Source organism: Macaca nemestrina, chromosome 7, assembly GCF_043159975.1.
Source record: "Macaca nemestrina isolate mMacNem1 chromosome 7, mMacNem.hap1, whole genome shotgun sequence".
Classification (NCBI taxonomy): Eukaryota; Metazoa; Chordata; class Mammalia; order Primates; family Cercopithecidae; genus Macaca; species Macaca nemestrina.
Genome location: NC_092131.1, coordinates 98,293,845 through 98,415,740, shown reverse-complemented (window position 1 = coordinate 98,415,740; position 121,896 = coordinate 98,293,845). Strand labels below are relative to the sequence as shown.

General features: G+C 48.6%; 2 protein-coding genes and 1 pseudogene across 9 annotated transcripts; 1 reads left to right on the top strand and 2 right to left on the bottom strand.

The window, feature by feature from the left end:
* Positions 1-394: 394 nt before the first annotated feature.
* On the bottom strand, positions 395-46,582 carry LOC105479356 (repulsive guidance molecule BMP co-receptor a). 2 transcript variants are annotated; one of them, XM_011737314.3, is made up of 4 exons: positions 46,450-46,582; positions 30,262-30,377; positions 9,173-9,687; positions 395-2,697 (listed from the first exon to the last, which is right to left on the bottom strand). In XM_011737314.3, the coding sequence occupies exons 1-4, from the start codon at positions 46,461-46,463 to the stop codon at positions 1,990-1,992; spliced, it is 1,353 nt and encodes a 450-aa protein (XP_011735616.1). In that variant the 5' UTR covers positions 46,464-46,582; the 3' UTR covers positions 395-1,989. The 2 variants fall into 2 exon arrangements, with proteins under 2 accessions (XP_011735616.1, XP_011735614.2); XM_011737312.3 differs by lacking the exon at positions 46,450-46,582 and adding an exon at positions 31,076-31,533.
* On the bottom strand, positions 9,851-30,254 carry LOC139364370 (Y-box-binding protein 2 pseudogene; annotated as a pseudogene).
* On the top strand, positions 46,114-109,211 carry LOC112426257 (uncharacterized). 7 transcript variants are annotated; one of them, XM_071100625.1, is made up of 5 exons: positions 46,114-46,808; positions 63,117-63,261; positions 68,759-68,850; positions 96,995-97,086; positions 106,300-106,346. In XM_071100625.1, the coding sequence occupies exons 1-3, from the start codon at positions 46,318-46,320 to the stop codon at positions 68,768-68,770; spliced, it is 648 nt and encodes a 215-aa protein (XP_070956726.1). In that variant the 5' UTR covers positions 46,114-46,317; the 3' UTR covers positions 68,771-68,850; positions 96,995-97,086; positions 106,300-106,346. The 7 variants fall into 7 exon arrangements, with proteins under 7 accessions (XP_070956726.1, XP_070956724.1, XP_070956725.1 ...); XM_071100623.1 differs by lacking the exons at positions 68,759-68,850; positions 106,300-106,346 and adding exons at positions 98,898-99,010; positions 99,180-99,344; XM_071100624.1 differs by lacking the exon at positions 106,300-106,346 and adding an exon at positions 98,237-98,889.
* The last annotated feature ends 12,685 nt before the right edge of the window (positions 109,212-121,896 follow it).

The window sequence follows — 121,896 nt, the reverse complement described above, 5'->3', positions numbered from 1 at the left end:
AGTCATCCCGGATCTCAGGCCAGCCCACTCATCTCATCCCAGAGGGCACCGTATGTCTCTCCACCATGTGGTCACCTGTCTCCGTGACTGGGTTCCACTGTCACTAGAACAAGAGGACCCGGGCCTGCCAAGCTCCGAAGACAGCTCATCGTGAGGAGGAAAAGTAATTTTACAGAAGCAACGTGTGGTGGCTGTTACACTGCTGCACCTTCTACATGCCTTCACGACACTTGCACGCACACATGCGCACACACATGCGTACACACACGCGTACACACATGTGCGTGCACATACACACACACACACTTGCCGCAGGGGACCCCACCACCAAAGTCCATCCTCCACCCCCCTCAAGGGAGCCAAAGTCTGTTCAGAAAACAAACTCCAACATGTCTAAAAGAAAATAACCAAAAAAAAAAAACCTTTACTTGCATTTAGCCATTAATAAATAATTTACAGTATGTACACACGGTGACACTCCACACAGGTCGCAGACACGTGGACGCAGTGAGGGGTCCCCACTTCCAAGCAGAACGTGAGCAAACACAACCAAAATAAAGTGCTTCACTTTTTACTTCCAACATAGGGACCATCTAAAACCAGCAGGGAGAGGGAGGGGCCGGGCGCCGAGCGCCTTCCCACCGCCCACACGGTTCTGGCAGAGGGAGCAGGACCTCTTGGAGGGAGGGGGAGACACATGTTCTGCAGCCTCCTGGCCAGTGTATGAGAGGTCCCTGGGGAACAGCAGAGGGGCTGCCGTGGATGCTGATGGGTGGGGAGGGTGTGGGGCTGTAGAGTTGCTGGCGGGATCACCCTCTGGGGCCTGGCTGCACTTCTGGGAGCAAAGCCGGCTTTGTGCTGTGGGCATAGCAGCACAGGTGGGACTGTTCTGGGCTCCTGGATGAGCACCCTGGGCTGAAATGAGGCGGGAGCCAGTGGCAAGTCTCTCCTGGCTGTGTGGCCACAGGGCTTAAGGGAAGAGATTAGAAGTTGGAGACCCTGCCAGGGATGCTCAGGGCTGAGAAGCCTAAGACCCTGCTCCTCTCCCCAGACTCCACACGTGGGTGGACTGGGTGGGGGCTCTTGGGGTTGTGAGGAGGAAGCAGAGGATCAGGGCAGGCCAGCTGGCCCCATCCACTGGGTCTCCTGCCACACCCTGGGGCCCAGGCTCCCCTGCCCAGGAGCTCTTGCATCTGCAGAAGGGAGAGAGGAACAGAAGTCAAGGATCTCTTCTCTGTTTAGACATTTAGAACCATGCACTCCAACTTTCTAAGCACAGGGTGGAAGGGGCGGGGGCCCAGGTCAAAGACGGGCAGCTGAGCAGGTGCCTGAAAACCAGGACCTGCACTGGTACCCACAGCAGCCAGGTGAGCATGGGCAGGGAGGCCACAGGCAAGAAGGCACCAGGCGGGCACCACCTACTGGCCAAAAGCTTCCATCAGTCCGCTAAGGTGCCAAGCAGCGCCCCAGGGGTGCCCTGCCTGGGGCTGAGCCCCAAGGATGCCTGTGTGGCTGGGGTGACCCCGCTGGCCTAGGGGTTTCGAGTGTGCTCTTGTGTAAGAGTGTGTGCGTGCATGTGGCGGGCACAGGGGGCCCCACGGATCGGCGAGCAGCAGTCGGCTGGGCCTTTCAGTGCATTGCGAGAAGGAGCTGACTCTTGACGGTTCCCAGTGTCTCTCTGGTGGGGGTGGGGAGCTTCAGTCTGAGGGGCTGTTTTGCACATTCATACTGCGGGGGCGGGGCGAGGGGAGCTGCTCTCCCTCTCACACAGCTCTACTGTCACAAACATCACGGCACCAGTCACCACAACCTTGTCACGTGCACTAGAGGGGGGGGGGTCCATGCCTGAGCCCTTGGCAGCAGGCGGTCCCTGGCGTTCTGTGGGGCCATGGGGGACATGCCAGGAGATCTGCACCCCGTTGGCGGTCCCAGCCCACAGATGGAGAAGCCGAGGGGACAGAGCCTGTGCCTCCCTCCACATCTACGCATCTAGCAGAACACAGGGAGCAGGGCCAGGAGCAGGATGAGGGCACCCAGGAGGGGCTGAGGGGCCAGGGGCAGCCCCGCAGCAGCCCTGCCCGGCAGGTCCCGAGTCCTCTCATACAGGTGCAGTTTGTCTTTGTTGGAGTGGAGCATCTTGACATCCTCCAAGGCGTAGTAGGCGGCCAGTGTGAAGTTCACGTCGCCCGTGGTGAGGAGGTCGAAGACGCAGGCCTGGTAGTACAGGTCCTCCACTGGCAGCTTTTCCTTGCACTTGGCCACGGCTGTCTCATATGGGAAGGTCTCAGGGGCTGTGGGTGCGGGGCTGGCAGCTGCCAGCCTGCGGGCGCCGGTGCCCTCAGTATTGGTGTGGAAGGCCTGGAAGTCGATCTGCTGGTTGAGGGGGCAGCCCCGCAGGCAGAGGTAGAGGCCCTGGCTGTCCCAGTCCTCCACAGCATTGACCACTTCCTCAGGCATGCGGACAGCAAAGGTCAGGTAGCGGCCCACCTGGCGCACCACGATGGTGGTGCCGATGTACTTGGCCTGGATCTCCACGTGCTGGCCTGACACCTTCTCAGTGATCTTCAGGCTGTTGGCCCCGTGCTTGTCCCCACCGTTCTTAGAGCCATCTACGAAGGCAGCCGGGAGCTCGTCCATCTCAGCCTGGTACACCTTCTGGTCCACACACTCCTGGAAATTCTTGAAGATGATGGTGAGCTGCCGGGGAAAGGGGCAGAGGAGAGTAGGTGAGGCACAGTGGGAGGAGGCCCAGTCCCACACTTAAGATGCTCTAGACTGAGAGGAGGGCACAAAGGATTCCCTAGGGATGCCCTGGACACTCCCTTCCCCAGGTTGGACAGATCAGTTCCACCTGTGCAGCTGTGCACTTCATGTTCCTTAAAACAACTTGCCCTTTTTACTTTAAAAAGTGACTTAGAAAAATGTTAGGCCACTACCTGAAGTAGAAAACTAGCTCTTTTACTATTATGTAGGGAAGCAAACCACAAAAATAAAAGCATAGATAATTAAAAATAAAAGGTTAAAAACCCAGTGTGGTAGGCTGAATAATGGCTCCCAAGGAGAACATGCCCTAATCCCCATAACCTGGGAATGTTCCCTTAGATGGCAAAAGAGACTCTGCAGATGTGATTAGGTTAAGAACACTGAGATGAAGAGATTATTCTGGATTACCTGGGTGGGCCCTAGATGGAATCACAAGTATCTTTATAAGGAGGCAGAAGGAGATTTGACTAACTAGGACAGACAAGATGATGTGATCAACAAGGCAGAGATTGGAATGATGTGGCCACAAACCAAGGGATGCTGGCAACCACCAAAAGCTGGCAATGGCAATGAATGGATTCTCCCCTGGAGTCTCCTGAAGGACCAGCCCTGCTGATTCCTTGATTTTATCCCCATGAGACATATTCTCAACTTCTGGCCTCCACAATTATAAAACGTTTCTGTTGGTTTGAACCACTCAGTTTACGCTAATCTGCTACAGTGGCAATAGGAAACGAGTACGGTTTGCAAACATCATCTTGCATAATGACGGTGGTACTGGAGCACAATTCCTGACAAAGAACCCAAGCAAATGTCTGAACATTACAGCAGGTGGAATGGAGGGAAATTATGCTGAAAGAAAGAATGAATAAGGCAAAATCCATGCAAGCAGGCAGAGGCAAGTAGAAGCCACTGTCCCAAGGCTGCTGAAAGGGGTCCCCAAGCTGGGCCATGGACGAGGGGAACAGGAAAGAAGGTGCTGGTGGGTAAAAGGGAGATGGATGTTCCAGGCTGAACGCGCAACCTTGGCCAGGGTTGGAGGAGGGAACTCCTTTCTGCTGGAGCCTGTGGCCAGGGGTGAAGGGCTGAACTGAGCTGCTGGAGGAGCAGCCGGCTGGGTGGCACTGTTCTCCTCCTGAGAGCCAAACACAGGTGCACTGGATGCATTCAGCAGGCACTGCATTTATTACTTCTAGTCTCGTGTGACACTGCAAGGATCAGTGACATTACTCCCAATTTTCCAGATGAGAAAATGTTGGCTCAGAGAGAGGCAGTGACTTGCCTAAAGTCACACAGTCAGCAAGAGGCAGAGTTGGGATTAAACTCTGGGTTTCCAGAGTCTGGGCTCTTTTGGCCACAAGCCCACTGGGTGGCAGGCCTGAGAGGAGGAGGGCAGGTGGCCAGGGTAGCAGGTAAGTTTCCTCTACTGTCCTGTCCTGGGTGGTATCTGGCTGTTCTTTCCTCCCTAACCCTAACTAAGTAGGCTCTCTGGGTTGGAAACAGAGAAATTGGGAGAAACAACTACCCCCTCTTCCACTCCTTTCCCAGGTGCCAGCTATTTTGCCACAGGAGCTCTGGGTGCCTTGGTCCCCTTGGACCAAGGGCAGCTGGAACCTGGAATCCCAGCCTGAAGCCAGGAAGGGAGGTGGGGTGAAGGGGGCAAGGTGGCACCCAGGCCTTTTGGGACCTCCTTCTAAAACCCCACCTTTATCTGCTGCACTACCCTCTCCCAGGCCCAGCAATTACCCCCACCACTAAGCCCCAACCCCTCACCCCTCTGTAGGTCAGAGCTCACCCCTCCCCACCCAGGAAAGGGTCTGGCCAGCTAGCTGGCTGGCTGACAGAGCTCCCAAGGGATCCCACCCCAACCCGGCCTCAGAGGGTCTGCAGGCTGAAGGGGTCCGAGCAAGGGGGAGCTACTGATGACGTGCACAGTCATTCTCTGCCTGGGCACTTTGGGGAGGCATGAGGACTGCCTGGCCGGCTCTCCGGGTAGAGGGCAATGCCACTAAGCGCCAAGGGAGTTTCTGGCCTAACAGCAGATGTGTGGTGAGGGCACAGTGTGAGGTGCTAGAAAGCAACATAAAATAAAAAGCTGCTCTGATGGGGAAGGGAAGGCAGGGAAACTACAGAAGGACCTCAGCTCAGGCAGGAGAGTCGCAGACAGGTGGAAGGTGGGGTCTGGCTAGGGATGCAGCAAGAGGCCATCCTGTCCTCTGGGACCCGGAGGCCAGGGGTGCAGCATAGTGGCCTCAGTTTGGGGCAGGCTCGCCCAGGGTCATAGCCTCAGGGCCAGGTGCTAAGAGGCCTGAGGGCCGAAAAGGGGGCCACAGAACCTTCTAGGTAATACAAGCCAGTGGGGTATTGAGAGCCACTAGAGGTGTCCCTGGCTGTGTTGCTGTGGCTTTGTGGGTTCCCCATATTGGCATAAGGCTTTGGGGTGACGAGGTGGGAAGAACTGGTAGCCTGAGGGGTGTGGAACCCCCACAAGAACAGAGGGAGACACTAGGCCCAGGCTTCTGAGGAAGGAAAATCCTGTCCTCTCACCATGTTAGTCAGAAAGGCAAGGCTGGGAGGAGCTGAATGAGGGGCAGGCCACCGGAGGACTGTAAAAGAAATGGCAGTCTTTTCATGAGCCCGTTCATCTCGGGCACCCGGCGCTGTGCTTTCTGTGCCCGATGGAGACTGCCTGGGGCCGCGGCTCTGTGGGAGTCCATGGAGCGCAGCACCAGGAGGACCCCAAGGGCACAGCTCCTTGAGCACTAGACTCGATTTCCTCACCTCCCTTCCTACAGGGGTCCCAGCCTGGCCCCAGGACATGGCACACTTCCGGTTTGCTGTGGGATGTCAAAGATGGCTGCAGCCTCTCCATCCAGCATGGAGCCCTAAGCCTGGAACCTGATGAAATTGCTGCTACTCTGCCATTCCTGACCTATGGAAATGGCAACTTCATACGGTTCAACCTCCTACTTCTTCCTTCTTTCCACCCACTGGCCAGCCCACCTCGGTGTGGAGGCCGCCTGGGGGGGCTGGAGGTGGGCCAGCCAGGGTGGTCTGGGCTGTGGGTGGTCCTGCCATGGGGGGAGGAAGGGGGAGACTCTGGTGTCCCTGCCTGGTGTGCAGGGCCACACAGACACTGGGGGTTGGGGGGGGCGTCTTGCTTTCCAAGTGCCATCAGTCTCCCTGGAACAGGAAAGGCTGGTTTCGCTCTAACCACCATCTCTCAGAGACAGCCTCCTGGAAGGCTGACAGGCTGCTTGACTCTTCTTGGCACCGGTACCAGGGACTCAACCACAAGTAACAGCATGAAGGGGGCCTGTCGAAAGCTGGCGGCTCACTGCCAACACAGCCACGGGCGGGCTGCTGTTCCTGCCTCTGCTGCTCCCCCTTCTGAAGGGGCCCTGGCCCTTTCCACTGCACCGGGCACGAGGTAGAGCCCGGGCTGCATCTGCTACTATTTACAGTGCACCAACTCCATGCCACGCCCGGTGCTGGGGGCTGGGGTACACAAGGGAGAAGATCCCTATGCTCCAGAGTGTCACAGATTAAACAAATGAATCATGCAGAGGGACAGGCTGGCAAGTGCTACGGGGAAAACTAACCAGCTGGGAAAGGAAGGGGAAGGCGCAGGACTTGAGTTCCTGTCCTCTCCTGAGTCTCAGTTTCTTTATCTGTAAAATGGGTACTAGCAGCACAGCTGGAAAAAGGGTGATGGAGGAGAGGTCTGGGCACAGAAGGCTGTCCCACAGCAACAAACTGGCTAAAATGTCCACGTGAAAAACACCAGATCTTGATCGTCCACAACAACAGAGGAATTGGCTGATTGGCTGATACTGCCAGTGTCATGGGCCCCTAGTGATGTCCAGGTGTTTGGGACCAGCTTCATGCACACGGAACTTGCACAGGAAGCTTCTGCACAAGGCAAATCTCATGGCTGCAAGGTCAGGGTCAGGCCAGGCAGGGGCTGGACACACTCTGGGAACACTGAAGAGAGGCCTTCAAGGGCAGGTGTGCAGGGACAGGTGGAGTCTGGCTGGCTGAGAGAGGAAAGGGGAGTGGGTTCCAGTGGAGGGCAGAGTCTGGCAGGCCCAGAGGGCTCTGTTGGTGGTGGTCGAGGTGGTCACAGAAGCCCAGAGGCCTCATCATCGTGGAGATGAAAGTCCCTTGCCTTTCCCTGCTCCCTGCGGACACCAGGCTGCTCTCCCACTCTGCCTGCTTTGGATGCTGACTCCTCTTTTCCTCCATCTGGAAACTCATGCTGTGCTTCAGGGGTGAGCTTGGTGGATGGGCTCCCCAGTTCTCTGGACAGAGCCAAGGCTCCCAATGGCCTTCAACATCCTGCTGCCCCAGCCCCCATCACCAGCTCCCCTTTGCCGGTCTTTGCTCTTCACTCGTCTGGGAGCTTCTGGGAGGGAGGGCAACAACTAGCTCGGAGGGTGGCACAGATGCAGCGTCTGGTAAGTGTTCGCTCCATCAATGAGCGAACAAACACACCTGAGTAACGGAGGCCTGAAAGACAGGCGGGGGCAGGCCAAAGGTGCCTGAAGCCAGCCACCGATGTTCTCACCGGGGGACCACAATACCCCCAGTCTGGCCTGAGTTCTGAGACTGACTTGGCCACAGACGCTGTCACTGTCTGGCCTCCAGCAGAGCCTGGTTGACAGGGCTGAGCTCTCAGCCTGCTGAGATCAAAGGTGCTCTTCGGTTGCAGCAGAAACGGGCTGGGTTGGTGAAGCTCTGCTTCATACTCTTCTGGAAGCCTCCGTGCTGGGATAAGAAGGGAAGTTCTCCCTTCACTGCTCGGGCAGTTCTGCTGTCCACAGTGCCCAGAATCGAGCCTGGATCAGAGCAGGCATTTGAAAAACGTGGGTCAAGTGAATGAATGAAATATAAGAAGGAATGAATGACCAGTCCTTTCACATGTGGTTTGTGGATAGCATTGCTGCACTCAAGGTCCCAGTGTGCCTCAGCTAAGAGCTGAGGGTGGTGTCGTGAGCCCAGGCACATTGCCCCAGCCTGCAGGCTCTGCTCCACCCCGTCACATTGCCCCCACCCATAATGGGGGCAGCAGCCCAGCCTCCCTGAGCACAAACCACAAATCCTCCCGGTGTGCGGCTTGGCTCTGTTGTCATATTTGGTGCTTCTACTCTCACATCCCTCTCACATCCTCAGACCTCCCTGTGTGCCCTGCCAGCCCTTGGGAGCCTGCAGGATGGGACAGGGAGGCCAGGTCCCCTCCAAAGCGTGCTGGTGCCTGGATTTAGAAGCTGCAGCCTCAGGCTCCTGGCGTCCGTTTGTCTTGGCTCTCAGGAGGGTACGTGCTGGGGAGGTGCAGGGGCCATGGGGGAGGTGGCTGGGTCCTTGATGCAGGCCCTGAGTCTACAGAGGGCTGCGGGGGCACAGGGTGGAGTGTACCGGCCGCAAATCTTCTCCATTAGGCGTCATGGTCTGGTGCCAAGGGCCTGCTTGGGAATCCACAGGGTGAAGACCTGCTTGTTTCCCGCCCAGCCAGGGCCCACAAAGCGACCCCCTGGAGGCAGGCAACGGCCACCGGAGCAGAGGGAAGTGGCAGGGATGGAGCATTTCCCCGGCTGCCAGGTCACCTCGCTGTCCTCCTCTGGGTGTGGAGGGGTGGGAAGGAACAGAAACACCCTTGTGGTAAGTCTGGCACTGCCCAACACATGGCCTTCCAACTGGCTCTTCCCAGGAAAACAGACCCACTGCTGCTTCGCCAAGCTGGAAACCCCAGGGGGCACTGGTAGGCCGGGCACTGGGGAGGGTGGACGTGTCCCCATCACCTGAACTGGGAGCCACCAGCTTCCTTCCTGGCCTCGAGGCCTTGCCCTCTGGCTAAGTCTGAATATGAGGTCACAGGACATCCTCCCCAAAAGCGGGTAGGGGAGGGAGAGCCTGGGGTAGACAGCAGTGTCCACTTGCATGGGCCCATGGCCGTGTGTGTGGCTGCCTCTGGCTGTGGCCCCATGAGCAGGACCTGAGTCCTGCTGCCCACATGCTAAGGCCTCCTTGGGTTGGAAAACCAGCAGCCTTCAGTGGCCTCGTGGGGCCGCTGAGAACATGCCAGGTTCTGGAATCACCTGGGCCTGGGGCAAATTCTAGCTCAGCATCCCAGCTGACTATGCACTTGGGGTGGGAAGGTCACTTGGCCTCCTAGAGCGTCAGGCTCCCCATTTGTGAAATGGAGCTATGCCAGCCAGGCTGGGCTGGCTCAGGGAAGGAGGGAGGAAGCTGAGATCCACCCCTTGGGATGCTCAGGGAGAGTGCTCCCGTGTCCCCACTCTGCTCCATCTTCCCCCATTTCCAGGCACCCGAGGCCCTCTCAGCCTCTCAGTGTCCACACAGGGCAGAGAAAGGGCAGGGCTGTGCCCTACAGCCGCCCCCTCCCCCTTACCTTGCTGGTGGCAGTGGCCGCTGAGCCGGGCAGCACAGGTGTGTTGGTGACCTGCACGTTCAGGTAATTATTGTCGATGAGCGGCCAGGCGCCCTGCACCTTGCAGGTCTGGAAGCGGTCTGTGAAAGTCCTGAGGTGCGGGTCCCCGAAGAGGCCACAGTGCGTGTAGTTGGGGGTGGCTGAATGCTTGTGAAAGCTCTTCTCATAATGGCAGATCTCGGGGCTGTCCGAGCGCTCCTGGCTGTCTCCGGCTGGTGGGAGCGTGTGCAGGCGTGGCTGCGAGGTGGGGCCATCCTTGGAGCAGTTGTGCTGGCTCATGAGGTCCTCTATGCCATGGACGGCCGAGTGGTAGGCCAGGTCACCCCGGCAGGTGCGGGCCGTCCGCCGTGTGCACAGGGCGTAGCTGCGCAAGGCTGCGCAGAACTCGGGGGTGTCGTCCGAGGCTGGGGCGTGGCTGCCCGACGTGGCGCTCCAGAACTCAGAGTTGCACTTGAGGATCTTGCACGGGGAGGTGGCTGAGGAGAAAGGAATGAACAGCCTGTCTGGGTACAGTCTGGCAACTCCAGCCTCTGCTACCATCTGTGGGGTAGGGGAGCAGCCACACGTCGCAGGAGGACATCTCATCTAGGGCAGAGCCACCCACGCCACACACAGATGGTGAAAAACTTCCTGCAAGTGGTAAGAAAAGGGGTCCTTTTACCCAGCCTATAGCGACCCCAAGCGGACAGGCAGGCTGAAAGGGAAGTGGTCACTGTTTGAGGGTAGCAGGACTTTGGAAGCTGACAGGCCACCCCGGGGCCTTTGACATTTATATACACTTTCATGGCCATCCCCAAGAATTTTGGCTAAAGCAACAGGAATCTGGCAGGGAATTTAGCCCCACTATTAAATATGTGTCCCTAGTCCTGGTACTGTATGACCTTATATAAATGACCTCCTGTCTTTGTGCCTTGTTATACTTATCTGGAAGATGGGATAATGTGTGTGAAGTGATTTATCATCTATAAAGGACTTAGTCTGGCCCCAGCATTCATAGCCAAAACTCAATGAATGTTGCCTGGTATGAGTGCTCCATTAGCCCCCTGGCCATAGAGGAGCTGGCTTCCCTCAGGCTCACCGTAGCCCCCATCCTTCTCTGTCCTGCTCGGAGAAGCAAGCTGAGAAGCAACCGAGAGTAGTAACCTTGGATCCCTCACAAGCTTTGAGACTTTAGTGACAAATTAGCCAAAATGACCATGCCCCAGAACTATGGCTTTAACACACCTAATCTTCTCAACACATAGAACCTGCCTTTTTCTGGCCTCCTCTGCACAGCCCATAGTGACCACAAGTGGCTAGGCACACACACCTGCAGCAGAAGTTTCTACATGGATTCCAGGAGAAAGGGGCCAGCAGACCAGCTGGGAGATCCAGCCTCTGGCGTCACAGCCCAGTGCTGGCCGGGGTGGTCTCCAGGGGGGAAAGGGAGCCTCAGCACTCCTGTTTAGGCCACTAACTTGGCCTGTGACCTTAGAAAAGTCAGTTTGTTTCTCCGGTGCTGGTTTTACCTATAAAATTGAGTTGCACATAAAACCAAAAACAGACATATTTGAGGGCAGGCTAACGCAAGCACAAGTACCCACCTATCCCAGCACCTTGTGTGAACCCAGTCTGCGCTGTGCAGCCCTGGACCTGGGTGATCTCTCCCGCCTCTGCAGGTGGGTGGGCACCATTCTACTGGAGCATAAGTCACCTTCCCAGGTCACAGACCTGAGCATGGGGGAAGTCAGTGCTCATCCGAAATTTGGGCTCTCCCCCTCATGTGACCTGTGTTTGCCATACTGCCAGTAACAAGGTAATTTCGGGAGATACCTAAGTGAACACTTTGTCTTTTAATTTGAGAAGTCATACCTTTATTTAAATGTGCATTAAGAAAAAAAATTGCTGGGTATGGTGGCTCATGCCTGTAATCCCAGCACTCTTTGGGAGGCCAAGGCAGGCAGATCATGTGAAGTCAGGAGTTCGAGACCAGCCTGGCCAACACGGCGAAACCCCATCTCTACCAAAAATACAAAAATTAGCTGAGCCTGGTGACATGCGTCTGTAATCCCAGCTACTCAGGAGGCTGAGGCACGAGAACTGCTTGAACCCGGGAGGCAGAGGTTGCAGTGAGCTGAGATGGTGCCACTGTACCCCAGCCTGGGAGACAGAGCAAGACTCCATCTCAAAAAAAAAAAAATTGATGTAAGAGCTACAGATTTTCCATTTTATTAGCTTTATTTAAATTAAAGTATGCTGACTTAAAGGGTCAGGTTAGGTAAATGACAGTCAGGTGGTACCTGCTTGATATGGTTTGGCTGTGTCCCCACCCAAATCTCACCTTGAATTGTAGTAATCTCCACATGTCAAGGGTGGGGCCAGGTAGAGATAACTAAATCAGGAGGCCATTTCCCCCATACTGTTCTGGTGGTAGTGAATAAGTCTCACGAGATCTGATGGTTTTACAAATGGGAGTTCCCCTGCACGTGCTCTCTTGCCTGCCGCCATGTAAGATGTGCCTTTGCTTCTCCTTTGCCTTCTGCCATGATTGTGAGGCCTCCCCAGCCATGTGGAACTGTGAGTCCATTAAACCTCTTTCCTTTATAAATTACCCAGTCTTGGGTATGTCTTTATCAGCAGTGTGAGAACAGACTAATACACCACTATAAAGGGGTGCTATGGCAGATACGTGGGGAGCACTGGTGAGATCCCCCCATGTAGTCTTCCTCCCACACAGGTGTGCTGCTGAGGACAGGTCTCCCTCCCAAGGCAATGAGAAGATTCTCTTGCTCTGTTGTCTTCACATCTCCTTTACCTGTACAAGATGTGGAAGGGCCCAACCTACCTGCAGGCTTTGAAATGTTGGTGTGGTCTGTGTGGGACAAGGTAGCTTCCTTGCTGCCCCCTGATAAAGCCAGTACAGGAGGTGAGTGGGGTGGGGTGTATGGGGAGGGAGTACTATGCAGAACAAGCGTTTGGAGGGACCCAGCGCACAGGAACTGACTGGTGCAGCGGCCTGCACACAATGCCTGTCCCGGCAGCCTCATTAATTCCAGGAGCCGGGTGTGCTGACCTGACATTCTGCCTCCTCAGAATCATGCAGATGTGGGCATCAGAGAAAATCAAGCGGAAGGAACACTGGTCTCCTGTTAACCGATGGCCACGCTCAGGCTCCGGTTTACCTCTGGCCCTTACTGTGACCAAAGCAGAAAAAGGACACTGCCTGTCCCTTTAGAGCAGGCCCCACTGCAACACAAGCAGGAGCTGTGCTGTGCTCTGACTCTCCACCAGGACGGAATCTGGTAGAACCTTGGAGAGCAGGGACTGTGAAGTCCCAGCTGGCTGGCTCTGTCCCAGTTCCAGCGCTGTAGGCAGTACAGGCCTCCCCCATTGCATCTTCCCGGTGCGACTGCCATCCCCAGCTCAGGGGAAAGCTGGGCTCTGCTGGGCTGACTTCTTGCCCAAGTCTCACTTCGAGGAAGTGAGCCAGGGCAGGACATGAATCCAGCCACTGGACCTGTGAGCTCATGCCCCTGCAGCCACACATCATCACATAGCCTCATTAGCACACTCCCGATTCCCTCCACCACGGGTGGGCTCCAGCCTCTCCTGCAAGACCCATCTTATGACACTGGGCTCCCACCAGCCTCCTGGCAGGGTCAGGCCGGCGCCCAGGTGTGGCTCTACACTCCAAATGGACAACTCTGCAGGCTCCTGAATTTTAAGTGGACTGGATTTGTGATCGGGATCTGCTATCTCCACAGCCTTCAAAACCGTTCTCAGAGCAGCACCCCTGTTACAGAACTCTGGGGTGTGTGGGGAATTCATGACAGAAATCCTACCCAGGTACTCCGGAAAGGGGTCCCTCACATGCTCCAGGGCTGTGGAGTGGGATCTGGTAGCCCCAGATGAGGCTGTGCTGGGTGGCCTGGCGGGCCAGGGCTTCTGCAATTCTACCAAGTTCCCAGGAGAGGCCCATGCTGCTGGTCCGCGGCCCACTTTGAGTAGTGAGGCTTCAGAGTTGGTTCACCTTCTTTTCAGCAATCACAAGGGGCCAAGCTAGAGCCTGATGGAGTCGGGCCAGCCTGGAGTGTGTGAAGGCGCATTTCCCCAGGATGGGGTGGCGGCCGGTGGCGAAGGTTCAGAGAAGGGGGCTGCAGGCAGAGGGGTGGTGAGAGGCAGACAGCCCCCCAGGAGCAAACAGCAGGGATGTGGCTGCCTTAGCCCTGATGCAGAGCGGCTAAGAAGCGCCTGAGACAAGGCCCTTTCACTTCTCCATTCCACATGGGCACCTTCTCCCGTTCCTCTCCTCCTCCCAGAGCCCACCCACTCTAAGAACAAGACCACCCCTCACCCAGCAGGGGTAGCTGTCTGCCTGCCACTCAAAGATGGTGGCAGAGGTCACTCTCTGGAACCCTTGCACCCAGGAACCAGGGTCCCCGTCTCCCCCACTCCTCTGTAGGCTTCAGGATCCTGGTGGTGGGGTGAGCTCCTTGCCTCACTATTCCCTCCGAGTTCTGCCAGCCCCAGCTCTGGGTGGGCTGGGGGCCAGCACAGGCCCTGAAGGGAGGTGTCTGGTTCAAAGTCCCACTCTGTCCCTTTCCAGTAGTTTCGGGAACTTGACTCAGCCTCAGTTTCCTTAACTGTCAAGTAGAGACTGTGTCCACCTTAAAGTGTCGCTGAGGATATGAAGAGATGTACATGGCGTGCCTTGAGCCCCAGGGGCATCCAACAAACAGGGTCCCTCACAAAGGCCACAGTGAGGGATAATGCTTGCAGCCCTGGGAGGTCAGACGTTAGAAGTCATGGGCTTCTGGGACGGGAAGGGCACTGGAGGGAGCCTCCCCTCCCTGAAGCTCCAGCAGACGTGGCATCTCTCCTCTTCCCTCCTTCCCCAGGGTAGGCCCTGCTGGGACTCACTCTCAGGGCACAGTGGATTCCACCTGGATCCAGGTCCCCCAACTCCTGGCAGCTCCTTCAATCCACTGACTGCCCAGGATCAGTCAACCGTCATGACTGTTGAGGGGGCCTCGCTTCCCATGGGCACCAGGTGGCTTTACCCCACTGCCTCACTCACCCCCAGGGAGAGCGCTATAGACTGAACTTTGTCCCCCTAAATGTGTAGGTTGAAGTCCTAACCCCTTATGGGATGACATTTGGGAGGTAATTAGGTTTAGATGAGGTCATGAGAGTGGAGCCCCCATGACAGGGTTGGTACCCTTAAAATAAAGACACTTGGAAGAACGCTAAGCATTCTCTCTCCCTGCCCCCCTCCCACCTCCTGCCATGTGAGGATATAATGAGAAATCCACAGTCTGAGAGCCAGGAGGAGGGCCCTCTCTCCAGAACCGGACTATGCTGGTACCGGATCTAGGACTCCCCACCTCTAGAACGCTGAGAAAATAAATGTCCGTTGTTTAAGCCTCCTAGGCTGGGGTATTTTCCTATGGTGGCCAAGCTGAAGAGACAGTCATAGAGGGAAACTTGGCCGCCTCCCTCCTCTCCTTCCTGCACCCTCCCAAGTCACCTCTGCGGAAGCTGCCAGTATCAGTGGAGACATTTGTTTGGCCAGAGACCAAAGGACCAGATTGACTTAACTTCACCTACCCCATTTTCCCATTTCCCGACAAGGACGTGTTTTCGCCCAGGGATTGCTCAGGCCTGGGATGATTCCCTTGGCTCTTCAGAGGGAGGGATTAGGGGGTGGCACATCGAGCTCTCATACCTCTGCTGGGAGACTTCTGTGCCCCACAGCCTGTGTGGTCCAGTCTCCACATCCTTGCTCCTGACAGAGAGCACTTGGTTTCCTGTCACAACCCCTTCCTTCCTCAAGTTTTCACGGCATCCTAAAATGCCTCTTCTGCTGAGACATTTTCTGGGAAAAGATGCAGTCAGAAACTGGGTTCTGAAGCACAATTTCAACAGGTTTGCCTTTGTCCTTGTTAATGAGTAAATGAAGAGACCTTGGATTCTATATGAGAAAGAAAAATAAGGATACCTGCAATTTCCCCACCCAGAGAGAACTGGGGAGAATTCAGTGTTTCCAGGCAACAGGTGAGATGTTCTCATGGGGCAGTGCCCAGTGGGAGGGTCTCACCGCAGTGGTGGACCTTACTGTGGTGGGGCAGAGCATCGAGATAAACTCCAGCTCCACCACTCCAGAGCTGTGTGACTGTGGGCAAATTCCCTGACCTTTCTGAGCTACAGAGATGCATGGGCACCTCACCACAGGGGTGTTAAAGGGACTGCAGGCACTAATGTGAGCAAAGCCAGGAGACTTGGGAGGGAAGCTCTGTGACAGCCAGTTTTGTGTTAACTTTGTTTAATCACAATTTATGGGAGAGGCTGAGTTTAACAGCTATTGTGTATCGAGCATTTACTGTGTGCTAGACATTACATATGTCTCCTTAAACCCTTAATACAGACCCAGGACTAACTGATTATCCTCATTCAACAGACAAGGAAACTGAGGCCTAGAGGCATTAAATAGCTCCCCCGCAACCCCCCCCCAGGTACCCTGAAGGGGGCAAGGTGCAAACCACAGCCGTCAGCCCCCAAGCTGCGTTCTCCTCCTCCTTCACACCTCTCGGATTTCCACACACTCCATACCAGGCAACACATAGCTGCTGCAGGGCCACAAAAGATGAACAAAGTCAAGAGTTCTGCCCTTGGGGGCCTCACTGGGGAAGAGGCTGTGCACCTAGGACTGCATAGGGAGGTGGGGTAGGTACATGGGCTGAGCCTCACCTCAGAAAACAAAACTGATAATAAAATCATGATAATAAAATACCCTGCGCTCCCAGGGCCTGTGCAGGTGACACATTGCTTTCCTGTTGGATCCTCGCTACTGCCCTGATTAGAGGGTAGGAATTTTTATCTTCATTTTGCAGATGCAAACATGGAGGCTTCGGGCGGGAGCAGGCCTGGGTCACACAAGTGGAAGGGCTGGGGCTGAGATGGGCAGGCTTGGAGCTGTTTCTATGCTTTTCAAAACGCCTATGTCACAAGTTCCTCCTCAGGACACCAGCTGAGACTGACCCAGCTCCCCCAAGGCCCAAAAGCATGATGTGGGTCTCCTATGCAGCCACAGACTCATCTGGTCTCAGGATGGTAACCAGACGCCTCATCAATTCTGGGCCCTCCCTGCACAAAGGCCTGTGCAGAGCCTACCAGGAGCAGAGGCTGCTGCCAACTGACCCATCCCGATTTCCTGGGCTTCCCAGGTGCCCCAAACTCTCAGGGAACTTGGATCCAGCTCTGCAGATCTTCCTAAGAGTTTAAGAGGCTTCCTTTCTTCCAAAGCTCAAGGGAATGACTTGGAAAAGGTCACTGACAGTGACCAGGTGGGACAGAATAAAGGGTGCCTGTTCTCCTGTGCCATCTCTCCATGTGGAAAGGCAGCTCTCTGGGAACCATGGGTCCCAGAAATGTGTGTGTGGGGCCTCATTTCCCATGTGAGGGGCTGGGCAGTCCCCACGGGCAGTGACTGGAGTGAGGGGCCCTGACCTCCATGGTCATCCAATCACCTTGTCTCCAATGCACTAAATCACCAACTACAGCCCCCCACCAGAGGTCAGGGACCTGAATGAAACCTGGTCCGGCATCAAAAGCAATAGCTTGGTATCACCTGCCAAAGAGATCTCAGAGGGGCTGATTTTTATGTGCTGTATCTTTATAAAAAGTAAAAGACCCCAATTCCAGGCAATAAACCTTAGACTTTTCTGATGCAAATGTCCATGGAAAGAAGGAAGGAAAGTTTGAGAGCTGAAAAATAGATCTTACAGCAACTCCTGCAAGCGGAAGAGGAAACCTGCTTTTCAGAGCAAGCCACGCTGAACACAGAGCCAGCTGCTCCGCAGAGGGTGAGCTGAGCACACCTGCCCAGTACTACAGTCCAGAAAGTGGCCGCTTCTAGCGCTGGAGCCGCCTCTTGATGGATCCAGGACAGCCAATACACACAGAACCAGCGGACTGAAAAACCTAAGAAGTTTCCTGAGCTTCCATTTCTACCCCAGCCCTGAGTGTGTCCTTGGGCAGGGGTCGCCCTCCGGCCCCTTGTTAAGCTTTGCAACCTGGGGTTCGACCTCAGAGACACAGACACAGAGCTTTATGCTCCTTACAAGCATATTATGTGGTATTATGTGCACTACATGTTTTGTTTTGACCCAGGACTCTTGAGGTCTTGAACTTTCAGGATTAGCTACGGTGGGGCAAACAGGAGAATCCAGAAGCCTACAAAGACAGTGGTCTGGCCCTCTCCAGATCCAACAACAGAAAGCCCCTAAATTTGTCTTGGAGCCCCATGGGGTGAGGGACTCGGCTCAAGGGGTGATGCCCAGGCAATGCCTAGAAGACAGAGTGGCTCTCAGACCCGATGGGGGTGGGGTGGGCCCTTGGTGCTCAGGTCGGGACCCCTGGCAACCATCTGACCCATTTGCTCCTGACTTGAGCAATCCAGGCCAGAGCTCACGGCTTCTCTGTGCAATCAAATTTATCAAAAAGCCCTAACAATCACTTTGTGACCAAAAACAATGGTTACTTTTCAAGGCACCCCATGGAATTTTAGAACCTGGGAGCCTGTGGATGCCAGAGGTCACTGGTTTACGCAGCAGGAAATCTCCCTGCAGCACTCCTGCCAGGGCAGGGCTGGCCCCTCCTGCTCTGGACAGCTCCGGCTGTGGATGCATACCGCGGCATCTCAGGAACTTCCCCTGGCCCTTGTCTAGAGTCACATAGGAAAGGGTGAAGTAGGGTGGCTTTGTGATTGTCGAGGATGGCCCCTCGGCTTCCCTGCGCCACCTTCTTGGTCCCTCCAGCTGCTCCTCTCTTTGGCTGTCACTGGACTGTCAGTGTCACCCATCTGCCCTTGCACAGCTCAGGTTCCTCTAGGAGGTGGCTGCTGAGCGGCCTCTTCCCCACTTGCATGTCAATCTCCTGAGGGCTGGGGACCCCCATCTTTGTCCTGGTGTCCATACTCCACACCCAAAGTCTATCAGGAGATTTACTTATTTTTTGACATAGAGTTGCTCTGTCACCCAGGCTGGTGTGCAGTGGTGCAATCTTGGCTCACTGCAACCTCCACCTCCCAGGTTGAAGCAATTCTCCTGCCTCAGCCTCTCGAGTAGCTGGGATTACAGGCGTCCACCACCACGCCTAGCTAATTTTTATACTTTAGTAGAGATGGGGTTTCCATGTTGCCCAGACTCGGTCTTGAACTTCTGAGCTCAGGTGATCCACTTGCCTTGGCCTCCCAGAGTGCTGGGATTACCGGCGTGAGCCACCATTCCTGGCCCCCTATCAGAGATTTGATGCCTTTTTAAACCTCCCACCCAGGACCCTGTGCCTGGGAGATGCACTTGCCCCACAACCCACATAAACGTATGTAGGTGACATTTCACTCTTTTGGGGAGGTGGGCTCCAGACTGCCTTCCTCATGGACTGAGATAAGGTAGAGAGAAAGAAAAATCACAGCCACACAGCACGTCTGACTTAGTTCTTTTCCTTTCAATAACAACCTAGCACCTCTGAGAATCAGAAAGATAGGGCAGGGGGCTTGGAGCACCAGCTGCACCAACGCAGGCAGGATGAAAATATTTATGCACCAATGAGGCTCTAGCTGCTTTCAGAGACCTCCTTTGAACTGTTAATCAAGCCCAATCTTTCAGAATAATAGCCTGATTATTACTGCCCTGTTTGCATGACAAAGAAGCCCAATAAGACTTATTTTGCAGTGCACAAGGGGGTGTGAAGGATCGACCCTGAGAAAGGAGTCCTAGGAATGCAGTGAGCCGCTGCAGAGCCTGAACCCAGGAATAAAGACAATGCAATTTGCCACCAAGAAAAGCTCAATAGACCAATAAATTACCCGTGTGCAAAGGGATTAGATCAGGTTTCAGTTACTGTGTAGGAGGGGTGGGGTGAGCCGGAGAGGGAAAAGACCTGCCCTCTCTTAAAGGGGTAAGGCTCATTTTGAGTGCAAGCCCCAGGGTCAAGCTGTTTTGTTTTTGTTTTTGTTTTTGTTTTTTGTTTTTTTTTTTTTTGAGACGGAGTCTTGCTCTGTCGCCCAGGCTGGGGTGTAGTGGCCGGATCTCAGCTCACTGCAAGCTCCACCTCCCGGGTTTACGCCATTCTCCTGCCTCAGCCTCCCGAGTAGCTGGGACTACAGGCGCCCGCCACCTCGCCCGGCTAGTTTTTTGTATTTTTTAGTAGAGACGGGGTTTCACCGTGTTAGCCAGGATGGTCTCGATCTCCTGACCTCGTGATCCACCCGTCTCGGCCTCCCAAAGTGCTGGGATTACAGGCTTGAGCCACCGCGCCCGGCCCAGGTCAAGCTGTTTTTGTCTAACTCTGTGGCCTGCGTGGTAACAGCCTGAGTTCAATTACTTGCTCCAAGTTCTGGACCCTTGTATGTGCCGGGCACTGTGATTAATGCTGTTTCTGGAACAAACCCCAGTTAATCTCTGTGCTCAGGTAGGGTCAATCACATAAACTTCTAGAACACAAAGCAAACATGTTTCATCTGAACACTTAACAGCAACAAAGGTTTAAGAATGGAAGTATGGGAGGGTATCAGGGAAGTAGCGTTTCAACAAGGTTCTGAATTTGACGGGTGATGCAGGGCAAAGATCCGACAACAGGGGCCTCCAGAACAATTGAGCTTGGCAGGAGGTGACATGCTGGCTGGTCAGAGTGTAGTCAGGAGTTTGGGGTCAGACACAGAAACCTAGAGTGCCACCTGTGCCCATTAGGAAGCAAATGTCACTCAGCCTCAAACCACTTTGCTCTGTGGTGCAGGGATTCTGCAAACCCCATCTCTTTCGTCGCTGGGTTCCCTGTTAAATTTCCCCATGAGGAGACACTAGATAGAGAAGGGAAGATGGGAGGCAGGAGACAGGTTTACCTGCCATCCCCAAGGCTGTTTCTCCCACCACTGCCCAGCAACGGCCCTTCTTCCCCATCAGGGTCCCGGGCCCTCCTCCAAGCTTGCCTTCCTTCTGTCCCTCTGGCTGCAGGGGTTGAAACTGCTTCCGCCACTCTCTGTCTTAGTGGCTTCTCTTTGCCCTTTCAGTCTTCCCATGCCCATAACAATGTCCTACATGAAGTTCCCTCTGCGGAAACATCCTGGGTGGGTTTTGCTTTTCTCATTGGACCCTGGCACGCCAGCCTAAGGATTTCTACCTTTTTCCAATAGATGGCAGGGAGCCCCTGAAGCATTTTCAGTGAGCACCCAGGGCATGATCAGAACACTATTTTAGGAAGCAGTGTAACTGAAGAGGCGATGGCTTCCATTAGGATGGAGGCAGGTGGAGGGAAGGGAGGGAGAGCAGTTTAAAAGAGAAATCACTGCCAGTGCCTGTGGAGACACTAGCCTTGAAGCCTCAGACCTCCCATGTCCCCTTCCTCACTGTCCACCTCACCTGAGCAGCAGATGCTGAGATGCCCTTCTTAGCAACATGCCACGTCCCCCGTTCAAAGGAGGTGGAGGAGGGAGCACTGAGCCAGGGGGCCGGCCAGTTCACACCCACTGAGACTCAAGCTGCCACCCCTCTCCACCCTCTCCTGTCCTTTGTGCCTCAGTGCTGGATCTCACAGGGGACAGTAACAGACGGACCTACCACCCATATGTGGCAAACTCTGGCCAGAGCAGTATTCAGGAGTCTTCTTGAGTTGAGATGTCTGAGGCTGCCTGTTTGTGTCACTCCTGCAGGAATTTCACTCTGTCATCCTGGTGTAAACATCCAGGTGTTTGGCATCAGATACCGAAAGGAACACACCCAGGTGAGCGCTGGATTTTTCACCAGGTGCAGTAGACCCTACCTTTAACCTACAAGCAGCCAGAATGTGTCACCTTTTCTAAAAGGCATTCCTCCCTGAGTCTAGCTCAAGAATGTCCCAGGGAACCTGTGACTCCAATGTGGCTCCACCCTTTGAATCCACTGGAAATTTTCTAGGAGGTTTGCTCTAGAAACCAGCCACAGGAGAAAGAGGGAGCTTCTCAGAAAACCTTAGTTAACTGTGGAGGTGGCGGGGGCGGTGGTCAGTTCGGGTGCTGGGGTCGTGGAGGGGTAACTCACAGCCACATAAGCAAGGGCAAAAGTGGCCGAATGCCACTCACGGAGCTCAGGCAGGAGGTACTGCCTGTGTCACATCCAGCCAGGGCTGCTCTGCCCCAGCCTCACTCATACCAAGTGGCTGCACGAAACCACACTGTGTGCCAAGGGAAAGGGTACACCTCAGCTTTCCAAACTGCCCTCCCATCCCTCAGTTCCTCCTGGGGCCATGTGGAGGCAGACCATGGGCAAGTAGGATGGTGTGAGAGTGTGGTGTTCACCCTCTGGCCCAAGGTCACAAACAGCTTGAGTGGGGGGCTGATAGCTTCTCTAGGCAAGAGGGGCCCTAGGCCGGCAAGAGCTGGACACAGGATTCCATGCCAGCACCATCCTGTCTCAGGGCAGAGTTAGATAAGCTACTCCGAGTTCCACAAGGTAGGTGATTATAGGCGGACATAACTTTCCAGATGTAAATAATGCTTGCAGGTGAGCACTTTGGTCCTCCAGCTTTGAGGTATAACTCCTTTTCCTGAATCTAGGGCTGGCGCTGCCTCTAGTGACCCTGGGCTCCTCCGCTTAGCCTGCGGGTCTAAATGCCTTTGAAGTGGTTTTTCTCCTTCAATGCTGCCGGCAGGCAGGCCTTCCTCCTTCACCTTCTGTGTACAGGGGAAATGCAAATGCATGCCAGCTGGGCTCCTGCCCAGCCTGTGCACACACATGTGTGGGGCTGTGTTCATGTGGTATTTCTTAGCACAGGGAGCAACAATGGGCTTCCTTCTGCGGGGACCTCGGTGCAGACGCATCACTAATCGGTGTCTGGGTATTCTGCCGGCTGCAGTGAAATGGTGCACAAAATGAATAAATAGGCAAAACCCAACAGACATAAATCTGACTTGGGAAAATGTGCACAATGACAACTCTGCCAACTTGTCTTCCTGTGACTGGGTGGTATCGTCCTCTTTAGAATGCTATGCCATGGTGAGCAAGAGGCAGAGGGCCTTTGGGAGGAGGCAAAAATCCTAGATCCTTGGAAAATGCATATCCTCATCATACCCCCGAAGTCTATTTCTTCTCCCCCATCCCAAGTCTTCTTTACCACACAGTACAGAGTCCAATATACTACACGGTACGTTGCTTTTTTTTTTTTTTTTTTTTTTAAGATGGAGTCTTGCTCTGTTGCCCAGGCTGGAGTGCAGTGGTGTGATCTCGACTCACTGCAAGCTCCGCCTCCCGGGTTCAAACAATTCTTCTGCCTCAGCCTCCTGAGTAGCAGGGATTACAGGCACACGCCACAATGCCCAGCTAATTTTTTGTATTTTTTTTTTCCAAGACCACAGGAAAGCCTGCTTTTGTTTTTACTGGAGGCTCAGGTGGCACATGACAGATCAGAAAATGGCTTCAGAGGTTGGGGGCCGAGAGAAAACAAAAATAAACTTGGGGAGGGAGGGAAGAAAAACAGGAGGGGTTAAGAGCTGGCTGGTTCCTTCTCAGCCTGAGTTAGGGGAGGGGGTTGGTATCTCTGAACAGTAAGGATGGCTCCCTTCCTTCAACCCTTGATAAGGGAAGGAAAAAAAAGCAAAAGGCTGTTGCTTTGACTTTCCTGAGTCTCAAGGAAAAGGTGAAAAGATGGTGTTTTGATACCATGAATTGTGGGAAAGGGGGAGCAGGGTACTGGGTAGGGTACAAGTCAGTTGGAAAAACTGGTAGATACCAGATGGCAGCTCTGGGTGTCCTTTGAGTTGGAACCACTCCAGGATGGTGGTGGTGGGGGCTTCACTGTTGATAGGGGCTGAGGTCTCAGGGGCTGCCCGGGGCGAGGGCCCGCTGCCGTCTCCGCTGGAAGTAGAGTTCAGGGCGGGAACCATCAGCAGGCCCTTGGCTGGGCTTCGTCTCACCTTCCCCACCTTCCGTGGTAGGCTGCCGGGGCGGCCTGGGGCGGAAAGGCCTTCAGTACCTGGGCCGGAATTGGGGTCGGGGGACCCGCTCATCTCCCTGCTGTTGGTGCCCCTCCAATGGGGTTCTTTGGGTTCTACCCCGTCAGTGCCCTCTGTAGGCTGCTGCTGGTTGGGGGGCCGAGGGCCTCGCGCAAACTGCCGTCGGTAGAAGGGCGGGGGGCCCCGTCGTCTGGGCCGCTGCCCAGAGTCTTCAGCCCGCTCCCCTTCGCTGCTAGGTTCTGTCCCCCATGAAGGGATCTCTGCCACCATGCGTGGTGGGGCAACTGAGGGAGGCCGGGGGACGAATCGGCGGAACCTACGTCGGCTGGGGGCATAATGACTGCCCTTCACGGGCACCTCCCCAGGCCCGGTTACATTAGCGGCTTCTGTGCCCTTCTCTCCTTCCACGACATCAAATTCCACAGTCTGCCCATCACCAACGCTGCGCAGAAACTTCCCGGGGTTCTTTTAATAGCTGTCTGGTGAACAAAAACATCTTCTTTGGTGTCATTCCTGTTGATGAATCCGTAACCATTCCGGACGTCGAACCACATGACAGTGCCCAGGACTCGGGTTGCCAGCACCTGCTTGTCCGCCTGACTCCGGGCGCGGGGGTCTGGGGGGCAGGGTGGGTGGGGGGCGCGAGGGCCAGGCGCCAAGGGGGTCCCCGCAGCGGGCCTAGGCGGCTCCGACCCCACCGCCGCTGCCCACCCCACCGCCTGCTTTCTGTGACTCCCCTGCGGGCGCTGGTACCACCACCGCTACCACCCCGGGCACCGTCGCCACGGGGACGGCTGTCGCCACCGCTGCCGCCTCCACCTCGCTCATCCTGCCGGGTCCAGTACCGGCCCCCACCACCACAGCCGCCACCGCCCAGTTTTTTGTATTTTTGGTAGAGACAGGTTGGCCAGGCTGGTCTTAAACTCCTGACCTCAAGTGATCCACCGAGCCTGGCACTACATGGCAAATTTAATGACCCATTTATCCAAAATCTGTGCATGGGAAAAGGGCAGGAGTCTGGGTTCTACTTCTGGCTCTGCCATGCAACTAGCTGTGTGTGCAATGTGGGCAAAACCTCTCCGACCCTGTGTTTTCTCATCAGTGAAATGGGAATGATGATCCTCATGGGAAGGTCCTTAAGGCATTTAGCAGAAGGCTTGCTACACTGTGGCCACTCAATCAAAAGAGCTTTAAAAATTATTACTCTCCTTCAAATGATCCTACTTTGTAGAGAAGAATATAAAGGTATTATATCTTGAAAGATGTTTGTGAAATGTTCATTAGTGACAGCTGTCTGTGGGAGGTTGGATTTTGGGTTATTTTTATTTTATTACTTATCCCTTTCAGCCTTCAGAGTTAAAAATGAGTACTGTTTTTATAACCAGAAAAAATTATTTTGGAAAAAAACTTGAGTATCTGGAAAAAGGAAAAAAAAAAAAATCCTGTGGTCTTTGCCCATTGAGCAAAACCCAAAACAAACAGAAACGCACACAAAAACCCAAGGGCCCTGTAGTTCCCAGGACTATGTGGGTGTGCTTGGGGTGGGTGGAGAAAAGAAGGGCATATAGAAACAGAAATGAGGTTCCTGCTTTTATAAACAGAACTGGTGCTTTACAAGAGGACAAAAACGTAAGGCCCATGAGGCACCAAGCCCAGGAGGTAGCTCAGGTGTCAGCAACCAAGGTGACAGGTGCCCCTGGCATCGGGGGTCTGCACTGGACCCCTGAAAATGGCACTGAGCTTGGAGTGGTGAAACTGGGCAGTGCCCAGAGCAATGCCTTAGAGCAGCCAGGTGTGGTGGGGTGGTATATGGGGAGTCAAGGTGGGAGGAAAGAGGTGACCTAGGGCTTGAGGATGTACTTGAAGCCTTGGAAATGAGCTTGGGAAAAGTGGGGGACCAGGAGTCAGAGGCCCTCCCTTCTGATGCTCCAAAGCAGGCCATGAGAGGCCATGAGCTCCTGGGCAGGAGTTTCAGAGTGATTCATTTGGCACCATGGCGAGGATCAGGGGAGGCAGGCAGGTCCTAAGCCTGTCCACTGTTGCAATGGCAGCAAGGTCCTAAGCCTGTCTACTGTTGCAATGGCAGCAAAGACAGAGGGAACAGGCAGGACCAGGAGGAGGAAGGACCCACAGCCCCAGGTGCTTAGACTACATGGAGAGGCCCACTTCACACCCAGGACTTCACAGATCTGGACAGGGGAGTCCCTAACAGACACAGGCTAGGCATGAGTCCAGGGGACAGGAGAGGATAAAACTAGGGTTTTATCTAACTGTCCTGGTGTGCCAGGGACTGAGGATAGTTCTCAGGACATACAACCTCCAGTTTTAAAACTAGGAAAGTCCTGGGCAAACTGGGATAAGTTTGCTACCTTTGAAGAAATACTACCTTCAATTTAAGGCTAGTTGCATTTTTGCCAAGCAGCAAACAGCATGGCCCCCCTAACTGCTACTCAACCAACACCTAAAGCTGGGGTTCTCTGCCCAGTTCTAGGCCTCGCACATTCCACCAAAGACAAAATCTCTAACAGGAACTACACTCCCCTCAACAAATAAACTGGTCCCCACCTTCAGCCTCTTATCTTCCAAGACCTCCTCTTCCCCATCTCATAGAGTGGCCTTATCTGTGCCCACAGATCACCTCTTCCCAGCTCTCATCCTCTGAGCGCTGGAGTGACTACTAGCAATTTCTCCAACTTTGCAAAGACCTTTCCCTTCTTCAGATCACAAGACCGGAGATCCTTTCCCTTTCTCCTCAATTCACCCTCAGGGCATAGTGACTGACCATCTGTAGAATTTTATGTGTGTGCTCTCCCTAGAAGCCAGTGCTCTGTTCTGCAGATGCCTTCACACACTGGTTGCGAGCTGGCTAATTCTTGCCACTGAACATCAACTCCAAATTCACCTTTTAAAGCCTAACCCCAAAGTGATGGTACCAGAAGTAGGAGGGATTTGGGAAGTGATTAGGTCATGAGGGTGGAGCTTGCAAGAATGGGATTAGTGCTCTTATAAAAGGGACCCCACAGAGTATCCTCACTCCTACCCTGTGAGGACAGAGTTATAAGGCACCATCTACAAGTCAGACATCGAATCTGCCAGCACCTATTATTCTTGGACTTTTCCGCCTTCAGAACTGTGAGCAATAAATGTCTGCCATGTACAAGCCACCCACTTATGGTATTTTGTTACAGCAGCCCAAACAAACTAAGACACTCTTGGGACACAAAGTCCTACTGGGAGAGCAACAGTGTGGTAAGCAGGCTGATCTGCTGATGCATTTTTGTTTGTTTGTCTTTGAGACAGAGTTTCATTCTGTCACCCAGGCTGGAGTGCAGTGGCACAATCTCAGCTCACTGCAACCTCCACCTCCCGGGTTCAGGCGATTATCCTGCCTCAGCCTCCCGAGTAGCTGGGATTACAGGCTCGTGCCACCACACCCAGCTAATTTTTGTATTTTCAGTAGAGACGGGGTCTCGCTATGTTGGTCAGGCTGGTCTCTAACTCCTGACCTCAAGCAATCTACCCACCTTGGCCTATGAAAGTGCTGGGGTTACAGGCGTGAGCCACCGCGCCCAGCTGATGCATTTTTGAATAGCAGCTCTGATAGAAATAGTCTCATTTCTATAGCCACACAGATGTGCCTGGATACTGCAGAGGGCCTTGGTCTCCTGAAACCTTAGTTACCCACCGAGGACTAACATTTCTAAAACAGCTGCAGTTTAAAAGTATAAGGGGAAGAAAGAAGGAACAAAGAAAGGCTGGAGTGCAACAGTTCTTAGAACAGCAATCCTCAAACTTGAGCACGCATCAGAGTTCCCTGGAGGGCCTGCTCTAGAACACAGACTGCAGGGCCCCAGCTCCAGAGTAACTGCTTCTATAGTTCTGTAGTGGGCCTAGAACTTGCATTTCTAACCAGTTCCCAAGTAAAGCAAATGCTGCTGGTCCAGGGACCACACTTTTGGGAACCACTGTGCTGAAGTACAGGACCCATACATAGTGAACAGGAAGCCTGGTGACATGTCTAAAACATACACCCGGATGGATTTATCTTGGAAATCTTTTCAAAAACGTCGCAATGGCTTCAAAGTTTAAAAAGCCATCTATTAACTGTGATTTGAGTAGGATGCCATTTGTGGAATGCTCTTTTAGGAATCCTTTCTGGCCTCCCTTCCTAGGTAGACGTGGGTCCTGTCTGCCTGTGCTGTCCCTAAAGAATCATGTAAACAGACACCCTTCCAGCCCGCTTGACAGTGCAGGGGCCCTTTCTCTTCACCAGGCTGTGGTCTGCCTGAGGGGCTTAGTTAGAGGGCTCCAAAGGTTGTCACTGAGTCAGGAACACAGTAAGTTGGCCATCCCCATCGAGTAAGTAAATGCAAACACTCGAAACACACAAACGTTCTCAGTGTAGCCGAGGTGAAGGCATCTTTCTTCACATAACTATGTTCAATTTAATTTGCACTCCTATAGGCTTACTCCTGGCAGCCATTCAAGCTGACTAGCACAGAACAAACCGAGGCTTTCACGCAGCTGCTCGGCCAGTTTCCACCTGTCTTCAACGGGAGAGGCCAAGGCACACAGGGGCCCCCAGTGTGTCTGGGTGCCTTGCACTTGCCGGGGCTTTCTTTATTTCTTGAACTCCCACCTTGCTCTCCAGACCTGCAAGTTTTCTAACTTTATTCCTAAGTGGCCCCTCTCCTGGTCAATGTGTCAAAGAATGAGACAGTCTCTCTTTGTTGTGGAAATTTTCCATTTCATCCCTTACTTATGAAACTGTCTTTTGACCCACGTTTCTAGAGCACACAAGTTTTGCAGCCCCCAGTTTATTTAGTTTTGGGATACTGGAAGCTCAGTTTTCAGTAAGGTGGGCAATTTTGACTAAACGCAGCTGTCAAGCACTCAAATGAGAAGAAACATTAGCCAGCTGGCATGACAGGAGAGCAGCTATCAGTTCTATCGGCCAGGTTTTAGTTACCAGCCTTGACGCCAAAAAGAAATGGGTTTCTTGGAAACAAAAGTGATGGAATTTGGGCTGTGACTTATATAACCTACCAGTGTTCCTCAGCCTATGCTGGGATACTTTAAAATAAAAGTTTTTAGGATGGAGAAATAAATCGAGAAACAACAAAACTACCACCACTCAGGCCGTGCAGCCTGCTACCTCTGGGAACTTCTGCCAGGGCTTCCTTTCCTCCCTAGCCCCAAAAGTTAACAAGTGCTGCAGCTTTAAGAGCAGGAAGGTGTTGTTTTAAGGGCCTCTAAGCCCCCCTTCTCAATTTCAGCTTTGAGCTGAGATCACATCCCCCACGGCAGCCAAGGGACAAAAGCCATTTATCAACCCATCTGATAAAACTTCCAATGGGCTGGATCTTTATCTAGACCAAACCAAGAACACAAATTGCAAACTCCTGCTTTTCCAAAACGTTGACTTCTTTTTAAATACGGTGATTTTTATTTTTATTTTGAATTCTTGGGAGGAAACCAAATTGGCCTGTTCTGCCAGACTCTTAAGTAGGTGGAGAAACTGCCCTTTAAATACACTGGGGGTGGGGAGAGGGCACCCTGCTGTTCGATCCCCTGTGGAGGTTTTGATATTCCAAGCTGAGTACTTTTTGGGGATACCAAGATCCCTCCCCCCACATCTTGTCCATGGCCAGGCCTCCCAATGGAACCCAGGTCTGGAGAGCAGGTTGCGGCTCTCTGGGACCTTCCTGGGGTGCGCAGTGGTAGAGTAAGCCGGACGCACAAGTCTGAGCTGGCGCTGGGGGCCAGAAGCAGGGCTGGGACTAGGGGGTAAACTGACCCCTCGCTCCCTACTGTTCACTGTCTGCGTGATCCGCCCACTGGGAGCCCCAACTCGCAGCCAGGCCGAGCCAGACCTGCCCAGTTTTGCCAGTTCCTTGAAACCCAGTTGGCTGAAAAGCAAATCAAAATAACCCAATCCGAGTCTAAACTCAAGTCCTTTCTTGCAAAGCTTCAGTGGTGCGCGGGGGCTGCGACTCCACGCCCGGCTGTGGCGCAAAACAAGCTGAAATTTTTTCAGAAAGACACCTCTGAACCCCGAAAACACAATGGAAACGGCTAGGAGATCCCGCCTTGCGCCGGGGAGGCCATTTGGCCCGTGACATTGTGTTTATTTGTATTTTTAGCAAGAAAAAAGAAATGGGTATAAAGGGCTTAACTGGCGTTTTCTGGCTGTGAGCAGCATATGGCAAAAATGAAATAAAGTTTTATGAAACATCATAAAGAAAACAGGCCGGGGATTTAAGTTGCGTGCCTCCCCCCTCCCCCCGAAAGGAAAAAAAAAGTAAAGAAACTGGAGCGTTTGGGAAGGAACAAATGCTTCTCTGTGGAGTTGGTCTCCCTTCCCCCAACAAAAACAAGAGGTCCGGGCTCCGAGGAATTTGAAAGCAGCGATCTGCCAAAAACATTGTGAAAAACTATGGGGGATTCATTGGAAACAGATGGGCTTTTTCAGCTTTAATTCTGAAATTCTCTCCCTTTCTGACACAATAAAAACAAACAGGGGGCGACGCAGAAAGTTATCAAACAGGAACACCAGCTCATTTGAGCCGGGTCCGTGGGTGTCCCCGCGTGGCCAAATGCGTGGAAACGGGACGAGGTCTCCGGGGAGGGGGCTGTCGGGAACTTGGCTGGGACCTCAGGGGCGCCTCTGGCTCCACCCCTGGGCACCCGGCAGGTTTGCAAACTGCTGGGCGAGGAGCTGAAGAGTGTCCCCAGCACCGAGGGCGTGCCTCCCCTTCTCCCTTTCTTCCCGACCCCCTAGGAGGCACGTTACCAGCACCCCTTTTCTCGGAAAAAGGGAAGGGAGTGAGGCACCCCCGGCCTCTGCGCCCTCCCCACCCGGTTCCTTCTCACTGCAACTCGGGCGGGGTGCCCCTCTCCGGGTTCCCCAAGGGCAGGCATCGCACCCACGACGGGGTGCAGGAGAAACAAAGACCCGTGGAAATGGGAGGCGGGGTCCGGAGGACGTCTAGAGAACCTGAGCCCAGACTCACTCGCGCAAATCTGGCCCCGCATTGGTGGGCGGCCCAGGGACCCGGCCCCGCGCGCCCGGCCGGCAGTGCCTTACCTGCGGGGAAGCTGCAGAGAAGGAAGGCGAGGGTCGGCCAGAATCCCAGGGCTGAACGTCCTGCCCCTCTCCCCATACCCATCCATCCAGCTCGGCCTGTTACCACTAGCCTCTCCCTGGAAGAAGAGTTCAGAAAAAAAGGAGAAGAAAATAAATCACGCTGCGGAGAAAGGGGCAGCCTCGCTCCGCCGGCGGGAGCAGCGAGCCGGGAGGCTCGGTCCACCTCGGCCGCGGGCGCCCGGCGCGCTCCCCTTCCCGCGCCCGCCCCCCGCGCGCCCCTCCCTAGCCATCCATCACTCGGTTCCCCGCCAATGTCGACGCGGCCCCGCGCCCCAGCCGCCTGCGCCCCGCCCCCTCGCGCTCGGGTTTCAGAGAGGCCGGCGAGGTAGCGGGAGGCTGCCGGGCGGGGACTCAGGCTGCCCGGCTGCGGCGCAAGCCCTGAGGACCTCGGAAAACCACGGCCCTAGATCAGAGGCAGCGCCACGCTCTCCGACCCTCGCGCCATCTCCAGCCCGCGGCTGTCCTTGCAAAACACGCCCTGCACTCTTGGGAGGCCCAAGCCCCACAGGGCATAAGGGAGGCAGGGCGCCTCCTTATTCCCCTCCACAAATATCCAATCCAAGTAGAAAACCGTGCTTGGAGAGAAATCTCAGCCCTACTTTCCAACCAGACTGCCGACCCCAAGCTGCCACCGACGCCCCCTGGCTCATCTGTCGCACTCAGACGCGACACCGGTGTAGGAGGCTGAAAAATCCACTTCCGAGTTGTCTAGGTCTGGGCAGGTTGGCTCTCTGCATCTCAGCTACTAACGCACCTCGAGGTTCCCGCCCGTAGTGGCCCCGGGCCACCCATCCTGACTGGGCTTGGGCTGCCTCCAGCACCCCCTTCAAGCACCTCGCTGCTTCCTGAGGACTTGCCCCGGCTGCGCCCCCGAGCTGAGGGCCTGCGGGCCTAACCTTGCCACCCTGACACAGCTGCTACTCCAGAGATGTGGCCATGTCCGTCCCCGTCGCGCGCAGGGCCGGACGGTTTGGCGCTCTCTGTGAGGCCCGCAAGGCTGCACTTGGGAGGGCTTCAGGATGGTGACCTTTCCTAACTCTGTCGCTTATTTTTCTGGGAAAAAAACATCTCCTTCCCAAGGTTCCCTGGGCCCTGCAGTTCTGCTGCCGTTGTGATATTTAAGGGACTGGTAACTTCCCCTGAGAGACATCTTTTGGATGAAACACAAATAGTCCTGAGCAAGCGTTTTTATTCAAACCAATTCCTCCCACCACCCTCCTCACCTCACTCCTAAGCCTGCCCATCTGGTTCTTCGGGGAAAAAACACCTCTGGGTTTTTATCCAATTTAGATGTTTCTCTTAAGCACTATCACAGTCCTCACTTGCTGCAAAGGCCACACAGGCTGCAAGGCTGCAGGGCTGCAGCTGCATTTGGGGTTCTGGCTGCCAGGTCGGGGGTGTGGAGAGGAGCAAGCTTTGAAGGAAGGGCAGAAGGCCCTATGTCTGTGAAGACACAACCCCAGCAGCAAGACTTATGAATCTGGCTTCCACAAAACAGGTACACAAGGGGACCATGCCTCAGCCAGCTGTGCAACAGGGCAACACGAAGCTGCTCTTTCCCAAGGTGGAAACGCCAGACACTACTCTTCTTTACAGTGGGGGTACCACTGTGTTTCCCTAAAATATTTAGGTCTAAGATCGACAGGCTCTAATTGTTTTTTCCCCCAAACCAGGGTTCATTTTAGGCATGACTCTGCAAAATGCTACGGTTTTCCCAGTGAAAGCCCACCATCGAAAATGGTCTTCCCTTCAAGCTTGGCCAGTCCTGGGGCCCCACCCGACAAGTTATTCTGCAGCATCATGGAACGGCAGCCCATTCCAGCGGCCACCAGGGCATGCTAAGCAGACACTGTGCCAGGCTGCACAGAGGCGACCATGTGGCCTTTTCACCTCTGAGGTCCACTAATTAACACCATTTGCTAGAGTCTGCCTTTCACCAGCTAGTTCTAGAGTCTCTCACTAATGAGAAGGGATCACTGGCATTCCAAGTCACCTGGAGAGTAATTAACCACCGTCACTGCTGCAGCATGTCCAGGTCAGAGACCAGGGCTCAGGATCCAGGGGAGGCCATGCAGCCCACAGAAGCCCAGAGATCATGCCCTTCTGGGGCTGCCCTTGCCCAAGAGTGGACTTTTCACAGCAGGCCTTTTTTTTTTTTTCCCCCAATGAGAACAGAAAAAAGAAATCTTCAACTATGTTACAAAAGCAGAAAAAAAAAGGAGTTTCTCCCACATCAGGAAATGTCATCCAATATTCTTAAAGCAAGGATAACTAAATAAAATACTTGTGCAGCATATTCTGCAATTCCATTATATACAGTTTTTTTTTTTCAAAGATTTTTTTTTTTTTTTTTTTTTGTATCGTTAATATAAAGCAGTTGCACAAAAAGCAAAGGTGTTTTGACAAACAGGTGTATCCATTTATTCCTTTTTAGGAACAATATCTAAAAAAAGAACCGCTCTCTGCCCTCCCCTCAAAAAGACAAGATTCATCCAGACACATCAGGATATATGTACAACATAATAAACCCCATCCTAAAGAAGCAACTGAGATAACCCCCAGGGGATACAGAATCAGAACTGTAAAAATCATAGTGAAGTTTGCTTGCTGTAAAGCCTGAGAATTTTTTTTTTTTTTTTTCAGTTGGTTCTTCTCGCAGCAGGACTTTTAACCTCTACATTTCAGTTTCTTCATCTGTAAGGATCAGGCTGATAATATTGTCACTCCAAGAATACCACTGAATAGAACTTGGAAGAAGCCCCAGGTCATGGGAGTTCCAGTCCCCTGGAACCCTGCTAGGGGACGGGGATTGGCTGCCATTTTAGGAGGAGACCCCAGTCTTACGGCATGAGCAAGTAATTTGGGAAAGGGATGCAAAGGGCTTTTTTTTTTTTTTTTTTCCCTCCCCTCTCTTGAGGAGAAATGTCTGAGGCTGAATTTGGACATCTTCAAAGTGGGGACTTGGCCATCACACAGTTTAGACTATCATGAGAAATCTAGCCCCAACTAGAGCAGTACAGGGTTGTGCTGACCTTGAGGAATCTATCTATACTGGCTAAACCAATCAACTTTTAAACAACTCCCCAACTCTCTGCAGGAATAAAAAATTCCTAAAACGTTAGATTTGAGAACTCAGCACTCTGTTTGCCATAGAAACTCATTTAACTCAAAAGTGTAGTTGACTTCAAACACACAGCCCCACAGAGTCTAACCAAGTATGTGGTGTCCCCTAGGCTATAGCTTAGACCTGGGGATAGAGACACTCTCACGCATGGCTCTTGCTCGCTTTCTTCAGCCCTGACTGTGGAGGCCCCAATCCTGAGCATCCCCCTCCACCTTCTCTCCCTCTCCACGTGGGGGGTAGCTATTTGATGCACGGGAAGGGGTCAAGGGGCTTCTGAAAGGAAGGGTTCTGCATCCGGCTGAAGCCCTCTCAGGGGCAGTGACAGTCAGGGGCTCCACCTTTGCCTGCTTCTGGGTATGAACAGAGCGTTCTCAAATCTAGGGCCTGAGTCATCAGTCAACAAATACATATTCAGGACCTGAGGCAGGCTAGACCTTGGGGGATAAATAAGACAGTCCCTATTTTTGAATTGCTGGTAGAAACAGATAATAGAGAAAAATGAGTGCTAAAGGAGAGGTGAGGAGTGAATGACCTTTACCAAAAAAGGTGGTGTCTTTCAAAATAATGGCTAACATTTTGACGTATTTTTACATTGTGTCAGGTACCAGCTAAGTACTTTACATTTCTAGAAACTTTCAGCTAAGGAAGGTTCTATTATCATCCTCATTTTGCAGATGAAGAAACTGAGGCTGGGAACGCTTAAGCATTCACCCAATAAATGGCTAATAAATGCCAAGCCAAGCATGCTGAACTCCATGCTTGGCGTGCTGTGTGTGCCATTCATTCCAATGGTGGTGAGCAAGTCCACACCGGGCTTAAAGTCAAGGCGAGACAGATTACTTAACAATCACTTTCAATAAAGCAGAATACAGACTCTGACAGGGGAGACACAGAACACAGGTGCCAGGGGCCTCCAGCCCAGTTTGGGGTGCAGGGAGGGGAAAGAAGCTTTCCCAGTGTAGGAGTGTGCCGGGGGAGTTAATGGGCAAGGGAGGGGATGGCAGGGAGAAAACTCCAGGCAGAAGGAACACCCAGCATGCCAGAACAAGGTGTGTTTTGCCTGAGGATCTGCAAAGGCTGAAGTGCAGCTGTAGAAGGAAGAGGTGAAGCTGGAGAAACAGAGCAAAGAGCTTGGGGGAGCCTGTGAAGCACCCGGGAGCCCAACCAAAAGCCTCAAGAGGGGGAGGGATTTATTCTTTTGGGAGACCACTGTGGGAGATGTAAAAAGATTAGAGTTGTCTAGGCCCTACTCCAAAGCAGCGAAATCTGAATCTCTGGGGGGTAGAGCCTGGGCATCAGCATTTTTAAGGAGCTCCCCTAGGTGACTCATGTCTAGGGGAATAGCTGGGTTTGTAAGTTCTATCAGTCTTGGGCCCGTGCCCTCCTTGCTGCTGGCAGGTGCATAAAAGACCCAGGTCAGTCAGTTTCTGCCCCTTGGGATTAAAGTCAAGGCAAGACATATAACCTAACAGTTACTTTCAATAAAACAGTGATTGCAAGTGACTCGAGCTGTACCAATCAGAACCTTTCTTGAGATTGTTGCTACAGAAGAAGCTTCAGTTCTTATCCGATTCCAACAGCAATCTTGTGGGAGGGTGAGTGTTTATGAGTGTTAGTAGTTGAGGCGGCATTTGAGGACCTGACATACTGTGTGTGTGTGTGTGTGTGTGGCGGCATTTGAGGACCTGACATACTGTGTGTGTGTGTGGCGGCATTTGAGGACCTGACATACTGTGTGTGTGTGTGTGTGTGTGTGTGCGCGCGCGCTGCCCTGTCGCCCAGGAGGCTGGAGCGCAATGGTACCATCTCGGCTCACTGCAACCTCCGCCTCCTGGGTTCAAGCAATTCTTGTGTCTCAGCCTCCCGAGCAGCTGGGATTACAGGCATGTGCTACCACACCCAGCCAAATTTTGTCTCTTTTAGAGACAGGGTTTCACCATGTTAGCCAGGCTGGCCTCAAACTCGTGGGCTCAAGTAATCTGCCTGTCTCTGCCTCACAAAGTGCTGGGATTCTAGATAGGAGCCGCTGCGCCCAGCTGACATTTTGTTTTTACTTAAGTTGTATTTTATCAGGTGAGCTTTTTGGGGAGTGATGAAGATTTTATTTAGGCTAACCCTCCCCAAGCCACTCTTCAGCACGTGACTCCCTTGCAGCTCTTTCCTGAGCTCTTGTGAACTACTCTAGTACCTCTTCCAGCTACGGAAGCTGAGAAAAATTCCTTATTTTGCTGAAACTAGTTTGATCTAGATTTCTCTCACTAACAGATCCCTGTCTAATATGAAGGAAATGACCCAACACTGGTCCCAGGTATTGTTGCCAACCTCTCAAGCATAGGGATATGTTACTAACGGCTCTTAATCCACCATTCACTTACTGACCAAAAATTTGACATTTCTTGAGTAACCAACCGACCATTCCCCCATGTCCTAAAAAATGTTTGTCCAGACCATGTCTTGAGGAACTGAGTTGCTTCAATTTACAGCTCAGAGTATGGGAACAGATCCTTATTTTTAATTTATCCCTCAAATTCCTCTTTCAAATTTTAACGGCCACCCTGGGGTCTGGTCATCTCAGATTTGATGAATCAGTACTTGTTCTCTCTCTCCGTAACCTTCAAGGTTTTATAGACTTTGATCATATCACCTTTCTGGCTTCATCTTTCCACACTAAAACTCTTAAGGTACAAAGCAGCCCGGCCTCTTACGAAGAACTTCAGGTGATGACATTGCTCACCTTCTGCAGTTCTGAGATATTTTTCTCAAGGGGAAGAGAACACAAACTGCCAGGTTTGGGTAGAGCCCAGGTAGAATACTATTTTTCGCTTGTTTTCCAATATCATTTCTGATAGTATTTTAGCATTTTCTGAACACTTGGTCCTGAGTGGCCTGTAGCAAACAAACATTTTGCAAAGACCCCAAGGATCCTCTTCTGTGGCTATAAACAGACTGGACAAAGTCCATTTTCTTGTAATTTGGATTATGTTCTCATAAATGCATTAACAGGCTTGCGCCTGCAAAAGCTTAATATGCATGTTCTTGCTAACTCCTAAGCTCATCCTGCAGTTAATCACCATTTGTTTGCCATCTCTGCATAGCCTTCATTTCATCCCAAAGCCTGGAACCATCTGAGCTTTGTCTCCTTCAGATAATCCATGTAAATTTAAACTAAGTCTGGTGTACCCGCGATCCTGGGGGATCCTCACTGTTAATAATTCTTCATCCAGAAAAGTACCTGTTTATCCTATTTTTTATTTCTTGTCTCTAAGGATAATTTTGATCCATGGCAATTTCCCCGCACATGCTGGAGAGACTTACTATTGTAAATGACCTTTGGGGTGGAACTTTGTCAGAAGGAATTTTTAAAGTCTAAACAGAATTCATCCTGGGTTTCTCCCTTGTCTCCAGGCCTGTTTCTGACTCCTTAAAGAATGTTAATAGATTGGTTGGGTTTCATGTTCTTTTTAGAAAACATATTGTGCTTCGTTCAGCTAGCTGAGACTTTATAAAGTGTGCTTCACAATAATACTTTTTAGTATATATTCTGCAAAAGTGACTATTTAAAATGACCCTTCTGACCGGGTGCGGTGGCTCATACCTGTAATTCCAGCATTTTGGGAGGCCGAGGCAGGCGGATAACCTGATGTCAGGAGTTTGAGACCAGCCTGGCCAATGTGGTGAAACCCCCTTTTTACTAAAAATACAATAATTAGCCAGGCATGGTGGTGGGCACCTGTAACCCCAGCTACTTCAGAAGCTGAGGCAGGAGAATCACTTGAACCCAGGAGGCGGAGGTTGCAGTGAGCAGAGATCCTGCAACTGTACTCCAGCCTGGGCAACAGAGTGAGACTGTTGCAAAAATAAATAAAGAATAAAAAAGAAAGAAAGAAAGAAAGACCCTTCTCAGGTAGGGTGGACTCCCCTTGTGGGCAGGAGGCACAGTGTGCATGCCTGTGGATACAGGCGTCACATGGAAGGACCGCTGCGCATTTTGGCTACAAGGATGTTGCTGCCATCTTCATTATCTGAGGCTTCCTTGCTCTCTGTACAAAGAATATCACCTGAGCTTTGATGCTGCTTCCCTCACCATGAGGGACTTTATTCTTGGTAATTAAGACATAATTACCAAGAAGAACAAAACTACCAAAAAATTTAAAAATTTTACCAAAATTAAAATTTTTCATTTAAAAATTAAACTAAAATTTTTAATTAAAAAATTACCAAATATTACCAAGTACTGAATTTTATTCCAATATTTTAATGGGTTTTTAATTTTTTTTTTTGAGACAAAGTCTTGCTCTGTTGCCCAGGCTGGAGTAGCGTGGCACGATCATGACTCACTGCTGCCTCAACCTCCTGGGTTCAAGCGATCCTTCCTCCTCAGCCTCCTGAGTGGCTGGGACCACAGGTGCACATGCCACCATGCCTGGGTCATTCTTTGGTATTTTTTGTGGAGATGGGGTTTTTGGCACATTCACCCAAACTTACACTGCAGAAGGTAAGTAACCTGCTTGAGGTCACCCAGCAGGCTTGGTGACAGAGTGAGGTTTGGGCAGGTCTCGGTGACTCCCAGCTGCCAGGTCACCTCTGATGAGATCACAGCTGCTCCTCAGGCATGGGGCTTTTCATTTTCTCTCTGCCTCTACTAACCCTACTCCATCCTCTTGCTCTGAACAGAAGCAAGGACTCTCTCTGTGCTCCTTTTGACCTCTGCTGCCCCAGGCTCAGTTCAGGCTGGGCTGGGCTGGAGCCTTCCTGCTGGTCGGCCAGCAGTTTCCATGGCCGCCTTTCTGTGGTATTTGGATGTGACCCTCTTTCCTTCTTTCATACCTGTCCTTCTTGACTTCCCGTATTCTCAGTAACCTCCTGGAGCAGTCATGTTTCTTTTCTCCCTACTTCTCCCATTTCTTCTTACTGGGACTATAAACTGGAGTATAACTACACTTTCTTAATGAAAGTCTCCCCCTGACCACCGCTTTCTTCTTAAAACTCTTGTCTGAGACTTCCTATCACACCTACTATCTGGTCTCCAAGTCTGCACATTCTTCTGCCTGCAAAACCCAGTACAAAAGCAACAGTATTTATGAACTGCTTAATTGTCAGTGTTGAGATGGAAAGCTTCAAGACACTGCCAGTGAATATGGGGAAAGACAGAGACCTGGGATTTGGAGTGGTCTTAACTCCAACTGTGTGGCAGCATGCCCTGTCCTATCTTCGGCCCCTCAGCTTCTCAATCTGCAGAATCACAGCCTGGCTGCCCCAGAAGATCTCCAAGCTCCAGAGTCCTGTGTCCAGGGATCCAGTGAATTGATACTGGCTCTGTAACTAACTAGCCTTGCCCACACCTGATTGTGAGGAGCCATTCTGAGGCCTCATCTGTAACACTTCTAAAGTCCCCAAGTGAAAATGTGGCCAAGCACGTAGGAAATGTCATTTGAAGAGTGACATTTGTATGTTTTAATGTCAGCATGAAATTCAGCAATAATCCCCAACAATACTATGGTATACCTGAAACCACACCTTAGAAACATTTAGCAACCGCCTGAGGTTTGAAAGCAGCTTTTGGGTATGCATACACAAGACATACCAGGTTCCCATAAAAGAGAACAGACCACACAGCGCTTATGTCTCCCCATTCCGGTAAGTTCTAGGGAGAAGAACTGGCTTGGAACCATTTATCCACCAAATGGCAACTGTCTGAACCGACAGTGAGTCTGCGTCTCTCTCTCAACCAACAGAAGGCTGGAGTATTTGGATTAATGAATAATTTAGTGCCAAGCACAAATACCATAGACATTTAGCAATCGGAACAGATAACCAAGTTGTTCATCAAATTCAACACTGTTTAGAATGGCTAAGCATAGCTGAAATAGAGACAATCCCCAGCTGATGGGAGGTGGGGAAAAGTGCCAATCCAGAAAGAAGAACAAATGTGTCACCTTATGTGACATTCTCTTCCACCATTGTTTTTCTTTCTTAAATCTGTCAGAGGCTAAGGGAATTTCTTCACTTTATATTACAGAGGTAATACAGTATGCTGGGCCAAGAACATGCAGTCTGAACCCAGACTTTCTAGATCTCAGTTATTTCATCTGTAAGATAGGGATATATTTGCAGATCAATCAAAAGATTGTTGTGAGGATTAAATGAGTTAATACAGTAATAACCCACTTAGAACAGATGCCTGGCATAGAGTAAGTGTTGATAAGTAGTTGCCAATATTCTTTTTATATCATGGATAGGCACTATTGTTTGGATTCAAATAGTACCTACTATGTGCCAGATTCTGCTAGAGCCTTTGTATGTATAGGATCTTGGGGGAGCTCTGCAGAATTCTGCAAGGACTCATGGATAACCTTGACTTCTAGGTGGGTTTTAAGTTCATTTCAGTTATACTCGAGGCCTAATGAGCACCTACTAGAAAAAGCTCCCCCATATAATCACAGTGTTGTCCTCTTAACTATGCAATGGGCACAGCCGTTTCCATTTCACAAATGAGACAAACTCATTTGTAAGTCTTGTCTAAGGACCATAAATACAAGTAGCCGTGCAGAGGCTTAAACCCAGGTTTTGAGATGCCAAGTGCAGTGTTTTTCCCACCAAACTACAGCTGCTTCTCATCTTCACTCATGGTTTATTTATTTCTGTCAGTCCGATAATATGCCCCACATGTAGAATGACGGATCATGCATTAGAAATGGGAATATGTTTAGAGATATACTGTTTTCCAGACATTAACAAAAATATAAAAACGTTTTAAGAAGAGAAAAATTTCCATGAACAATCTCCCCCATCCATCCTAGAGACTTCAGAAATTGAAATAATTAGATTATGGAATTTTTTTGTCTTTCTTTTGGATGGTGACATTTTTTAGATCACGTATGCCTAGACTTAGCCTTTGAATGCGAGTTAAACAGATTTACTTAAACAACAGGAAGATATTTAGGTAAACCTACCTACAGTATCAATTTATTGGAGTTCTTTCAGTCCACAAGCCACTCACAGAACATCTAAAGTTTTAAGCCAGATGGGCTTCTGCCTTTAGAGATTGGTCACTGACCCAGAAAGGGAGGGCCGGCGCACCATCTTGGCTTAGGTTTGCCTTGCTCTTGCTGACTCCTGGCTGAGGCTCATAGGGCCAGTGTGTTCTCCACCAGGCCTGAAGTCAGTAGACCCTGCTAACAGCATGCATTTACTCATGAAGAAATGAGTAAAGAACCTGGAGCTTCATTTCTCATGAAGAAATGAGAAAAGAACCTGGAGCTTAGGGATCTACTTGCTCAAAATGCTCCTTATCAGAGAGAAATAATACCAACTTAAAACCCTCATAGCATGGAAGAAGGTGGTGGCAGTTAGCTTTTTTTGTCATATGATCTTGGAATACCCAAAGACACAAAACCAAATCCAAGTGTTTCAGGAAAGCAAGAGAAGCTTTTTTTTTTTTTTTTTTTTTTTTTTTTTTAAGACAAGGTCTCATTCTATCATCCAGGCTGGAGTGCAATGGCATGGTCATTGCTCGCTGCAACCTCCACCTCCAAGGTTCAAGCGATCCTCCCACCTCAGCCCCTCAAGTAGCTGGGACCACAGGTGCACGCCACCACGTCTGGCTAATGTTTGTATTTTTAGTAGAGACCAGGTTTTACCATGTTGGCCAGGCTGGTCTCGAACTCCTGAGCTCAAACAGTCAGCCATCCTCGGCCTCCCAAAGTGCTGGAATGATAAATGTGAGCCACCACGCCCAGCCAAGAGAAGCATTTTGAAATCAGTGTTCTGAAATCTGAATGTCAGACTATTTTAGTTGCACTGACTGATATATGACAAAATAAATATAAAACAAAATAAACTCACAGGAGCCTCACGTTCAGAGGCAAAAATGACCTGTCCAAATTCAGCAGTGAGGAGTTATTAGCAGGGTTGGACCTGTGAGGGAATACCATCATGAACTTCATAATGTCTACAGGTGAGCCCAGCCTCTAAGCTTTGCTTCTCCTTTTTGCTTTGCTTCTCTTTTTGCTTTGCTTCCCTTGTATCAATAAATGGGAGCTCACATGGGAAAATGCAATTGCACAAAAAGATCTATTTATTATTTATGCTTTACCTCTTTCCATAAAGGATATTAAACCAAAATGTAAATGAAAGCACATTAGACACCAAAACTTCCAAACAAATGTTAATTATTATTTTCAAGGTACCAATTATTTTGAGGAAACCCTGTAACTTTTTATGATTCTAAGAATGAAACGGGCATTTCTGTGTGCTCTGACAACCAGAAAAAACCCTGTGTGGAAGAAGAGAGAGTCCAGTGGTTATGTTCTTGCGAGGGCAATCTGTTCTTCAGGCTGCCACTGTCAGTGCTGAAAATGCACACTGGCAGCACATTTCTAAGTGACTGAGAGGGCCCCAGCATTTGTCCAGGAGATGTTTTTGAGCAAGCCTCTTTTAGACGAGCATTTGAACAGGTAGAATGGTATTCCTGCAAGGCAAAATTCATCAGCAAGGTCTTCTATTCTTATAAGCTTATAAGTGGGTCAGACTTCGATAGAGAGAACCAAACTTTGTGAAAGCACCTCAAACAATCAGATCTCAAGGTTTTTTTTTTTTTTTTTTGGAGATGGAGTCTGGCTGTGTTGCCCAGGCTGGAGTGCAGTAGCACGATCTTGGTTCAGTGCAACCTCCGCCTCCTGGGTTCAAGTGATTCTCCTCTCTCAGCCACCGGAGTAGCTGGGACTACAGTCATGTGCCACCAAACCCGGCCAATTTTTACACTTTTAGTAGAGATGGGGATTCACCATGTTGGCCAGGCTGGTCTTGAACTCCTGACCTCAAGTGATCTGCCCGCCTTGGCCTCCCAAAGTGCTGGGATTACAGGAGTGAGCCACCATGCCTGGCTATCTCAGGGAGTTTGAATAGACAATCTGGAGAGGAGAGACACATGGTGCAGATGAGTTGAGAAAGGTATGTAAGTCTAATAGTGGAGTGAATCCTAAAGAAGAGTATGCACTGTGGCTGACAATACTAGTCATGTGAGGGATGTGTAGGGGCCTTCAGGGGTAGGTATATGTATGTTGCATGCTTCCACCTAATCTTGTTTAAAGACATCAAGGGGAAAATCCTTCAACATACCTAGAGAGGATAACAATGGGTTGCATCCATCTTCAAAAATAAAATAGTTACCAAAATTCTTACTGAGATATTAGGCAGAATATCTCTGTTTACAAGGACAGAAGAATGGAACACTACCAGGAAACAGAGCAAACTCTTCCTGTCAGTCAGGGCAAGCTGCTACAAAGACCTTGATCTTAGAGTCCATGAAGATGAAAAAATGAAATATAAGGAGAAGCCACAACAGATGGTAACTACTAAAACGTCCTGCCAAGACAGAAGTCAATGAATTTTGAGGCATTTTTACTCACACCCGCTGATCTCTGTTTTGGCCCACAGAGGACACGGTACCTATGGGAATTGGCCTCCTTTGACCAGATAGTTGACAGAGTCTTTAAACTTTCTGCCTAATTTTCAGGCTCTGGCAAATCAAGTATTTTGCTTTCTGAAAGCTTTTCATCTTGTAGCACTGCTTTAAACAAGCAATTGAAAAATGAAAAAAGTAAATCCAACCAGCAATTCTGTAGTCACTCTCTGCAAAAACTGTTTGCTATACTTCCATTATTTACTGTAGTAATCTGGACATAATCATTTCATAAGTTGGGTAGGTACATAGTACATTTTTATGTTAGTCAGTTACCAGTGACTTAAAAAGTTTTATATGAGGTTACAAAAGTCATTTGCATTTATTTTGTCAATTTCTGCCCCAATTTGAAAATTCCTTCTTCTTCCTGCCCTAAGAATTGTAAAGTTTCACACCTCACTAAGGCATTCTTGCCTCCTGACCCCTGGGATCTAACATGATTTAGCACTTCTACTCACAGGACAGACCTGGCTAAGAAACTGGGTATCCTTTCAATACAGTTCATTTGTTCATCTGTCACCAAGGAAACTGACTTCTGCCTGGCCTTGTATGCACACTTGAGTAAGGCAATCCTTAATTTTTTCCACTGCCCTATTCATTGCTCCTTTATAGCTCTGTTGCTAAGAGAAGAGAGGCTGAAACTGAGCAGTCATTTGCTCAAAATAAGAAAAAGAGGAGCCTGTCTTTTGGATAGGCTGGATACCAAACAGGCGGGGAAACCTGGAGCTTCCCTTCTTCAGGTTAAATTTATGTTCAGTTAAGTTTGTTGAATGGCTAAATAATAGAGGCAAAGTCATTCCCTAAAAGAGCCACAGGAACACCACAGACACTTAAAAGTTAAGTAAACTTACCTTTGGGATATTATAAGTCAAGTTCTAGAATAATTACCTGTAAGGAGTAGTGTCATTTCATTTCACAGAACTAACAGATTCCAATTAGCCTGCACTGCTTTCTGATAATCCTTGTATGTTTTTGCTCAATTGCACTCGGATACGTCCTGCCTCTTTCCCTGGATGGCAGGCTTCTTGATGGATTGGTGACCATGCCTTCTTTCATGTCTATACTGCATGCTTCAAGGCAGGAACAAATTTTGCAACCATACTTGGTAAAAAACAAGCGCTAGAACTTAAGTCATTTGGTAGCAAGGTTGCAGGGGGAAAAAAGCACTTTAGAAACACAGAACCCTGGCCATATCCCTTCTGCTTTCTGACCATCAGTTTCTTCTGAGAAACTGAAAATACCAGCACCCGTTCCTGCCTGCTTCCTGGGAGCAGCAAGCATCCCTGGGAGAATGGCTGAAAAACTCCCTGTCCCAATGTCAGGGATGCTCAGTCCCTATTTATTTCATTTTGCAACTGCTCATCTAAGAATTCTTGTGTGTGGCTTCTCACAGGGCTGCCGAAGAGCAAGGGACTGTATTAAACAGGAGATTCTTGTGCCTTCATTCTCTATTATTACATACACTGGGAAGCAGCAAGTCATACCTTGGGAGAGGTTTGTAAAAAGAGAAAGCAGACAGAGATTTCTTAGCAAAAGTCAAAGGTGCTCTCCTTGAATGAGATGCCAAGCTCTTCTAAGACCCTGTTTGTTCACAAGTCTCATGATGAAATAAATACCTGCCAACGAAGACACAGTTTGAGACAGCATGAGGGGGCAGACCAGCCACCCACCATTTCTTATGTCTATTGGAGAGTGTAAGCACCTGTTTGACACCTGGGAGGGAAATAATGGAAGCAGGATGTTTGAAAAAAGGAGGCTAAGACCTCTTTCACTACTACCACAGCCCAGAGAGTCTCAAGGGGGTACTACAGTAGACCACTACACTGCTCTACAAGGGGCCAGGGTGCCCTTCAGAACAGGGTGAACTCAGCTCACTGATAATATATTATCTGGCCTGGAAGGTGGCAGCAAAAACCAGCCACAGAGAACGTGCAGCCCGCCCTGGATGTGTGGGTGCCCCACCCAGACAGAGCCTTTGTCTGCAGGACTTGCCATCCAGCCACGTCTGCCCCAGTTGTTAACTGGAGATCATGTCCCTGTAAAGGGGGCTTGCTTGTCACTTGCTGTGGTAACAGCAAGAAACCCCTTCTTTGTGTGTGCAAAAAAAAAAAAAAAAGCCAGTTTGGGTTCACTATTCTGTTCCTGTACAGACGGGCAGGAGGCCCTCTCCCAGTTCTCCTCCTGCTGCCCTTCGGAGCACAGTTACTCTCCTTCCCAGGGGTCATGGCTCAAAATCCACCCAAGAAATCACCTGTTTGTGATGCACAGGAGAAGAGAGGGTTGTGAATTGATTTTCAAGATCTCTGCACCAGATGCCTGAGGAAGGGGCATCTTCTTGCAGCAGTTAACATTTTATGTTATGTTTTTGCTGGAAGAGTCTAAAACCAGGTGGAGAAGGTGATGGAGCTCCCTTAGGTGACAGCATGCCACTCAACACGACCCGTAATTTCGTCCTCTGAGCTCAATGTGCTGAGCATGGGACGTCGGGGTTTCTCCCTGGTACCGCTGATACTCGAGAGAGCTACTGTAGCCTCTAGCCTGGAGGCGAGGGCTGGTTCCCACCTCTCCACCTTGCGCAGGAGACTCCTTTGAGAACACACAACTTCGCAGCCTAAGAGGAATGCACAGCTCACCACTTCCGCTAGATGGCGCTACTTCCCCTACTCCGCCCGCAAGACACCGAATTTATAAAATAAATACAACCCAACACCTCCCAAAACCACACCGCATAATAGCAGCTCACAGGCTCCCATTAAAATCTCAATCTGGGAGAAATGATTCCAACTCTGAGCAAGTCTAATACAATTACATTAATAAGATACAATTCCCAATTGCACACGAGCGTCCCCCACACCGGCCCTCCCATTAAATACACCTGTCTCCTTGCCCGGGCTTCTACCCCTGGGTTAAGCTGCGGCGCGAGCCGGCGCTGAATCGTCGCCGTGCCCACCCATCCACTTAGGAACGCCGGGGCGGCTTGGCAACGGGCATCCTCGGCCCTCAACCCAAGGTCCACACTTTCCCGTACGCCGACGCGCCCAGGCAAAGGGTCGCCGGGACGCGAGCCCACGCGGTGCACTGCGCCGACGTCCCCGAGGGCAGGAGCTCGCCAGGCAGCTCCGCAGCCGGGCGTCGAGCGGGAGGCGGGGGCCCGGGCGGCGCGGGCCAATGGGGGTTCACGGCAGGACAGCCGGGTGGCCGGCTCAGTCCGGGGCTCCGCGAGCCCGGCGGAGGGAGGGAGTTCCCAGCCCGCACACGGTGTAAGGGACGTGTGCCGGGTCTGCCCAACCACGCGCGCTGGCGGCTGCCCGGGGTTAGAGTATTTTAGGAAAAAAGAAGAAACACCAAACCACAAAAACTTTCCTGCTGCCAACAGCTAAAGCGATCGAGGCGCGCAGCAAAGCTCCAAATGTGGGCAAGATGGGAGCAAGATGAGACGCGGGGCTGGGGAAGACCAAAGCAGCGCCGTGGCCCCAGCAAGTGTCGGCGGCGCCTGGGAGATGTCAGAGCCGGGTCCGCCCGGCTCCCGACCCGCGCTTACCTTGGCGGCTGCATGAGCCCCTGCGGCCCGCGGGGGGTGGCGCTGGCGGGGCTGTGGGAGAAGAGGGGGTGTCGGGGCGCCGCTCGTCTGCCCCGGGGCAAGGTGGGAGGGGCTCCGCTGGCGCTGGTCCCCGCCGCCCCGGCCGGCTCAGCAGCGGCCCGGGGCGCGCCTCCTGCTCCCGGGCTGCATGCCTGCGAGCGCCTGGAGGAGCCGGCCCGGGAGCGAACGACCACTGCTTCCCCGGCCCAGCGGCTCGGGCGGCGCAGCCAGCGCTCGGGAGACAACTGCAGAGTGGGGCGGCCGGGGCCAGCCCCCTCCCTCGCCCGGCCCCCGCCAGCCGCCGAGCGAGGCGTCGCGAGGTTCGTTTGCGCGCGGAGGGGAGGGGGCGGGCCGGGCGCCCGGGCCGCGGGCGGGGGGCGCGCGCGGGCGGGGCCGGCAGGGAAGGGCGGGGAGGAGCGGGGTGCGGGCCCACGTTGCCCCGCCCCGCCGCGGCCCCACCCTCCCGCATCAGGACCGGCTGGGTGGGTGCGGAGTGTGCCAGCCGCCAAGTCAGGACTCCTTGAATGCTCGGCTTACGGGGCGCGGGCTGCAAGTGCGGCCACCCCCCGGGGCGCCACCAACTTTCCGAATGCCCCGCAGGGTTGCGGTGGAGCGCACAGTGTCCTTTGAGGGGAGTTCCTCTGAGATTTCTGGAGAAGGCGGTTACATCCAAGACAAATGCTGTTGCGCTCTGCGGAGACGCACCTTTGTTCTATAGAGATTTTGTTGTTTAAGAGTCTTCTTGAAAAAACTTAATACATATGTATTACATGCTAACACACGAATACATTCTTGCGTAGAATTTTACGTAACTCAGGAGTGTCTAGAGTGAAAAGAAGACAGTATCGCACTCCCTTCCACGGCCGCGGCTCCCCGGGAGTAACGTTCGGTCAGGGTGTACTCCGCCGCGGTTCTTTCCAGTCTCTGCGCTTTTACATGCACACGCACAGATTGCGAGCGGAATCTCCTGGGCTTTTCAAAAGAATGTTTTCAACATTCAGCGCATGCACACAGTGGCGAAAACACGGCCACGTCGGGAGGAGTAAATCCCCAGAGGCTCCGGGAGCCCAGGGAAGGACCCTTGCTGTGAAACAGCAAAGAGCCATCCAATCGCCATGTGTGGATCTGAAACCCCAGCTGGAGCGTGAAGTCGGTCTGGTTACACAGCTCAGGCCCAAATTAGCACTGCACGGTTAGAGAGATTTGCCCGTACATTCTAGACAGGGTTATGACCTTCCCCTTCTTACAGAACAAACTGTCTTGAATTTTGATATGATGAGAACTCTGGATTTGCAAAATGAAAAGGTATCGTCCGCATTAAAACACGATCGTTATTTATGCGTGTGGTCTTGAGAGATGTGGTTTTAACTCAATATTCTCCGTTTTATTTGTCAAGTGTATTTGGATAATCTATAGCTGGGATATAAATAAAATTAAGTGGTTTAGCAGGAAGGGATTGGGTATGGGTTTCTAGAATTAGCTCTGACCTTGGGCAAGTCATCTAGCTCTGCTGGGCCTCAGTTTCCTCATCTATGAGTAGTAGGGTGGGTGTGTGTGTGTGGGTGTGGGTGTGTGATCTTCCTGTCCTAACATTCTGTGCCCTGACATTCAGTGAATAACCAATTTCTTCATCATCATCTTTCATAGCTCAGCTCCAACATCTTCCCCATCCTCTCATCCTCTAGGGAGTCCTCACATCCATGCCTTTCCTTCCTAACACTGAGCTCACTCTGTAATTATGCGCTCATTAGATTGACCTTTCCTTACGTGTTGGCCTCTCCCACTATACCATAAGCATCATGAGGGCAGGAACCAGGACTCCTTGGGGTCATCATTGCATTCCTAGCACTTAGTATGGTGCCTGGCACACTACAAGAATATCTGAATGACTGTTATCCAGATAATAGATTTCTTACTGTTATTCCAAATTGCCTGGCATTTTTAAAAGGTCTATAAGTGGAAACGTGTCTTTTTAAAATGAGGCCTTTGGAAAGTACCCAGCAGGCTTTTCCCATGGTGGGGGACAAACAATCCGCTGTCTAGATAAGGACAGACAATTCTCAGCTCAACGAAGGGCTGTGGAGGCTGCCAGTAACTGTTTACCTTGATGAGTGCAGACACCCGTGGAGGAGACAACGAATATTAATGCTACTCATTAAGTACTTGATTAAGTTGGAACTCTGCATAGGCAGTTGGAATACACAGAGTGCTCAGGTTTAAATGAAGCCGTGAGGTGTGTTTAGGGTGCAAATTAACAAACGCACATGCTTTCAACCAACAATCTAGAAACATTCCTTATATAAAGCTCCAGGGTATCATTGTCTTTCTTTACTGCAAAGGGCCTGGATTCCTTAATATGAACAGGAAACAGGCTAACCTAGATTCAAGAGTTTTTTTTTTTTTTTTTTTTTTTTAAAGGCCATTAAGAAACAAGGGGTGGGGTAAGTGAAAGTCTAAGTCAGTACAAGGCTAATATCTATATTAGTTTCTTTCTTGTCTGATGTGTAGAGTTGCCAAGGGAGAGGTTAAAATCTGGCCTTAAATTTATAAAGGAAAACTGGGGTTTCCACCCCTTCTTGGCCACTCTTCCTCTTCTTCCCTTTTGTGAGGGGGACACGTGCTTGCTGGGCGGTCGCCAGATCCACCTGGATGCCACCTGGTGTGAGAAAGCTCTCCTGGGATGCACCACACCCGGCACAGGGAAAGGCTATGCTACTGGGGTGTGGAGCAATTTGCTGTCTCTGTCTGTTGCCAGTGAGGGGTGGTGCCTACTGGGCAAGAGTGCATCCTCAGAACGTGGATTCATAGTGAAATTGACAAAGCAATGTGACAGTGAATTGGCCTTATTTTTCACTCAGGGTTGCCTCTGGGGGCCATCCCTTTGGATTGGGTGCCCTGCCCATTACATTTTTCTAGAAAAATTCAGGTTCAAAAGTAAAAGGGCACCTTAAAGAAAGAGCAAGTCAGCAACTCTCCTTGGAACGTACTGAGAAAGGACTGACTGACTCCCACCCGTGGCTTCAGTGAGCCAAGAGCCGGTAGTAGGTGCTAGGACTTACTTGCTCTGCACAGACCAGAAGAAGCTGTGTTTCCTTCTGGCAGGGATGCCTCCCAGAGGCATTTGTGTCAAGCACTTCCTCCATGTCAGGCACCGGGCTCGACACTGCAGCGGGTACTGACTTGGGGAACACAGCCTCTGTCCTTAGACGCTTGCAGTCTAGTGGGAGAAAGGAAGAAAGAGTCAATAGGCCTCGGTGGCTAGGGTTGAGCAGGGGGTTGCATAGCAGCTCCATCATCTGTCCTCATCAGCAACTCTCTGCATAGAATTCTAATAAAACACAGCACTTGTGCAAATGCCACTTAAGGCCGGTCTCTGGCCTTTTCTTCCAGCCAGTCTGCTGCTCAGAGGGTCCCAGAGACACTCTGGAGTTGACACTGCAAGGTAGAAAGGAAGAAGAGACAAACGAAATCTAATGTCATGAGATTTAGGAGATGGATGGGATTATTGCTAGTTGGAAGGACTAGGAAAGTCTGTATGGAAGAGGTGTCACTTGAGATGATCACTGACGGCCCATCTGACAGATCTGACTGTAGTGCATGGTTGATAGGGAAGGAGGGAGAGCATTCGAGGCAGGGGAGTCGCTTGCATAGGGGCACGACGGAGGTGGCAAAATATGGACAAGTTCAATAGGGAGTGTCGAGTCTGGTTGGAATGTGTGCACTGGAGAGACGAGGGAGGGCAGGGTGTTGTGATCCTTATGGTTATGGGTTCTTTCTAATTTGGTCTTGAAGTCTGTCAAGAGTGGCCATAAGCCAAGACAGCCACTCTAGGAGAGCCCTGATGGGGAAAAGTTATGTTTGGGTGTGTGGTTCAGGTGAGACGCAATGAAGAGGTGAATGTAAAATGCATGAAATAAAAGAAATATGTTACTTACAGATCCAGGAGAGGTTAGGAGGGCGGACGGGAGGCCGAAGGGGAAGTCTAGAGATTGCAGGGAGCTCAAACAGCTGGGAGAGGAGGGAGTGAGAGAGAGAGACAGAGAAGGAGAGACAGAGAGAGAGAGAGAACCTGCTGGCCGTGGCTTTATTAAGTTCTATGGGCATAATCCCTTAGGCTTTCCTGAGGCAGTTGTGGATTGGCTAGTTTTAAAAAAACATGTGAAGGGGGCAACTTATTTGCCTGACTCTAGCGTTGACCATTAGGTTTTATTGTGAGCAGCAGCTGTGGGAAGTGTTGGGTTCTGGGTTAGTGAGATGAGGAACACACTGGCCATATCACACACAACCACACCGGGAAGAAACGTTTCTTCTAGGCCAAAGGTGGCGGGGTACGGCTGGGTTTCCAACAACGTATGTCAGCTCTAAAAATGGGTGCTAAGACAGCACGTAGATTAAACAAATGTATGACTCTTCCTGTCATGGTGCTGGTGCCTTGCGTCATTTTAAAAAATAGAAGCTGTCTCAAAAAAAAAAAAAAAAAAATAGAAGCCAGGTGTAGTCTGAGTGGTGGAGATATTGACTGCAAGGGGAATACGATCATTTAACCAGCAAAGTAAGCATTAGCGTAGGGCGGTTATGTTGTTGGAGATTATGAACTGATAATTTAGTCAAGTACATGTAAAGATTAGTGGTATTCTGTTTAACCAAGAGGAATGGTGGCTGTGGGTTGGAGATGCAAGGCAGGGAGTTGTGGTAGAAGGCTGGAGGTGGTTAGTAGGAGAGGGCAGCCAGGAATAGGTGGTCTTCTTCTCGGGGGGTCAAGGGGTTGACTGATATGAGGCAGGTGCCTCCTGGGAAAAGTAATCATCTCTCTTAATTTTCATAACCAGTGCCAGATTTGCCTTTAAAAATTGAAGTATGGGGGTGTACCTTTGAGCAGAGAGCAAGGAAAATACCAGGACTGTGGGCCAAGCACGCAGCGAGTTCAGGAAGAAAAGCAAAAGATGCTCTGTGTCCATCATGTGCCTTAGGAGAGGCAATCCACTGGCAAGCGCTGCCGGGGGGAGGTTTCAGTGTAAGAGGCCAAGTCATGTGTGGCACAGGATGTGAGGTCATCTCCAGCATCGATCGAAGTCTTGGGTTGGGGCAATGTTATCTGAGGCACTGTCATTTCCAGCAGTGGGATTTTGGGCTAGGGTGATGTTGTCTGGGGTGTGGGACTGGGGTCTCTTTTTTGAGTGGGTGTCCCCTGGAATGGATGCTGTAGACCTCCAGACTGCAAACCAGGGAAAACATCCAAAGCAATAGTAATAAGACCAGCAGTCAACAGACATATGCAGCTCTCCCTGGCAGGGCTTCTGTTTTGTTTGGTTTTGGTGTAAGTTTAATTTTAAGTGGGTTCTGTATCAGATGAGCAGCTGCCTGCCTGTTGGTCTACAGTTAATGAGTTCTAGGAGAACATGTTCCCTCAATCTGGCCTCCAGCCCTTACGGGATGGGGGTAAGATAGAAGATTTATAAAAAGTAGGTTAATGCCTGGGGCAAGATAGAGAATTTTAGTGATTTATGTGTTGGACTGGAATTGGAAAAGAGGTTATTTGAAAACATCACTGTGTCTTGGAGTTTAACTGGTTATCAGGGACCTGTCAGGGGCATGAAAGTTCTAGTAATGGCTTTCTCAAGAGCCCAGTATCATGGTGTATTCTAAAAAGTAAAATGTGTTTTGGTTACTACCAGTGATGTCTGCAACTTTGAAAGGAATAAAAAGTGTTCTGGGAAGGCCTTATAGTGTGGCCTTAGAATATGTGGAAGTGTGTGATTTTGATATCTTTTGGGTATCTGTGAGGCAAAAATATCCCAGAGCTCTTTACCTTGAAGGGGACAATTTCTAGAGAATGACCTGATGGTTTCTAATCAATTTGACCATTTATTGGCCAGGGCATCCAGGGCCAAGATGACTGCCTGAAGCTTGGCCAAGTCTGTTTCTTGGGTCCCATCCTTTCCCAGGGACATCTTAGCTAAGGGATGGGAAGCAGTAACATTCCACCGAGTTCCACCACGTAGGATGGTCAGCAGCGCCATCTGCACAGTCTACAAACTCCCATTAAAGTTCACTCAGGGAATCTCATGAGCTTTCAGGTAGCCAAGGGCTCTGTAAAAGGGGTGACCTCTTCCAACACTCTGGCATATGGAAAGGTGCTGAGAACAAGGAAGGCACCCCCTCCTGTAGGTGGAATATGCCAAGGGGCCCAGGTTTTGATCTGTCCTATCTTAGAGAGGCCATTATAGCTGTGCTGAGCTTGTGGGGGTGCAGTTTCCATGACCCACAGCATAACAGGAAGTTGGGAATGCAGAGTCACAGGCTCAGGGACTGTGAAAGCCTCTGTTTGCAGGAGAACCCAGAGAGTAGCCAGTAGTTGGCTGTTTTACTGGAATATAGGACAAGACCAAGAGGGGCAATTTTTGCTATCAGAAGTTGTGGGGCAACCAATGGCCATCATCAGTGGTCCATAGACACCATGAGGCATGAGAAGAGGTTGCCAAAACCTTTTATTTTTTATTTTATTATTATTATTTTTTGAGACAGAGTCTCACTCTGTCACCCAGGCTGGAGTGCAGTGGCACAATCTCAGCTCACTGTAACTTCTGCCTCCTGAGTTCAAGTGATTCTCCTGCCTCAGCTTCCCCAGTAGCTGGGATTACAGGTGCCCGCCACCATGCCCGGCTAATTTTTTTTTTTTTTTTTTTTGTATTTTTGGTAGAGATGGAGTTTCACCACATTGGCTAGGCTGGTCTTGAACTCCTGACCTCAGGTGATCTGCCCACCTCGGTCTCCCAGAGTGCTGGGATTACAGGTGTGAGTCACCGCATCCGGCCTACCTTTTATTTCTGAAGGTGCTAGTGAGAGTGCCTGTTGATTTTAATTTACAAGTAATATTTATAAATGAGGAATCTGTTGCCACCATAACCCCAAAAGTACTAAGAGATACTGGACTTACACGTCCTTACAAGTGTGTCAAAGGAGCCTTCTTGGAGGAAGATCTCCTCAATGTAATGTCATGCCTGTGCTCCCAGAGAAGGTGGATGTCCTTAAGATCCTGTCTTCAGAGACTATGTGTGATGACAAAGCCCTTGAGGTGCCCTATGGGTAGCCCAGAAAATGTGTGTTGTGCCCTTTTGGAGGTGGAGGCAAACTGCATCTGAGAGGCTGTTGAAATAGGCCCAGAACTGAACATGTTAGCCAAATGTATAAGAGCTCAATATTCACCAGTCATTGACTAGAATTAGTCATATTATTGGGAATTGGGTATGGAGGCCTTAATGGATAGGAACATGGTGTAAAGGTTGTAGTAATCCACTCTGAGGCACCCTTAATTTTTTCTACATTTAAGAACAGGCAAAACTGGCTCTCAAATGGAGGAAGAGTGAAGATCATTACCCCTTTATTAATTAGACTGTATATAGTAAGTTTGAATCCTTGAAGATCCTGATTTAGCTTACATTAGGCCTTTGTAAATTGACCATCTTAACTGGAGGTTCATGGAATTTTATTTTATCAAGCCAATTTGTAAGTGCCAAAAACTTACTTTAATTTACAATTATTATTATTATTATTTTTGAGACAGGGTCTTACTCTGTCACCTAGGCTGGAGTGCAGTGGCAAGATCACCAGCTCACTGCAGCCTCAACTTCCTGGGCTCAAATGATCCTCCCACCTTAGCCTCCTGAGTAGCTGGGACTACAGGCACGTGCCACCATGCCTGGCTAATTTTTGTATCTTTGGTAGGGATGGAGTTTTGCCATGTTGCCCAGGCTTGTCTTGAAATCTTGGGTTCAAGCGATCCTCACACCTTGGCCTCCCGGAGTGCTGGGATTACACACATGAGCCACCATGCCGGCTTAATTTATTATTTATTGTGTCAGAGCATCTATACTTAATATAGACTATATTACAGCAATGGGTGCATGACTATAGGAAATTTAGGCAAGGCTACAGTTAAAGTGAGACATATTTATTTTTCGCTATTTTATATTTAGCTATTTTTTAAGATGGTAGAGGCAGAGTGTTTAAATTTACTGAGATCTCCAGGTATAACTGTGATTGAAGCCCCAGTATTGACTAAGCCCAAGAACTTTTGCCAATTGGTACATTTTAGCAAATGTTAAAGTCAAGTGAGAACCTGTGTTGTAGAGGCACAAAAGCCAATCCATGCCCTTTGAAATATTTTTGTTATATAAATTATTTAGTATATAAATTTATATATACAATTTGAATTTCTAATTGGATCACATCATAGTAACTTGTTTTCTTTTTTCTTTTTTTTTGAGATGGAGTCTCACTCAGTCACCCAGGCTGGAGTGCAGTGGCACAATCTCAGCTCACTGCAACCTCCGCCTCCTGGGTTCATATCATTCTCCTGCCTCAGCCTCCCAAGCAGCTGGGACTACAGGTGCCCGCCACCACACCAGGCTGATTTTTGTATTTTTAGTAGAGACAGTGTTTCACCGTGTTAGCCAGGATGGTCTCAATCTCCTGACCTTGTGATCTACCCTCCTCGGCCTCCCAAAGTGCTGGGATTACAGGCATGAGCCACCACGCCCAGCCCCATTTCTTATTTTTATTTATTTATTTTTTTTGAGACGGAGTTTCCCTCTTGTTGCCCAGGCTGGCTGGAGTGCAGTGGCGCAATCTTGGCTCACCACAACCTCCGCCTCCCGGGTTCAAGCAATTCTCCTGCCTCAGCCTCCTGAGTAGCTGGGATTACAGGCAGGTGCCATGCCCAGCTAATTTTTGTAATTTTAGCAGAGACAGGGTTTCACCATGTTGGCCAGGATGGTCTCGATCTCCTGACCTCATGATCTGCCCGCCTCGGCTTCCCAAAGTGCTGGGATTACAGGCGTGAGCCCCTGCTCCCGGCCTGTGATTTTCGTTGTAATGGTTTCTTTCTAATTTGGTCTTGAGGTCTATTAAGCGTGGCCAAATGCCAAGACAGCCTCTTTAGGAAAACCCTGGTAGAGGAAAGTTGGGTACAGGTGTATCATTCAGGTGAAACACAATGAGGAGGTGACACCCACATGCATGAAGCAGAAGAAAATTCTTACAGCTCCTGCAGAGGTTAGGGGTGCCCATGGGAGGCCCAGGGGAAGTCTGGAGGTGACTGGGAGCTCAACTAACTGGTGAGGGGCAGGAGGAAAGAGAGAGGATCTGTGGGACCAGGCCTTTATTTAGGTCCATAGGTATTATTCCCTAGGTTTTCCCTATGGGGTTGTGGATTGGTGAGTTTAAAGAAAACATGTGGCCAGGTATTGTGGCTCACCCCTGTAATCCCAGCACTTTGGGAGGCTCAGGCAGGCAGATCATGAGGTCAGGAGATCGAGACCATTCTGGCCAACATGGTGAAACCCTGTATCTACTAAAAATACAAAAATTAGCTGGACATGGTGGCGCTTGCCTGTAGTCCCAGCTACTTGGGAGGCTGAGGCAGAAGAATTGCTTGATTCAGAGGGCAGAGGTTGCAGTGAGCCGAGATCGCACCACTGCACTCCAGCCTGGGCAACAAGAGCGAAACTCCATCTCAAATAAATAAACAAATAAATAAAAAAAAAAAAAAGAAAACATGCTCTAAGGGGAGATCTTACTTACATGACTCTGGTATTGATCAATAGGTTTTATCCTGATCAGCAGCTGTGGGAGGAGCTGGGTTCTGTGTCAGTGAGATGAGGAACAATAAGGCCATGTCGCACACAACCACATAGGGAGGGGAAGTTTTAACTAACCCAAAGGTGATGGCCTACAACTGAGTTTCCAACAATTTACTTTGGGCCTAAAAGTTGATGCCGAGGCAGCAACTGTATTAAACAAATTGATGACATAGAGCCATCTTGTGGAGCACCTTGGCTAGAGTGAGCAATAGGGAGCCAGTGAAGGTTACAGAGCAGAGGAATAATGTAAGTGGAGCTGCACTTTAGGGAGGTCTAATGGAAATTGATTTAGAGAAACCAGAAGGCAGAAGACTAGCTAGAAGATTCTACTAATCTTTTTTTTTTTTTTTTTTGGTGGGGTCTTGCTCTGTCACCCAGGCCAGAATGCAGTGGTATGATCACTGCTTACTGTAGCCTTGACCTCCTGGGCTCAGGTGATCCTCTCACCTCAGCCTCCTGAGTAGCTGGGACTCCAGATGTGTGCCACCATGCCTGGCTAATTTTTGTAGAGATGGGATTTTGCGGTGTTGCCCAGGCTGGTCTCAAACTCCTGAGCTCAAGTAATCCACCCATCTTGGCCTCCCAAAGTGCTGGATTACAGGCGTGAGCCCCCAAGCTTGGAAGATTCTACTAATCTTTTTCTTTTTCTTTCTTTCTTTTTTTTTTTTTTTAAGAGATGGACTCTCACCGTCGCTGAGGCTGGAGTGCAGTGACGCAATCTCGGTTCACTGCAACCTCTGCCTCCCGGGTTCAAGCGATTCTCCTGCCTCAGCCTCCTGAGTAGCTGGGATTACAGGCACGTGCCTCCACCCCTGACTAATTTTTGTATTTTTAGTAGAGATGGGGTTATACCATGTTGGCCAGGCTGGTCTCAAACTCTTGACCTCAGATGATCCACCCGCCTCAGCCTCCCAAAGTGCTGGGATTACAGGCATGAGCCACTGTGCCTGGCCAGATTCTAATAATCTTGATACAATGTTATTGAGAGCATGAGAGGGTGCTAAGAGAACAGGGGAAGTAAACGGCTGCTGGAAGTCTCAAATGCTTTGCAGAAGCCGGACACAGTGGCTCATGCCTGTAATCCCAGCACTTTGGAAGGCCAAGGTGGATGGATCACAAGGTCAGGAGATCGAAACCATCCTGGCTAACACGGTGAAACCCCATCTCTACTAAAAATACAAACAATTAGTCAGGCGTGGTGGCGGACACCTGTAGTCCCAGCTACTCGGGAGGCTGAGGCAGGAGAATTGCTTGAACCTGGGAGGCAGAGGTTGCAGTGAGCTGAGATCGTGTCACTGCACTCCAGCCTTAGTGACAGAGCAAGACTCCGTCTCAAAAAAAAAAAAAAAAAAAATGCTTTGCAGAAGTGGGAAATGGAGGAGTATCAAAGTGGCAGAGGTGGTAAGTGGCAATGGTAACATCACAAGGAAAGCTTAAAAGGGTTTGGGGGGATGATGATGAGACCAACCATGGAATTGGACCCACTATCATGGCTTCAGCATGAAAGGGAGCCCCAAAATCATACCCAGTAAATCGCCTGATTTTCCATATTTGATAGTATGTACATGCATTTACGCCAAAAACCCAGTGCTTGTGCCCATGAGAAGAAAATAAGGCGTAGTTAATTCATTGTGTTTCTCTTTAGCCTTTTCTCCCACAGCCAGTCATTTGCTACGTCATGGTAAGGACCATAATCAAGGCAAAAAAAAAAAAAAAGATTTTGTTGTTGTTGTTATTAAATAAACTATCAACCACAGGAATAGAAAGCAAACAGATTTTTCATGGTCGTTTCCTGGATTTGGACAAGAGAAAAGGGTGACCAGAAAGCGGGCTTTTCCGTGAGGCTTTGACTGTGTGATTTGCTGGCTGGTTTAGACATGAACATAGTTGCAGGGTTTGGGTAACCACAGCGGCAGGAGAACAGCTGGGATGTGGTCAGTGAGCACATCTCCCGGTCCCATAACAGCACCCACAGAAGCTTGTCCTTGACAACTGAGAGACCTTGGGGCCAGCCGGCACACGCGCTGTCTTCATGGTGGCTTGCCTGGGAGGGCAAGGTTTGCTGACTTCTTTATCTCAAGATTGGATCAGTTTGGAATTTGGTTTGCTATTACTGACTGTGCTCCTTCCCTGCCAGCTCTTTCTATATATATCATAGACTCTGCCTCAGTCCTCATGACCACTGTATGAGGTAGGTAGGAGTATTCCCATTCTTTAGGAAACTGAGGTTCCAAAAGCTAAGTGAATGGATGAACAAGTGGTAGGGTCAGGATTAGAATCCACGTTCACCTGAATCCAAAACCGGTGCATTTTCCACTAAGCATGTGGCTCATTTTCCTTACTGTCTCCTCACCTCTCCTGCTAGGCTTGATGGAGAAACACTTCGGGGAGCAAGCTTTTACCCCACTTTCTGCTGCACTGCCAAAGCTAGTGGAGTATGAATGTGGTACTGTCACCTCCAGTCAATGCACCCACCGTCTATAGACAAGTTCTGCCGGTGCATTGTTCTTCTAGTGGGCTCTGGAGGGCTCTGCCCACCTTGTGAATCACAGGGAAGCTCAGGGAGACATTGGATTTCCTAAAGCACTCAGATGAGGTTCCAGGAAGTGACTAAGTCACACCTGCTGCTGGGGATCTTAGGGTGGTCACCAAAGTTCGAGCCCTTTGGAAGAGATCTCCCTGGCTGATATAAATAAATTCTCATAACTCATGCATGGAGGTCTTGTTGTTTGGTTTCCAACCAACAATAGGTTTTAAAGGTTTCCCTAAGAGAGTACCAGGCATTGAATCTAGTCTACAGATTAGACAAATTCAGCCATGAATAGGAATGGGGATACTCAAGGATCTACCCAGTGTCTGGAGGATTTGCTTGAGAGGCTCAATTATTTTTTTAACAAAAGAGGCCAGTAGTATTTTTAAATATGTAGATCATGTTGAGGTTGTATATCAGTTAGGGTAAAGCTGGACTGCTACAACAAAGACACCCAACAATAACATGACTAAAGTTTATGTATTTCTCATGTAACAGTCCAGTAATTTCAATTGCAACAGTCCAGGGTAAGCTTTTGAGACTAGTGGGAGATTCAGCTCCATGTGGTCATTCAGGGATTAGGTTCCTTATTAGTCATTGTTCCACAATAATCCACAATTATTGTGATCTGCAAAATTTAAGCTGTGTTACTGCCAAGCCTGGGTTGTAGCCTGTAGGAAAGGTAAAGGGTGTGGAGGAAACATGGCTCTTCTTGCATCCTCACTTCCTCTCCTGTTCCACTAGAGATAAATCGCATGTGCACATCTATCTGAAAGGGAGACTGGGAAATTAATGCACTTGGGCAGCCATTGTTTTACTGTTATGAAACAAGCGGAGCTTAGATTTTGTGGACAACTAGTAATGTTTGGTAGACAACTAGCAGCTGGGTGCATCTCATTGATCTAGCATGGCATAGAAGAGGAAGTGCTGGCTCTGGACCCTGAAGACTTGGGTTCAAATCCTTGCTCTACTATGTTAAACTGGGCAAACTGCCTCATCTCTCTGACCATGGCTTGCTTCAACTGCTGTGCCTTCCTTAAATAGCAATTGGGAGGATTGTAACACACAGGTGCTTGATTGTAACTTGATACCAGTTGCTTGTAACACAACAGGTGCTTTATTGTAACACAACAGGTCATGGTTGCAAGAAATGAAAACCAGCTTGAGTTAGCTTGAGAAAAGAGAGATTTAATTTGAGGTCCAAGTCATTTTAGATAACCTGAAGGCAGGAACTATAGATGGACCTTTGTAGGGAAGGACTGGAATTTGAAGACAAAAGGAGTAAAGAGGAGGGAATTTGAGGAGCCCTCAATCCGTTAGCAAAACCCGCTGGCACTAACTCCAAAATAAATCCTGACTGCGTCTATTTCTCTCGTGTACCTCCTTCCCTAGTCCAGGTCACCTTTGAGCCTTGTCTGGACTGATGAATGACTGGTCCCTCTGCCTTCATTCTTATGCTCTCAAATCCATCCTTTCACACAGAGCAAGAGTGAAGTTTAGAAACATTAATGAGATATGTCTCCTGTTTGAGACCTGTAGTGTCTTCCTACAGCATGTAGGATAAAACCCCAGCTCCTTACTCTGGTTTACCAAGCCCCATGCAATGTGACCTCTCCTCCCTGACTGCATCTGCCACTCTTCCCCTCTTCCACTTCGCTTTAGCCACGTGGTCCAGCTGTATATAGACATGTCATTTAAATCTTGCTCCTGCCTCAGGGCCTTGCATGACTATTTTCCCTTCCTGGAGAACTCTTAACACTTTGTGCTTTTAGTAATCCACACCTCAGTGTAAAATCTTAGAATGACCTCTCTCTATCATGTCAGCCTACTTTAATTCTCTACACAGCCATTAACACAGTTTTATAGTTTTCTCACTAATATACCTATTTGTTGTTACCCAATTCCCAGACCCCATCGCCCCAGTAAATGCAATCTTTATAAAAGCGGGGAACTGCCTATCTTGATCTCTGGTGTATCCTGTTTGCTTGGGAATACTTTTTGAATGAACTGAGTTAATTAAAAAAATATATGTGACTTTACTGCTTGTAACCCTTTCAAAATTTAACTGTGTATTTTGAACTTCTTTCCACTTCAATGAATACACAATTACTATATGCTCACAGCATCCCGTTACCTAGAGATACCACAACCAATGTAAACAACTTCCTACTGTTGAATATTTAGTGAATATCCTTATATAGAGACATCTTTGCACATTCTTCATTATTTCCTAGAATACATTTATACATGTGAAATAATTGAGTTAAAGGATAGTCTGCTTCTGAGATTTGATATACAAAGCAAAACTGACTTCCAGGGAAACTGTGATTGTTTTTATGTTCTATGGGGCATGAGAGTGCCAGGTTCCCCAGGCCCTCAGTAAAGGACTATTATCGTTTTTTATTTTGCCAATTGGATGCACTAAAAATGTCATCTTGTATCAATCCATGTTTTAAAAAATTACCAATGGTGTTGAACATTTTTCTTCTATTTATTATATTTAATTCTTTTGTTCCTCTCCTTGACTCTTTTTTAAAAACAAGTGCATCATTTTCACACGTTATTCTTGGTTGAGGGTTTCCTCTTTCATCCTCAGAGACCCACATTCAGGTGGGAGAACATTTGCGAGAATGAGGGAAATTGATTCTTGCCATGCACTCTAAGCTCCCAAGAGGCCCTCTCCTTCCTCACCATTAGAATACAAATTGACTGCTGGGGAGTGAGGAACCTGTGTGAAGAAAAGTCAACAGTGACTAAGAGGCCGGGCTTTATACAATCCCAGTCACTGGTGCACCCCTCACAAAGGCTTCCAAACCCTTACAAATTGCTTCTGAATATCATTGGGGAATCTTCTGCTTGGCATACAATTGAGGCATCAGCACCTTTATCAGAATGAAGGTGTCCATTTCTCCATTCTGCAGAACTGCTCAGAGCTGATCGAAGCCAACCAATTACGTGGGTATTTATTGAGCACCCAAAGCATTGCAGACTAGTTGGGGAGATGCCTTCCTGGGTCTTTGAAGGACATCTGGAATGATTTAGGCCTCATCATAAGATATAAGCAAAAGCATTTCCTTCTACAGTTAACACTGGAGCAGGTCACATCACAGGGCCAGCCAAGCTTTGGGCCAAACCTCTAGCATCATGAAGATAGAACCAACAGCTTTGGACTTAGACTGAGTATGGAAATCCACATTTAGGAGGTGGTTAACAATGGTCAAACAGCAAAAACAATATTTTTGTTGTTAGTCTCCAATTTTTCTGCTTTTGTTTTTCAGGAAGGTGTGACTTGCAGAGGAGTTGATTCATTCTTATGTAGATTTACTGGAGAAGTTCACAGCAGGAGACTGGGGTCTGAGACACACTAATCTTTGGTGAGAGAAGATAGGGATGGAAGCTAGGTCCCCATATACGGCTATGGGAGGGGACTGATATCTACAATCCAGTGCTCTTAAACGGTGATCAGCTTTCCAGGAAGCTCTACATTGTCAATGAAAGGGCTGTTCTTTACACTTTACTCTGAGCGTTTTTTGTGTGTGTGTGCATGTATGCACATGTACATAAGCATGCAGTCATGAGCAAGCACGACTATGTGCGTAAGTTCAGGTTTTCTTTCTGAAAAGAAATGATGAGGCCGGGTGCAGTGGCTCACGCCTGTAATCCCAGCACTTTGGGAGGCTGAGGCGGGCGGATCATGAGGTCAGGAGATCAAGACCATCCTGACTAACACACTGAAACCCCGTCTCTACTAAAAATACAAAAAATTAGCCAGACGTGGTGGTAGGTGCCTGTAGTCCCAGCTACTCGGGAGGCTGAGGCAGGAGAATGGCGTGAACCCAGGAGGCAGAGCTTGCAGTGAGCGGAAATCATGCCACTGCACTCCAGCCTGGGCAACAGAGCCAGACTCCATCTCAAACAAAAAAAAAAAAGAAAGAAAGAAATGAAGGATGAAGGTGATAGTAGAAAGTTGTTGTAAAAATATCCCTTTTTTTTTTTTTTTTTTTGAGAAAAAGTCTTACACTGTGTCACCCAGGCTGGAGTGTGGTGGCACAATCTTGGCTCACCGCAACCTCTGCCTCTCAGATTCAAGTGATTCTTCTTCCTCAGCCTCCCAAGTAGCTGGGATTACAGGCACCCACCACCATGCCCAGCTAATTTTTTGTATGTTTAGTAGAGACGGGGTTTCACCCCGTTGGCCAGGCTGGTCTCGAACTCCTGATCTCAAGTGATCTCCCCACCTCAGCCTCCCAAAGTGCTGAGATTTCAGGCGTGAGCCACCATGCCCAGCTAAAAATATACTTTCTTGGCAAAGTAAAAAGCTTGCAAATGCATATTTGTCTTTCCAATTTTTTCCCTGTTATCTGTGAAATCATCTGATCATTAGATCTACTGCTTTAAAAGATAAGCTTTTCATGTAACTGTGATGTTCTGTTTTAATGGAAAATTGACTTTTGCAGTGTGCCCCAAAGAATAAAGCCCTCAAAGAATGTGAGGCCTGAACTCACTTCAAATGCTGGGAAGACCCTTTCCTTAGCTGAGCTGCGGAGGCACCAGGACTCCTGTGGCACTGCCCTAACGAGGAGGCAGTGCTGCCAAATTCAGGTGGGTGTCCCCTGGGGTGGGGCTGGCTGGACTGTGGACAGCAGGCACCATTTAGCCCACAGGAGAAGCTGCCTTGGTGCAGGGGAGGATCCTGTGATCCAGGGGCCTGAGCAGATTTGGAGGGAAAGCTGAAGAGGAAAAGAAAGGATGTAAACAAATTAAAAAGCAAAAAACAAATAACCCCATTATTTGTCCATTAGGCAAAGGACATGAACAGACACTTCTCAAAAGAAGACATACAGGTAGCCAACAAACATATGAAAAAATGCTCATCTCTAATCCTCAGAGAAATGCAAATCAAACCCACAATGAGATACCATCTTATGCCAGTCTGACTGGTTTTTGCTCAAAAGCCAAAAAGTAACGGATGTTGGCAAGGCTGTGGAGAAAACGGGACATTTATACACTGTTGGTGGGAGTGTAAATGAGTATTGCCATTGTGGAGAGCAGTTTGGAGATTTTTCAAAGAACTCAGTTGAGCTACTATTCAACCCAGCAATCCCATTGTGGGGTATAGATCCAAAGGTAAATAAATTGTTCTACCAAATGAACACATGCACCTGTATGTTCACTGTAGTGTGTCTCACAATCACAAAAGCATGGAATCAACATAGGTGCCCATCAGTAGTGGATTAGATAAAGAAAATATGGTACATATACACCATGGAATACTATAGTCATAAAAAAACAAAATCATAGGCCAGACTTGGTGGCTTGTACCTGTAATCTCAGCACTTTGGGAGACGGAGGCAGGCAGATTGCCTCAGGTCAGGAGTTCAAGACCAGCCTGACCAACATGGTGAAACCCTGTCTCTACTAAAAATACAAAATTAGCTGGGTGTGGTGGTGTGCGCCTGTAATCCCAGCTCCTTGGGAGGCTGAGGCGAGAGAATCTCTTGAACCCAGGAGGCAGAGGTTGCCATGAGTCAAGATCGAGCCATTGCACTCCAGCCTGGGCGACAGAGAGAGACTCTGTCTCAAAAAACAACAAAAACCAAAAAGCAAAAAACAAAATCATGTCCCTTGCAGCAACATGGATGCAGCTGGAGGCCATTATCCTGTGCAAACTAACACAGGAACAGAAAGCCAAATACCACATGTTCTCAGTTATAAATGGGAGCGAAATATTGGGTATACAACGACATAAAGTTGGGACCAAAAGACACTGTAGACTACTATATAGGGAAGGGATAGAGGGAGGCAAGGGTTGAAAAACTACCTATTGGGTACTATAGGTACCTGCGTGATGGGATCATTCATACCCAAACCTCAGCATCACACAAAATATCTCTGTAACAAACCTGCACATGTAACTCCTGATTCTAAAATATAAGTTCGAAAAGAAAAAAAATACCCCCTCAACTACCAGTTCATCCCTCTTCCTCCCTCCTTCCTGGCTTCCTCCGATTATATTCAGTTGAAAAATCAGTGGGTCTCCAGGGAAATTATTCAAGGGGCCAATGTATGCAGCCAAAGTTAAATAATCAGAGTCTAGACGTTGGGTTTTTAATTTAGGGAACTCAGAAATAAAGCAAAAAGATAAATAGAAGTAAAAGAAGTTTCACTATGTTCCCTGGGGTTAAAAAAAAAATTCATGGTAGGGAGCTCTGGGAGCCCTGAACTGAAAAACATACAGAATCAATTAAATGGATGCAGAGCGATGGCGGGTGATGGCTCCCCCTTGTCCCTTCCCTGTGTCATCATTCTCGCTGATTCTCAGGGCTGGAGACTTTAGAGGTATTATCAGGAGATAAGAGGCCAGTCTCATATTCCTGGGAGAAAAATCCCCGCCGATTTGCAGTAAGATCTTGGATTTGACCTATGACTTTTATGTCACAAAGGATCAGCGATTGCAGTTCGGGTAATAGAAGAGGCCAAGTCAGCTTTCTCTTTTTCCTCCCTCCGGCCCTCCCTCCCCTCCTCCAAAGGACAACCTCAATTTGTTTGGAATTATATTTAAGCAGCAACCTCGTGAAATACCTACCAGAGGCAAGGGTGGCATCTGCATTCCTTGTGTTTTCTGGTCGGACGCCCCCGCAGGCCGTCTAACTTTCGCAAAGGCGCGGCTGCGCGTTGCAGCGCGGTCTGCACTGAGACTCCAGGCTCCGCGTGTCTCACCTCGCGGTGACCGCGCTTGTTTTCGTGATGCTGGGGATGCGGGTGTTGTGCTCTTGGAGAGGGGAAGGGCTTGGGAAATGTAACTTACGAATCTTCTTAACGGCTGCCAACAAAACTCCGCTGCTGAGATGCAAGCACTGGACGAGGGGCTCCCGCCAGCTCCCCCGCAGAGCGCACGGCAGACCCGGGGGGGGGGTCCGGGGCCCAGCAGTGCACTCACCCCGGAGGGCTCCAGTCAAAACCCAGAGGGGTCGACCCTCTGGCCTGTGAGTTGCTGCGAGGCGGTGGGCTGGGGAGAGGGATTCTCGAGTTCAAAGGGAAGGCTTGCAACCACCTGTCGCTGGAGGAGGAACCGTTGGGGACGCCCGGGGAGGGGGGCGGGCTGGGCAGGAAGGGCAGGGACGCTTCCCGAAGGAGAGCGGGCGGGAGACGGTTTCTGTAAAATAATACCAAGGGATCCGAGAGCCGGCACTTTAGAGCCGCCAGACCCCCTGTCCCTGGGAAGACCGACTAGCAGAAAGTCGCGGCCACTTCTAAAGGAGTCAACATTTTGCACGCTTTCACACTGGTTTTAGTACTTTTATGGTCTGATTGAAAAGCAGTCGTAAAAAAAAAAAAAAAAAAAAACCCTAAAATTGAAAATTTAGAAAATAGATTTGTGAAGTCTTACCAATGTACATACATACCACTGAAAAAGCGCGTTTAGGTGTGCGAGGTGTTTCATGCGCTTTGGAAAATGTTTGGTCTGCGTGTGGGTCGGGCGCGGGGGCGGGGGTCCCTAGACTCCCCGGTCCCTGGCCTACATATGGGAACTAATAAACTAGAAGTTTGAACAATCGGACTCCTCCCTCTATCTTATGTGAGGGAAACTTCTGAGCTTCCAAATCCATACATTCAGCCCAGATGCAATCGCTGTTTTGAATGCTCGTGTCCAGATGCCTGTGGGCTACATGGATGTCTTACAGGTAAAAATCACCATTTCTAGACTTCTTTCTCTGAGTTAGAGCTGGGAAGTTACTTTGGATGCCTCCCTCTTCCTCAGCAATGCTTCTTCCTGTCTCCTTAGTCACCACATTTGGCAGTTTCCTAAAGCATTTCTGGAACCCCACAGCCCCACTCCTCTCTGGCCCTTCACTGTCATAGCCTGGCTCAGGCCCTCTGTGGCATTGTCAGGGGCTCAAACCACCTTCACTTGACCCCTGAAGCTCCCATGTGCCATACCATTCCCAAGCATAACACCTCTCGCCATAAGAAAATACTCAGTACCAGTAGTCACAAGGGAAATGCAAATCAAAATCACAAGATACCACTACTTACCTAAAGGAATGGCTAAAATAAGAAATAGCAACAACACCAAATTCTGGCAATCATGTGGAAAAAACGCATTACTCCTACGTTGCTGTTGGGAATGGGAAAACATACAGTCACTTTGGTTGGTTTTTTTTTTTTTTTGAGATGGAGTCTCACTCTGTCACCCAGGCTGGAGTGCAGCAGTGCTGTCTCAGTTCACTGCATCCTCTGCCTCCCGGGTTCAAGCAATTCTTGTATCTCAGCCTCCCTAGTAGCTGAGTCTACAGGCAGCCACTACCACGCCCGTCTAATGTTTGTATTTTTAGGAGAGACAGGGTTTTCATCATGTTGGCCAGGCTGGTCTTGAACTCCTGACCTCAAGTGATCTGCCTGCCTCAGCTTCCTAAAGTGCTGGGATTACAAGCATGAGCCACGGTGCCCAGCCCCAGGTACAGTCACTTTGGAAAACAGTTTGACAGTTTCTGTAAAAACTAACCAAGTTACCACACAACAGTCGCATTCCTGAGCATTTACCCCCAGAGAAAGAAAAACTATGTTCACACAAAAACCTGTACACAGATGTCTACAGCAGCTTTATTCATAATAGCCAAAATCTGTCCTTCACTGGCTCAGAGGCCCTTCGACAGGTGAATAGTTAAGCAAACTGTGCTACAACTATACCCTGGAATGCTACTCAGCAACAGGGAGTGGAGTATTGATACTTGCAACAGATTAGATGAATCTCCAAGAAATAATGTCGAGTATGACAAGCCAAACCCAAATGGTGTATATGATCGTATGATTCCATTTATATAGCATTCTTGAAATGACAACATTTTGTAAATGGAGAACAGATTAGTGGTTGCAGGGATTTGGCGTGAGGGTCAGGGTGCAGGGAAGTTTGTGTGGTTGTAACAGGAGAGAGCCTTGTGGGTTGTTGAATAACAGTTGACTGTGATGATGGATACACGAGCCTACAGAGGTGACAAAATTGTATAGACTTGATACACTAACAGCAATGAGTACTAGTAAAACTGGGAATCTGAATAAGATGGGAATGGACTGTATTAGTATTAATACCCTGATTGTGATGTTGGACTATAGTTTTGCAAAAATATTACCATTTGGGAAAACTGAGTAAAGTATACAAGATATTTCTCTATTATTTCTAATAACTGTATGTGAATTGACGCTTATTTCAATTTTTAAAGTTTGTTAAAGATTTTTAAAATTTATTTCCATTTTTGTTATTGTGGTAAATATCCATAACATGAAATTTACCATCTTAATCATTTTTAAGTATACATTTCTGTGACATTAAGTACGTTCACATCATTGTGCATCCATCACTACCGTGTATCTCCAGAACATTTTCGCCTTCTACAGCTGAAACTCTGCACACATTAAACTCAAATTTTCCATTCTCTCCTGCTTCCATAATTTTGTTTTAAACTGCAAGAAAACTCCTAAACTCAAACTCCTCCTGGGCACCTCATCACCTACAGGGGAAACTCCCAGTGCCCTTGGGTGCCCTGGCCCTGGCATTACCCACCTGCTGGTGTTCCTGTGAACCCCGCCTTGCCTTGCCAAGCTCTGGGGTCTGTGTTGTCTCCTAATACAGGCATTCGACTTCTCTTAACCTGGAAAATTCAGTTTCAGGGCCCTTTCCAAGGCCTGGGAAGGGATTCCAGCACAGTGTTCACATGGTCCTAAGTTTTGTAAATTTGCAAAAATAAGATACTTTCATTGCAATCAAGAGTCACCTGGGGCATTTTATTTCCTTGTCCTCTTGTTGCCTCTACTAGGTGAGTAGTCCCAGCTACTCAGGAGGCTGAGGCAGGGGAATCACTTGAACCCGGGAGGCAGAGGTTGCAGTCAGCCGAGATCGCGCCACTGCACCCCAGCATGGTGACAGAGCAAGTCTCAAGAAACAAAAAAACAAACAACAACAACAACAAAACAAGGGAAGGAAAACAAAGATGTAAAAATGTTATAGACTGACCACTGTAAATAATAAAACTACTATGAACTAATAATCACAATGTCTACAGTTGGGATGCTGTTACTATTACATTCTGCTTGCTTACAGAAAAATATTTGAAGAATCACATAGTCAAAAGCAGAAATCCAGAAATTGTCAAGAGAACTACAATTATTGAGCCTCACTGAATGTTCACACTGGTGAGTAATAAAATTACAAATTATTTTACCTCTACTAACTCATAGAATTTTAGAACTAAGAAGCATCTCAACTTGGAGTCTACTGTTTCATGTAAAAGAAAACCAAGACCAGAGAAATCAATTAATTTACTAAAGGTCATACTCTATTAAGTCATATGCCCTAGCCACATTTTCTAACCAGGCCACGAACTCAGATGAACTCAACCCTTATTCAGTACCTATCATATGCGAGGCATTCCGCGAAACACCTTGCTAGGTGCTGGAAACACGTGCCAGGCGTTTTCTAGGCACTTAAAGTTGCGTAATTCTCACAACAGTACTCTGTTGTGATTTGAATCTGTGTCCGCACTCAAATCTCATGTCAAATTGTAATCCCCAGTGCTGGAGGTGGGGCCTGGTGGGAGGTGATCGGATCACGGAGGGTGGTTTCTCATGAATGGTTTAGCACCATCCTCTCGGTACTGTCCTCACCATCGTGAGTTCTTGTGAGATCCGGTTGTTTACAAGTTTGTAGCACCGACTGGGCGTGGTGGTTCACACCTGTAATCTCAACACTTTGGGAGGCCAAGGTGGGCAGATCACCTGAGGTCAGGAGTTCAAGACCAGTCTGGCCAACATGATGAAACCCCATTTCTACTAAAAATACAATTAGCTGGGCACGCCACTGCACTCCAGCCTGCGCAACACAGTAAGACTCCGTCTTGGGAAAAAAAGAAAAAAAAAAAGGTGTGTAGCACCTCCCGCTTCTCCCTCCCGCCTGCTCCGGCCATGTGATATATATGCTCCTGCTTCACCTTCTGCGGTGATTATAGTGTCCTGAGGGTTCCTTAGAAGCTGAGGAAATGCCGCCATGCTTCCTGTACAGCCTGCAGAACTGCGAGCCAATTAAACCTCTTTTCTTTATAAATTACACAGTGTCAGGTATTTCTTTATAGCAGTAAGAGAAAGGATGAATACAGTTATTATCCCTGTTTAGAGAAGAAAATATTGAGTCACAGAGCGCAGCAGTAATTCTCCTAAGGTCACAAAGTTATAAGGTCAGGTTGCTGGAATTCAAACCCAGGCAGCTGGGCTCCCAAGTATGTGTTCTTGTGCGTTCTATGAGACTGTTTCTGGGGAAAGATAAAAGCACAAACAAAGATCTTAGGGGCTTGGGTTTTGGTTTTTTAAAGGCTTAGGATGGATGGTATTAGATGGGAGTCTTAGAGCTTGCCTGGGAACTATGCAGCTGAGAGGCATGACTGGGGAGACCCCGAGTCTAGGACATAGTAGGTACCTGATAAAGGTTGAGTTCATTTGAGTTTGTGGCCTGGTTGCAAAGTGTAGCTAGGGTATGACCCTTAATAGGGTATGATGTTCAGACTAGGGCATGGGGAGATCCAGATTTTGTGGAGCTGGAAGCTAAAAAAATTTGGCAGTCCTCCTTAAAATACAAAATTATGACCTTAAAATTAGGTGCAAAAATGAATATTTACTTAGAATGGGGATAAACTCAATAAATTGCACATTTTTAAAAGTTCAACTACCAGAATCATTGCACTATCTGAAAAAATTTTATAATCTTTTTATTAACTGCCTGATTGACCTCCACAATGCTTTCATCCTTCCACAGTTTTTCTGTACACTCTTTGATTGCCTCTTTTTATGAAAAGGTAATATTTTCTACACCAAAAATAGATCATTCAGTCCTTCCTCTGGCGTGGCTGATAGAAATTTGAGTTTTATTCTTAACAGTTTAGAAATAATTTGTTTCACGTCTCAATTAATTTCTGATTTGCCCATGCACATATTTAGGACCATTGTCAAAACTGAGACAACCTCTCAAGGTGTATACATGAGCCATGAAGTTTTAGGGTACTTCAGGGTTTCTGAATGACTCATCTTAATAGTCATTGAACTTTTTAAATCGATGAAACTCAATAGCAGTTTATTGTTGATTCCTTCATTATAGTGTGTACTGTAGGTTTAAATTATCTTGTTGATGTCAGTATTTTGGAAGCAAATTCAACTTAATCTGATTTTAAGACGAACCTTGTCCCAATGCGTTCATAAGATTCATTCAGTTAATTGGATTATGTAAAAATCTAAGGGCTGGCCGGGCGCGGTGGCTCAAGCCTGTAATCCCAGCACTTTGGGAGGCCGAGACGGGCGGATCACGAGGTCAGGACATCGAGACCATCCTGGCTAACACCGTGAAACCCCGTCTCTACTAAAAATACAAAAAACTAGCCGGGCGAGGTGGCGGGCGCCTGTAGTCCCAGCTACTCGGGAGGCTGAGGCAGGAGAATGGCGTAAACCCGGGAGGCGGAGCTTGCAGTGAGCTGAGATCCGGCCACTGCACTCCAGCCCGGGCTACAGAGCAAGACTCAGTCTCAAAAAAAAAAAAAAAAAAATCTAAGGGCTTAGTCATCACTTCTGTTAGAAATAGAACATCTTTCTCTTAATGAATTTCATCTTTGAACATATCTAAAATATTTTTTTACAATTTTTAATGTCAGAATGATTTCTATTGATTTCATTATTTTGAGCACATTCTGTTCATAGTCCATTAAGTTTATCTGACTTTACTCTCAGTTCCTTTATAAACAAATCTAAAGATAATTAAATAGGTTCGTTTTCACCTACATCCACATTAGGAGTCTGTAATTTCTCACTTTTTTATTGAAATGTTCCCAAACATATTTCCGAATTCCAAAAAGAAAGTATATTCAAGCTTTATCAATTTTTTTGAATAATCTTTTTTTTGCCTCTCATTTATGTTCAGATTCCTCTTCTAAGGCTTTGAAAATATCTTTTATTGGGTTTCTTTTACATAAAACAGTACACTCCAGGTTGAGATGTTTCTGAGTTTTTTTTTTTTTTTTTGGCAGAGTCTCGCTCTGTCTCCCAGGCTGGAGTGCAGTGGCGCAATCTCCGCTCACTGCAACCTCCGCCTCCCGGGTTCACACCATTCTCCTGCCTCAGCCTCCCGAGTAGCTGGGACTACAGGCGCCTAATTTTTTGTATTTTTGGGAGAGACGGGGTTTCACCGTGTTAACCAGGATGGTCTCGATCTCCTGACTTCATGATCCGCCTGCCTCAGCCTCCCAAAGTGCTGGGATTAGACGCGTGAGCCATCGCGCCCGGCCGAGATGCTTCTTAGTTCTAAAATTCTATGAGTTAGTAGAGGTAAAATAATTTGTAATTTTATTACTCTCCAGTGTGAACATTCAGTGAGGCTCAATAATTGTAGTTCTCTTATCAATTTCTGGATTTCTGCTTTTGACTATGTGATTCTTCAAATATTCTTCAAATATAATAGTAACAGCATCCTGACTATAGACATTGTGATTATAAGTTCATAGTAGTCTTATTATTTACAGTGGGCAGTCTTTAACATCTTTACATCTTTGTTTTCCTCCCTTGCTTTTTTTTTTTTTTTTTTTTTCGAGACAGTGTCTTTCTTTGTCACCAGGCTGGAGTGCAATGGCGTGATTTTGGCTGACTGCAACCTCTGCCTCCCAGGTTCAAGCGATTCCCCTGCCTCAGCCTCCTGAGTAGCTGGGACTGCAGGTGTGCAGCACCATGCCTGGCTAATTTTTTTCTTGTATTTTAGTAGAGATGGGGTTTCACCATGTTGGCCAGGATGGTCTTGATCTCCTGACCTCGCGATCCACCCGCCTCGGCCTCCCAAAGTGCTGGGATTATAGGTGTAAGCCACCATGCCCGACCCCTCCCCTTGTATTTTTATGAATCTCTAGATTTTGGAGTTATGCCCTCCAAAATGTTTAATTTTATGTGTCTACTTGACTAGGCTATGGTGCCCAGTTTGGTCAAACACTAGTCTGTCTAGATGTTGCTGTGAAAGTACTTGAAAAAGGTGATTGACATTTATGCCAAGTTGACTTTAAGTAGAGCAGATTACCTTCCATAAGGTGGGTGAGACTCTTCCAATCAACTGAAGACCCTAAGAGCAAAGACTGAGGTTTCCTGAAGATGAAACATAAGTCATATTCACTGGTTCCAAGATGTGGATGGTACCTTTCCAGGAAGGAGGAGACAGCCCACCTCTGAGAGATGCTGCATCCCCCACTTTGAGAGAGTCACCCCGCAGCGCCGCGGTGGGCTGAGCATAGTCAGAACAGTAGAAATCATGAGCAAAATAGCAAGGTCTTGAGGGTCAGAGAGAACTTGAGTCCTGGTGTACGAGCTGTGTCTGAGACTGCTTTCTTATTGTAGACAGGAAAATCAGACTTGCCTTGTTCAGATGTTGAGCTGATGTTTACAAAATGGAAGCTGTTTCTACGCTTATGATCGGGGTGGGATTTGGGAGAGGGAGAATTTATACTATAAGGTGTTGCTTCAGCTCAACCCCTCTTTGCTTAGATGAAACTTACTTTCATATGATTACAAAAGAGCAGCAAAGATAACTAGCTGCTGGGATTAGCACAACTTCTTAAGAGATCTTATTTCCCACACCTCGTCTGGCATTAGAATTAGCTGGGGATCTCGTTAGAAATGCAGATTCCCAGGTCTCCAGAGCTACTGAACAGAATCTCCCAAAGTAGGATTTGGGAATATGTATTATTTTTTAAAAATCTATGTAGCTCAAACAGACATTTATGCACTCATGTTCAAAACAGCATTATTCACAAAAGCCAAAATGTGGAAGCACCCCAAGTGTCCATCAACAGGTGAGTTGATAAACACAATGTGGCACATTCAGACAATAGAATATGACTCAGCCTTGAAAAAGAAGGAGATTCGGCATAGGCTACAACACAGATGAACCTTGAGGACATTTTGCTAAGTGAAGTAAGCCAGACACAAAAGGGGAAATACCATGATTCTACTTATGTGAGGCACCTGGAGTCGCAGAATTCAGAGACAGAAAGTAGAATGGTGGTTGCCAGTGGTTGGGGAGTGGGGAATGGGGAGTTGGTGTTTAATGCGTACAGAGTTTCAGTTTGAGATGATGGGAAACTTCTGGAGATGGATGGTGGTGATGGCTGTATAGCAATGTGAATATATTTCATGTCACTGAGCTATACATAGAAAGATGGTCAAAATGGTAAATTTTATGTTACATACGTTTTACTACAACAAAAAAGACTGTACAGGACAGGTGAGTGGCTCATGCCTGTAATCCTAGCACTTTGGGAGGCCAAGACGGATGGATCACTTGAGGTTAGGAGTTCAGGACCAGCTTGGTCAACATGGTGAAACCCCGTCTCTACTAAAAATACAAAAATTAGCTGGGCATAGTGGCACACACCTGTAATCCCAGCTACTCAGGAGGTTGAGGCAGGAGAATCGCTTGAACCTGGGAGGTGGAGTGTGCAATGAGCCAAGATTGCACCACTGCACTCTAGCCTGGACAGAGCGAGACTCTACCTAAAAACAAACAAACAAACAAACAAACAAACAAACAAACAATGCTGCACAGGCTATTCTAATGAATCTGAGAATTTAGATTCATTAGAGGCTCATCTGTTCCTATTCTTTTGTCCCTAGCTTATACTACACCTGTCCTTCCTGACGCTCACCATCCCAAGTATGCATTTAGGCAGGGATGTAGCTGGCACTGGGGAGGACCCAGTGTTCCCTGGAGGAACATGCAGTCACAGCACTGGGAGGCAGAACAGTTCAGCTAGAAGAGCTGATGAGCCCCCTCTCCTTCCTCTCAGTGCTCTCCACCAGCCAGGGTGATGACAGCCATGCTTGGGGAGGTGAGAGCCGGGCCCGCTTGGGTGTCTGAGACCAAACTTCCCCGTCAATATTGTGGCCCAGGCTTCTCTCCAGCCCCGAGCTGCCACCCCCAACATCATACAGCCAGGACAACCAGCCCCACTGCAGCTCATTCTCATCCCCTAGCAGGGGTAGGCGACACATGGGTGGGCAGCTCTTCTCCTGGGGGATGAAGCCTGGCCACTGTGGGAGTTGGAAGGCCAAGAAGACAAAGGAGGTAGACTACTAGGGACCAGCTGCCCTCCCAGCCACCTTCTGCTGCTAGCTAAGGTTAGAGCCACATTTTCTTTTTTTTTTTTTTTTTTTGAGACGGAGTCTCGCTCTGTCACCCAGGCTGGAGTGCAGTGGTGTGATCTCGGCTCACTGCAAGCTCCGCCTCCCGGGTTCATGCCATTCTCCCGCCTCAGCCTCCGAGTACCTGGGACTACAGGCGCCCGCCACCGCGCCCGGCTAGTTTTTTGTATTTTTAGTAGAGACAGGGTTTCACCATGTTAGCCAGGATGGTCTCGATCTCCTGACCTCGTGATCCACCCGCCTCGGCCTCCCAAAGTGCTGGGATTACAGGCCTGAGCCACCGCGCCCGGCCAGAGCCACATTTTCTTGGCAGTTTTTCCTCCCAGCCAGAAGTGCTGCCCTTGAATTAAGATAGTGGTTAAATACTGCTAAATAATTAATTGTTCTCTTGAATTGGTGTTCTCTGCCAGCTTATGCTTTTCTGGTTGCTTTTGATGGTCCTTTGGATAAATTCAAAAGTGGTATTAATAATTGAAGAGCATATAGGTGGTCACACACACCACACTCACACTCATAATGAGAGGTGGCCCCTCCTTCGCTCTTCAACTCAACATCGATACCAGGAAGTTAGAGTCGCCAACATCAAACTGTCTCTTTCCTGCTCTTCCTGGAACAGACACAAGGGTCAAGTCTACGTATAGCGGTTTGGCGTGAACCAAGCGCAGGAGCTTTTCATTTTGTTCAACGATTGTGACAGGTGCTGGGTCCCAGCAGACTTTAAATAGAGCAATCATATGTTCTGTGACAAAGAACACTGAGGGAGAGGAAGTAGGAGATGGAAAGCGGAATGCGACTTTTTTTTCAGCCAGGGCTTCAGAAGAGGGGAGCAGAGAAAACCAGTCAGTTGGTTCCAAGAGACAAAGCTGTGGGAGCAGAAGCCCTGGACGAGTGGAACTCTTGTCAGGGAAGTCGGTGTCCTTGGTAAAATGGGAGGCAAAACAGATGGGCCAGCAGTAGGGGAGCCTTTGTGAGTGGGTTGGGAGGCAGAGAAAGGACATCCTGAAAGAAGATAGGAGAGTGATCATGGCTAGAATGCCTCCATTTACAAAATAGCTGTGAAGGACAGATGAGAAAATGAATGGGATTTCTCTGAGAGAGGAGCAGAGGTGGCGGCGGGCTGGGGTGGGGGGATTCATTTTTACTGAATATGCTTGTTTTTGTTTTGTTTTATTTTATTTTGTTTTGTTTTATTTTATTTTATTTTATTTTATTTTTGAGGTGGAGTCTTGCTCTGTCACCCAGCCTGGAGTGCAGTGGCGTGATCTTGGCTCACTGCAACCTCTGCCTCCTGGGTTCAAGAGATTCTCCTGCTTCAGCCTTCTGAATAGCTGTGATTACAGGCATACGCCACCACGCCTGGCTAATTTTTGTATTTTTAGTAGAGAAAGGGTTTCACCATGTTGGCCAGGCTGGTCTTGAATGCGTGACCTCAGGCGATCCGCCTGCCTTGGCCTCTGAAAGTGCTGGAATTACAGGCATGAGCCACTGCACCTGGCCTGAATATGCTTCTGAATCTTAGAAGTTTGTGCTATTTGCCGTACAGGTTGAATATCCCTTACTGGAAATGTCTAGGACCAGAAGTGTTTCAGATTTGGTAATTTTTGCATTGTACATACAGGTTGAACATTCCTAATCTGAAAATCCAGAATCTCAAATGTTCCAAGGAGCATTTCCTTTGAATATCATGTTGACATTCAAAAAGTTTTGAATTTTGGAGCATTTTCAATTTCAGATTTTCGGACTAGGATGCTGAACCTGTATTAGTTATCTAGAAAAAAACAGAAAACAGATAAATTCATGAGTACACAAATTGGGGGTGATTAAAAGGGCAAAAAAATGAGAAATCATAGATTGAGAGAGGATTTTTTTCCTGGATTGTAAATAAAACATAGTTAAATTAGATTGTATCATATAAAATTACAATATTTGTAGGTTAAAAATGGCAGATTATTGGCAGGTTCACATGGTTTGATCCAGGGTTTCTCAACCTTGGCACTGTAGATGTTTTGATCATCCTTGATTGGGTTGTGATATGTTCAACAGCATCCTTGATTTCTACCAGGTGGTGCCAGGAGCATCTCCCCAGTTGTGACAATTGTCAACGTTTTCTGTGTATCTAGCAGGACTGGCAGTATAATTTGTGGGGCCCGACGCAAAATAAAAATGTGGGGCCTCTTGTACAAATATGTATTAAGAGTTTTGGCCAGGCATGGTGGCTCATGCCTGTAGTCCCAGCACCTTGGGACAAATCGCTTGAGGTCAAGAGTTCGAGACCAACCTCACCAACATGGTAAAACCCTGTTTCTACTAAAAAAACAAAATTAGCCAGGCATAGTGGCACATACGTGTAATCCCAGCTACTTGGGAGTCTGAGACAGGAGAATCACTTGAACCTGGGAGGCAGAGGTTGCAGTGAGCCGGAGGTTGCAGTAAGCTGAGATTGCACCATTGCACTCCAGCCTGGGCGACAGAGCAAGACTCCCTCTCAACAACAACACCACCACCGAAAAAAAAAAAAAAAGACAGCAACAGCAGAGCATTAAATCAAGTGTGGGGTCGGGATCCTTCTAAGCTTGGTACCCCATTTGACTGCTCAACCCACACATGCACAAAGATGACCCTGATCTCCAGATAGTGCCAAATGTTCCCCAGGGGGCCAGATTGTCCCCCACTGGGAGTCACTGGTTTAATTTAATATATTTAGGTTTATATATACATATGCTCAGAGTCATAAAAAAAAAAAAAGGAAAGAAAACTGCATGAATGCTTTACAAAGTGCATAATATCAAGTGCCAGAAGGTTTGGGTGGCAGCCAAATCTGGCCCACCATCTGTTTTTGTGAATAAAGCTTTATTGGAACACAGCCATGCTCATTTGTTTACATATTGGTTGAGGCTGCTTTCGTGTTGCAACAGCAGAGTTGAGAAATTGCAACTGAGACCGTATGGCCCGCAAAACCTAAATATTTACTATTTGGCCCTTTATGGAAAAAGTTTGCCAATCCTGTTCTAGAGGACTGAGTTTTCAACCTGTGGCGGTGGAGGTGGTGGAACAGGTGGAATTAGCTAGAAGTCCCTAGAGCATGGGCTTCTCTAGCCCCTATTATCCATACAAGCTAGAGCGGCTAGGGGGCCTGTTGGGAGGCAATAGGAAATGGCTCCAGATTATTTAAGCAAAGGGATATTTATAGGAGGGATAGAGGGGTGTTTACAGAATCAATGGTTGGCTGAATTAATGCATTAAGTAGTGTGTGGAGTGCACAAAGGGGAACACATTGCTCTCTTTTGTGTTCAGCTTCCTAGCTCAGTTGGTATCTAGAGGAGAAAACCATCAGGATGGAAGATATTTGAGTGTTACAAGAGTTGTAGGCTGGCAAAAGGTAGGGTCCAGGTTAGTTTTTATTTTATCTAGACAGGTTCATTTCATTCCTAATATTCTTTTGAATTTCAGTTACTTTCTGTTTTTCATTTTTAAAAAGATACTACATTTTGGGGGGAAAGTGTTTGGTGGAAGCAATTGAAAGGAAGGCAGTTTGATGGAAACCCAAGTGGTTTTTGATGAGTAATAATAATTATTATTATAGGTTTCCTACCTAAGCCGTCTCAGTGGGTAGTGTTTGCAAATTAAACACACTATAAAATATTCAGCCGTTTGCCACAATCTCAACTGATTTGCATAATCCCCTTGCACGTGCTCTGGGGTGAGCAATTCCCTAATTATTTATTAAATTCCCATCTGTACTCCGTGAACGGGATAATGAAATTCCAGCAAGCCTTGGGAAAAGTCGAGCAATGCCCTCTGGAGAAGGCTCCTGGCTTTCCTAGGCTTGGGTCCTTCTTCCAGCCAGGGGTCCCTTCCTAAATATCTCCCCGAAGGACTAATTGTAGATTTGGCTGGTGACTGAAACAGCTCCGACCTTCCCGTAACCCGGGATTCCACGGTTCTGGTCTCAGCCCCATACCACACACAGCCAGGCCACCAAGGAATCACCAGTGGCATGTCCAATATGGCTTTATAAGGACATTTCCAAACTGATCCTAGGTTTGGTTTAAGGATAGCCTCTGAGGTTCGTTGCTATTCCCCTATTACCTCATTTTTGGGTGCATTTTTTTTTTTCCATATGGCCAAAGACCAGTTTTATTCTCTAGTCATTTGAAAGGAATTTGAAAGCCACTTTTCTTTCTTTTTTCCAATTTTTTTGATAAACCCATGACACCCTCCCTGCAGCTCTGGGAACAACAGGCCCAGAACAGTTGTAGACAGCGTGGGTGGGTGCAGTGGGTGAAGAGGCAGGGTTGCTGTGGTGATATTGGTGATACTGGTGGCTGGGTAAGGGGATAGCTGAGGATTCAGGTGCAACACAGGGCCCTGAAAAGCTGGCTTATTCACCCAAGAAATTACCTTTCTGAGACAGTTCACCGTGGGCCACTCAGGTGGCTCTTGTCTGGGGGGCATTGTCTCTAGGTAGAGTCTTTGTATTTAAAAAATAGCTTTTGGCTGGTGTGGTAGCTCATCCCTATAATCCCAATACTTTGGGAGGTCAAGGTGGGAGGATTGCTTGAGGCCAGGAATTCAAGACTATCCTGGCCAACACAGCGAGATCCTCGTCTCTGTTTTTTTATTTTAAAAACAAAACAGCTTTTACTAGTCCATGCTGTCTTTAGATACACCACGGAGAAATGTTTGTAAAATTGCTGCTATTTGAGATTTCTTGGGGTCACGTGCTCCTCCAACTTTCCTGTGCAAACAAATCACCTAGCAATGCTGTTAACATTGCAGGTTCTGATTCTGTGGGTCTGGAGTGGGGCCTGAGATTCTGCATTTCTGCATCTCAGATGTTGCTGTTGCTGCAGACCACACTGAGTATCAAGAAGCTGGGCTACAAGGGCATACTTGTAAGGAGGGAATAAATCAGATTTACGTGCAAATGCGAAGATTCAACCTGATAAGTTCATGTGTACTTTTTAAGCTTTTTAGTGAAAGCCATGATTAGCTGGGATTAGAGCAAAGCCAGCATTAAACTTATGTTCTTATTAGGATCATTTTTCGTTTTCTTTTTTTTTTTTTTTTTTTTTTTTTTTTTTTTGAGACAAGGTCTTGCTCTGTTGTCCAGGCTGGAGTGCAGTGGTATGATCATGACTCACTGCAGCCTCGAACTCCTGGGCTCAAGTGATCCTCCAGTCTCAGCAGCCTGAGTAGCTGGGATGACAAGCGTGGGCCACTATGCCCAGCTAATTTATTTTTTTGTAGAAATGAGGGCTTGCTATGTTGCCCAGGCTGGTCTTGAACTCCTAGCCTCAAGTGATCCTCCTGCCTTGGCCTCCCAAATGCTGGGATTGCAGGCATGAGCCACCGCCTAGCTGGATCTTTTTTTTTTTTTTTTTTTTTTTTTCATTTCAACTAGGCCTATGTTAAAATTTAGAAGTGATCTAGAATTGCCCCTTGGGTCTGAGCTTATTGTTGACCTGATGTCATTGTGAGGTTTTTTTTTTTTTTTCTTTCACCAGCTGGATGTGACTTATAGGAAGTTTTCTCATCTCTTTGAAATTCTTCATCCATCTGTAAAATGAAGATCATAACAGCTAGTATCACTGGGTATGAACTCTGGAATTACACTGACTTGGGTTCAAATCCCAGCTTTGCTACTTGAGTTTTTTTTCCTTTTCTGAGCTTCAGTCTCATCTGTTAGTACAGAACCAAGCTAGGACGTATCCTAGAGGATTGTTTCAAGGATTTGATGAGGAGCAGTGCCTGGCACATGGCAGATACTCAGTCATGCCAGGAGCAGCAGAGCTCTAGCAGTCTGTGGAAAGCCTGCCTGTCAGTGGGTTTAAGACGGACACGCCTGAAGAGGGACAGGAGGAGGGAATGGGCTGAAGGTTTGGGCGGCAATCTGTTCTTCCATTTCCCACGGGTGAAGTGTTCATTCTTGGGCAATTACTGTGTGAGTTCAGGGGATACCTAAAGAAGAATCTCAAAGGCATCCTGTAAGAAAGTAGTCGAAAGTCTGGTAGGAGCAAAGTAAATGCCAAATCAGACACAAACTAAAAAATCGTCTTCCCCGCCTGGAGGCTGACTGATGAGAATGGCCCCCTGGGTGACGAAAATCATGCAGTGGAATCACTGCCGGTTGTGAGGATAAAAGTGCAGAAGAGCAAGATGCTACATTGGAGCGGGCAGCCTCGCTGCTGAGGGCTGCCCTTTCTGTCTGAATCCTCTGAAGCCCCAGGCCTCCCAGAAAGGCAGCAGCCGGGAAGCTGAGCGAGGTTAATGTGCACTGGTTGATCTGATGTCCGAGGATGTTGCAAACTGGTGGCCTGTATGTGCTCAGCTTGCAGATGCGTTTTATTCACCACCCCCCAGATTGTTTCTTTAAACATATGGATTACCTGCCATCATTAAAAATATTGACAATTTCATATCAGAGCCCAGATTCTAACTACATACATAAAATGAGCAATTACGGACCCGTGTTGCTGGTGGCAGCAATCTGTTGGTTCTGAATAAAGGCTGGGCCTGGAGCTGGGCATACCTTCTCAGAGGGCTCATCCTCCCCACCTGGCCTGTTTCAGGCATCACAGTTCCTGCCTGGCCTCTGTAGGCATTTTAGTTTGCGACTGTTTTATTTCTTGTGCCTTCGGCCACGATTTATCATTCAATTCTTCTGTTTGGGGGTAGAGGAGCTGCATTTATCAAAATACTATTGCTTCCCCCCATCTTTACTTCCTTAAAGCCTCATTACCAGTAGCCACTGAACAATGAAAAGTGTATCAGACTCAAAATCAGAAGATCTGGGTGTTGTCTAGGTGCTGATACTTACCAACTTTGGAACCTTGGGCAAACAATCTTTCCGAGTCATAGCTTCTTTGTCAAATGGTGGCTCATAATCATAATGGCTGGGCAGTAAGGGAAAGGTGTCTGTGGACTCCCTAGGGTGTAGAGACAGAGGGAGCTACAGGAGGGGAGGGTGGGGATGTGATGCCTCTAGACTAGCAAGGAAGATGGAATTGAAGTAGGCAATTAAGGCTGGGCGCAGTGGCTCACGCCTGTAATCCCAGCACTTTGGGAGGCCGAGGTGGGCAGATCACGAGGTCAGGAGATGGAGACCATCCTGGCTAGCATGGTGAAACCCTGTCTCTACTAAAAAAAAAAAAAAAAAAAAAAAAAATTAGCCGGGCGTGGTGGCAGGCACCTGTAGTCCCAGCTACTCGGGAGGCTGAGGCAGGTGAATGGCATGAACCAGGGAGGCGGAGCTTGCAGTGAGCCGAGATTGTGCCAATGCACTCCAGCCTGGGCGACAGAGCGAGACTCCATCTCAAAAAAAGAAAAAAAAAAAAAAAAAAGAAGTAGGCAATTATACAGTCATAAGTGCTATCATGCAGAGATGCTGGGGTGGGGGTAGGGGCTTGGTTCAGCCTCAAGGTGGGAGATGGCTGGACAGGACTTTGTGGAGGAGTCAATGAGGTGAGTCTTGAAGGAAAACTTGGCTTTGTCAAGAGGACATGATAATAATGTAAGGCTTCTAGTCATTAAAATGCACAGGCTTCTAAGAGAGTCTGTTAGGAAGTCATTCGTAGAGAGTTCCCCTGGCTGTAGGGGAGAGAGGGCTCTTGGCAGCCTTCTAGAGACCCCTCCAGTGCCCTGGCGGAAGCTGAGCAGCTGAAGCTGGCTCGGGAAGTTCACAGTGCCAGACTGATGTTTCCCCACCAAGCCCGACCTGTGGGTGGGGAGAAAGGAATATGAACATTTGGGTCCCCGCTGAGGAACATCCGGTGGTCGGTTAGTGTGACCGTCAAGACAGAGTTAAAAATAGGGTTTTGGCCCCTTCCATCTGGAACCATCACTGTGCATTGAAGACTGGAGAAAATAATGTAATCTGATTGTTCCATTGGGTCATTTCTGGGAATATAAAGACATTTTTCCAAAACTGGAAGTCTGTGTGTGTTGAGAGAGTATTTCAGGGCTCCGTTCTGTATCCTCCCTTGGCCTCCCCGTGGTCTTCCCCTTCCCGGCCTCCTGCTCCACAGCGGATGCCTGTTCCCCTTGAAACTCGACTTCATTAGAGGTGACCCAGTTTTTTCCGCACTGAACTCTGCTAGAGTTGAAGATGCTTTTGGCTGCTTGAGAAAACCCCAGCCTGCTGCCCCTCACTGCACTGCATTTGGCAAATGTCTTCTGCAGAAAGAATGCTGAGAATTTCCCTTTCCATCATGTCAGATCATCTGGCTTGCTCCTGGCCCTTCCCCACAAGCCCAGTGGACACAGCTGGAGCAGGGCGGGGCCCAGGCACATTGCTGAGCTGGGAGCTGAAGCCTTCCCTTCTGCTTGAAGGCCACAGCGGAGCAGGGCTGACCCAGGCCAGCATTTCCCAGGTGGCATGGGGGAAGGCTCTGAGCCTGATGCACAAGTGGAAAGAGACGAGCAAAGGCCTGCTCCTCTCATGTAAGCTTTAATCCTGGAATTAAACCCATGAACTTCCCCAAAGCACCTCACTATTTGATGATGAGATCTTCAAGAAAAAGTCACTTCTGCAGGGGTGAACCCAGGTTTTGGGTGACCTGAAGTTCCTAGGATTTTTTTGAATCCTCCTTGAGAAGATAAAATTAAGTACAGCATTTTAGAAGGGGCCTTTGGAAAGGAGGTCCCCTGAGGCCCAAGCTAAGTTAGTGTCATGGTGAATCTGCCATTCCCATCTCCAATGTAACAGGCAGAATATCAGACATAAGAGCTGGGAAGACATTTTGGAATGGGCTTTGGTGGTTCATTTAGGAACCTGCTTTTGTCGGGCCATCTGATGGCCAGGGCGTCACTGGGGAGTGGGGCAGTGGGCCTGGGGCCTGCGGGGCCTGGTGTGTGTAGGGGCACACATGGGAGCTAGAACTACTGGGGGAAGCCCATGGGGCCAGTTTAAAGTCAGCAGGCAAGATCAGGTCAGCTAAAATGACAAGTGGAGGATAGCAGGATGCCAGTCAGGGAGGCCACTGAGATCCAAGAGACAGATAGGATCTGATGTAGGAGGAAACAGGTCAGAAATGAGCTGGGAGGTGGCTAATGGTATGTGGTAGCCTTGGGTAACATTTATGAGCGAGCAGCTCAATGTATGGCTCTCTCAGGTTGGCTTCCAGGTAGAATGGGTAGATTTTTATTTGCTAGATTTTGCACGATAGTTTGGGAGTTGAGCATTTTCTCACAGCCTCATAGATCTGAGTTTCAACACAGGCCCAATTGCCTCTGTTTGCTGGGTGGCTAGATCATACCAACCTCTAGGAGAAAGAGAAGTGACTGCCTTTGGAAATGGACCGGTTCCAACCCTAAGTCTGTCATGTCCCAGCTTTGAGCCTTGTATTTCTGTATCCATAAGACTCATATCAGGCCGGGTGTGATGGCTCATGCCTGTAATCCCAGAACTTTGGGAAGCCGCGGTGGGCAGATCACCTGAGGTCAGGATTCAAGGCCAGTCTAACCAACCATGGCCAACATGGTGAAACCTTGTCTCTACTAAAGATACAAAAATTAGCTGGGCATGGTGGCAGGCACCTGTAATCTTAGCTACTCGGGAGGCTGAAGCAGGAGAATTGCCTGAACCTGGAAGGTGGAGGTTGCAGTGAGCCGAGATCATGCCACTGCACTACAGCCTGGGCGACAGAGGAAGACTCTGTCTCAAAAAATAAATAAATAAATAAATAAAAAAGACTCATATCATACATGTTTTTGAAAAGATGTAATCTTCAACATAATTGACAGAGGTAAAGTCTTATTGCTAAATTTTTAAATACAACTCTCGGGCAGGGCGCAGTGGCTCGTGCCTGTAATTCCAGCATTTTGGGAGGCTGAGGCAGAAGAATCACCTGAGATCAGAAGTTCAAGACCAGCCTGGCCAATATGGCGAAACTCCATCTCTACAAAAGTACAAAAATTAGCCGGGCATGATGGCGGGTGACTGTAATCTCAGATACTTGGGAGGCTGAGGTATGGAGAATCGCTTGAACCCGGGAGGCGGAGGTTGCACTCCAGCCAACATTGCACTCCAGATCATTAATATTAAGAGAAAAGGGCTCAGCGTTGGGCACATAATTGGTGTCCAACAAATATTTTGTCCTGACTAGGCTTTAGGAGCACATTCAATGAGCTGCAGTGGGAGAAATTTCCTAGAGTAGAGCCTGGCTAGTGCAAGCGCCAGGATGGATTTGCCTCCCCTCCTGCCTTCAGGTTTTGGTCCAGCCTCGTACCCGGAGCCCTGTAGATTGCAGGGCCAGGCTGACTTTCCGGATGCAACAGCAGCAGCACAGCCTGCTCTAACTGGTTGGCTCTCCCACAACCCAAGAATCTGGGAGGCTCCGTGAGTCCTGGAAACGTCAGAGAGGCAGCAGCAGGCCTCCGAGGCTGGGGAGACTGGGCATTAGCCCATGACTTACCCTCGTGTCCCTGCCTCCAACAGGACGGCAAGACACTCTACTGCATGTCACTGCCAAGCCCTGCGTGTCATCGCTGCCTGGCAGGTCAGGGAGAGACGGACATTCCCGGCTGCTCCATTCATCCATTTTCTTGCTGTATTACTCATTAATACCCACCCACCCTGATCTCCCCTTAGGCCGTGGACTTTCTACCTTTTTAGGCTAATTAGCAAACCTATTATACAATAACTACATGACTGGGTTTCCATGGCGATTTGCATGTTCTGTCTCATGGTGCTTTCCAAAGAGCCTATCTTAATCCTCATCGGCCCCACCACGGCTGTCTCCGCCATGTCTCATTACAGCGAAAGCTTCCTTAAGAAAACATTGTATTTCATAAAGCTCATTTCACTGGGGCAAAAAAAGCAATCTCAAATCTCAATGAAAAAAAAAAACAAATTTGCATTTTGAAAACAAAGGCTTTTTGAGTTCAAATTCATTAAATTGCCTCTAATGCAGCATGTAATTGAGAGTAACTTGTTTCTAATCATGAGTTTCGTTACCATCAGGAGATATTAAATACTTTTAGCATACATGCTGTTAAGCAGATTAAAGGCACTTGGGATTCACGTCCGTGTGGCCACTTCGTGGATGTGTGCAGGCAAACCTTGAAGACTATGTTCAGAGACCTGTACAAAATACGTGAGCGATTTCATTCTCTTCAGCTGGGGAGTCTGCAGATGGTCAAGCACTGAGAAATATCAAGTTGGTGGGAACAAATCGTTTTGAGCCAGGCCCAGTGGGAGACGTGTAGTGTGGACAATCTCTTGATGAATATAGACTTGCACCGTCCTGGGCATTATTTACCCAGCTGCGCCTATTACTATTTCAATAATTTAACACAATTTGTTACGGGGTAACAACTGATTGCAACCAATAAGCAAGAAGCCTGGAATCCAGTCTAAACTGTATGAGGGCCCCAGCAGGTCTTTCAGGAGCAGAACATCCCTTTCTTCCTTAACCCTTTCTGCCCCTGGAAGACATCTCAAGAGTGGTCTGAAGAAACCCCTGTTGAAAAAAGCCTTAGTGTGATAGCATCCGGCCCCGGAATGCATTTGGCAGGGTCTCTTCCGGTTGCCACTTAAACTGTGGTCCACAGATTGGCCACGCCAGCATTGGCATCAGCTTCAGTGTCGGCATCAGCACCAGTATCATCGCGACCTTGCTTGAAATGTAAATTCTCATGCCCCACCCTGGACATGTGGAGGAGGGGCCCAGTGAGCTTTGTTCTTCCAAGCCCTCCGAGTGATTCTGATGCATACACATGTTTGAGAGCCACTGGACGAGGATAGGACCAAATGTTAAGATAACAGGCTGGGTGTGGTGGCTCAAGCCTGTAATCCCAGCACTTTGGGAGGCTGAGGCAGGTGGATCACCTGAGGTCAGGAGTTCAAGACCAGCCTGACCAACTTGGCAAAACCCTGCCTCTATTAAAAAATACAAAAAATTAGCCGGGTGTGGTGGTGGGTGCCTGTAATCCAAGTGACTTGGGAGGCTGAGGCACGAGAATCACTTGAACTCAGGAGGCAGAGGTTGCAGTGAACTGAGAAGGCTCCACTGCACTCCAGCCTGGGCAACAGAGACTCTGTCTCAAAATAAAATAAAATAAAATAATAAAAATTAATAATAACAGAAAGCACAAGCAGGGCTCAGCTTTAATATCCATCAAGCCTGCTTTATTGTGGGCCACAAGAGTTAGCAGTGGCCAGTCATTTGTCTTCTTGATCCCATACCCAGTGCCCCTGACCCATGGCTTCCAGCATCTTCTCCCTCATGGCATGCTCCATCCTGCTGGCTCTGCTCCACGGCTCCTCCAAACATAGCTCCCACTTTCACACCCGGTGGGGAGAGTTCTGTTTTTGCACATATTGCAACTGCCAGAATTGACAGAAGTGACATTTATTATAAAACATGTATTTTATTTTATCGCATTTCTCAAACAACCAACTATGACATTTCTTCCAACCCCCAAACAAATCTAGGAATGAAATGAGTTTGGCAAGTGGTTTTCAAGGCAACATTTTATGATTAGTCTCTGTTCTCTTGTGACAGAGGAGTGGTTCTTACTTCAATAATTGAATCAACAGTCAGCGTTTCATCTATCATTTAGAATTAGGCAATATCTATAAGCACCCTCAACACACACAAAAAGAGCAAGTATTTCAGTGCACTTATATATATGTTAATTTTTGTATAAAATATACATTATTTACATAAAAATATATTATTTTAAATATATATAAAATCAGCTTTAGAGAGATATAATTCACATACCATACACTTTGCCCATTGAAAGTGTACAACTCAGTGATTTTTTTGTATATCCCCAGAGTTGTGTGACTTTCACTACAATCAATTTTAAACCCTCTTCCAGCCAGGCATGGTAGGTCACACCTGTCATCCCAGAACTTTGGGAGGTCAAGGAGGGAAGATCACTTGAGGCCAGGAGTTCGAGACCATCCTGGGCAACATGGCAAGATCCCGTCTCTATAAAAAGTAAAAAAATTAGCTGGGCATGGTGGCACATGCCTATAGTTCCGGCTACTCAGGAGGCTAAGGTGGGACAATTGCTTGAACCTGGAGGTCAAGACTGCAGTGAGCCAAGACTGCGCCACTGCACTCCAGCCTGGGTAACAGAGCAAGACCCTGTCTCAAAAATAAAATAAAATAAAATAAAATAAAATAGGCTGGGTGTGGTGGCTTACACCTGTAATCCCAGCAATTCGGGAGGCTGAGGCGTGCAGATCACCTGAGATCAGGAGTTTGAGACCAGCCTGACCAACATGGAGAAACCCTGTCTCTACTGAAAATACAAAATTAGCTGGGTGTGATGGCGCATGCCTGTAATCCCATCTACTCAGGAGGCTGAGGCAGGAGAATCGCTTGAACCGGGAGGCAGAGGTTGCGGTGGGCTGAGATCGCGCTATTGCACTCCAGCCTGGGCAGCAACAGTGAAACTCCGTCTCAAAAATAAGCAAATAAATAAATAAATAAAAACAAAAATAAGATAAAATAAAACATTTTCACAACCCCTTTAGCCTTTATCCCCCAATTTCTCTTTCTGCATAGCCCTAGGCAAGCATGAGTTCACTTTCTGTTTCTATGGATTTGCATGTCTAGACATTTTATATATTTCATACAAATGGAATTATGCAATATGTAACCCTTCATGACTGGCTTATATCACCTAGCATAATGTCCAAGGTTAATCTCTGTTGTAGCATTTGTCAGCACTTCATTTTTCCTAATGGCCAAATTTTAGCACACGTGTACATCCCTGCTTCCTCTTCACCACTATGATACTTCTCAAGTTGGATTTTAGTTCCCAACTATGGTGTATGTGTGTGTGTGTGTGTGTATGTGAGTATTTTAATACTAATGGTTATTTACAATTACTTTCAGCATCAGCATCCTCTCCTTTTCTTCTCTCCCTCTCTTCCTACCCCTTCTTCTCCCCTGGCGCCCACTCCCACCCTTCATGGTGGGAACTAGACTCTTGGGTTGAGTGACTGGTAAGCAGTTTGAATCTTATGGCCAGGCTCTGAGCTACAAACTCGGGCCCTAGCAGATAGTTTTCTTAGGCTCGGTATCCTTGTAATCTCCATGGTGGCTTTGCCTACAACACAGATTGTAGTATATGTGACAGTGATGAGTGGCTCTCAATTGCCACCATCACAGATGCTTTTCTTTCCTCCTAGAAAGAGAAGAGGTTGCCCATCACCAGAACCACTGAGGCCTACAGCTTTCCTAGGCAGGGATTGAGAAGTAGATAGCACACTGAGAAGGTGCACTTCCTGAGACATCCACCATGTGATGCTTACTTATGGCTGGGTAAGCCATAAGTAAGGCGCAGTGGCTTACTTTTATAATGCCAGCAAGCGGGGAGGATTGCTTGAGCCCAGGAATTTGAGATTAGCCTGGACAATATAGTGAGATCCTGTCTCTAAAAAAATTTAAAAGTTAGCCAAGCGTGATGGTATGCACGTGTAGTCCCGGCTACTTGGGACTCCCACTGAGGTGGGAGGATTGCTTGAGCCTGGGAGGTCAAGCCTGCAGTAAGCCATGATCACACCACTGCACTCCAGCGTGGGTGACAGAGTGAGACCCTGTCTCAAAAAAAAGAAAAAAGAAAAAAAGAATGTCCGGATGTGGGGACCTTCTCGATAGTCCTGAGCATCCCTCACACCTAGCACTGCACGAGCATACAGGTGTGAGCAGAAGAATGACTTGGGCTCACAGGTGATGTGCTAAGGGTCATGGTCACACCATCGAGTCCGACGCCCATTTCACAGACGAAGACCTGGAGCCTTTCATAGGTTCCATGACTTGTCTGAGGCCTCAAAGGAGTGTCACCAGGACTGGAGTTGGGGGGCGGGGGGTAGGTTCTACTGATGGATGGTTTGCTCACCTCCTAATGCACAGAAAATCTGGACTTTATTGCAGAGGGCGATTTCTTCCCTTCAAAACTCTTGTTTACTTTTACCCTGAAACAAGCCTGTCTCATGGAAACTCTCTGGGGCTATCCCATTGTTCGTATTCCCTCCTGGGGTATAAGATAGCCCCATATTTCCACTCTGAAGGCTCCGAGGTTCTTTCTGGTTCCAGCTCAGACTCCCCCTTCTCACCCCTCTGAGTTTCAGACTTGCATGTTCAACAACTTCAACGATGTTGCCATACAATGTCTCGAACTTAAAACGTCCAGCACAAAACTTAAACAGGCTCCATGATTTGTCTGAGGCCTCAAAGGAGGAAACTCTAATTGTCTCCTCCCCCAAAACACTTCCTCCCTATACTCAGCCCTTTTCATCTTCTAAATGTTCGCTATTCCACTAGGTCCTCAAGTGAAAAACCAAGGGGGCATCTTGCATGCTTTTCTTCCTCACATCCCTCACGTTGTATGCACTGGTGACTCCAGGCACCTGACGTCCATCTCTCAGTGCTCTCCCTTGGTGCTGGGTCTACACACTGCAGTAGCCCTTGATTAATCTGCTGCATCTCCTGTCACTCTCCAACAATCCATTCTTAACTGCCAGATGGCCCATTCAAAATGCAAACCAGAGAACTCAATTTCTTTTTTTTTCTTTTTTCTTTTTTTTAGATGACGTCTTTCTCTGTCGCCCACGCTGGAGTGTAGTGGCGTGATCTTGGCTCACTGCAACCTCCACCTCCTGGGTTCAAGCGATTCTCCTGCCTCCAAGCGATTCTCGTGCCTCAGCCTCCTGAGAAGCTGGGATCACAGGCACGTGCCATTACACCTGGCTAATTTTTGTATTTTTAGTAGAGACGGGGTTTTACCATGTTGGTCAGGCTGGTCTCGAACTCCTGACATTGCGATCCACCCACCTCAGCCTCCCAAAATGCTGGGATTACAGGCGTGAACCACCACACCTGGCCAATAACTCAATTTCTAGCCAAAAGCCCTCGATGACTTCTGCTTGCCCCTTGCATGAAAACCAGGCTCCTCTTGGCTTCAACGCACTTCACAGACTTTCTTGCGCTGTGTATAGATGAGCACTCTTTGGGCAGGGACTATCTGTCTTGTCTGCCACTGAACCTGCAGTGCCTGGCACACAGTAGGAGTTGGCACAAAGCAGTAAGGACTGGTTGATGGAGTGGATGGTTCTATTCCTGCCTTGGTCTCCCTGCAGCTTTGTCTGACCACCTGACTCTGGACCTGCTGCTGGCCATGGGATTCCAGGGCTGTGAGTTGAGACTGATGGCTGTGCAGTGCTGTTTGTGATGAATGCACTCATTTGAAAATATAAATACCATAACACAAGATATGTGTGTTATGATACCTTAGGATAAAATATCACATGGTAGTTTGGAATTTATTGTGAAGGAGCTGGGGCCTCTGGGGCTGGAGGGCCACCTCCTGCTGGTTTTACCAGAGGTCAAGCTGAGGATCTTGAACTCAGTGTCCTGTAGATTACTTCCAGGTGAGATGACCCTCAGGGAATGAGAAAGGCCTTCACAGTAAGGAGCCACTAACATTTCTGCATCTGAGAAGAACAGCAAGCATTAAACCATAAAATGCTCCTGGCTAATGAAATAGAAGGAAAAAGGCCACTCTTCTCAAAAGCAGTATGCTGTCTTTGAAGGTTAAATGGCCTGTGATAGCAGCAGTCCTTACACTCATAAATACCAAGCCGGACTCCTAGGCAACGAGTGAAAGTGCATAGGGGGGCAGAGAGAGTTTTCTGGGGGCACTCTCAGTTGTCGTGGGTAGGGAGGGAGCTTGCATCATCTTTTCTTCCCCCTTAAAGGGCAAATTCCCTGCTGCAAACTTTTGAGGCATCTTCCTTTAGCCCAGGAATCTGAACCGCCGTATGGGTTCTTGTTCCCAGGGGTCTATGCACCAAGACCAGCTGCATTCTGAGGTCAATTTGGGGGTCATCCCAGGAATAAGGGAAACATTATTGATGAGACAGAAATTCTCCTGATCTTTAGTCTGCAGAGATTTTCTGAATGCTGATTAGATGCTGGGGATTCAGCTGGGGAGAAAACATGGCGTGCACGTTTTTAAGTGCCTGAACCAGAGCTGAGAAACTGTCAGGCATATGCAGAGTGCAATATTAGAGGAATGGTCAAGTTACAGGCGACATAGAAGATACAACGATGCAATGGTCAACACTGAGGGAAGGGAAAGGTGTCAGGGAGGGTGGCCCTTCTGGGGAGCAGACAGCCTGAAGGAGCGCCAGGAAGCAGCAGGAATGTCTTGGTAACTGCAGGCAGATCTATCTGGCAGCAGGACAGGATTCTGAAGCAGCTCAGGGTTGGATTTGAGTCTTAGAGAAGGTCATGGTGGGTATAGTGACAAAGTGGATTGGAGGGAAATGGGATATCAGCTAGTAGGCTGTCATTTCAGCCCTGCCAAAGCTGCTGCACTGATGAAGATGAAAGGCAGGCAAGGAGAAGCCAAGCATGTAGTGTCAACAGGCCTTGGGGGCAGTCAGCTCTAGGAAGAGATGGAAATAATTTTCATGAATGAGGCATGAGCACATGGGTGATCCAATAGACTGAGAGGGCCAGGCGCGGCGGCTCACGCCTGTAATCCCAGCATTTTGGGAGGCCGAGGTGGGCGGATCACCTGAGGTCCAGAGTTCAAGACCAGCCTGGCCAACCTGGTGAAACCCTGTCTCTACTAAAAATACAAAAAGTTAGCTGGGTGTGCCGGAGGGCACCTGTAATCTCAGCTACTCGGGAGGCTGAGGCAGGAGAATCTCTTGAACCTGGGAGGCGGAGTTTGCAGTGAGCTGAGATTGCGCCATTGCACTCCAGCCTGGGCAACAAGAGTGAAACTCCATCTCAAAAAATAAAAATAAAAAAATAAAAAAAATAGACCGAGAGAGGAGATATAGTTGGATAATCAGATTTTCTGGGAAGATACTGAGTTCAGTTTTGGACACATTTAGATTGAGGTGTCTGCAGGCTACCTGGTAATATCCTAAAGGAAGGGAGCTCCTATCTCCAGGTTTGGGCTCAAAGACATTGTCACATCAGACATATATCCAGACCTGGGAAATAGCATTAGGGTAGAAATGAATTCCAACGTGAATGAGATTGCCTGTGGAGATTACAGGTAAGTGGATACCAGGCCTAATCTAGTCAACAGAGTTTGCATGTAAAATTTCTCCCATCCAGTGCCCTGATGACATTGAGAGCTAAATCCTTTGAAACCAGGTGAGAAACTCTGTTTCACTTTGAGAGTCAACCCTTGGATTTGTGTGAAAATCTTGCTTTGAGCATCTTGCAAGCAGGGACACAGTTTTTTTGGTAGAGGGAAGGAAGTTTAAACTCTGTCTTTGATATTAGAGTGGGTATTTGTGAGGTGAATGGATACCTAAGTTAGGAGATCATGGTGACTACCTATTGGGCCATTGGGACCCAGATTATTTGAAGGAAACAAATATATTCGGAGGGAAAAGTGTATTTTATGTGAAAATCTGCTCCATGTGCCAAATAGTCAAACTCTTTCCTTCCCATGGCTGGAACTCTACTTGTTCTGTCTGGAGCAGAAAAGGAGTCAAGTTGTCAAACACACAGAAAGAGGCATTGATGAACTCTCGATATCCTAAACCAAGGAGCCAGCAGCATGTCAACAATCAATTGCTTTTCTGATCAGTTTAAATGCTCCCATCAGCTCAGACTCTGATGATTTTACTCTGTAGTGATAGGTGTAGCTTACAGGCAGGCCCGTGCATTAGGCACTGAAAAGAAACACATTGAAAGGAGACTGGTATTTGCTATTTAATGGATTGTTTCATTTTTCTTTAAGTCATCAAAGGCAAACTATACTGAAGTAAGAGCTAGAAGAGGTGGCATTGTTGATTGCAAGAGAAACCTGGACAGAGGAAGGCCTCGGCTACCTGTGACAATAGCCCACGGAGGATTAAAGGGCAGAGGAGATGCTGGATGTTGCAACAGGCCTAGGTCCAGGTGGCTTCGCGTTGCATTGTAGTTCTGGGTGATTCTTCCATTCACAATAGGGCCCTAGTGTCTTGAAAAGAGTGGACCGCAGGAAATATATGGGGCCTGTAGGACTTAGCTAAGTTATTGGGGGTGCAGTGTAGGACACTGGTTTTAGAGGGGATCTGGGACAGCAGGAAGGATGCTGGGGACACCAAGCTGCCTGGGCAAGAATGGGCAGTTGTCCAACATATATTCTAAGGGGCAAAGCAGGGTCAGGGACAGTTCAGCTGCTAGAGGATTGTATTCGACCCCACCTCAAACTGGTTCAAGCAAAGTAATGTTGTCTCATATTACTGAGAGGCCGTGGGTGGGCCAGCATCAGGTATGATTGGATACGGATGATCAAATGCACCAGAACATATCTCTATCTCTTTCCTCTCTCCTCTGTGTGGCCCTGTGTTTGGACAGGCTTTCCCCACACGACGGTCCGGTAGCTACCAGCAGTGGTGGCTTGTTTTATGTAGTTTAGTAACATTAGTTGAAAGAAAGGTCTGGCAAAGATACCAGGATTGAATCTCATTTGCGTGGGTTGGACCATTTGTCCATTGGTGACCCAATCACAGTGTCCACAGGGATGAATGCTGTGGTAGATCTGGCCCCGGTTGGATGTCTACCTGTTGAGATGGGGAGAGATGGAGTCAGCCCCATCCAGATGACAAGGAATGGGATCGAGAGGGGGTATTCTCTCAAGGAATGTCAGGTTTTGAGTGAGTCAAAGCAGTAAAAGTAAAATAGGAAGAATCTTGCAATCAGGTGGGGAAGGACTTGGCAGCAGGTGGCTTCGAACTGCCTTGTATTTCTGGGAGATCTCTCTGTTCACAATAGAATCCTTGTGTCATGAAGAGAGAGACGTCTGCTAGAAGCATGTGGGGCCTCAGGGACTCAGTTCAGTTACTGGCGTTCAGTGTAGGACACTGGTTTTATAGGGGGTCTGGAACAGCAGGAAGGGTACCTGCACATTTGCAGAGGATGAGCGGTGGGGGGCATGTCAAGGTGCAAGCCCAGTGCTAGAGATGAGGGCAGTGGATTGTAGACCATGTGCCATAGAGCCATGCAGCCTGGCGGAGATGTCTCAGGGTTGGGTGGCCTTGGAGCCGGAGGATTTGTGCGACTCAACTCAGCTTCAACCACAGCCACATCTTGTATCTGTTTTGCACAATAGGTTTCCATTTGACAAAAGGACTTAGATGTCCGAAAAGCCTCAAAAAAATCTACTGGACAAGGGTGGTGGAACTCCGCATCTCTTAAGCTAGACCTGGGCCTGCCCAAGTAGGCAGCATGATTTACCTCCAAAGGTGAATGATGGCACCTAAGACTGTTGTCATGACGAGCTCAGGCCAGCATAGGTGACCTTCTGAGAAAGAGGAGAGTCAGGAGACAGGCAGGGCCAGCAGGGATGTCAGGAACACTCCTAGAGGCAGGGAGGACTGATGAGTGGGCTGCATACATGAATTGGCATCCCCTGTGCTACCAGGGATAAATCTTGGCAAGCAGACTCCTATAGGTGACCTCTGCCAGTTGCAGGGAATCTGAAAAAACTGTGATTTCATGCCAAAAAGATGGGGGAGGTTGGGAATTGCCTCCCCACCATCCCTCATTGCACAGAGGATGCTTGTCCAATTGCTGGTTTACTATTATCATTGTCATCTTGCTATATTTTCTTTATTTGTACTTATTCTAAAAATATTGGAGGTGTCTATGAGAAAAGATCCATCCACTTGATTGTCTATGCATCCACCCCATTACCTTTCCACTTAACATGTATCTACCACTAGGCACTGTGCTAGGTCTTGGGCCTGTAAAGATGATACAGTCCTGGCCCCAAAGTCCAGGCCCTTCACAACTCAGAGGGGGAGATTGATGTGTTAGCAAACAGTTGCCATGTAGTGAGATGAAGATAACAATAGCGAAGTAAAGGTCGTCCTGTGAGTTCCCCAGGAGCACTTCCCTTACAACTTGAGCATTTGGAAAGAATTGGAGCTCAAAGGAATGGGCGAAGGGAAGGGCCTCCTAGGCTTTAGGGAACAGCAGTACAAAGTTACTGAGACACGAGGTACACCCTAATAAGATAGGGTGATTTCCTTGTGTCTGAGACCTAAAGAGCTGTGAAGGGAAGAGACTGAGGCCAGTGAGTGAATTGTTTGCAAGTTTGACCTGTATTTCTTAGTGGGGAGCTGCTGAAGGTTTTGAAGCCAAGAAGTGGAATTAGAATCTGCCCTGGCCTTAGTTTTATGCCTACGTTGATGTAAGTTCTGGCATTCTTGAGCTTGCCCTTGATCAATGATTGTGTGTTTGTGGAAATCATCCGCATATCTAATCAGGATGATAATGTCCACATTATGAACATGACATGTCATTGAGATTTGGGGCTGATGCAAAAATAGTTACTTTAAGTGTAGGAGGTATTTATATGTCATTTGGAGTAAAGATCTCTTATGTGTTTCACACATTGAATTGTTAATCAACTGAAGCATAAATGTGTATTTATTTGTTGTGAGACAAATTGTTGCAACAACTAATGATTGTGGATGCTACTCATCTTATGTACAAAACTAGAATGTTCAGGCCGGGCATGGTGGCTCAGGCCGGGCATGGTGGCTCACGCCTGTAACCCCAGCATTTTGAGAGGCTGAGGCGGGTGGATCACAAGGTCAGGAGATCAAGACCATCCTGGCTAACATGGTGAAACCCTGTCTCTACTAAAACTACAAAAAATTAGCCAGGTGTGGTGGCAGGCACCTGTAGTCCCAGCTACTTGGGAGGCTGAGGCAGGAGAATGCTGTGAATCTGGGAGGTGGAGCTTTCAGTGAGCCGAGATCACACCACTGCACTCCAGCCTGGGCGACAGAGCAAGACTCCGTCTCAAAAAAAAATAAAATAAATAAAAATAATAAAAAAAGAATGTTCAAATAGTTAAATAAGCAGGAAAACAGATCAACAGTCAATTCAAATATTAAGACAGTCTAGGGTACCTTTACAAAGAACGTATTATTTTTGCAACACAAATGTTTGTAAAAGTTTAAATAATAAAAGGCAAAACGGTAGAAAATAATTTATATCATAATTCTAATTCTCCTGGAAGTGTTTTGTATATTGCCATGTTATTAGTCAACAATTGCTACAATAATGATGTAAAGTGAACAATACCAGCGTCTTAGTGGTTTACCACAACCCTCACTTCCTGTTTTTGTTCACAGGTCTGCAAGACAGCTTTGGTTCAGCTGATTTTAGCCAGGCTCACCCTGACTTTGCCGGGCGCTGGGAACCCCAGCCTTCAGGTCGAGTTCAGGTATGCTCTATATGTCTCCATCGTTCTGGGACCAGTGGGTATGTGGGACAAGTTCTTTTCATGGCAAGTGGCAGACGCCTCTAGGCCAAGCCAAATCACTCAAATACATTTAAATTTCTGATCATGTTATGTCTGCTAACAGGCCATTGGCTGATGAAGCTTACATGGTCCAGCTCAATCAATGGGGCTGAGGGAGAGGGCAATCTAGAGGGGGTCCTGCCGAGTCATAAGGCAAAGGGAGAGGATGGGAAGAAGGCACTGTAATGCAACCTACCACAGCCACAGAGGAGGAGATGTATCTTTTCTGCAGACAGTTACTATTAAAGACAAAAAGGGACTAAATCACTCCGTGTCGATTTCACCATTAGCAGCACCCCATCCTGGTAAAATTAGACAAAAATGAAACTGCCTTCCTACTAGCTTTAGTGTGTGTATATTAATAATTCTTTCCCCATAATGTATAATGTCAGACTTTTACAATTTAGTTATTATTTATTTATTTATTTATTTTTTTTGAGACGGAGTCTCGCTCTGTCGCCCAGGTTGGAGTGCAGTGGCACCATCTCGGCTCACTGCAAACTCCACCTCCCGGGTTCACGCCATTCTCCTGCCTCAGCCTCCCGAGTAGCTGGGACTACAGGCTCCTGCCACCACGCCTCGCTGATTTTTTTGTATTTTTAGTAGAGACGGAGTTTCACCGTGTTAGCCAGGATGGTCTCGATCTCCTGACCTCGTGATCCATCTGCCTCAGCCTCCCAAAGTGCTGGGAATATAGGCGTGAGCTACCACGCCTGGCCTATTAAATTTTTAATAACAAAAAAGTAACTATAATTAATTTTTAGTGGCTTTGAGATTTATTTTTGGATCCCAAAATTTCCTTCTCCATGGCAATATTTGGTTTGGATCTTTTTTGCAGTTATATATATATATATTTTTTTAACTATTGGCTATTCAGCATGTGGCTCAATGAATTTTGGTACACCTCTTGTATCTATCTCTCTACATTAGGCATATTTGGATCATATCCATATATTATATCCATTTGTCCTGCAATTTGTCTTTTCATGTAATGAGTTCTTTCTGTATGGTATATATAGACCTACTTCATTATAGTTAATGTCTGTCTACACATTGTTCCATTGATTTACAGATTCCTCCACAGTAGAATTTACTAACACATCCCTCACGGATGCACATCTTGGTTCCCGATCCTGCCTATCCCAGCACTGCAGTTACGGCCAGTCTCACTGTCACTCACCAGAGTCGGGTGCCTGCCTCTATATATCCTGCAATGGAGCCAATAGCCTCCTGAGGCCTGCATGGGATGTCCCTTCTGCCCCCATCCTCCTCACGCCACTTGTTCTTTCAGGAACATTTCATGCTACTGACCACTTCCTCCTTTGACTTTTTCGTGCTCCCTCTCTCCAGTTGTTCTGCTCAACACCCTGTGGCACGCCTTGCCTTCTTTTAAAGGTGTGCTCAGGGATTCTCCTCATTTTTCATTGCTCATGCCTGTCTGGGCTTTCCCTGGAAGATCCCCTGCCATCCATCCCCTGCTGCCTCCAGGATTGTCTCCTAGCCCAGGCCTCTGGCATAGAAGCCATCTGCCTCCCGAATGCGTTGCCTGGAGGAAATGCAGGCGCCTCACTCCGCTCTCGCTCTGGATGCCATCCCATCCTCCTCTGTGCTTGCTGCCTTGGTCGTTGGTGCCATCATAGCCGTCCCCCCTCCCACATTCGAGTGATGCATTTAGGTGCGTTCATTCCACCTCTGAGCCTCTCACACTCACCCCCCTCCTCTAATCTCTACAGTGCTCTACTCAACGTTTGCTAGTGGTGGCCCCTTCCACCTTGTGTGCGTAGTATGTCCAAGCCATCCCTTGGCAGCCAGGACCATCGGCACACTAGCAAGTTCATGGACTCAGGTGTGTGTCTCTGGGCGTGCCTCTGATCCTTCTATCCTGCCCACACCTCTGAAACTCTCTGCATTTGAACCTCCTGTATTGGATTCTGTTTCCTGCTGGGGTGTCAATGGGTGGGATTTGTTCATTCATGATTTTTCAGCCCCATTTGTCTTCTGTCTGTTTGTCCCAGGCACCTGGGGGAATCACTCCTACCTAATGGAGAGGGAAGGGAGTCCATGATTATGGAATGATGTGACAAACAAAACATGAAAGGAGAGAGGGATTGCTTCTCTCTCTGATCCCAAGGAAGGCTGCCTGGAGGGGGAAGCACTGGTGCTGTACGGGGAGCAGAGTTTGGTGAGTGAAGAAGGGGTGGAATAGGATAAAAACCACAGCAAAGAGCTCTCAAAGCAAATCTGCCTCTCCCCAGGCCATAGTCCATGATGTCATCACCACATGGTCACTGGGCTAGAAGCCTTGGCACCATCATTGACTCTTAGTTTTCCCTCCCCACCATGCCTGGCCTGTCACTGAGGCCAGTGGTGTCTCCTTCTAACGTGCTCCTTGCCTCCCTGTTCCCTCTTCTCTATCTCTTCTGCCACATCCACAGAGTAGCCAGGGTGTCCTATTTGGCTAGAAAAAATGCAAATAGATGGCCAGGCGCGGTGGCTCATGCCTATAATCCCAGCACTTTGGGAGGCTGAGGCAGGCAGATCACTGGTCAGAAGATCGAGACCATCCTGGCTAACATGGTGAAACCCCGCCTCTACTAAAAATACAAAAACAAAATTAGCCGGGTGTGGTGGTGGTCACCTGTAGTCCCAGCTACTCCGGAGGCTGAGGCAGGAGAATGGCGTGAACCCAGGAGGTGGAGTTTGCAGTGAGCCGAGATTGCGCCACTGCACTCCAGCCTAGAAGACAGAGAGAGACTCTGTTTCAAAAAAAAAGCAAACATATGAGCCTGTTTGGGGACATCTGCTAGATACTTTGCACTATGCTAGACAACTGAAATAGATTACCTTTAACTTTCATAACGTTTCTGGGAGGTAAGGCAATGTTATCCCCACTTGGAGATGAAGAAACCAGATGTTGTTCCCTCTACGTTGGAGGCTCCTTAGGATTTTGAATAGGGAAGGATGAGGAGCCGTGGTCATGTACGCTTCGTCTCATCTCTGGGACTGGTCTTGGGCAAGTTCCTAGGGTTGATGGATTGCAGCGTGCCCTGAAGCTCAGCTGCTTAGAGACAGAGATTGTGTGCTGAATTTAATGAGCAAGCTCTCTCCAGCCAGCTGGAGACAAAACCTTTCAGGAGATCTGGAAGGTCCATGAAGGGAGGTTTTATTTCCCTGGGCAACTCTAGGTGCGTTTTTACTCAGTGGGCCCCAGAAGAGAGACTCGAGCAAAATTTTTGTTTGTCCCAACTGCTTGGGAAATGGAGAATATTTTTAGCAGATTTGAAAGCTTTGGAGACAAATCACATTACTCAGTGCCCTGCTCAGAGCAAGCACTCAAAAAACCTTTGTGGAACGTGGCTGAATATTCCTCATTGATACAAAGATCCTACAGTGAATGTGTGCATTAGAGGAGTGGATGAGGAAGATGTCAGCTGGCCTGACCGTAAAAAGGCATCTTTACAGCTCCGTGAAAAGGAACACGGACAATAGCTAGAATGTCATCCGTGAGCACAATAAATATTTCCTTGAAGTTCTTTGCCCATCAGGAAACCACCTCACACACACTTTTAAAACCAGTGGACTTTATGTAAAATGCCAGGTATTGATTGGAACTGATCGGTTTTACAATTAACCAAAGTGCACAATGATCATGTCCACCTTGATTGATGTATGGGGCTTCAGTGAATTACAGAAAGGAGAGAGAGATTGAGGTTTTAAGCACTGCCCAAATGCAGTCACTTTGGCTTCACAGTACTGTCCATTGCATGCATTTTAAAAAGGGAACACCTCTAGGATGCTGTGGTTCCTTTATTCAGTTATTCAGCCAGCATTGGCTGAGCACTTGCTTGTGCCGGGCACAGTGCTGCAGACTCAAAGTTTAGAAGACAGAAGTCCCACCCCCAAGGTGCACACAGCCTAGTGGCAGGTGGGCAATGGTGATGGAGTGTCTGGCTTGCTGTGAAAGAGGCATATCCAGGTCATCATGAGAGGACACAGCGAGCAGCAAGATGTGACTTGGGTGGACAGGGAGGAGTTCGGGAAAACTGGAGGATTCTAGAAGGATGATTCAAAGAACAGGGAGGGAGAGGAGCCTCTGGGCCCAAGCAAAGACACAGGCTTATTGGAGGACTGGAGTTGCAGGTGGCTGGAGGAATGATGGGGAGGCTGGGGCAGCAGCTGGGGTGGGCGGGGTTTCTCATGCCTGTCAAGGAGTCGGCACATCATCCTAACTGCTGCCTTAAGGGGTAATCTCTCTAACTCAGAGAATCTGGTGACTCAATTTCTTCCGATACTATATCTAATACTTTTATCACTTTAGTGAAGTCTGTGCTGCCGAAAATGCATAGAATGAATAGCAGGTTCTGGCAACATCAGGCTAACCAAACTCATCACTTTCACGGCAAATGTGAAGCCTAACTTCCTGGCTTCCTGAAATGATCTCACCACCTTATTGTAAGGAATAGAGGCAGAGAAAGTTGCATTCTCTCTCCCTGTGTGTGACCCTTGCAATCAAGTGTCACCTGGGCAAACGTGGCCTCTGGTGAAGGACTTACTTGGAGAAGTTTGAAAGCTGGAAGCCTGGGGAGATGGTGCTTGGGAGTGAGGTCATACTCATTGCCACCATGTCCCTTGTCTTTTTGTTGGAAGATGGCCAGGCTTTGCCGAGAGCTGATTGTTGAGGCGTTGAGTGTTGGCCTAGGGCACTTGTTTCCTGAGTGCTAATGAAGGAAGGATACTTGGGCATCCAACTCTGCCCAGGGGCTACTCCAAGAGGCACTATGTCCTTAACTGACTTCAGAGGGCAGCGTTCCCAGTACCACTGGGCTTGGGACTGGCTCCAGCCATGGGCACACTAGCTGGCTCCACTGCCTCTCCCTGGGGAGAAGGGGAAGTTTGCTCTCCCAAGCCTGGGTTCCACTGCCTTCTACCCATCCTCCACCTGCCCCTACCACCTCGAGTAAGATTTTTAGGACAGCATATCCACAGTGAGCCATGCTGCATACACAGCCTCATGTATTTGAGTGTGAGACAATCTTAGATTCACACTATTTATGGATGATACCAGCTACTGGCCACCCCTTCTTGGCTGGACTCAGCATTAAATAGTATGCTCTAGGCTAGCCCTGGCAAGCAAGGAATTCTAGAACATTGGAGCTGTATGGGCCACTAAGGCTCCTTCCCAGAATGTGGTAATGCAGCCAGTGTGGCACATGAGCAGACAGCTGATGCTGTCTCATCCTGCGATGATGGAAAATTGTCCTCATACGGAACAGAAATCTGCCTCCCTGAGGTTAGAAATCAGTGGCCCTCAGACCCTTGTCCTGGCATTTTCAAGATCACACAATAAGCCTATTCTTTCTCCCAAGTATTATTATTTAGAGCTTATGTTTTTGTGAAGTTGATGGTTATAAAGGATACCCTTTTAAATATGTGATAAATTCCCTTTCCTCTTCCCTAGGTCAAATAGCACAGCCTTCTTCATACATTCCTTAAATGGCAAACTTTTCCTTTCCATAGAGCCCACAGTCTCAGATTCAATCTTTTTTCCTATTTATTTATTTATTTTTATTTATTTATTTCAGATGGAGTCTCACTCTGTCGCTCAGGCTGCAGTGCAATGGCATGATCTCCGCTCATTGCAACTTCCACCTCCAGGGTTCAAGCAATTCTCCCACCTCAGCCTTCCGAGTAGCTGGGATTACAGGCGCCTGCCACCATGCCTGGCTAATTTTTTTTGTAGTTTTAGTAGAGACAGGGTTTCACCATGTTAGCCAGGCTGGTCTCGAACTCCAGACCTCAGGTGATTCACCCATCCCAGCTTCCCAAAGCGCTGGGATTACAGGTGTGAGCCACCATGCCTGGCCATATTTATAGAAATAATATATGCTTGGAGAACATTGGGTAAATACACCCAGTTCATTGGGCAGTGCTCTCCGCCAGGTCACCGAACCTGCAACCGCATCCCAGTCCTGTAGTACCCCAGGTCCCCTGAGTTATTCAAATTCAGCCCAGTGCAATGCTTCAGTCTCAAACTCAATTTAAACCGCACCTCCTTGCCCTCCTCTGCACAGGCTGGAGCTGGGACCTCTGACCTGGAAGACAGTCCCGCTGGCCACCCCCTCCCTGGAAGGCAGACCCTCTAGCATGTTGGGGCCACAGCAGGGAGGGAGGAGCCAGGACTTTCCTTTGTTCCCTCGATGCTGTCACCTTCTTTTCTCCCTGGATGTCGGAGCCCGCTGTGTGATGTCGGAGCCCACGCGTGCCAGGCCTGTGAAGGCTGGGGATCTCGTGGGGGCACATGGGGCTAAAGGGGTTAGTTGAGGAGAGCTGCAGAGCTCCCCAAGGTGCTGTTCCCCAATATTCTAGATAAAGTTCTAGTTCTGCATGACCTTTATGTAAAAAAAAAATATTTTTAATAATAATTGTACATATTTGTGGAGTATAATGTGATGTTTTGGTACCTGTATACATTGTGGAATAATTAAATCATACTACTGAACATATCCATCACATCAATGTGGTAAGAACATTTAAAATCTACCATTTAGGCAATTTTGAAATTTACAACACATGATTAACTGTATTAGTCTGTTTTCATGCTGCTGATAAAGACATACTTGAGACTGGGCAATTTACAAAAGAAAGAGGTTTAAGGGACTCATAGTTCCACGTGGCTGGGGAGGCCTTCACAATTATAGTGGAAGGTGAAAGGCACGTTTCACATGGTGGTAGACAAGAGAAGAGGGCTTGTGCAGGGAAACTCTCCTTTATAAAACCATCAGATCTCATGAGACTTATTCACTCTCACGAGAAAAGCACAGGAAAGACCTGCCCCCATGATTCAGTTACCTCCCACCAGGTCCCTCCCACAACATGTGGGAATTGTGGGAGCTACAATTCGAGATGAGATTTGGGTGGGGACACAGCCAAACCATATCATTAATTACAGTTACCCTGCTGTGCAATCCATCTCTAAAGCCTCTTCTGTCTAACAGAAACTTTGTACCCTTTGACCTACATCTCCCCATTCCCACCCTGCTCCTCCAGCCCCAGTAACTATTATACTCTCTACTTCTATGAGTTCAACTTTTTCACATTCCACATATCAGTGACATCATGCAGTATTTGTCTTTCTTTGCCTGGCTTATTTTACTTCACATAATGTCCTCAAGGTTCATCCATGTTGTTGCAAATGACAAAGTGTTCTTCTTTTTAATGGCTGAATAGTATTCCATTGTGTATATATACCACATTTTAAAAATCCAGTCCTCTGATGGACACTTAGGTTGATTCTTTATCTAAAGACAAAAGATAAGTGTTGTGGAGGATGTGGAGAAATGGGAACCCTTGCCCACTGTTGGTGGGAATGTAAATTACTACAGCCATTATGGAAAAGAGTATGGAGGTTCCTCAAAAAACTAAAACCAGAACTACCATGGGATCCAGCAACCCCACTTCTGGGTATATATCCAAAGGAATTGAAATAAGTATAAAATCATAGATATCTGCACTCCCATGTTTATTGTAGCATTATTTACAAGAGCCAAGTGATTTTTCGACTCTCTTGACAACTCTACTATAGCCTCAGATCTGTCCTCCTGCTGCTGGGGCTTCCCTGCCCAGTGGGCTGCCCCCTAGGGAAAGATCCCAGCCACCCTCACAGGTGTCAGTGGGCCCAGAGGAAACACATGCATCCTCGCTGTGGCAAATGGTAGGAGCACATGCAGCCCACTGTGTCTCACCAAAGCTGTCAACGTCTTTTGAGGAGCCATCAAATTCAGAGTGCTAGGACATAATTAGAATTTATTTAGGATCTTTGTAGCCTATTATTGAAATGAATTTATTCTTTTTTTGCTACATCCTTTTTAATGTTTTGGTATTAGTACTGTGCTAGATTGATAAAATAAATTGGATTGTATTCCATCTTTTTCCACACTTTGGAACAGTTTTTATAATATGAGAATAATCTGTTCCATGAACATTTGAAGGAATGTGCTGTGACAACAATCTGACTCAAAAGCCTTTTTCGGGGGAGGCAGTTCTTTAAACCTGGTTTGCTTTCTTCCATTCTTGTTGGTTAACACAAATTTTTGTGCTTTTCTTTTTTTTTTTTTGAGACAGAGTCTCACTCTGTTGCCCAGGGTAGAGTCTCTCTGCAACCTCTGCCTCCCAGGTTCAAGCGATTCTCCTGCCTCAGCTTCCCAAGTAGCTGGGGTTACTACTTGGTAGTAGGTGCGCCACCACACCTGGCTGATTTTTGTATTTTTAGTAGAGACGGGGTTTCGCCATGTTGGCCAGGCTGGTCTCCAACTCCTGATCTCAGGTGATCCGACTGCCTCGGCCTCCCAAAGTGCTGGGATTACAGGCGTGAGCCACTGTGCCTAGCCTTTGTGCTTCTCTTTGAGACAAATTTGGTAATTTGTGTCTCCAGTGACAACTTATACAGGGCCCGCTGGTCAGACTGGCTTCAGCTATTTATGAGTTCTGCATAGCCTCGCCCTGTCTGCCTGTTTGTCTGTCTGTCTGAGCTCCTTGGCACCCAGGAGGCAGAGATGGGGAACAAAGAGAACATGAGAAGCAGCAGTCTACTACTCTCCTTTCTTTTGAGCTGGACATATTGAAAGAGGAATCATTTTGTCGGGCGCGGTGGCTCACGTCTATAATCCCAGCACTTTGGGGGGCCAAGGTGGGCGGATCACTTGAGGTCAGGAGTTTGAGACCAGCTTGGCCAACATGGCGAAACCCCCTTTCTACAAAAATTAGCCAGGCATGGTGGCAGGCCCCCATAGTCCCAGCTACTCGGGTGGCTGAGGCAGGAGAATTGCTTGAACCCGGGAGACAGAGGTTACCGTGAGCCGAGATCACAGCACTGCACTCCAGCCTGGGTAACAGAGCAAGACTCCGTCTCAATAAATAAATAAATAAATAAATAAATAAATAAATAAATAAATAAAACAATTTCCTTCTCTCTCTCTTTCTCTCTCTCCCTTTTTCCTTTTTGTACACACTCTGTTCTCTGGATTGATGGAAATTCATGTTATGTCATATGATGCTCATATGTTGATAGTGCTCAGATTGAGGATTTCTGAATAGACATGAACTTGGATCCTGACTTTGCTTTGGGTTGTTTTCTAGCCCCCTCTTCTGCCCCCAACATCACTTACCATGACAAATGCTGCACCTGGATCCTTGTGGAAGTCATCGCCCTGGAGAAAGGAAAGACCATCTGGCTCAGCCCCAGAGGGGAGAGAGACCTCAGCTGGAAAGATGCGACCACGTCTGTCCCCGGGGAAGAGGTTAAAGGCCAGAGGGGATAGATGAAGAACTCTTCTTTTTCTGGTTATGAATATGTTCTGCCCAAACTGTTCATGATGTTAGACATGTCCACTTCCATCCAACATAAGTGTGGGGGCCCTATTGGCACCTCCCTCCCGGATGTGATGGAATGCTTCGGAAACCATTAATCCTGGTGTCAGCAGGAGCCTATGGAGGAACTTGTAGAGAGCGAGGGGACGAACTGAGGAGAGGCAGATCTGCATGGCTGATGGCTCACTTCCCCCTCCCTTTCAGCAGCAGAGCCATGGGCTGGCTCAGCAGGTCTGAGTTAGATCATTGGCAGAACCGGCTGGTGCCACCAGCCTTTAATTTTTAGGGCTGCCTCTTCTATCCTGGTCAAGAACTTCACTTGTTACATAATCATGTGTCTGTAGCTGCTCCGTGGCCTCATAAAATGTGGAGCTTAACGGGGACATTTTCTTTTTGCCTGGAGCTTTGGCTGTGGGGCCTGCAGTCCAGCCACAGCTGGCCTGAGCTGGGGACAATGACAGTTCACAGGACTGCATGTGCTCTCCCACGTCTCTGCTCATAAGTTTTCTCCATAAACTCAACTTTAAAAAAGAAAAAATGAGGATGACTCATATAACGATATGATTTGTACAAAACTGGTTTGTAAATACAACATAATCCCAAATAATATTTTTGTTAATTTTTGAAATTTACCATCCTTACCATTTTTAAGTGTACAGTTGAGTGGTGATGAATACGTTCATATTCTTTCTCTCCCTTCATCCTTTCTTCCTCCTCCCTTTCCCAACCTCTAGTAACCACCAATCTACTCTGTCTTACGGCACAGAATGTGTATCCCTTGCATGGCAATGCTAATATTGTTGCTACCACCCTCTCATACCAGTGCGACATTAATACCCACCCTTTAGTGACTGTGAGTTCCAGTCTTGAATGGACATAGAATTTGCCACAGCAACAGCTAACAAGTAGTGTTACTACATACTGCGCACCATGCTAAGAGTTTTATACGTATTAACTCACTTATGCAGATCGGTGCAATTATCTTTTTTTTTCTATGCAGTTCACTTTCCCTCCCCCCCCAGAAAAGGAACCAAGGCACAGAGAGGTTAGTACTTTTTTCAAGGTCACACAGCTATAAATGGCGAGACCAGGATTCAAACCTAGGCAGTCTTCCTTTAGAGCCATTAAACTCTGTGCTGATGATGAGCAGGTGGGTAGAGAAAAGGTTCAGGAGTAAAAATAAAGTGGTTTCTTGCATTTCTTCCAAGATGTTAGCAGGTCAGCTGTTGAGTACTAAACTTTCAGTGGTGCTATGAGTGTCTGGGTGTTTTGGTTTGTTTGTTTGCTTTCTCTGTGTTCCTAGGTGTGCAAGTGGGAAGAGAGGGTGGGACAGATCCTGCAGAGAGACCTGCCGTGCTCCCCAGTGGAAACCGCAGCTTCCACTTCCTACACTCCCTTGCATCTTTGTCTCTAGTCCGTGGCCTGCCTTTCCCCAAGAAGACCTGTCTCATGAGATGTGGAAGGAGAGGGTGAACAACATTGAGTGCAACTGTTTCCACTGCTTCTGTGTGATTGAGGAAGTGTTGGGTTTTCCTGTGACAACCGCAGCAGAGGTCCCAGCACTGGGGAGGTGAGGGAGTTAGAACAGGCTGTCTGGTGGCCCTGGTCCCAGCAGGCGAGACAGCAGCCTCCTCGTTACCTGGCTTTTCAATCAGGACCAAGGCAGCAGCTTGTCATTTGGGAGTCATTCCTGGCAGCTTAGCTCTGAGCTTGCTCTACAGCCATTCCATCAGCTTTGCAAGGACGTAAGTCACTGTATGAAGTCCCTTTCTGTGTAAACTAGATAGAGTGTTTCATGCTATTTGCAATTGAACCTGGTGATACAGTATGTTTTTGTTATTCAGGGTGTTTAATGAGAGGTTTTTTTTTTTTCTTTCTTCTTTTTTTTTTTTTTTTAGACATGATTGGTTCAGATTGAGCTCATGGTAAACTAAAACCGTCAGCTTTCTTTTCCCATAAATGTTCTTAGGATAGTCACCCCCATTCTGGGTGCGTGCGATCAACCGATGTTGCTTGCACTGAGTCCATCAACCCAGCAGGTGAGGTCCTTTTGAGTTACTGTCTCAAAACGATGAAAACCACATTGTTCTCACTGCCAAAACATTGTCCCATGGCTCCATGATGCTGTCTCCAACTGGATTTCTGCCAAGAGTTTTCTTGGCTTGTTCTCTGCTCCTGGAAAGGAACAGCCTGTCCTCCAGTGCTCTGGCCTCCTGGGGAGCCCATCAATGCCTCCACCTTCCTCTCTGTGTCTCTTAGAGGACCCCAGGGTTACTGCTCTGACACCCTTCCTCTCCCCCTCTTCTGAGGGCAGGCGTCCAAATTCCTCCAGGATCTGGCCTAGAGACACTTGCTCAGCAGTACTTGGGCAGGGCCATTAGGTACAGTCTGGGTGCTCTGTCCCTCAAGGATTCCTCTTAGAAGGGTGTCCATGCAGACTTGTTTCATGCTCAGACCTTCCAGTGGAGTATGTGTGAGAAGTTTCACTAGCACTGTATGGTTTTTAAACGGCAGCTGATAACCCTTTACTAGGGAAAAAAAAATGATTTAGAGGGCTGTCCTGCATTGACTGTATAGAAGTTTGTTGTACATAGGAAAGGTTAATAACTGTCTTGAGTATCTTTTGCTAGTTGTATGTGTATCAGTTAGAGTTCCACCAGGGAAACAGAACCAGTAGGAAATATAAATGAATAAATAATCAAATAATCATATATAAAACTTTTTTTTTTTTTTTTTTTTTGAGGTGGAGTGTCTCTCTGTTGCCCAGGCTGGAGTGCAGTAGCATGATCTCGGCTCACCGCAACCTCCACCTCCTGGGTTCAAGTGATTCTCCTGACTCAGCCTCCCAAGTAGCTGGGATTACAGGTGTGTGCTACCATGCCCGGCTGATTTTTGTATTTTTAGTAGATACAGGGTTTCACCATGTTGGCCAGGCTGGTCTTGAACTCCTAACCTCAAGTGATCCACCTGTGTCGGCCCCCCAAAGTGCTGGGATTACAGATGTGAGCCACCATGCCCAGCCTAAAACTCTTTCTATCTTAAAAAATATGTATGTATACATCCAAAAAAATTTACAGCAAGGATTGTCTTGCCTGATTCTGGGACTGGCCAGTCGAGTCCACAGGGCAGGAAGGAAGGGCAGCAGAAACTTTCCAGCACAAGTTGATGCTATCCCCAGGGCGAATTTCTTCTATTTCAGGGAAGCCTCTATTCTGCTCTTAAGACCTTTCCACTGATTACACCAGGCCCGCCCATATTATCTAGGGTAATCTTCTTTACTGAAAGTCAACTCACTATAGACTTTAAATCACATCTCCAGAATACCTTCCCAGCTACACCTAGCTTAGTGTTTGACCAAATGGCTGGGCAGTAGCCAAGCCACGTTGACATATAAAACTGACCATTACAATATGTGTGTTTATGCACTGAGTCAGGATTAAAAATCAATTTCTGAATGTAAAATATAATTTAAAGAGCTCGGGGGGAAGTCATCTACTTCTTGCGCCCTCTGTTTTGGAAGCAGACACATTCAGATCTGCCCCTTTCCCTCTGTCATTCGCTCCAGGTTTTTAAAATTTTAATTCTTAGAGATGTTTCCGCTTCCTCCAAGGGTACGAAGTCAGTCACACGGAGCAGGGACACTTGACACACTGGCTCACTGGGCTGGGCCACACTGGAAACCAGTGGATTCTCCCAGCCTAACTCCAAGAAGGAGCCTCGTGGTGGTGGGTGGACAAAAGGAAGAATCTGCTTTCTGTGTATTCCGAGTGAATCCTGAAATTCCAATAAGCAAAGTCCTACAGGAGACAGCAGTGGGTAGTCCCTAAGTGGAAAAGCTCACAGTCACACACAACTTCCAGTCCTGTGTCAGAAAATCTCTAAGGAACCAATGTGAGTAGGCTACAAAGAGTGTTGCTTCCTCTCTGCAGTTTCTCATCACTCCTTCTACTCTCCGGGTCTCCTGGGTTGTTTTATAAAGGGACAGCTGACTCATAATTCCCAAGCTGAAGCTACTTCTAGGGAAGGAATATATGACATCCTGGATAAACAAAGAAGTCATACATTGTTAATATATAGAATAGGAAAGCCACACAGGTGGAGCATCTTCAAATTATGTGTCTTCCTGAGGGAGCAAATCATTCCATAAACACCGGTGAGCCAGGCCACATTCGAGGTGCTGGGGATATAAAGTTGAGCATGATGTGCCTATAAACTGCCTACAAGGAGAAAGACAGCACTATGGACTGAATGCTTGCATCTCCCCCAAATTCACATGTTGAAATTAATCCCCAAAGTAATGGTATTTTAATGGGAGTGGGGCCTTTGGAAGGTGATTAGGTCACAAGGGCAAGAGCTGTCATGAATGAGATTAGTGCCTTATAAAAGAGGCTCCAGGGAGCTGCCTCGCCCCTTCTACTGCATGAGGATGCAGCAAGAAGACACCATCTATGAACCAGAAAGTAGACCCTAAACCCTTGCAAGACTCTGAATTTGCTGGTGCCTTGATCTTGGACTTCCCAGCCTCTAGAGTTGTGAGAAATTAATTTTTGTTGCTTACACCCAGCTAATTTTTTGTATTTTTAATAGAGATGGAGTTTTACCATGTTGGCCAGGCTGGTCTTGAACTCCTGACCTCAGGTGATCTGCTCGCCTTGGCCTCCTGAAGTGCCGGGATTACAGGTGTGAGCCACCATGCCTGGCCTATAAGCAATTTTTTTTAACCGACGTAATGTCTGTAAGTACATTTGAAAGTTGTGCAGAACAGTTTGTGCATGAAGACATGTGACATCTGTGTCTCCTGGCCACTAAATGCCATTAGTCCTGTGCCCGTGATATGGTTTGGATCTGTGTCCCCATCCAAATCTCATGTTCAGTTTTAATCCCCAATGTTGGAGGTGGGGTCTGGAGGGAGATGATTGGATCATGGGGGTGGATTTCTCATGAATGGTTTAGCACCATCCCCTTTGTGCTATTCTCACAACAGTGAGTGAGTTCTCATGGAATCTGGTCATGTAGAAGGGTGTGCCATCTCCCCCATCTCTCTCTTTTGCTCCTGCTCCCGCCATGTGAGAAGAAAACTCCCCCTTTGCCTTCCGCCATGACTAGAAGCTTCCTGAAGCCTCCCCAGAAGCAGAAGCTAATATGATTCCTGTACAGCCTGCAGAACCATGAGCCAATTAAAATTCTTTTATTTATTTTGTATTTCTTTTATTTTGATTTTGTATTTTTAGTAGAGGTGGAGTTTCACATTGTTGGCTAGGCTGGTCTTGAACTCCCGACCTCAGGGATCTGCCCACCTCAGCCTCCCAAAGTGCTGGCATTACAGGCATGAGCCACCATGCCTGGCCCATTATAAGCATTTCTAAATGTCCATAAGGAAGATTTTAAAAGTCCTGCTATGTGCTCAAAGTGTGCAGGCAGGGTGGGGAAACAAATGAGGTGAGAGATACTGCACTCAAGCCGTGGTCCTTAAAGCATCTGAGCCAGAAGACCAGCTTTAACATTTCCAGTCCTTGCTGGACAGTTACATGGTCCTCACACATGACTAATTGCAGCTAGTGAGTTCAGTGCGCAAACTGGTCTACGCCGTGTTCAATGAACTGGGCATGTTGATGTGATGCTTAGGTACTGTGGCAATTTTAAAGTGCTATGCACGTTCCTGAATTCTTATCCTTAATTTGTGGGCCAGTTAGAACAGGTCTCATCGGCACTGGTCCAGTGTTCCTTTAAGTAACCTTGCAATAGCGAAACTTCTAGCGAATTTGTACCCCTATAGTTTTCTTCCCAATTTCTTTCTTACACACAGACTCTTTTCTCCTAGAGGGGTTCCAAGTGACTTCATCCCCTCCTGGGCTCAGCTGTGGCCTCTGAGCTCTCCAGCAAAGCCATACTCTCATTGAGAGACAAATCCAGAGCCTTGTGGACAGGTGGTTGGCAGGCACCCTGCCTGCAGGGCCACGCCCTCCTGCACAGCCATGTGTAGCCTCAGCTCCAGTTCATTGACCTCCATGGACACTCCGACACTCTGCAAAGAAACCAGTCTGGGGACCAGGGAAAGAGGCAGAGTGGGGAGCTTCTGGGCCCTCAGGCAAGCAGCGGCTAGGTGAGGACAGTTACCAAAATGGTAATCATAGCCGGGGGCTGGAAAACCTTTCTTGAGATGTAGCAGTCAAACCACATAGTTGTTAAATGACCGTAACTATGGCTTAAATAATCAGTTCAGCTGGTCTCTATTTAACATAATAGCTGCCTATTAAACCTAAATTCAGTACAGAGTTCAATGTCTCTAGGACACAGAAACCCCAAAATGACTGCCAAACCCAGAATGAAACCTCTAGCTGGAGGGAGCCACAAACGTGTCCACCTGGCCTGGGTGTGTTCTGGTCTGGAGAACGCAGAGTCCGCATCCCACTGCCCAGCTGTCTGTGCTCGAAGAACAATATTTCCCAGGGCTGGGGCAGGGCGGTGGACAAGCTTTGGAATGTATTTCAATCCTGATTATATCTCACGACTGCTTTAGTCTTGTAGACATTTCTGAATTTGCCAGAAATACAGAAACACCTCCAAGAAGCACTGTGAGGCCTGTATGGCCTCGAATATGCCAGATGATGGCAAATTCTGCCTCTTCTTTCTAGCGCCATTCCCCTGGCATAGAACACCTCCTTAACCACACTCAGGGCTGCAGTAAGAGCCCCCCACCCTCCTTCCATCCTCTATCCTGCCACTATTCACTGATTTACTCATCCATTCATTCACTTGGCCGGGCACAGTGGCTCACGCCTGTAATCCCAGCAGTTTGGGAGGCCGAGGTGGGCGGATCACAAGGTCAGGAGATCGAGACTATCATGGCTAACACGGTGAAACCCTGTCTCTACTAAAAATACAAAAAATTAGCCAGGCGTGGTGGCGGGTGCCTGTAGTCCCAGCTACTTGGGCAACTGAGGCAGGAGAATGGTGTGAACCCAGGAGGTGGAGTTTGCAGTAAACCGAGATCACGCCACTGCACTCCAGCCTGGGCAACAGAGCGAGACTCCATCTCAACAACAAAAAAAAAAACTCAAAAAACATCCGTTCACTCACTCATTCATTCATTCCAGAAATACTTTCTGTGTACCCACTACGTGCTGAACACTCAGGTAGCAAGACAGTGGCAGCAAAAACAGACCCCCAAGCGCTGATATTTTGGTGGCAGAGGTGGCCACTGCTGAGAGTGGTCTTTCTAAAAGGCAATCTGTCCCCTGATCTCTCAGCCTCCAGGAATAAAAGGCCCTGTTTATCTCTCCTTTCTTGTTTCATGCCTCTGCCTTCTTCCTTTGGGAGCCAGCCCGTACACCCACTAAGTGATGTTCCTCAGCTCCTTCTGGGGACCACCTGCATAAACATTACCTAGGACAGTAGTTAAACATGCATATTCCCAAACACCTCTCCAGACCTAGGGAACGGGGATTTTTTTGTTAGTTGGGCTGGAGAACCAACCATTTCATTTTGAATCAGGCTCCACGGGTGACTTGGCTGCATGCTAAGGTTGGCGAGTGACCACTGGCTAGTGTTTCTGGAGTGTTTGCCACATTCAGGCTTTGTTCCACGCCTCTCTCTGCCTGAATGTGGCCTGGTCCCCTTGATCTGCTTGGGGACACTTATCTGTCAAGACTCAGCTCAGTGTCACAGCCTCAGTGGGCTTTCCTGACCCTCTACCCACAACAGAGTTGGTGGTTCCCTCCCAGTGTCCTGTTTCTTCCCTCCAAGGCACATACTTGTAAAGGCCTCCACCAAAGTCCCCTGGGCCTTCAATCAATGCAGAGCTCTGTGTATATAGCTGAGCCCTCTAAAGCTGGAGTCCCTGAGGGCCAGTGGGCTCCTCTCCATATCCTAACCCCTAGGTGGGACCAGCCCTCTCCAGCTCCCCACAGCTGGCTGCAAAGTGAGGCAAGGGCTGTAGTGTTGAGGACAGCCATGAAAAAGGAGGTTCCAGTCCTGCCTCCCCGGCTGCTCTCCAGTCTTTTTTCTTTCTTTCTTTCTTTTTTTTTTTTTTGAGATGGAGTCTTGCTCTGTCACCCAGGCTAGAGTGCAGTGGCGCGATCTCGGCTCACTGCAACCTCCACCTTCTGGGTTCAAGCAATTGTTCTGCCTCAGCCTTCCGAGTAGCTGGGATTAGAGGTGCCCACCACCGTGTCCAGCTAATTTTTGTATTTTTAGTAGAGAAAGGGTTTCACCACCTTGGCCAGGCTGATCTCCAACTCCTGACCTCGTGATGCACCCGCATCGGCCTCCTGAAGTGCTGGGATTACAGGCATGAGCCACCACGCCTGGCCTCTCCAGTCTCTTAATCCCCATCACCACAACCTCAGGAGGGCTATCATTGCTTTGATTTTGAGCATAACGTGATTTTTCTTCTGCTGGAGGAGACTGGCAAAGCTAAGCATCGCTCGAAGTCCAGGACAAACAACAAACGTCATCTATTCTCTATAAGGAGAGTTTCATTCAAATGGCAGGAAACTGTTCCTGTGGGATGGCTTGGTCCAGTTAGTCCAAGCTTGGTTTTCTTTTGTAGGGTGGAGTTGGAGCTCATCTCTTACTGCCTGTCAGAAAACTCTTTCTAAGAGTGTAGGAATTGCTGCGTCGTGTGGGTGACCAGATTGCTAAGGGTAAGAGTGAGAGACGACCAATGTCAGTGATACAATCAATTTTTTGCTTTCCACATTTTAAAATCAAATTCATTTGCTCTGTATAATAGACTGGACACATGTTTTCTTAGTTCATCCATTTACTCACTTGTCTGGGAAGATCTATTTTGGGGGGCAATTTTTGCTTTATTGAGAAGACAATGTAATCCATAATGAGAAATTTTCCATCTTCACGCTTGTGCTGAGGACGGCAGGAGGCTGTGAATCGCTGATGGAGATTGACAGAGCCTGCTGTCCTTCTGAGTCCTGCACCATGCTTACCGGGGGCAGGAGTCACGGCCCCCAACTCAACTGTGTGAGCCGAAACCTGGCTTTTTCCAAGCATTTTGTTATGAATGCTAGATCCAAGGCATAATTTTTAGTTTTTATCTTTCTTTAATCCAACAGGAGGTTAACGTGTAGTCTTTGTAGTCAGACAAGTTGGTTTCAAATTCTAGTTTGACCTCTTACTAGCTGTGTATTTGTGGACAAGTAACCTAACCTTTCTTTTCTGTGGTTTCTTTAAGGATATATTGGGGGACCAAAATATTACCTTGCTGTCAGAGTTGTTGCGGGAATGATCATGATGATGATTATTATTTTTGAGACAGGGTCTCCCTCTGTTGCCCAGGCTGGAGTGCAGTGGTGCCATCTTGGTTCACTGCAGCTTGGACCTCCCATGCTCAAGTGATCCTCCAGCCTCAGTTTCCCTAGTAGCTCAGACCATAGGCGTGTGCCACCATGCCTGCCTTATTTTTGTATTTTTTGTAGAGATGGAGTTTCGGTATTTTGCCAAAGGTGTTCTCAAACTCCTGGGCTCAAGTGATCTGCCCAACTCGGCCTCCCAAAGTGCTGGGATTCCAGGTATGAGCTCTTGGTCTATTGTGAGGATTAAATGAGATGGTGTGTGTTGTGAAAGGTCTTAGCATGGGGCCTAGTCCTCAATAGCTATTTTGTTTCGACAACACTCTCTTCCTTTATCTCCTGTTTGTTCTTTCTCAGTGTCCTTTCTTGGCATTTTGTCTCTGTTTGCCACTAAAACATGGACTTTCCTGAGGGTTCTATCTTTAATCTGTTTTTTCCCTTTCTTCATATGTAACACCTGGTTTTAGGGGCGATTAAACTTAATCCTGTGGTGGCCAACACTTCTCTCCTTGGTTATCACCCCCAGGGCTGGGCTTTCAGCTCAACCCCTCTGTTGCAAAGTTCAGACCACTTTGTTAAAGGCCCGCTGGGCATCTTCATGTGGCTGTTTCATGGGCACCTCCACGTCTGAAGTCATCTTACCATCACAGCCCCCTCCCCACCAGACAAACTCAGCTGTCTCTTCTTTCTTGGGTGTCTAGTTCATAGTTATTTTGTTGCAGGACAATCAGAAGATAGAAGAGACCGAACAGAGTGAGTTCAGAAAAGGTCTTTATTAAAAGGTGATCACCTGGCTCAGTAGGACTAGCGTCCAGGAAAGTCTGAGCCCCAGATAAAGAAAGCAGCCAACTTTTAAGCAGTCAGTGGCCGGGAGCTACGTGATGCAGGAAGCGTACTTACGGAAGCGAGAACAAAGGCAGCTAATCGGTCTTTTACATTTATCTATACTGTATGTTTTACATCCTTGGGAAGCCATGTTTCTGTACCAACCTTGTAACTTTGCAGCTCCCCTAGGGAGGTGAAGCAGGAGCTCGCTGAGCCTCAAGGAATGTGAAACTGGGGAGTACAGATAAGGCTCGCTGAGCACAGAAGGAAAAACAGGTGTTAGTATTCTTCTCCAACTTAGACTACGGGGGGCGCTACACTACACTTAGCTTTTGAAGGAAAAAGTAAAAATTTTTGGTTGTCTTTGATTTTACTTGTAAAAGTCATGAATTCCTTCTTCAATTTCACATTCTGGACGTTGCCTTTGAACATGTGGCAATCAATTAATGTCTCTCCTAAAAATGATACTATTAATTAACACATGACCTTTAAAATATATATATATTTTTTTGAGACAGAGTCTTGCTCTATCACCCAGGCACGATCTCGGCTCACTGCAAGTTCCAACTCCCAGGTTCTCGTCATTCTCCTGCCTCAGCCTCCAGAGTAGCTGGGACTACAGGTGCCTGCCACCATGATCAGCTAATTTTTTTTTTTTTTTTTGGTATTTTTTAGTAGAGATGGGGTTTCACCGTGTTAGGCAAGATGGTCTCGATCTCCTGACCTCATGATCCGCCCGCCTCGGCCTCCCAAAGTGCTGGGATTACAGCTGTGAGCCCCCGTGCCAGGCCGACCTTTAATAATTTTTAGAAAGGTAAACCAGGTGATAAAACTCTTGTCCTTGAAACCTTCCCTTTGCACATACAGTGAAATCAAAACTCTTCACAGTGGCCCAAGACTGGCCTTTAGCCTATCCTCCTTCATTGGCCCAGCATCAACAGACCCTATTGTTGAGCCATCCCAAACAACATAAGCACCAAAGTGGAGAAATGACTTGTTTCTCTAAAAAACAATGTCTTCCTGCCAAAAGCAGAGCTTCAGAATAGCTCACAACTTAGTACTGAAAGGAGCTGGGCACATTCCTCAGCCCCGGGCTCAAAACTCCCTGAGCCTAGCACAAACACATCCCATCCTCCCATCCCACCACCATATATCTCTCAAACTCCCTGAGCTCAGTACAAACACCACCTGGAAAGTCTCCGATAAGGAGACAGCCGTACAAGGTTACTGAAAGCGCAGGAATTTCTTTGTTCCCCTACAACTTTCGGGCTATAAAAAGCAAATGCTCGCATTGTTCGGGGCCCTCTTGTATACTGTGTAAAGGAGGGACCAAGTTCGAACTTGTAGTAAAGATCCTTGCCGCTTGGCTTTGACTCTGGACTCTGGTGGTCTTCTTTGGGGAACAAACACTCTGGGCATAACATCTGGGGGCTCGTCCGGGATTCCCCAAGCCCACCAGACCCCTGGTCAACGGATCTGCTAGGATCGATCTACTAATAGGTGAGCTGGCTCGTCTCCGTTTGTCTGTCTGTGTCTGTGTGTCTGTTCTGAATCTGAATCTCTGACTCGCGAGGTCTGAAACTGAGGCTGGCACAGTCCTGGCGGACGCGCTATAGGACAGCCAGTGGAGACCGGTGGGAGACGTCCCCGGCTCTCTTCTGATTTAAATTGCGATCTGAGTTGCCGGAGCGGGTTCGCGATCCGGGCAACAGTCTGAATTGCCCCGGTCCCCGGGTGCGCGCCTGCCGTCTGAATTGCCCCGGTCCCCGGGTGCGCGCCTGCCGTCTGAATTGCCCCGGTCCCCGGGTGCGCGCCTGCCGTCTGAATTGCCCCGGTCCCCGGGTGCGCGCCTGCCGTCTGAATTGCCCCGGTCCCCGGGTGCGCGCCTGCCGTCTGAATTGCCCCGGTCCCCGGGTGCGCGCCTGCCGTCTGAATTGCCCCGGTCCCCGGGTGCGCGCCTGCCGTCTGAATTGCCCCGGTCCCCGGGTGCGCGCCTGCCGTCTGAATTGCCCCGGTCCCCGGGTGCGCGCCTGCCGTCTGAATTGCCCCGGTCCCCGGGTGCGCGCCTGCTGTCTGAATTGCCCCGGTCCCCGGGCTCCCGGCTTCCGGCGCACGCTCGCGGCCCCGGTCCCCGGGCTCCCGGCTTCCGGCGCGCGCTCGCGGCCCCGGTCCCCGGGCTCCCGGCTTCCGGCGCGCGCTCCCGGCCCCGGTCCCCGGGCTCCCGGCTTCCGGCGCGCGCTCCCGGCCCCGGTCCCCGGGCTCCCGGCTTCCGGCGCGCGCTCCCGGCCCCGGTCCCCGGGCTCCCGGCTTCCGGCGCGCGCTCCCGGCCCCGGTCCCCGGGCTCCCGGCTTCCGGCGCGCGCTCCCGGCCCCGGTCCCCGGGCTCCCGGCTTCCGGCGCGCGCTCGCGGCCCCGGTCCCCGGGCTCCCGGCTTCCGGCGCGCGCTCCCGGCCCCGGTCCCCGGGTTCCCGGCTTCCGGCGTGCTCGCGGCCCCGGTCCCCCGGTTCCCGGCTTCCGGCGCGCGCTCCCGGCCCGGTCCCCGGGCTCCCGGCTTCCGGCGCCACACTTCCGGCCCGGTCCCCGGGCTCCCGGCTTCCGGCGCCACACTTCCGGCCCGGTCCCCGGGCTCCCGGCTTCCGGCGCCACACTTCCGGCCCGGTCCCCGGGCTCCCGGCTTCCGGCGCCACACTTCCGGCCCCGGTCCCCGGGCTCCCGGCTTCCGGTGCCACACTTCCGGCCCCGGTCCCGGGGCTCCCCGGCTTCCGGTGCCACACTTCCGGCCCCGGTCCCCGGGCTCCCCGGCTTCCGGTGCCACACTTCCGGCCCCGGTCCCCCGGCTCCCGGCTTCCGGCGCCGCACTCCCGGCTAGCTATCAGTAATAAGTCAGATCAGATTTCCTCTATTGGGATTCTAACCCACATTCCTTTACAGGAAAGGACTACAAATCGTTACAGGATGGGCAATACCCAGAGTACTCCTCTATCTCTCCTTACAAATAATTTCAAAGAAGTTAGAGCAAGGGGCCATGATCTTGGTATGGAAATCAGGAAAGGAAAGCTAATTACTCTGTGTCGCTCCGAGTGGCCTGCCTTTGATGTGGGGTGGCCACCCGAAGGGACCTTCCGACTTGCTGTCATCACTAGGGTAAAATCCAAGATTTTCCTACCTGGACATGCGGGCCACTTAGACCAAATCCCATACATCCTCATATGGCAGGACCTTGTTGAAAACCCGCCTCCTTGGCTGTCCCCTTTCCAATTAGCCTCTGAACCCTCTAAGGCACTGGTTGCTCGACCACTAAAAACCAAGCAACCAACTGCCCCCTCCCATCCTGTTCTACCTGATAGCGGGGACCCACTGTTCACAGAACCCCCTCCGTACCCCTCCGGGCCCCAGGTTCCGGCCCCTCGGGCTGAGTCGCGGGAGAGAGCAGGCGGAGAGGAGGCGGCCGCCACTCACGGGCCTGCTGAAAGAGAAAGTAACTTTGAGGGGCCGGCGGGGCGGACGCGAGGGCGCACTTTGCGGACTAGCCCCCCCCAGCCGCCTGACTCCACGGTGGCTTTACCCCTCCGGGAAATAGGACCCCCAGATGACACAGGAATCCCCAGGCTCCAGTACTGGCCATTCTCCACCAGTGATCTGTATAACTGGAAGACTCAGAGTGCTCGGTTTTCAGACAACCCCAAAGATTTACTGTCTTTACTGGATAGTGTCATGTTCACCCACCAGCCCACTTGGGACGATTGTCAGCAGCTCCTCCGAATCTTGTTTACCACGGAAGAGTGAGAGAGAATACAGGTAGAAGCTAGAAAGCTGGTCCCGGGGGACGACGGTCAACCGACTGCCAACCCCGACCTCATAAACGCGACCTTTCCTCTGACCAGGCCGGCATGGGACTACAATACGGCAGAAGGTAGGGGACGGCTACGCCTTTATCGCCAGACTCTAATGGCAGGTCTCCGGGCAGCTGCTCGCAAGCCCACTAATTTGGCTAAAGTATATTCTATTCTGCAAGAAAAGACAGAGAGCCCAGCCACCTACTTAGAAAGATTAATGGAAGCTTTTAGACAGTACACCCCCATAGATCCAGAGGCTCCAGGAAGTCAGGCAGCTATTGTAATGTCATTCGTAAATCAGGCAGCCCCAGATATTAAAAGAAAACTCCAGAAATTAGAAGACTTGGAAGGAAAGCGGATTCAGGACCTCCTTCAGATAGCCCAGCGGGTTTACAATAACAGAGATACTCCAGAAGAAAGGCAATTTAAGGCCACTGAAAAAATGACCAAGGTCCTGGCAGCAGTAGTACAGAAAGAGCATCTACAGCCAGAGTACACCCAACCCAGGCGGCCCCCCAGGCATGATAATCTGAAAAAAGACCAATGTGCCTACTGCAAGGAGGCTGGCCACTGGGTAAGAGACTGCCCCAAAAAGAAACAACGAGGACAGGGACCCCCTAGGTCTACACCCGTACTAGTCACTCAAAATAAAGACTAGGGAAGACGGGGTTCGGATCCCCTCCCCGAACCTAGGGTAACTTTGCAAGTGGAGGGGTCCCCAGTCCAGTTCTTGGTCGATACGGGAGCACAGCACTCAGTCTTAGTTAAAACTAATGGAAAATTATCCTCCAAGTCCTCGTGGGTACAAGGGGCCACAGGAGTTAAGAAATACCCATGGACAACACAAAGAACAGTAAACCTCGGAGCCAAGAATGTAACCCATTCTTTCCTGGTTATCCCTGAGAGCCCCTGTCCCCTATTAGGGAGAGACCTGCTAACTAAAATGGGAGCACAGATCCATTTCCTCCCTGAGGGGCCCATCGTGACCAACTCCCACAATCAACCCGTGTCCGTCCTAACTATAACCCTAGAAGATGAGTACCGGCTCCACCAGGAGCAACCGGCCCCTGACCAGGACATAGCAACCTGGCTCCAGCAATATCCAGAAGCTTGGGCGGAAACGGGGGGCTTAGGACTAGCAAAACACCGTCCTGCTTTATTTGTTGAACTTAAACCTGGGGCAGACCCCGTGCGGGTACGCCAATACCCGATGCCCCTAGAGGCCAAGAAAGGAATTGCCCCGCATATCCGCCGGCTCCTTGACCAAGGAATCCTCTGCTCATGTCACTCACCCTGGAATACTCCATTGTTGCCGGTACGAAAACCTAATAGTGGAGAATACAGACCTGTACAAGACTTAAGAGAAATCAATAAGAGAGTTGTGGACATACACCCAAC

What these genes read in the sequence shown, in the direction of transcription:
- LOC112426257 (XM_071100619.1), top strand. Translation starts at nt 46,318, where the DNA reads ATGTGGGCAAGATGGGAGCAAGATGAGACGCGGGGCTGGGGAAGACCA. An exon ending in GCCGAGCGAGGCGTCGCGAG is followed by an intron (nt 46,809 to 63,116) that starts GTTCGTTTGCGC and finishes TGACTTTTGCAG; the next exon opens with TGTGCCCCAAAGAATAAAGC. An exon ending in GGCAGTGCTGCCAAATTCAG is followed by an intron (nt 63,262 to 96,994) that starts GTGGGTGTCCCC and finishes TTTTGTTCACAG; the next exon opens with GTCTGCAAGACAGCTTTGGT.
- LOC105479356 (XM_011737312.3), bottom strand. Translation starts at nt 31,113, where the DNA reads ATGGGTGGCCCGGGGCCACTACGGGCGGGAACCTCGAG. An exon ending in CTACGGGCGGGAACCTCGAG is followed by an intron (nt 30,378 to 31,075) that starts GTGCGTTAGTAG and finishes CTCTTCTTCCAG; the next exon opens with GGAGAGGCTAGTGGTAACAG. An exon ending in TCTCTGCAGCTTCCCCGCAG is followed by an intron (nt 9,688 to 30,261) that starts GTAAGGCACTGC and finishes CTTTCTCCTCAG; the next exon opens with CCACCTCCCCGTGCAAGATC.